Below are 110,508 nucleotides of genomic sequence, written 5' to 3' on the forward strand. Positions count from 1 at the left end.
ATTAATAAAATTGACAAAAAAAATGAAAAACTAAACCTTTCAATTTTAATTTTAAATATAAAGTCAATAAAAAAATATAAAGTCTTAGACCGCTTTAAATATAATTTTAATTTTCTTTATTGATCTGATTCTAATAGTTTTTAATGCCAAATAATTGTACTTTAAAATATAGAATAAAAAATCAAATAATAATAGTAAAAAATTATCACAAATTATGAATCTCTTGTTTTTTTTAACTCACACTGTTTAGAAAAATTAAAACAATATTTTATAGATTTTAGGGATTAAAAAATAATTTTAAATTTGAAAGACTAAAAATAAAATGTTTTAAATTTGAGAGAATAAAAATATATTTATCCTTGATTTGTTTTTGAAGATTTTAAGTATAAATATGTATAATTTTAATTAAAAAGCAACTTAAGTGGAGAAAAATAACTTGTACCAAGCATATATACATTTTTTTTTTACAGATACACATTTATTAATGATAAGGAATGTGGAATTACACAAAAGACAAAACCTACTACTAGAGTCTAGTAGTAAGAAATAAAAAAATATAGCTAGAAAACTATTTGACATGTAAATAACATTGGCCGCTGACTTTCTCAGGTCTTGTGAGCATAAAAAATGACATTGATCACTCCTATTCTGTAGTTTAAAAACAAAAGTAATCGCTGGTGAAGATTGAAGATTCTGACATTTGTCACCACCCTACACTTTAGTTCCCACCTTTTGACCGTATTTAAACCCACACGTCACCGTTTCGCTCTCACTTTCAAGTTTCAACTCCCAACCCCACACCATAAACCGTTTAAATTAACAATAATCTTAACCACCGTTTCCCCACCGCGCTTTTCATCATCGCACCGCACAAATGACGCGCCTCAGAAAACTCGGCACCGTCGCCACGGCCATTGCCACCGCGTACGGTGGCGCCCTCGTCCTGCACGAGCCTCTCGTCTCCGCCAGCGATCACGGAGGCGGTTCCCGCCTCGAGGCACTCCGGAAGAAGGTGCACGACTCCGACGCCGTCGTGCCGGCCAGGAAGGCGCAGCTTTCAGCGCTCGAGGCCGCCGGAAAGTCGAATCCGCTCGACGTTCTCGTCATCGGCGGCGGCGCCACCGGTTCCGGCGCCACACTCGACGCCGTGACTCGAGGACTCCGCGTCGGGCTCGTGGAGAGGGAGGATTTCGCCGCCGGAACTTCGTCGCGATCCACGAAGCTCCTTCATGGAGGTACATTGTTGCAAATGAATTATGATTTGTCTGTCATTGATGCTTTAATAGTGATGGATATTGTATTTTCGTTATTTTGTTTTGTTAAATGATTTCGCAATGCGCGGTGTGCAATTGCTGTTCGGAATCTAGAATCTTCTGTTAGAAGGAAGCATGGTTTTAAATTACGGTTGCAGTCGGGTTACGGTGAACCAGAAAACCTTTACATTGCAGACAATTGCTGGAAAATATGGTTGATGCGGCCACAAGGAAGAATTGTGGTCGCAGTTGCGGTTTCGTTTCGTTGTCATATTTGACATTTCAGGGATTTGCATTACTGTTGCGGCCATAGTCGCGGTTGCCATACACACCTTGACATGGCGGCGCGTGGCGGACCGTTTTTTGAAACCTTGGTTATAACTTATAAGTTTAACGTGGTTTATTTTTTGGTCTATTTTTTATTTATTATCATTTGGTTGTTTTTTTAGGTGTAATATAGATATGTGTGATTAGTGTATGCTGATGATTAATGAATTGGAAAATGAGTTTTTTTAAAAGATGATAAAACTGAACATATGCACATGGAACAGCATGAAGCTGTTTGAGCTGGGTGGTATATTCCAGATTGGACATTGGTGTCATGATTTCTAATTCAACGCTGTTGCTTTTATTATTATTATTTTTTGGCTTAAATATGTTGGAAGTATTGATAAATGATATTGTTCTAGGTCCCAAATAAATTTTCATTGTTTTGAGTTCCTAATATATTAAAACTTTTGTTTTGAATTCTTGCTATAATGACACGTCACTTGACAAACTGATCTTCCAAACATCACAAACGGTTATGATGGTACCACATCATCAAAGACTCAAAGCAAAAGTTTTAATATATCAAGGACTCAACAATGAAAAAAATTATTACAGACCCAAAAAAAAATTCGATCATTTATTAGAGACCTCAAACATATTTAATATTTAAGCCTTGTTTTTTTCTCTTATTCCTTTGCTTCGTGTAAATCATGCATGAGGATCTACCTAACAGAATAAGCTTTTAAGAAAGTTGTTATTTGTCTTCTATAATCTTTTATATGTATATAAGTGTAATTATACCCATATTGTTTGCTATTGTTATCCTTAGGCATGTTATTATTTTCTTTTGTTGTTAACACAAGTTATACTTCACTTAAAATTTGGTCGGATAAAAAGGCACATGCTATGGCTGTAACAGAAGATGCATATATTGATGTCCTTTCTTTGAAAGGAAATTTAGGTAGAACTGTGAATCTGTGATTTTGAATTAGTTTTTGCAAGTGAAAGATAACATATGAAGTGTACTCCCTAAACTAAAAAAATGAAACACACTTTGGGATTTTAAGTTACCCAGGTCAAAGGCAATTGTGGTTCCCTTTTCGTAGAGGCTTGAGAAGCATCTTTGGTTATGAGTTTTAACTTTTGACATATAAGATTTGTGAAGGCCTGTGTGCATCTTAACAATGTAGAAACTGAACTGCCAGAGTTCATTTCTCTTGGGGCAATGTTTTATTAAATTTATGCACCGTTCTATTTTATTTAGATTAACTTTCTAAACACTTGATCTAAATCTAATATGTCAGTGTGTTTGTGAACTATTAGGTGTTCGATACCTGGAGAAAGCTGTATTTAACCTTGACTATGGACAATTCAAGTTAGTGCTTCATGCCCTTGAAGAGCGGAAACAGGTTATTGAAAATGCACCACACCTATGTCATGCATTGCCATGCATGACTCCATGTTTTAGCTGGTTTGAAGTAGTGTACTACTGGATGGGCTTGAAAATGTATGATTTGGTCGCTGGAAGACAACTGTTGCACTTATCAAGATATTATTCGACAAAAGAGTCTGTTGAGCTCTTTCCCACTCTGGCAAGGGAGGTAAATGATAGAACCCTAAGGGGCACAGTTGTTTATTATGATGGGCAGATGAATGATGCACGACTTAATGTTGGATTGGCTTGTACTGCTGCTCTAGCTGGTGCAGCAGTGCTGAACCATGCAGAAGTTTTATCATTACTGAAGAATGATGATGGAAAACGGGTTATTGGTGCACGAATTCGGGACAATTTAACTGGCAAACTCTCTCTCTCTCTCTCTCTCTCTATATATATATATATATATATATATCAGAAAATTTAAGATCATATATGTGAATGTGAGTAGTTTAAGGAGACTTGGATGTTAAATGTAATATGTAATACATGTGAAACCCGAAGCATTATAATCCCTAAGTGGATTTTTAGATTAAACCACATATTCAAAGCCAGAGTGTAACCCCGCCTCCCCTTGAGGGAATGAACATGTCTGCAGCTGAAGTAGAACTATTGGTCTTAGGTAAAGTCAAATGTGAAGCTCTGCTCTACAGTTTCGCATCATGGATACTTACAAACAAATTTTTACTTAAAATTTCCTATGTTGTTATTTGTATGTTCACTTACTAAGAAATTAATCGATGTCAATTGGCAATTAATATACTATTTAATGCAAATTGCAAGATGAAGTACAATTTAATAGAAATTGAAAGACAAATGACTTGCTTCTGTGTGTGGAATGTATGGTAAAACAAATGCGTTAAAGTTTGGGGAGCATATCTTAATCTGTGAGTTTTAAGAACCAAAATTAAATATTAGTTATTTATAGCTTGATAGTTAATTACCTTTATTTGCTATTTTTCATGCTGCAGGCAAAGAGTTTGATACATATGCAAAAGTAATTGTGAATGCGGGTGGGCCATTTTGTGACTCTATAAGGAAAATGGCCAACAAAAATGCACAGGAAATGATTTCTCCCAGCAGTGGGGTGCATATTATACTCCCTGATTATTATTCTCCAGAAGGAATGGGTCTAATTGTCCCTAAAACTAAGGATGGACGTGTTGTTTTTATGCTGCCATGGCTGGGAAGAACAGTTGCTGGGACTACAGATTCTAGTACTAGCATTACTTATCTTCCAGAACCACATGAAGATGAAATACAATTTATATTGGATGCCATCTCCGATTACCTTAATGTTAAAGTATGTTATTCATGCCAATATATCTTACTACTTTTACACATTATTTTTTTCTTATATTTTCTGAAGAATTGGTGTGGACAGATCACAATGATGTGATGTTTGATTCATAAAGTTCCCACCTAGTAGGAAAAGGCTATTGTTGGTGCTATTGTGTTTTTCTTCTCTCTTATTTCTGATGTTAGATTCAGAATTAAAAGATCTCATTGATATTGCTTGTTTGGAAATATGTTGGATTGTCTTACAAAAATAAAAAACAAAGAGACTATTTCACATCATATATATTTTTTTAATTATTAAATAATTTAATTTGGTCATTGTGGGACCCCCCTCCCTCTTCTATTATCTTTAACTGGGTTTGTCCTTATAATTCTTGATTAAATGCATGCAAATTGATGCTAGTGAGTATCCACTCAATCTACATGTCTTTTCTTTTTCTTTTTCTTTGAAAATAATTAATAACTGCATTTTCCATACCACACTGTTTGCTGATGGGGAATGAATAATACGGTAGGTACGCCGTGCGGATGTTCTTTCTGCTTGGAGTGGCATTCGGCCATTAGCAGTGGACCCAACAGCCAAAAATACTGAGAGTATCTCAAGGGATCATGTTGTTTGTGAGGATTACCCTGGTTTGGTCACCATCACTGGTGGCAAGTGGACTACCTATCGAAGGTAATTATTTAATGGGCAGCTGAAGTTGCTTTGCTGAAGTTTTTTCAAATGTTGTTTCACTAACCAAGTTTATTGTTAATCCTGTCGGTAATCTAATTACTCTATCTAACGAGTAATATTCAATTATTTTCTAACTTCTAGTGTTTAAGTCATTGTTGCCTTTCTTTCTCATCAGCGTTCCAGCAACATTGGTATTATTCTGACTATAATGTGTTTTCAGCATGGCAGAAGATGCTGTTAATGCAGCTATAAAGTCTGGAAAGCTGACCCCCACCAGTAGATGTGTGACCAACAATCTCCGGCTTGTTGGTGGTGAAGGGTGGGAGCTTTCTTCTTTTACAGTTCTTGCTCAACAGTATAAGCGCATGAAAAGTACATATAGTGGTAAAGTTGTTCCCGGGGTAATGGATTCTGCTACTGCAAAGCACTTGTCTCAGGCATATGGAACATTGGCTGAGCGTGTGGCTACCATTGCTCAGGTTTGCTTGTTATATTTCTTATTGTTAGTTTTGTTGAGCAAGAAACATATACAAATGCATTTTACTGTAAAATAGAATGTGTGATTAGTAACATCTGTGATTTGGTATCATTTGAGCAACTTTTCAGTTTCTAGTACTCACATTTAAACAAGCACACTGTGCTCTGTTTTGTAATTTTCTTTCCATTTGTTTTTCATATAGTAAACCTTATGGTCCGTACAATTTATCTTGAAAATAGTATAATGGTGTTTCATTTTGGTTAAGTTTGTTATTTCAGAATTTTAAAGATGGAGCTAGATTTTGTCTGAATATGACACCATCTGTACCTATATACGAGATTATGGTCCAAAACAAAAAAAAAAAAACTCTCTTGTATGCAACTAGATTTCTTAATCATGCACCAGAGCAGACATTGGAACATGAGCATGGGGTGTTTTCTTATCTTTGTTTCTTTTTCCTTTTAGTTCTTCTGTTATTACTCAAAGTATACATTAGTGTGTGCATGTGACATTACGGTGAGACAGCCTCTCATGATCGTAATTGTGCATTTTAGTTATTGCATTCCTAACAATAAGGATCCTTTTGGTATGATGGTAATATTTCTATGTTAAGAGGCTTCATGCATGTTCTAGGAGTTCTAGTCTGCTTCAGCATTTCACATCACAACTATTAAAAATTGATTCTGTATTTTTTCTGTTTAGAATGAAAATTTGGGTAAACGACTTGCCCACGGTTACCCTTATCTGGAGGCAGAAGTGGCCTACTGTGCTCGTAATGAATATTGTGAATCTGCTATCGATTTCATTGCAAGGAGGACTCGTCTTGCTTTCCTTGAAACTAACGCAGCACGAAAGGCATTGCCTCGCGTGATTGAAATATTGGCAAATGAGCACAAGTGGGACAATCCAAAGCAGAAGGAAGAGTTGGAGAAGGCTACAGAGTTTTTGAAGACTTTTAAATCCTCCAAAAATGCTCAGTTCCACGATGGAAAACACAGTTAGCTTTGTACCTCTGCCAAAGTCTTCAATCAAATTAAGGAATCAGAGGCCATCTTTTAGTTTACCACTTTGTCAATCATCTTTGTATTTTGTTTTGTTTTTTTTTTTTGCTTTTCCCTCCTACCCCAAGTAATTATTTATTTGTTCTTTTAACTTGACGGGTTTTACAGAATAGAATTCACTTAACTGAAGCAGTTTTGCCCAACACTTCTGTCAGTTTCTAAAGTTGATGTTGAAGATACAAAAATGGAAAGCTTTATTAAAAATAAATGAAATGCATAGTTTTTATCTTTTTGATATATGTTTTCTTTTTTAATATGTTTTTCTACTTTTGTAAAATTAACATAACCGGACTTTCTATAAGGATCATGACGATATCTAGCTTTAATTTATCTTTTTTTTAATAACAAAATAATAAAAAAGACTTGATTCTCTAGACTAAAAATTAGAGAGTTAAAATTATCCGTTAAAATAGATAAAAAGTACATACAAACTAATTTTCTTTAATAAAACAAAATAGTTAATTTATTTTATTTCAATTCATTTTGTGATCAATAATTAAATGCATGATTACAAATATTTTTTGTATGACAGCAATTTTTCAAAAATTTTTGTTATCAATAATACAAAATATTTGACATACATGGACAACAATTGAGTTTTTGCTCAATTTGACTAAGTTTACACACTCAAGTTTATAAGACAAGTAGGAACATATTTAATTTATGGTCAATTTGAAATAACTTAATTAAGGACTAGATTATATTTGGATAAATTTTCTTATGAATACTTGTAAGAAAAAAAATAAAAATAAAAACTTCTTTAAAAAATTAAAATCTACTCATGTATTTTTTTTTTCTCTTTCTTTTGAAAACCAGTAGAACAAGTAAAGTAGGCACTCCACTCCTAAAATCAACTTCTTATCCTTCTTACTTCATAGCAAACAGTTTGGAACCCCCCAAAAATGGGTGCAACGACGGCCATTGCCGCACTCTCTCTTCACTGCTTCTCCAAATCCCACACACACTTTTCACCCTTTCGCACTCTCCCTCGCCTCACATGCTCCTTCTCTTCCTCCATCAAATTCAACATCTCCTTCGCTCCCCCTAAGCCCAAGCCCAAGCCCGAACCCGACGCCTCAAACGAGCCCGACGGGCCGCTCCTCATCCCGTGGATCGTCCGGGGCGAGGACGGCAACCTCAGGCTCCAATCAGAACCTCCCCCGAGCCTCCTCAATGCCATCGCCACCGCCCAAACCGGAACCAAAAAGGACAATAAGCAAACCAAAACCACCGCCGCCACCGCCACCAACACCACTAAACCTCAAAAGGCTCGCTCCACAGCGCCGCCGCAGCATTCGAAGGCGGCGCGGCGGTTCTATAACCAAAACATCAAGGAATCCTCCGCCGCGCGCCTCAGCAAGGTTCTCGCCGCCTCCGGAGGTGAGTTTGTTACGGGATTGGTTATCGCCGTTACGAGTTCGTTATTTACTGTTACGAGTTAGTTGTTTGTTGCTGTGAATGTTTTCAGTTGCGTCCAGGAGAAGCTGCGAAGAGCTTATCTTCGAAGGGAAGGTTACGGTGAATGGTACCGTGTGTAATACGCCTCAGGTTTGGTTTGTTTCCTGCACTGAATTAATTTCATTTTCTCCAATTTGAATTTCGTGGTTTTTGATTTTTTTGTATTTAATTTAATTCATTTTTGCATTTTGCAGACTAAAGTTGATCCTGCGAAGGATGTTATCTATGTGAACGGGAACAGGCTTCCGAAGAGGCAGCCTCAGAAGGTTTATCTGGCATTGAACAAACCCAAAGGGTATGTTATGTATGTTCATTGTTAAGGCCTATTTCGATAATAAGAGAAGAAAATAAGGACAAATGAATTGATATTTTCTTATAAGCTAAAATCAACTTTTGCACTTCAGTTTTTGGACAAGTTAGATGAGAGAGTTTTATACAAGTTAAGTGAATAAGTTGATTTTATCTTATGAGAGAAGCTTAATTCATTTTACCTTTTTATTTTTTTTTTCTCTTGTAAGTATTTATGAAGAAGTTTAATGTATGTCTAGGTTGCATGGGTTGAATTTCCTAGTGATGCTAATGCAATTGTGTTTCCTCAGGTATATATGTTCATCTGGGGAGAACGAGTCTAAATCTGTGATAAGTTTATTTGATGATTACTTGAACAGTTGGGTATGTGACGCTTTGAGCTTTATTGATTAATATTTGATTGATAGTAGATTTTGTTTTGTTTTGTTTTTTTTTTTTTTTATAACTTTGATCTTAAATAGTTATGTGAAGGCATTGGATAACTCTTTTTGAGACAATATATCGTTCATCTCTTTTAGGATCTATGTCTGTAGTTCCCTCTGCTTTTGCATTAAAACATTTTTTTCTTTTTTGCAGGGTAAAAAGCATCCGGGAGTACCCACACCACGGTTATTTACTGTAGGGCGCCTTGACGTTGCTACCACTGGGTTAATTATTGTGACTAATGATGGTATGTGATTTGCTGTGAAAGCAGTTTTATCTCTATTCTATTGATAAATTACGTCTTAAACATGAACAGTTTCATCTAATACTTAATGCAATGATGCTTGTTTACACTTTACAGGAGATTTTGCTCAAAAGCTTTCGCATCCTTCATCAAATTTATCAAAAGAGTGAGTCAATGAGTTTGGTTTGGGTGTGTGTTCTCAATGAAAAAACTTATGCTTTTTCTTTTGCTAAAAAAAACTTATGCTTCTCTAAAGGTTCTTGGGATGTTGTGAACACATTTTGTATGGGAAGTTTGGTTCAAGTGATTTTGATGCTGTTGTGCATTTCATAGTTTTTTACTGTTTACTTGCACTAAATGATTGAAAATGATTAGGTTCTCCCTATCCCATGGCAATCCTATCCTAATCGAACACTTTATTGTATGGTTTATGTTATATGTTTTTTTTGTGTGTTATTATTATTATTATTATTATTTCTCGGACCAAGAAAGTCTTTCATTCAAATTTCAAATAAATTCTCATTCTCTGAAACACCTCATTTGTTATATTAGATACATTGCAACAATTGATGGTTTAGTTCACAAGAGGCACTTAATAGCCATAAGCGAGGGAACTACTGTTGAGGGTGTCCTTTGTGTGCCTGATGTTGTGGAGTTACTTCCACGTCAGCCAGAGATGCAAAGAACTCGAATTCGCATTGTGGTAATTTATCTGTTTTGATCTTTTATATCAGTTACACTACTCTAATCAATACTAGTTGTAAATTTGTGCATCTGACATTATCTGATGATAACATAGTATCTCACTTAAACCACAATCTATTGGTGTGTATGGTTGATGAATAATGCAAACTATAGTGTTGTTGGCTATAGTATAGAAAAGGTATGGAAATGGAACTATTGACTGTGTTTCATATAATACTACTTTGGGTCAATTCTAGGAAAGGCACGAAACATAATTTGATTTCTCTGCACCTTCTGCCAAAGTCAAGTTGAATCTGCCTCTCACCTTTTTTTCACATGCAAAAAAATTATGCCATTGTGGTGGGAGTTCAACTCTTGGGTCAAGGAAGACAGAGTCTTGCATTGTAGGCCTGGGGACAACTTCACTCAGCACTTCTCCTTGGCTGCTTCGAGGGCTTCTAATAGAAAGTGGAAGATTTGGTGGATAACAGCAACAATATCTATTTGGAACTTTAGAAATGATATGATCTTTAAAAATCAACCGTTCGTTATCTCTAAGTTGGTGGATAATGCAATCTTTCTTACCTGGTCTTGGTTGAGGGGGTGGGAAAAGGACTTTGCTGTTCCTTTTCAGCAATGGTCCTCATCTATGTCTCTTGCCTTCACCTAGTGTGGGACGTTTGGCTGGGTTTTGTAGTTTTACTTGTTGGGGTGTTATTTTGTTGATTATGTTTTCTAGTCTCAGGAATGGCATCCTATATGTATCTTTGTAGTACCCCTGGTACTATTCATATCTAATATATAAATACTTTTGGCCGTTCAAAAAAAAAAAAAGAAGAAATTATGATCTTCTCTTGTTGTAATCTTACTCATAAGTTGAAGTGTTTCAAGTCAGGTAATACTGAATGATTTAATTTTTGCCCATTTTATAAAAACTGAGCCAAGGGAATTCTCAGATGAATGGCTTTGGGGTATTAAACATTAATTACAAATCCTGTTTTCCTTTTATGTTTCTGAGTGTTCAATCATATTTTGGAACTTGAAGACTGAACATATATTGTTGGACCTGAATGGGAATTTGTACATATCACAAGGGAGTATTGGCGTATATAATATATTTAAGCAATAATGCCAGGATATTGACATCCTCATCCTCATTATCTCAAAATGACTTCCTTTTAGTCTGTTGAATTTTCTCTATCTACTTTTTAGAACATGAGACTTCCTAGCTGACATTTGTTGCTTCTTTTAATTTGGATTCTCATAGGTTCATGAAGGTAGGAAACATGAAGTTCGTGAACTCGTCAAAAGAGCTGGACTTGAGGTTAGCTTATCATACATGTGGTCTGTTTAACTTTCCCCAGAAGGGCAAAAGTAAAACTACTAATGCTTAAATCATGAAATTTAATGAACCCAATTCCAGTTATTCTGGATCCTGCTTCTTTGCTTCAGATAGGAGTTTATTAAATTTTGGTATTATTAGGCATAACTTGTATTGATATATAGTGATGCTATTACAATTTTTCATGTGAGTATTGTCCACTGATGTACATGGGTTTTCTCATGTACATAATATATTATTGAAATGGTTATATCTTCAACATAGTATCATGCTTTCAGAGGAAGCCTATATTTCAGGTGGACTCTCATTACTAGATAGCACTTTCATGATTTGTGTTTTGATAATTTATCTCAAGTGTGAAATGAATAGGTCTCTGACCCTAACTGAATATTGTAGAAAGAGATAAGGGAAAGAGAGAGAGAGAGAGAGGCACATGAGTAAACTGTAATTAGGTACTCTACAATGTGTAGCTACCATCATATTTATAATACTAGGTTAAGCATATCCAAGCACTTGGGCCAAGCCCGTATACATACTAAAACCCTTTTATTCTAAACAGCTCTAACATAAATGACTCTAACACTCCCCCTCAAGTTGGAGCATAGATGTTAATCATGCCCAGCTTGTTACAAATAAAGTCACTACGCACCCCATTCAAAGCTTTTGTAAGCACATCTGCCAGTTGGTCGCCTGTCTTGACATAAGAGGTGGATATAAGGTTCTGTTGCACATTCTCTCGGATGAAGTGACAATCTACCTCAATATGCTTCGTTCTTTCATGATAGACTGGATTTGATGCAATATGCATGGCAGCTTCGTTGTGACACCACAATTTCATAGGATAGGTATTAGAAAATCGTATCTCCTCCAAAATTTGTCTCACCCATTTCAACTCACAAGTCGTTTGGGCCATAGTCCTATATTTCTGCCTCTGCATTGGATCTTGCCACCACATCCTGCTTCTTACTTTTCCAAGAGATCAAATTACCTCCCCAAAATAAACAGTAGCCCGTGGTAGATTTACGGTCCATAGGAGACCCAGCCCAATCCGCATCAGAGAATGCCTCCACCTGCATGTGCCCACGATCTTGATACACAATCCCTTTTCTTGGAGCTTTCTTCAACTACTTAACAATGCGGATAAGTGCTTCCCAATGAGTGTTAGACGGGAACTTCATGAATGGACTAACAACACTTGTTGGGAAGGCAATGCCCAGTTTAGTGACACAAATAATTTAGCTTCTCCACTAGTCGTCTGTAGCTCTGTGGATCAGAGAATGGAACTCCATCTGCGGTCAACTTGATCCCTGGCTCCATAGGGGTTTCACATGGTTTGGCTCCCATCAAACCTGTCTCATTCAACAAGTCCAAAACATACTTCCTTTGTGATAGGAAGATCCCCTTCTTTGAGTACATAACCTCAATACCCAAGAAGTACTTCAAGGCCCCCTAGTCTTTAGTCTAAAACTAAAATTGAAGAAAACTCTTCAAGTCGTCAATGCCTTTACTATCACTTCCTGCAAGCACAATATCATCAACATACACCACAAGTAAGATGCTGCCAAGGTTAGTATTCTTATAAAACACTGTGTGATCACTCTGACTCCGCTTCAGTCCAAATGCAAGGACCACGTCACTAATTCTCCCAAACCAAGATCTAGGTGATTGCTTCAAGCTGTATAACGACTTCCTTAAGAGGCACACCTTGCCAAACTCCCCCCTGATCAACAAACCCAGGTGCTCCATATACACCTCCTCAAAGGTGCTATGCCTTTGAGTACAAAGCAGCTGTTCATGCAGTACTCCTTTTTGCAAGAAGATGGTAGAAGGAATAGGAGGTGGCAATACTGGTGGTTGGCTATCACTTGGTCTACTTGGCAGCTTCGAAACCGAATTCTGTTCTCTGGAGCGACTTTTGATGGAAACAAATTGGTTGAAGGCGCCACTTTCTTAATGTGGACTTGGCTTCATAATTTGGAGAAGGATTTTACTATTCATTTCAATCACTGGTCCAGTAACTTCAAACATCATTTTTTGCAGTAGTAGGGGTGTTTTTTGGGATCATATCACATGTATTTTCTTCCCATATTTTGGTTCCTAATCAGACTTATGCTGCCTGATTGAGGAACCATATTTATGGTGTCTAACTCTGTATTTAGTACCTCTGGTACTTCTCTAATATATATATAGTTTTATCTTTGCTGATAAAAAAAAAAAAGTCTTCATGCAAGAAAGCATTCTTCACATCCAATTGAAACAAAGGCCAATGATGTGTAGCAACAAGAGAGATAAGACTACAAACAGAGGAAAGCTTAGCAATAGGGGAAAAAGTATCAGTATAATCAACTCCATAAGTTTGAGCATACCCCTTGGCAACGAGGCAAGCCTTTAAACGAGCCACAGACCCATTAGGATTCATCTTGACAGTATAAACCCACTTGCAACCAATAGCTTTCTTTCCTTTAGGGAGAGAAATGAAATCCCAAGTTCCATTTTTCTCAAAAGTCGTCATTTCCTCCTTCATTGCTTGTCTCCAGTCACCATGACTCAGGGCATCTGAAAGAGATTTAGGGATAGAAACAGAATCTAGGCCAACAACAAAGGACTTAGAGGTGGATGGCAAATGAGCAAAAGACATATGTGAGGAAATGGGATGTCGACACTGCATGAGCCTATGACTGCAAGTACTGCTGATTCTGCGAGGAATGAGGACACCAATTTCTATAGTGACACACTTTCCCACAAGCATAACAAGTCACCTGTCCACCACGACCTCCACCTCGACCATGGCCACGACCACCATGACCTCCTTGATTGAACTGCTAGAGCAAAGTGATCAAGGGAATCACCCTCTGGAGTGGAGTGGGAGTCCTCAAAAGAGGACTGCATAACCCAAGAGAAAACATCAGTAAGAGTATCCACCTGCTGACTAGATAATATCTGAGAGCGAACCACCTCAAACTCTGAATCAAGACTAGAAAGCTGGCTTAGAGCTATAAGTTTATTCTGTTGGGTCACCATCTCCTCTACAGATTTGCAGGCGAGGAGAGAAGTCAATTCTTTAGTGTACTTCTTGAACTCTAAGAAGTAGTCCATCAATTTCCGCTTATTCTGTTTGGGGCTGAAAATTTCCTGCAGAAGAGCATAAGTCCAATTCAATTTGTTGGATTTTGCATAGATGAATTTCAGAAAATCCCATAATGGGTAATAACAAACTGAGTTCGTCTATCAACGGAATTGACGAGCAATGCTAAGATCCGTTTGTCCTCCGTATTCCACATCGCTTCCTTCGACCCATCCGTACATGTTTCTATTAGATGATCTTCCCTACCCATCCCACCGAGACTAACTTCAACCAAATACTTCCCTTCCACATAATTCTCACCGTCCCCATCAAGTTTGATATCAGTGAGTTTGGAGGAAGTGGTAACGATATCAGTAGTAGGCCCCTTGGCACCTCTGTCGCTGTTAGACATCCTTATGCAACAACGAAACACACTCTTTGACCCAGACAACACCCCGGGTCACACCGTAACTCCTTGGAACACTCCCAAAACACCATGAACTGCCACAAAATCAACTGAGCTTTACTCACACATAAAAAATGACCTACTCTGTCCCAAAAAACGCAAGCCATCAGCTGCGAAAAACTGACGTCCAAGGTCGCACACGAAAAAGCCCATAAAAATGGAATTTTCTAATCCCCGAGTTGCACCATGTTTTGGCTACCGAAATTTTTTTCAACCTTCCAGCAGTCTTGGTCAGCCTCCGTTGTGGCTGCTGGTAAGGGTTTTTTTTTTTTTTTTTTCCGGCTGCAGACAGAGACTGCTGAAGGCAGCGCTAAACCTTACCTGGGTCTTTGATACCATCTAGAAAGAGATATGAGAGAAAGAGAGAGAGGCATATGAGTAAACTGTAAACATCTATAATACTAGGTTAAGCATCACTTGGGCCAAGCCCGTATACATATTAAAACCCTTTTATTCTAAACAGCTCTAACATGAACGACTCTAACAAATATAATACTGTCTGCATGTCTGACATTATTTCTGTTTTTGAGTAATTTCTTTATGTTAAATCCATCAGAAAAATCAGACCAGATTAAAGATTTTTGGTTCTGCTTGACATTGATTACTTTCATCCTTGTCTTTTGTGGTATCTGCTTGTGTTTATTGGTTTCAACTTATGGGAATTTTAGTTTTGGGAGTGTTTCCATGTATGATATCTATAGATAATAACAACATGCTAAGTGCTTTTATTTTTCTCCTTCAGGGAAATGACTAACTACATGCATTGGTTTCTTGTTTTTGTTTCATATTTCAGATTCATTCATTAAAGCGAGTACGCATTGGTGGGTTTAGACTTCCACCAGACCTTGGGTAATTGCCATGCATCTAATTTTCCTTAGTTCTTGAAGTAGTATTTCTTCAGATCTAGTAGTAATAGCCGTATTCAAATACAATTACTATAACATTTCAATTGAATTAGCAGGTAATTAAGTGAATTAAAACATTTTTATCTGTTGCATTTTCAGGTTAGGAAAGTATATTGAGTTAAATAAAACGAATCTCAACGCATTGGGGTGGAAGAGCTAATAAAGTTGCTTCTTAAATTACTGGAGCTAGAAACATTCCTCATTCTTATTCATATTAGAACAGCTCTGAAGCTATTTTCAAAGTGTTGTTCAGCACTTGTTTGATTTGAGCTATTGAATTCTGATACCCTGGCAGTGCACACTACTTTCCGGAGTGTTTAACGTGAAGCCAATATCATGCTCTTGCAATCAGCATATATGTATAGTCTAGAAGAACTGGGAGAAGATTTTAAACTACTGCTTAGAAGAGATATGACTTTTTCCGATGGACGTGAACCAACCCGGCGGATTGCTGGTATCTTTATTGAAATTGTTGTAAACGGTGATTACGTGCCTGTATGTAAAATGATACAAGTTTAACCTAGAGCGCCTGTTCAAATTAAGGGACTACTCGGACTCTAATTTGGAAAAAAATAATAGAAAGAATGGAGATCGAAATTTCCGGAAATATTATTTTTTAGACTAAACTCAATTTTTCAATGATTGGGCTGCATATTAATAGAAAGAGGGATTTTTTTTCTGCACCCAACATTTTTTCAATACATCATTTTTTTTTAATTTTAACATTGTTTTTATGTATAACCTATACTGTGTTGTCAATATTATATTAAAAATATTTTATGAAATAATTTAAAATAATGACTCATGTGCATAAGTCTCGAATATGTGATCTTAACATTATTAGTATAACACTCTAAATGAATTTATAAGTCAATTATGTTAAAAATAATTAATGTTGTTATATATAATATTAAAATTTTTAATATATATTTAATACACAAAAATTTACATAATAAATTTTATAATAATTAATTTTGATCTAATAATATATTTTTTTACATATATAAATTTTAAATAAAAATTATAAATTTAATAAAAATTTATATATGTAAAAAAATATATTATTACATCAAAATTAATTATGCAAATTTATGTGTATTAAATATATTTTAATGTCATATATAATGATATTAATTATTTTTAATATAACTCATCTATTAACTCTCTTGATAAGAGTGTCGTATTAATAATTAAAAGATCACAAGTTCAAGATTTATACGGATTATTAATTTTAAATTATTTTATAAAATATTTTTAATATAATATATGAAAAAATATGCTCGTGCAAGAAGAAAATCCCATAGAAAGAATGGAGATAGAAATTTCTTATTTCACTTGTTTGTTCGTACATAAAAATAAGAATTAAATAATTTTACGTAGGATCCACACTAAATTACTCTTATTTTTTTTTTATCTCGCATTATTCTTCTCTACATGAAAATAAAAATGCCTTTACACTTTTTCTATCTTTCTACTCACCCAAGTAAAACAATTTTTCTCATTTCTATTCATTCAAATAATACACATTTTCTACAATATTTCTCCCTTTATATCTTTCATTATTTCTTTTATTATTTAAAGGATAAGTTGTTTAAAATTTCATTACCCGCATTCTTAACTAGGGTGGCAACGAAGCAGAGCAGTCGCTCGGTAATTTCATTAACTGTGAAGTTTGAAGTTCATCACCTAAAATTCATCAACCTACCAAATCACCACGAAGGTAAGAAAATGCACATTTGAATTTGAGGCTTGGGGTTTTAATGATGGATCACCTATTCAATAACCACAATACAATATTAGTTGTGTTTTAATTGCTATTAATATTAGTGCAAGAAGATTCGAGTCGGATATGAAAATCAAGAGGGAATCCCTCGACAAAATTTCATTTACACTAGAATAGGCCACACAGTTGAAGAAAGTAAATATACAATAAGTTTAGCATGAAAAATATACATGTGAATTTCAGGTTGTTCTTCATATTGACTTGAATGAAATTGCTCATCACACGCAAACTCAATACCCAAAAAAAATAGAGCGAGCGAGCGACTTAACCCAAAAGGAAGGCAACGGCGGCAACGAAAATTGACATCACCATTACATTACAAACAATTGAGTGAGCAAATGGAATTGCTATCACCAAGGGCAGAATCAAAACCATCTTTTCACTGGTAGTCTACTCGGTTGTAATTTGCTGTAAGATCGGACACTGGCATCGGTTTGCTGCATCATCATTTTTTCAGAAATATGAATCAGAAATCTAATTGATGCAAGCACCCCAACAGTCCAAAAATTCTGGGAACCAAAGAGAACATTCTACACGGATAATATTTCAGATAATCTATCTTGTGCATCAGGAGGAATTTCCCTTCCAGGAACCTGAACATTAAGAAGCTTGGCATACCTGTAGAAATATTGTGTCAATATAATTCCATAAAAGGGTATTAACAACTAAAATTTGCATATACTTACTCCACAGGGGTGAACAAGTGTATATGTTCTGTAATGAAGGCAACCAAAGCCTGCAACAGGAATAGGAATACAAAGATAAGATGACACGACAAAAATTACAAACAACATGGAGGAAGCCATTAGTTGAGTTGACTTGCCTCAAATGGCATGTTCAATAGTTCATAGTAGGTGCGGACTCGATCCAATCTCTGTTGCACTGCTTCACTATTTATGGATGGAATAGCTGCCAATGCCTGTACCACCATCCAAAATTGTTATGGCTGTCAAATTTCATTATGTGCTTTTTACATTTTCCTAAGTTCTAATTCTCTCTGAAAGTACAGTTGTACATTCTTGAAAGTTATATTCAACAAGCAATATATATATATATATATCACTGAGAAACATTAATTACCTGTTCTAATGCAATAGCATTTCGACAAATTTGCTGAACACCAAAAAGATTTATGGATTTCATATCCGCCAAAGCCTAATAAGAAAATAAGAGCACTCTATCATTAGCAGTAAAAGAAAGGAAGTGATAGAAATGATTTAACTGAAAAATACAGCTCCAAACATTAAAGAAAAACTCTAAAAAAGAATCACACCTTGACAGATGCATTTGCTGCAACCCCACAAATTCCACCAAATATATAATTCCGCTTTGCATTTGAAATAAAAGGAGCCATTTCCTCATCTCTTCGTGTTATCTGGGGATTGCATTAACAAGATAAATATACAGTATGACTTGCATAAGCACATTGTAGTAGATTGTTTACTTTAGAAAATTGGGGTTGATACTAACATTTCATAGTCTTACTAAATCATATAATTTAGAATTTATGGGTTAGTAGCTTTAATAAGATGCTATTACAAGTTATTTAGTTTAACTTTAACACCTTGCGTTATAACAGTATTTTAGTCATTCCATCATTTCCTAGTCAAGGAATATGCAGTCTGGCTAGGTTGTCAAGGTTTCATTTGGTCTTGATGCATATATGCGCTAAATATTAACCATATCTTACTATCTTAAACACCTCAAACCACAATTCCTGTTCCATGGAAGGAATCAATGGATTCAGAATTTACAAACCTCAAAACTCAAATCACTGCAAGGCAAAACCTTGTGTGTATATAGCAATATACACTCCAGATCCACTACCATCTACTGACATGGCTACCACTTTCATGTTCAAATTTTAGCTCAATGAACTTGCAATAAATTTTAGGAGCTTAATTAGAAATGTACAATGCGTTACTTCTTGGTGATACAAGGTTGGCCCAGTGGTGGGGGAAGGGTGAAGGGAGAAGGAAGGGGGGGACATGTCACAGTTTTGAATCCCCCCAACTGACATTTCTAACAAAACTAACAAATTAACATTTTCCAATACAAAAAAAACACACAATGCATTACTTCTTAGCATTTAAAATATATTCTTCCAGAACCTTACCATCTTTCTTAATTCTGGATTAAGCATGGACAAAGAGTGTTTAATTGTCAACAGAATACCAATTGAGTTTCCCCATAAATCCTGACTTTGGTTAATTTTGTGCTAGTAGAAAATTTGTTAAATAAGATTTCATCAATTGTAATTATCCCTAAATTTGATCAATTTGAAAAATTCAAAGGAAGGAGTATAAAACAGGATGATCATGAAACATCCGAAGGCTGTGCAGAAACTCAGAAAATCACCTATGAGAAACCATGTCCAGTTACAACATAGTATTACTCTTGTAACTCCCAATGGTTCATTTCCATATCCATCCCAGGATACAACTAAGAACTTCATGAAGACAAAACATACAAAGATAGAAAGACACACCTGTGCAGTGAGCGAAATGATGAAGTCATCCGGCTCTTCAGCATCTTGGTCATCCAAGTATTCTGTATTTGCCATTTCCTGCTCAAATTGTGATGCTCAGTTAAGTTGGACACGTTTAATTAAAAAATTTTATACCTTCAATTCAACAACAGAGACAAATAACCTCACAAGTGAGAGACAAACCTGCATATGGAATACTGTCTCCAATTGCATCTCTATGCGTAAAACCTTAAGGCAATCAATTGCCAGTTTCCTATAATCTTGAGCAAATGAAACTAAACTCCTTGTAGGTGCACTGTCTGAATGACTGTGATGGTATTTTCCCCCAACATGATTTGATGCTCTTTGAGTTGTCTGTCCAAGCCTGCAAATTTAACAGAGAATTTAAAGTACCACAAATAATGCTCTTATATTTTGAAGAGAGGGATCTTACTTGAGCATATGATGCTCAATTTCTCTCATTTATGAAACCAGTAAAACCAACCCAACTCCATACTGCTCATTAAGGAAAGAATGGTATGTATGCTGATTACATACAAGATTTGCCTAACTCAGATCTTGCCATTATCACAACATTTTCCAATTCAAAATGCTTGACAGATGTGATTTGAGTTTGTAAGAAGTATAAGCCCACTAACAGACAAGTAGAGTTATAGAAGCAGCACAAATCAAGCCTTCACAGGCTGTGGCACTGAAAAATCCAAGAACAGGGGGAATCCACAGTAGCAGCTCAGGGGCCTAGCCCAAATGCAAGCCTAGTACTCAATCAAAGACAGCTCTCATGAACCTCGGACACTATTGAACCAAATCAAAGTAGCACACTGGCCAGAGGCTCACAGGTTGCAAAGTCACCCATAGACCCAGTTGAGTCCAAGGAAAACATTGCAACCTACGGAGCCTCTCACAAATGGATTTGCACATTAGCAAAGGAGTAAGGGTTCTTGGCTGCTTGGGGTGGGGTGTGTCCACACTTTCTTTTTTTCCCCCAACTGTAAATTGTTTGAGTATGATTTGCAATATTGCATTTGCATCATTCTACCAATCTTTGCAATCCCTCCACAATGCCATCAAAGCAAGTTTCTTGCTGGGAGTGGGATTGTTCCACCACCCAAAACCTACAGATCGTGGAACCTACAATCTGAATTGCCATACTGATAACATGGCATATATACTTGCTTTATACACAATTAAAACATTGTCTAAATTGCAAAGCATGTAGAAAACCCACCTTTCAATAGAGTCTGCAACATACTCTAATGAGTCACTAAGGGATGCCAACAGAATAAGTTTGTTGTCATCATGGATTAGGTTTTCCTGAAGCAAAAATACAACAAAGTCACCAGAGAAGCATAATAAATAGGAAGGAACCCCAAGGTGTTCAGTAAAATTCCACTAAAAAATAGGAAGAAAATTATATCAACAAGCAAGAATAGTAATTTGTTAGATTACACAGAAAACCAAACCTGCTTAATAGGACGCAAACTTAGCAGTAATTCACTAAGTTCTAATTCAGCCTCAATTGTTTCAGCATCAGATGAATTACTTTCCACATTTAACTGACCAAGCAGATTCGGTAAATATGCACTTGAGGGGTCAATCCTCATCAACTTCTCAATATCATGCCTCCCAATAAGCATATAACTCTGCTTCTCAAGAACAGCCTGCAATATAATTGACAAACATGTTAGAAGATAGCGAAGGCCACCATGCAAGAGTAAACAACTATATATAGATATGCCAATGATCAGCTTACCTAAATGCTTGAGCTTTTAAGAGCAGGTACATAAACAGTTATATATCAAATAATCTCAAGAACCAACATAAACCAAAAGCTTCTATTGGGTGCTGGCAGAGGTGTAACCAGACAATTGTTTGGGGGAAAGGATTGGGACTATAAATTTTAAGGGGGTTCTTGAGATCTCACATCAACTATAGATATGGCCAATGCAGAGCTTATAAAGATTTGGGCAATCCTCACCTTATGAGCTAGCTTTTGAGGTTAAGTTAGACTCATCCCAAATTTAGGATGGTATCAAAGCCTATCATAGATATTATATTAGGTCACCCTCCCACTTTGCCCATGCTATCTTCTTCACCTCCATACCTCCACCCCACAAGAATTGCCGCTGAATCCACACCAGTTTGTCCAGAATTTTGTTTGTAGCCCTGAAAAAGATAAGAAATATATAGGAATAGAATTTAGGACCGACTTTATGAGTGTTACCCTACCCCCAAAAGATAACAGCTTTTGCTTCCATTTTGTCAATTTTCTCTCACATTTCTTGACTATAGGATCCCATGTGTCGGACCGCCTTGGATTTGCCCCAATCGGGAGGCCCAAATATAGAAATGGTATGGCCAATACCCTGCAATGTAAGTACCTAGCAGCATCCTCCTTCCAACTTTTTGACATCCCAATTGTCCCAAAGCAACTCTTTGAGAAATTGATTCTGAGTCCTGAGGCAAGTTCGAAGCTTCTCAAGATCACCTTGATCGCTTTAACATTTTCCATGGATGCTTTCCCAAAAAAGAGTGTATCATCTGCATATTGTAGTATGCTAACCTCCACCTCTTTTCTACCCACTAGGAAGCCTAGAAACAGATTTTTCTTCAGCGCCTCTCTCATCAGTCCGTTTAGTCCTTCCGCAACAATGTTGAATAAAAGCGGAGCTAGTGGGTCCCCTTGTCTTAGGCCTCTTTGTGGGGTAAACTCGGACGAAGGGCTGTCATTGATCAATACAGAGATAGAAGCTGATTTTAGGCAGCCCTCAATCCACAATATCCATTTTTCACAGAAGCCCATCCTCCTCAGCATATATAGCAGAAAATCCCAAGAGACTGAGTCGTAAGCCTTTTCAAAATCTGCTTTAAAAATCAGACACGGCATATTTCTTGACTTTGCTTCATGGATTATTTCATTTGCAATGAGAGTGTGCCTACCAAAGGAGAAAGGTGGATTAGGGATCAGGGATCTAAGGAAGTTTAACTATGCACTCCTTGGAAAGTGGAAATGGAGTTTCTTCCATAACAAAGGTGAATTATGGGCTAGATTATTGGAATCAAAATATGGCAACTGGAGGAATTTGGAGGAAGCAACAAGGGGCAGTAGAGTATCAACATGGTGGAAGGATATAAATATTAGAGACCCCTCTGGTGCAGATGGCAACGTTTTTGATAAAGGGATAAAATGGAAAGTGGGTTGTGGAGAAAAGGCCAAATTTTTAGAGGATGGATGGAAGGATGATGGAGTACCACTTAAGGTGAAATACCCCCACACTGTTCTCTGTGTCCAAACAGCAACAACATCTCATAAAGATGATGGGCACCTTCACAGCTACAGGTTGGGAATGGGATTTTAAATGGAGAAGACAACTTTTCGATGATGAGATAGAGATGGCTGTAAAGTTCCTACAAGACTTAGAAGATATCAGCATTTACTCAGACCGAGAAGACTAGTGGATTTGGAAGGCAAATGCATCAGGTGTATATTCAGCAAGGAGCGGATACAAGATGCTTATGTCAACCCAAACTGATGAAAATCAGGATGGTGTTTTTACTGAGTTGTGAAAGGTCAAGGCCCCTAGTAAAGCTGCATTTTTCACATGGAGACTACTCAGGGATAGATTACCAACAAAAATGAACTTGCGCAGGCGAAATGTGGAAATAAATGATCCCACATGTCCTTTCTGCAAATATACAGATGAGAATGCAACACACCTATTCTTTTGTTGCAGCAAGGTAATGCCACTCTGGTGGGAATCAATATCGTGGACAAAATCCTCAAGACCACTTCCTCAGAGACAAAGATTGCATTTCCTCCAACACGTGCTTTGGAATCAAAAAGGCTATAGCTCTCAGATCTCCTTGACTTGGAGTATTTGGCAGCATCAAAATAACATTGTTTTTGAAGGGGACAACTTTAACGGTAGCAAGATACTGGACGATGCAGTTTTTCTTTGCTGGACTTGGCAAAAAAATCTGAATAAGGATTTTGACATATCATTTCAACACTGGTCCAGCAATATGAAAGAGGCATTTAGGTGATTAAGGGGGGGAACCTATATGTATGTTGGGTAATTATGGCCAAGCAAACTGCCAGAATTATGGTTTCCTAATTCCATTTAGATATTCTGTATTAGGGAACCATAGTCCTGCTATATTTGGCCCAATGTGTAATTTTATCAGTACAACTTGTACTGGCTATCATATAATACAATACTACTTTTGCTAAGTAAAAAAAAAATATTAGGTCACCCTCAACTGTCTAAAATCTACCTGGCTCTGCAGTTTTTCCAGGGCAATCTACTTGACTCTGTAGCTTTCCCAGTACAATATAAAAAATAAAATCAGTCCTAATGTCCAATCCTGGGCATGAGACCTCATGAGCTAGCTTTTGAGGTTGAGTTAGGCTCAACCCAAATTCAAGAGGTTTAAATTATATTCTAAAGAAACAAAAAGAGTTAGGGTGTTCAATGAATTTCAGAAAGTTTTGAGGGTGCTACCTTCTACCGTACAGTCCCCTCATGTAACAAATCAGTATGGCCTGTTGGTTATCCCTCATGTGACAATCACCAGACCATACTTCTGAAACTTAATCTATCTATACATATATAAAAACCATCCAGCAACTGTCACATGTCACTTCCACATGCAATTTGAGCCACTGTATTTTTTCTCTCTTCTGCCATGTGCAGAGCACGGGCATACTGCTAGTTTAACAAACAACAGGAGCAGCAAGGATCAAACTCCTCACCATTTGGTCATAGAATTGTGTTCTTAGCTTCTTTATGATGATCAGCTAGTGGTTGTTTCAAACAGTTGGCTTTGTCTGGCACCATGAGCACGTGTCATATTTCTAATAATGCTGCTGTTTATGGATGTATTCTTTGTTTTTTGTTTATATTCCTTGAGAGGATTGTATATCCATCATAGTCGGGCAGTTTCTTTTCATTCTATTAAAAGTTTTTTTATCCAAAAAAGGGAAAAATACCTCCATGTATGCAGTTCGGCATCTTTCATAAGTCCTCTCCAGAAAAGTTTGCACATACTTCACCAGATCATTAGAGAACTTGGGCATTGCTTGTGCCCAGCCAAGCACCTAGAATAAAATAGATACAAAAGTTAGGGAACACATCCATGTTCTCTAACCATCAAATGAAATGCAAAGCATCAATCAAGTATAGTCAATAAAATAATGTCCAAACACAAACTATTAGTCCAGGCATCATATCTTCCAGTGCTTAATATAGAAGAATAAAGCATCATATCTTAGTAAGATTATTATCCAAGTTAAAATTTACCTCCTTTGTTAAGTGATCTATAGCTAATAATCCTTGTAAAACAGGTCGACCCTTCTCAATTGATGAAGTGTAAGTAGTAGCAACATGTGCCCTTGGACGAAATGCAGCTGGACCTAAAAGTTTATATGCAGAGATCAAATCTTAAAACAAACTTATGATGGCACAATCTAAGGGAAAATCAGTCATCAACAATCATGCCATTTTTTAATATGAAAGAATTATGGTTAATTTTATTTTATTTTCGAATAACATCCCTGTATACCAAATAAAGTATGCTATCATATCAAATTGTGCAACTTCTTTAGCTTTTAAATTTAAGATTGAAAGTTTCTACCAGCTTCAAACAATAACATATAATGCCGTATGTGGCAGCAAGTTAAGTTCTGCAAAATGTCTATATACAAATTAGGGAGAACAATATTAAAAGACCAATCTATGCTTCATTCTATGAAGAAAAATGGGTCCTGTGAACAGTTGATTCACCACTCTATGACAAGTTTAACCATTTCTTTTTTGTGATATTTTTTACAAAATTGATCCACTATATTAATTCTCCTAACAAATTAACATGTAACAGTAAGTCTGTGCTTACAAGAACATAAATACTATGCACAACTTCAACAGTTAAAACTCTAAACACTCAGAGATGCATGCTCCATATTTTGTGTGTGTGAGAATGGAATTGCCTTAGGACAGGATAATCCAGCAGCAAGGGAACAAGTCTTAGGTAAATGATGACTAGAACTATGATAGGTACAACTTGGAATTACTTAACTTCCATCCATAGTTGAGTAATACCAACTTGTTTAAACTAGGATACAGAAACTTTCACGGAAACCAAATTTGCTTCAGACATTTTTTATTATATTTTGGGCTGGATAATATTTATCACACAAGTAATTGTCAATAAGACCTTCAATTGAGAATGACCATTTACATCAAACATTTCAGACAAAGCTAACTTCAATACTCTTTCAACACATAATTGACATACTACAACTTGGATGTTTCCAAAAAAAATAATTAAGATGCACAATAGACCAAAATAGGAGCCAAGCATAGTGCTCAAATAAGAGAAAGAATGAACAGTCAGAACAGTATAAAGACTTGCTCGATATGGCTTGCTGTACGCCTTTTCGGTAGTCTACAAACATAGTTGGTAAAAAGTGGTCCTTCACAAAGTTCTCCACAAAAGCTAGCAACCCATCATTGCTGCAATTGACAAAGTCAACACCACCACCAATTAACATTAATGAGTTAGATAGCAACAAAATTTGAGCTTGAAAAGAAATATCATTGTTGTTCAGAACCAATTAGCAAGAGATTGTACAGTAAGTCTAGACATCAAGTCTATCAATAGTCTCTATATATGGATGATATGCAGAACCAATGTAAAACATTCTCTTGTACAGTATTTATTTATTTCCTTTTATAGTCATAGTTGTTTACCCTATAAAAGTGAGAATTAGAGAATGCAATACAAAATTAATATACAGTTCTTTTCCTTTCAACTTGGTATCAAAGCCTATCCAAGATCCATTGTTGGGCCACCTGCATTTGCCACACGCTCCATACTTATAGCACTGGGCACGAAGGGTGTTGGACAACTGCCTTAGTTGCGGCTTCTTTGGGGCTGCCATAATTGCAGCCTCAAGGGTGGTGGTTTGGTCCCACATTGACTAGAGATATGGCTTAAATAGAGCTTATAAAGCTTGGGCAGTCCTCACCTCACAAGCTAGTTATGTAGGGTTGAGTAAGAATTTAAAAAATTGGACAGACTGCAAAATTTCTGAGCTCACCCGAGTTGGGAATACTTTGTTGGCAGCATTGAAGCAACTTTATCCGTGAACTGCACAAAGAACCAGGTCAACAACAAACACGACAAGGAACATGATCAAAACTTTACACAACAAGGAGTATGGCAATTCAATATGCAACACCTGAAGCACAGGTCGGTATATGGATGCTGCTAAATATATGCCCTCCTCAGGCAAAACTGCTGCAGAACCATAACCCTCTTGAAGCACATTGGGACCCTTCCTACTCCAACCTTGGCGAACAAGATCAACTCCTGAATATTAATGCAACATGCCATAAATGTTGAAATGAAAAGAAATTAGCATCTAAATAAACAAGTAAATGATAAAGAAAAACATGAGTATGTATCATGTGCAATAAATTATGGTGTTTTAGAGACAATGATTCCTCATTAGATCATAAACTGCAAGTAGAGAATAAAAATAATATCAAGAATAAAAGAAACAAGAAACTCCCATAAGTGGTTTACAAATTAAAGCTATTACAGACATGAGACATGAAACATGTACCACATCAGAAAAGCGTACCATAGAAATGGAGTATCTTCATAAACTTACAGAAAATCAATATAGAATTGTAGACACATAAATAACCAGAAGGCAAATGCTTCCTAATATTGCCTATAAAAAATTGTTCCCTAATATCAGCACTAGCTCATTTGTGTTCTATCCAAAATTGCTAACAGTCTTAAACATTAATGATGACATTTGTACAAAATTTATTCTCAGACTCAAAAGCAGACTTATCTGGATCTTTCAGAAAAAAAATTATAGAGGAAGCAAGGTGTTATCCACATCCATGAATCTAAAGTATGACTCATCTGGACTATGCAAGTATCATTCCAAAGCTCAATTATCAGAAATCTTGTGTCAATGAATCTAACTAAATCCAATCAAGGAAAGTCTTCTTTTGTAAATCCATTGGTACATCTCTAGTGTGCATAATTTATGCAAATTATGCAAGTTTCATCAAAATCATATAGCATATCTTAATAATAACTGTGGAAACCTACAGCAACATGATTCTTTCATCCATCATAATTTGAAAGTTTATTTTACTTCTTTCATAGAATTTATCATACCCTGGTTAGGAATAGATATTGAAGCATCTGTAAAGCGAAATGCAAAGGTAAGACCATCTTCAGATCCATCCCTGCAATCAATAAGAAATGTTAACCATTAAATACATCATACAAACTCAAGGTGGTGTCAGTTAGGTACAGGGAATCTTCCATTTCAACTCAAACTAAATCACTTTCCTGGAAATGAGAATCCCAAGAATAGGATTTCTGGAAAATTTTATAAAATATGTTTGGTTATTAATCAACCTTCCTAGGAATAATATGTTTATTCCCGATAAAGTTTTATTCTCATGGGAAAGTTTAGTAACTCGTCTTTGACCGTTATATTAAAAAAAAAAGATGAGGATGGAAAGTAACTCTTTTAAAGTTACTCTTGGAGTAACTTGATGCCTCCTCATTAGAGTTGCAAACCATAGGTCATTAATTAGAAGTAGAGAATACAAAAATTAGTAAACCCTATACAATGAAAAAAGGGAGGCATGGTGGAAAAGGCTCCTTCATGATGAGATCAGGGGAGGAGGGTAATGTTTGCAGCCACATCCCCACAAGCAAAGAGACTGTTTCCAGGATTTAAAACCTGTGACCTACATGTCACAAGGCTGCAAACATACCATTGCGCTAGGGCTCATCCTCTCAAATGATCCTATCCAATAGTTCAAAATAAATAACAATTTCAAAATTTGAATTGAGAAAAGACTGCTGTTAGATGTTATATTAGAGAACAATATAAATTCAATTCACTTGCCTTTTATCTTTAGAAGGGACTTTGCTCGCAAGCCTAGCTGTTTGCACAGCAGCATCAGCAGATGCTGCTTCAGGAGTGGCCCGCAGAATTTCACATATAAGTTGTTGGCATTCACTCTATAAAAACATGGGTGAAGGAATATTAGATGAAAGATTAATTAAAAAATAAACATATAATTTAGGTCCTGTCAGACTCATAAATTAGGTTCCCCTTTGCCATTAACTCAAGCAGAAACTTAACAAGTTTCTGTCACAAAAGGTGAGATGGAACATGACCACACAGGATACTAAATTATTCACGTTACAGATCATACTAGTTTCATATAAAATAACCCCCTTTGCCATTAACTGAAACAGAAACTTAATGTATTTTGATTTGGTCACAAATGATCAAACTGAACATGACAGCACAACACAATGCTACAATACCCACATGCAGCCATCAAAATGTCATGCTTTAATATTAATAAAATAGGACAAGAGGGGGTAAAAAGGAATATGTGTGTGTGTGTTACACCAAAAACCATTAGGGAGTGTAATATTTTCTAGTAGTGGCTAGACAGTTGACACTCCCCAACATGCATTTCAATCCACTTATGAATGTGTTAGATATAAATCAATTCACATTAAGCCTTTACCTAAAAACTTCAGGGCCTGTTTATTTTGAGAAAATGATTTCAATTTATTTTCTGTTTCCATTAATAATTACAAAAATGACACCTTTTTTACTCTATTTTCTATTTCAAAGATAATCGATTAGGAAATGGTGATAACAGCTATTTCAAAGATAATGGATAGGATTTTTTTTTATCAGCAAAAATATGAATATATTATATATAGTAGTAAAATCAGTACAAGTGGTACTGTTGTATTTACATCCTAGAGTCATTATGTACGGAGCTATGGTGATAACAGCATTTACTAAACAAGTATTTGAAAACAACAAGACACAAAGTGAAAACTAGGTGACATTTTCATAATTTTTAGTGAAAATAGATAGCATTTTCCCAAGCCAAATGGGCCCTAAGCTTTTTAGTTTTAACAAAGTTGGTTACTGAAGGGGTAGCAAAGTGACAGCCTCTACAAACAAAGTAGTCAACAGTGCAATCCTTGCAGCCCTTATTGGCTTATTCATCTATACAAAAGTTGGATTGAAGCACAAGGATGAGGGTAAGCCTGAGCATACCTTGTGCATTGTCCACACTTGAAGCTCAAAGGGCTCTTCATTAAGGGGGTATTTTAGAAATAAAACCATTCATCAGCTATCACTTAACAGTTAAGCTCTTTAGGAAAATTGGTCACTGACAGTGTCTTTTATTTTTCTTTTTGACAGTGTCTGATTTATTTAGCAAGTACAGAGAAAATATAAGTGTACTAAAACTTCTATTAACTATCCAATAACTGATATTTCGTATATATTGCAAACGGTTTGTATCTTAGACCAAGACACCAACCATGTCTAGCCTAACTAAATTGTTAAAGATATTTTTTTAACTTCTATCATGAAATATCTTTCGAGTGCCCTCAAATAGACTACCTGTAACACTGTCAGGGAGAAACCTATGCTGTAACCTCCGGTGACTTGAGATGCTTCAGAATCAGGGTTCCAATTTACATCTACTGGCAATGATTTTGGCGTGTTTATGTCAGCATGCTGACTTGCTTTTGCTTCCAAAAGCTCCCCAACAATGACATGATTCTCTAAAGAGTTACACAAGATGGCAAAATTACTTTTAAGAATAATGATTAACCTAGAAAGGAGAATGCATAAAATTGTTGTCTCACCAAATATTCGAACAACAGCATCCAAAATTGAATCAAGAAGCTCCTTAGCAGCAACCTGTGCTTTCCCACCAGGAGCCATAAGAGGTGATACAGGGCTCACAGCCAACAGAGTTCCAGCAATAGATATTCCATTCTTACGCTTCTGTTTTGGCAACTGATAACTTTCTAGTTGACCTTTTATGAAGTGCAGATTACCTGTTCCAGCCTGGGAATCCTGACCAATGCTAGACCTTGATGAATTCAAAAGCTCTGCATGAGCTTTAATCTTGGATGTAATTATCTCGTGAAGTGTTGGCCGCAATCTTTGGCTGGTATACAATAAAACCAGCAAAACTTATATACACCAACATAAGCAAATATGGAAAAAAAAAAGATAATAAAATAAGGTGAGACATACACAGTCCACACACATACATGAACCCAAAGACATAATAATAATAGGGAAGTAATAGCAGAAGAAGAAGAAAATTACAATTCAAATATCCTTATTCAGTTTAGCAGCATGTTATCACAACAATATTTAGATCACCAATAATTAGTCAATACAAAATCATTTCCTTGTTCAGGTTGACTCATGTTAGGAAGCATATACAGATATAATCAGAACTTCCACATTCATATCATGGCACTTAAGACTAGAGCTCCAAATGTGTCAAACAAGAGAGAATGACTATTTTTGGTATCTGAATTGAAGATTGAACAGCCAAGTAGAAGAGAGGATTGATATGATATGTCCAGTAACACACAGACATGTCAAAACCACTGTGCAATGCACTTTGAAGATGCAATGAAAAAATCTGACTATGCATGTTTTGAGTACAGTTCTTTTGCGCCAATAAGGTGATTTGCATTTTAATTTCAAGTTTGTCCCAAAACAAACCACTAGAAGTCTAGAACACACACACAGAAAGAAAAGAAACCCAAACAAGTAACAATTAGGATTGAACCAAACTTTCTTTCCATACATTTGCAGACTATTGCACAACATCTAACATGTATCTTCCTTCAGTGATAGCATTCTTAGACTAATAAACACTAGCACCAGATATCACCATTTAGGTTGAGCATAATGTAATATAGTTTTTCATAAAAAGCAAAGAATAATAACAGAATTTTAGATACACTGCTATTTAAGAGAATATAGAAGACTGACAGCTACAAAATTCACATCATTTCTTCGAATTGGGAGGGTACCAGCATCTATAAAGTATGATTTGCACGAAATAGTATGTCGTTGTTTTGGATAAAAAAAAAATGATATTATTATGATAAAAAGCTTTAAAAATGCAAATAACAATGGATTAATTGTTTTTAATAGGATAAGTGGAAAAAAATTTTGCAGAAATGGTGTTGATGATTGAACATATATAAAACATAAACTCAGATGGAGAGCAGAGATCATGCTAGCAACAGAAGTGTGCAAGTTAGTTTGAAAAGAAGCTTAACTTAAAAAAGCATTTCCAAAATCTCCAAAATTGCAATTATGAAATGCAGTTAGAAAAAATAATACAAACGCAGGGGATGTGCAAAATAATACAATATTGATGCTTATGCTAGAAACACCTGTGAATAAAATTATAATAAGAGTGTCTTTCAATAAAAATAAAATATTATGAAGATTAACAAACCATATAATAGCTCCAGCAGCTGCAACTTTGCCAAGCATGCAAAGGCACTCGACCATGGTCTGGAGATACTTCACATGAAGCGGAGCATCACTTTTTCTAATTGTTTCCTATGCACAAGAATCTCAGAACATCAGTTCAAAAGAGTAGAAGTCACCATAATTCAAGAAGCATTGTGAATTCAATATAATTAAATGGCTCATACAAGAAATTCATCAGGTGTCGAATTTGAGAGCCATGTTGGCATTTGACGAAGAGCATTGTTGGAATCCTTTGGTATATCATTACCATTGATTCTCGTTGTTGCCATATTCCCATCTAAGGTAGCTTCCTCATTCAAATCTGCCTCATCATGGCCATCAAAAGAACTGAAATACACATTTGATGGCATTGAATATATGTATACAAGTATATTCAGCAACCAGAATCGCAAAACGCACACTAACACAAACATACAAGATGGGAAAAAATTGGGAGATTATCTCTAAATTAATATTAGATGCTATATTTAATATTAGTAAAGAAGAGTCAACTCAAAGGACACATTAGGAAAACAGACAGTTACATCAACCTTGGAAAGTAGTGAGCCAGAGGAAAAAAGGTAATCACATACCAAAACACACTATCAAAGATAAAAAAAAAAGGTATGAAGCTTCAATAGGAAATCAGTAACATGATTTATGTAGTACAAAACAAGTAGAAAAATGGTAAAAATACTGATAAATTCAATTAATCAGTATTACCCTCCATCCACAGATGCTGGCCTATACGATCCATCAATCTGGAGATTATTCTGATTGTCACCTTTGAGTGATCTTGTTCTTCGAGACAGAGGTTGTGAATTATGTGCAGCAAGTGCAACAGCAGTGGTGGTTGGTATTTCGTCATCATTCTCTAACAAACTTGAGCCAGCAGCACTGCACAAATTACAGTTCAAATACATTTAACTTCTCAAAATAAATAATTCACAGAACTTAAAACTCAAGAATACATATACTTTAAACTACTCAGTCAGATTAAAAATTTGTTGAACTTATACATTCCAGGAACATTCTCGATGACTATAGGATAGTCTACTTACTCGCCCAGCTATAGTGCATTTTCTTTTTGGTTTGGTTAAGTCTGGTTATGTTAACCTTAGTCTTTCCTTAGTTAGTTTTCTGTTAGGAACTAACTCAAGGTTAGTTGACAGTTACAGTTGGGTAACTGTCTATATAAACAGCTTTGTAATCTGTTGTTAGTTGGGTTGATTTTATCAATACAATCACCTTTCCTTCTCTCTTTCTTTCTTACTTTTCTCTGATTCTATCAATGACATCCAAATGTTTCCACACAAGAACATATGCAAACAAAATGTAAGAGAAAGTAACTAAAGAGAAAATAGAGTTTCAGAGCCTGTGAGAAACAGCATGACAAAAAATATGCAGCAAATATGAGCTATAGCCTACAGCATAAAAAGCATTTCAGAAAAGTATAATCCAATATCTCACAGCATGACAATTAAGGTTAGACATCAGACGGGAAAAACAAATACCTATATTCACCCTTATTGTATAAATGGGCATGCAAATCCTCCAAAATCTTATAAAAGAGGACTCCACGTAACTTCGTTAACTCAGAACGGACATCTTGAAGCGCCCCAACCTGGGCCACACATAAAAAAAATAATTATGACATACAAAAAGCTCATGGAAATTTTCATAAAGACAACTAAATAAGTGGAAAATTTTGAAGTATGAACAATGAGAGAAAACAAAGAAAAAGTAATCAAACAACAATACTCTAGACATGAGATGTAGAATAGTGACATTCGGTGCAAGTTCAATACAAACTAAACAAATGAATTTTTTAAGCCTTCCCTTTGCCCTTTGGAAGATTCTCTGAGGATAGGCCTGAATAGAATATTTCCTTGTATAGACAGAACTAAATACTATAATTAAGAGATTAGGCCAGCGGTTTGATTTTTTATTTATTGTACGGGAATCATTAACACTTAATTTTAGGAATTAACTGTATATTCTTTAGGAATTTCCTTTACTAGACCCTTTGTATTTTAGAGTAACTGCACTTCTAATCAAACTATCAGAGAACATTCTCCAGACACCCTTCCATATGTTAGTTAGAGAAAAGGATTATTATTATCATCTTTCTAGTGCTTTGCTCACAGTCATGTTCATTTTAAGGGAATATTCATTTCAAATATGCAGAGAGCCATCACAGATTTGTTGTATACTTGTATTTTTTAAGGCCTGTTTTATTTAAGAAATTTGTTTTCATCTCCTGTTTTCACTAATCACAATAACTACAAAAAATTCCACCTTGTCTTTATCATTTCTTGTTCAAATATTTGAAAACAAGATGAGATTTTTGTAATGAACAATAAATTAAAAAAAATCTCAAACCAAATAGGCCTTAAGCCTGTCTAGCTCATTGTTTATTTTTGGCTTTAAGATAAGTACATTCCCTTTACTCTGAAGGGGGAAAAAAACTTCTTTTACGAAAACATATAAATACAAGAAACAAAAATTAGAACTATAGAAGCCCTCTAAGCAAAGCATGCTGAAAATAGGATAATGATAGTAAGTTAAAATCTTACAGTTTGGAGGCCTCGCTCAAGCATCAGTATTGATTGCACATGCAATTGAACCGCGGCATAAAATTGCTTCTCAGCAATGAGTTTCTCGATGCGAGCCGGAACCTGCATCTTAGACCTTCAGAATCAAAACCCTCTATGAAACTGATTATTTTAAACAGAGTAATTGAAAAGAAAGCATGTGTTAAATTTTTTTCAAACAAAAAACTTAGATGGAAATCTCAGTGTGCATCCAAAATGTATAAGCACATAGATAATTTGCTCTCATCAGATATTTTTCAAAAGATATTATTAGTGATCTTCAGTGCTTGAGCATTTAGGTCAAGTAGTTATTTGATACAGTATTAGAACACTGTTGGCCAAATGTCTATAGTCCTTTGTCATCATCAGTCTAACAATTAGAATTTTGATGCATAATAGTACAAAGTTTTAGTAACATAAGTTTTAGCCACTATTTTATCTCCATTCAAAGCCCAATCAATGGGCTTTCACATAAATTGTCATGTTCAAAGCAAGCAATTCATGTTCTCTGACTTAGGAAGGAACTAAGTTTTAAGGTCAAGTAGTTCTTTGACAATTGAAAATCACTGCAGATTTCAGATAAAAAAACACAGTTTATATAATTACTTATTCTTTAGCAGTTAAAGCAACATTTTATATATATACCAAAACTGCAAATGCAATTATGCAAATGCACTTATCTGTTTATTCCACACCACAAACTGCGTAAGTAGCTCAAAGCAACTCCACCTCAGGGCATATATAATCAGAGCAAGCAAGCATAAGTTTAAACCTAGGAAATGAGATTATCTTATTCACATTGACTGACCAAAAATCACACAAGTGGATCAGAAATGTCTAAAATAAAGGATGGACCTTGGCAATGTCTTCAATTTGATCCAATAAGGATATTATATGTCGCAGTGTGACTGACCGATACCATAGTTGATGCAATTGCTTATTGCGGGCACTAAGGCGCCTCTTGGCCTCTCCCAAATCTACTTTTAAGACAGATATACTTTCAGTGGATTCACTGAAGAGTTTCAAGATCTGGAGATAAACAAAATATTTATCAAACAGTAATTAATGATATGCTAGTAATTATAATTCAGCTACAGTTAAAGAAGATGAAAGGTAGAAGAAGCTGAACAAATCCCGCTATCATTGAAACTGTTTCAAGTCATCAAACAGAAAACTAAGGAACCACAAACAGTTTCAATTTGCTATTTAAATATAAAATAAAATGTCCTTCATTCTATTTACATCTAATAATTCCTTCTCAACTTTAATTTCTTAAAATACAAGAAATCCTGGTTAAGATTGTTTCTTTGTTTCTCATATTTCAACCTTGCATTCCAGATCCTATAAAAGAAAGTGTCTTAAGATTGTAATTATAGAGAGAGAGAGAAAAAAAACTAGATTAAAAGGTCATAAACAAGGCAGGAAAAAGAAAATGCAATGGTATATAATACATTTAAAAAACAACAGTAAACAAGAGCAGTGGAATTAAAAACAACAAATGCAATCCCGCAAAAGCTTGAAATGAAGCCAAGTACAAAAAATTTGCTATTACAATTAAGAAAATAATGTCATTTTCCTTGTCTTATAACCAAAAAAAATTATGAGAAAGAAAGATGCTGACAAATTTTTTTATTTTTTAAATTTTTAGCCAATGATATAAACTTGACATTTGGGGGAAAACTATCAACTGTCACTGGATACATGAATACACATACTCAAACATCCAGAATTTTCAATGGAAAATGATCACAGAAAATGAAGTTTAGAGAAACCTGGGAATAGTTTTGGATAGCTCTATTGAAGCCACTATGATAGGAATGTACTACTTCATCCACAACCTCCTCAATAATATCACTTTGCTCCTTCAAAAATTGAGCGGCAGCATCACGGTCTTTTGATGTCAAAATGTGAACAACATGAGGTAGTGAATCAAAACGAGCAGCAACCCAACTCTCATCTATTCTAGAGAGGTCTTCTCTCAAATACTGCATTCAAATGGAGCATGGAGACAGATTACCATGAATGAGCATACAGTGTATGCATGACTAAGTGCAGAAGAAATACCATAAGTCCATAACAACAAAAGCTTCAGAGCAAATAATTTAGACTTCTAATTTATAAGTTTACAGTCAAGACATCTTTAGTATGAATAACAATAAATCATTCAAAGAATGCTTAAAACACGACACACTATTAATATATGTACAGATACATTGTTAGACAATTTTAAATAGAATAATCACACATTCAAATTGTAAATTGAAGTTATTCTGATGTATCCATTATCCAGTATATATTTATGGTAAAATGCTTGATTTGTATCATTGTTTCAGACTAAAATATGTGGGCCAATACAAGTAAAACAAAAAATAAAGATAATAATTCCATAAAAAAATACTTGAAACCCACCATTGAGAATCCAGGACTGCAATGTGTTACACTGATCGAAACCCAGCATCACCCTATTCTTTTACATCATATACCAGCTATGCATGTCTCTTATAATTTGAACTTAGGACCTAACTCAACCCCACAAAAATGACTTACGACTTGTAAGGTGAGCATTGCCTAAGCTTTATAAGCCCTACTTAGGCCTTATCTCTAGTCAATGTGGGATCTCAACCTCCTAAGAGCCAACATACCGACAGCTACACACTACAACACTTAACTCAGCCTTGTCAAACCCTTTTTTCGAGACACTAGCAACCAAATCTGATAGGCTGCAATTAACGTGGGTTAGGGGTAATCGCAATTAAGGCAACTTTCCAACAATGCCCAAGGGAGTATTTGTGTGGATTGCAAATATTATCATCTTCTAAAGTATTAGAACTTCACATGTAATGAAGTACATCATAAAGAAAATGTTCTATTACAAAAGTCATAAAATGTGAAACAGCAAGAGTTGAAGGATATTATGACACCATATGATTCACAAGACTTGAAGCCAACTAGCTAAAGAAAAATAGGATGCAGGTACAACAAGCTCACTTATTAAAGGTTATCCAATCTCTCAAGAAAAAGTACATAGGTTTGAAATACCTCAGAAAGGTTGTTTGAAGCATGGAATGGGAAAAGGTTCATGGGCTTGATGGTTTTACTGCTCCATTGTTTTGGAGCTGTTTAAAGTTGGGATATTAAAAGCATTGTTGTAGTGTTTTGTCAAAAGACAGGATGAAATAGATTGGAAATACAATCTTATCATAGAAAATAAAGCAATTTTGTTCAACCTAAACAAGTGAGTTTTTCCCACACAACTATCCCGGACATCTATGAGCACCACAAAGCAGTAAGCCCAAAAGATCTTAAAATTGAATCACTTGCAGAAAATCCCTCAGCCAAGAAGGCTGCTAATCTCGTCATGAATACAAATCTCAATAGGAACAAAGTAAAGCTTACAGCTTTTTCTGAAGGCAAAGGTAACTCATCAAAAATTCCCATATTGAGTCTTCAATGTCTCCACACACCATGAAAATATAGGATTCACTTGCGCCAGCAACCCGCAACTTTAACTGCAATGATTGAATATACAAGTTAAAAAAAAACTCAAATTCTTTTGATATAAAAGTTAAGTACTATCTACTAATAAAAAAAACACAATTGCACTCAAATAATAAGAATTCTCTTGACTTTAACCGGAAATGAATAATGAAAATTCTTAAGCAAAATTACACAATATTAAAAAAACAAGAGTTCAACATGTGCGCGGTGAAACTGCGCCGAGCACACACTGAATCTCAATTTCGAGCTTATTTCTCGTTGTCCATTACTGCATCGATATTAACTGAAACACCAAAAACACGATTCAACTACTACGATCAGAAGAAGCAGATCCTGATTCCCGGTCACGCGCACACTACAGTTGAGCTCTTTAGCAATTCACTCGCACGAAACAGTCACGCGGTGCAACATCACAGAAGCATTCGAAATTCAGAGTGGAAAACTATGGGGGGAAAAAAAGCGCTGGTAACAATTCGGAATACGCATTCAGAATTGGAAGATCTCGAGAAAATTGAGCTCGAAATTGAGATTATTCAGTGTGTGCGCGGTGAATCGAACGTTTCGCGAATCCAACCTGGAGCTGGAGGTGTGGGAAGAACGAATCGAAAACGACGAATCCAAAGCGTTGAGAACGACGCACAGCATACAAGGTGGAGACAGCGCGTGAGAAACAGTCGAACAGAAACACACGCTTCACGGCTTCAGGAATGAAGGTAACATTTTCGTTTTTATATTTTTTATTACAGAAAATGTTTTTTTTTTCTTTTTGTTATTTCTTTTTTACAACATTTTTGAGTTTTTGTTATTATTTAATTTAATTATGTAAATGTGAATGAATAGAAATATTTTATTTTTAAAGAGTCTTGATTATACATAATTACATATTTAATTTTTAAATTTAACATAATTACATATTTAATTTTTAAATTTAAAATAATTTACAATTTTTAAATTATAAGCTAATTTACAAATTATTCATAAAAAAAACTAATTTATAAATTAATTTATTAAGTTATAAGTGCATACTAAAAATAATTAATAAAATAAAATGACATGACATGAAAATATATTTTAAATTTTTTATAAAATAATTTATTTAATTGACAGAAATATATTTTAGATAATTATAGTTTTACTTTTTCGTTAATTAATAAATTTTAAAGATATATGTTTATTAAAAATTAAAATAAAAATCAAATGTATTAAAGTGGTTAAAAAGAATAATGTAAAAACAGTTAAGAAAAAGGAGGATAAAAAATACGTATATTAAATTAATAAATATAAAAGGCAAGAAAATAAATTATAAATAAACTGAAATAACTTATAGCTTGTAAACTATAAATTAATAAAATGTATTTATTTATTAAATACTTTAATTTGATCAAATGAACATATAAAAATATCTGTTTGAAATGTCAAACATGTCCTAAAGGCTAAAGAAAGAAAAGAAAAAACAGCACTTTGACATTTGACATAATCAAGACTCAAGATACAATATGTATTATTTAAATGTGAATATATTTTTATTGTGTATATATTTTTATTGTGATGAATCAAATTTTAAATCAAATTTTTTGTTTTGAAGATTTAACATAATTACATATTTAATTTTTAAATTTAAAATCTTTAATTTAACTGGAATAATTTTACAAAACAATTGATCTGCACATTTAATATAATCAAGACTCAAGATACAATATGTATTATTTAAATGGATATCCTTCCCCTTGTTAATTTTCCAATCCTGTAGGCTGCATGAATGTTTTTTCAATAGAAGGTGGCTGCATGTTGAGTTTTAACTGCAGTCCATACTACAAAAGGTGTGGGAACCAGCTTGTCGGTGCTGTCGGTATATAGTATATACCAATTCAATAATATTCTTAGATACTAAAAACCTATATTTTAACAAATGACTATGTCTAGGGCGTGTCTAGAATTTTTTAGGGCTCAGAAAATTTTTATATTTGAAAATTTGTTAATTAAGAAATTTAAACATTCCATTCAATAGTAATTCATTTAATCAATATATTTGTAATATGGTTTATCTCAAGTTAACTTTTAAAAAAATATTTTTTTTTCTTTGGAGAATGAGAACAATGTAAAAAAAATTATTTTTAATATAATTCAATATTTCTAATAAAACATTAATTTATTTTGTAATACTTTTTTGATAATATTTGTTTCACGATACAATTTAAGACCACTAATATTAAATTAATGTTCACTAAAACTTTTAAGATTAATATAATATTTCTTTTAGTTTGTTCTCTTTTAAAATTCTTAACTATTATGAACTAAGAGTTTGGAGGGAGCATAAGGTAATGGACTCATTGGCCTTGCCATAGCTAGAGTTCTAGGTATGTCTCCCACAATCAATTCATGTTGGTCGTTATTTTCAACGTGTATCAAGATTTTATGCTTGGAACCATGTCCTTAACAAAATTCCTAGGGTACAGCTACTTTGATTCGAAATGAAATATATCATAACCTTTCCTTAAAAAAAAAACACATGGGTATGCTTGGTTTAGAAAGGGAAAAAAAGTAAAAAAAAAAAAAAGTGAATTGTTTTTAAATTATTTGACAGAAAAAGCAAAAACAGAAAAGAAAAGAAAGACAAGTTTAATTTTTTTTTTTCTTATTTGATTAAGTATTAAGTATAAAAAATAAGAAATCTCGTCAACCTACCAGATCCTATCTTCCTTATCGCTTTGGTTTGGTGGACATGAAAATGGAGATGCAATGTAATTTGAGGAGAAACACTGGCCACTAGAGAATGTAAGTCGTATGATCTCCTTGTCAACAGCTAAATTCCGTGTGCATATGAAGAATTAAGAAAGGCCAGTTCTCGTTGGACAACAAGAAATGGACTTAACCTTATGTAAAGTCCAAGGGTGTTACTAGGTGCATCATGCATGTAAAACGAAATTTTCAAAATACTCTTCATATGGATCATTTGATTCATATGAGTTATACAAATTACGTGATCTGTATAACACTTACGGACCACTTGATCCGTATGAGTTATACGAATTACGTGATCCGTATATAATATACATATTATATAATCCGTATGAGTTATATCAAAATTAATTGTCACAAAATTTATTATTTAAATTTACATATGCATTAAATTTAAATTAGAGATTTTACTGTTATATATAACAACATTATTTATTTTATTATATAATTGACTTATTAACTCCGTTGATTAGAGACAATTCCTATTTTATCCTTTCGTAAAACTAATACGAATTGAACAATACATAAGTCTCATACGGATCAGACAATTCATAAGTCTCGTACACATTAAATATCCATTAGAAATTTTAATGTTACATATAACGACATTAATTATTTTATAAAATAATTATTCTATTAGCTCAATTGATTAGAATTTCGTGTTAATAACGCTAAAGTCAGAATGGCTAAGAGGATTTGCTAATGTTAAAGAAATAAGAAAGGTCTTTTTTATTTGTGTTGTAGAGGATAACTTCTTGAAAGAGTAGGTTTTATGTATCGTCCTAAAATTAAAAAACATGGCTTAATTAAAGTTATACAAGTTTTATGTATCCTCCTAAAATTAAAATCATGGCTTAAGTTTTATGATAATTAAACGTAGAACAATTTAAATTCCTAAGATATCATCTTCGATTCTAGATAAGCCTTAAGCAAATTAAAAACCTGACAAAGGGGAAAAAAGACATTATCTGTTATCAAATAGACCTATACAATTATTGAAAGTGTAGAAGAGAATTTTTTACACATTAATATCTTCTTGCATTAACTCATGAAGGATCAACATTCTTTGCTTTAACATTAGCATCATTCATCTCTTCACCATTTCTAGCTTTGAGAATTTCTAGCATCATTCATTCATCTCTTGGACTAAAATCAAGAATAACACAATGAAATAGAGCACATAGAAAAATAGCACTCATACTATTAATTCCAGACAGTCCCCTCAAAGGACTAGGTCCCACCCTCCCCCCATTGTCCCTCTAAGAAAAACAATACAGGAGGATTTTATAGCACAAATAAAGCTTTCATCAAACCATCAGTTCAGTGTCGTCCAAAGAGAACTCGTTAGGCATAGCATTGGTAAGGCATCATCAAGATAAACTCACCACCACAAACAAACAAAGATACTCGGGATGATAAACTGACAAAGCTACACTCATTAATCAACCTAGCTTTTCCATAAACGTTTCAACCAAGGTTTGGCCATTGACTATTTTTGTTGTTGCAATAATCAAATCATATGCCATTCCCTCCTGCAAAGTAAACCACATCAAGAATTAGGAGATAAGAACCAAACAAGAAGATTTATTCCTAATGCCCAGTCAATTGGATAAAGCAGGATATAAGGAAGAAGAGACAATAAATTCTCCAGTGTAAAACATACATGGGGTGGTTTAACAGTGAACCAAATCAAATACCTGTATGATAAACGTATAGAAAACAAACTTATAGTCCTTTTGCATTTCACACCACCACACTATTTGAAATAAGATTTGAACAATAGTACACTTGAAAATATTTTTATACCTATTTTTTGTGTCCCTGAGGCTGAGGTTTCTGCTTTTGAAAGTAATAACATGTTAATTCTATTTTTTAAAATACTAACCTTCACATATTAATAGTCTTTCCAGTTCGTTGCTTTCTCCACAACCATATCCCTTATGAACCCTCTTCTAATTTTTTGCTTCCCTCCCAACAACAGTTTTTTCTATCCTACCCTAGATTCTTCAGGAAAGCAAATCAAATTTGATATAAGTATCTAGTCCAATTTGAGGGGTATATATAGTAAAAAAATCCGCTGTTTACTTCCAGTGAATTATCTATATAGCGATGATTCAATCACCTTCAAGCATTCTTTCCATAGAGATCCTGATATGGCCGAATGGCCCATAATGCTAAGTCTGACATGGGAGGAGTTATAGTGAGCCAGAAAAATGAAAGGTCTGCCATTTTTGGTGGCATGGACAGCAACCATCACTAAGGAATGAATTCTTCCTTTGGCCCAATGATAGAGACCAGAAAAAAGGATATAGTCTCAAGGAAGTATTTTTGAATGAGAAACAAATCTAAGTACATACCCCTCCACAAAGTGGTAATTCTCTCTGCCCAACCAAATGACCTAGACTGATTTCTTCCCCGTTAACCCCGTCCTCATGTGCACACCCCTCCTTACATACTCTTCATGTGAATTAGCTCACCCCACTACTAACAAACTACACCGGGATCCTGCCTATTCCTACTAGAATAAGCCATCCAAATGGCAGGCCTTTCATTATGCTGGCCCATTATAACTCCTCCCACATCAGACTTGGAATTATGGATCATATGAGATCCATATTTAATACTCCATCCTTTGGTTGATCTCTTCTTGAGAGCCAAAGCTTGTAACCTGAATCCAAAGACCAACTTTTTTTAGAACCATTTCGTTTCTTGCAGCCACTGCATTTGTCCTTCCTCTAGTTCTAATCATTCACCATTATATCCAATTCATTATCTCCATAGCCTTTTCAGTTAAGAACTCTGATGTTCCTAGTTCCTAGGCTGTGTTTCAGACATTTGAGACCTTTTGCTTGAGTATCGTGTATCATAGAGAGCTGTGCCAATAATTCATTAGTGAGTCTAGAAATTTTGGAAAAACAAATTTTAAGAATAATTTGATTCAAAAAAGAAATTGTGTTAGGTAAGTTATAAAATGGGAATTGATTTTGAAATCCTTTTAAGTTGTGTGTATTTAGAAATTCACTCAACTTGGTTGGATTTGATATTTCATTTTAATTGCACCAGCCACACATTTCCATAATTAAAGATTCCCCCCACCCTCCCCGGCAACTGACTCACCCACCCACCCAAAAATAAAAAACAAAATGCTGATCAACCAGGCTAGGCCACACAAATTTACTAAGCAGGGAAAACTGTTTACCTGATTATGGACCAATAACCATATTCAAAAAATTAGATTTAAATTATAGGAAAAGTGTATTGGTTAAGATAGTGTCTAGGAGACATTCAAAGGCAACAGTTATGACACACCTGAGTACATAAAAATCGAAGTGCAGAAATCTCTGCAAAGGTAACGCCCCCAACAAAGACAACAAGCACCACAGCACGCCTTCCATCAGGTACTCTGAAATATGTGAAGTGCCAGAAAAAAATGATTAAAAAATTTCTTCCTCAAAGACTCCAAATTTCAGCAAATTTTTACACACCAATGTCAAATGTAAACCATCATGTTCTAATGGCTTTCCTTTTTAAGAACTTATCACCAAAAGCTAAAAACAAATTAAAGTATTGAAATCTCCCCTGCAGTTAGCAGATTTTGCGAGGCATTAAACCACACCTTAGGGACTAACTGATATCATCCACAACCACAAGTAAAAGATTGATAAAATGTAGCATATATAGCCAAATCTGTCTGAACCTTATTAACAGCATAATTTTCAAATGTTTGTTGTTGTGATTTAGCCTTTACATGAAATGGTAAGCATTGAACTTCCTGGAATATATAACACTTTTCTGATGGTGTTTTACTAAAGATAAAGGAAAAGATGCAGAGTTTTAAAACTGGCACTGATGTAAACATACTTGGCTATGCTGGATTGAATCCCTGATAAAGTGTCAAATGATGGGCTATTTGAGAATCCACCCTGTACAAGCAATAGAGCAGGCATAATTTAAAATATAACTACTAAAAAAGGTGAATTGAATATTAGTGATGATGATGTGACTTCGATTCAAACAGTTAAAGAACTTGAAGTTGGAAACATGACATGAGAAAACATATTCAGCAAGCGTTGACAAGTACTAACCCTCTTCATTTCCAAATGAGGTCCAGGCAGTAGCTTCAAAATTTCTTCAACAGGACGCCTAAAAGATCAATGATGTTCAGTAATGTATCAGTTGGTCAACTACCAAGCTTAATTCACAACCCAAGCATAAAAATTCACTTAAGAAATCGGTGCAGTCACTGAACCAATCAATAGATATATTCAAGCAAAAGCATATGTATTGCATGCAATAATATACCAAAAGGGAAAATGTTTTGAGTTTTAAGAAACTGTCATTGGGTATATACATAGTTGTTTAATATCAAACAACCTTCAATTTTATCATATTATATGGACTGTTTAGAGGTGCTTCATTGCTAGATATGTAGGGAGATTGGCATGCCTTGCTACATGACTCATTTTTGTTTCTAGGTGTTTCTTTTGCATTTTATTGTGAAAATGTCTTATCCTCTATCTTTATACTTTCCATTGCTTTCTCAATGAAAATGCTATTTCTTAAAAAAAAAAAAAAGAAACAGTAAATGGTATAGCATCAAGTAAACATTGGAATTCATCCTCAAATGAGAGAAATGCACAGTAGTATGTGCAAACAGTGATATATCATCTTTGGAGCCTTGCCTATTAAGTTACCAAATTTAAACATAACTAATACAAAGCCCATAAAATATCCTGCTTTCCGTAGCAAGTATTGAAATGTGATTGTTGACATAATTGTACCAAAAAAAATAATGTCTTACAACAGAGTATGGTTTTTAACATTTTAAACTAGACTTTATGGTCAGCACAGACCCATTTCTAACAGAAAAGCATTTAACAAAAGCCACCTTGGATATAGAGATGCATGAGATGAAATAATTGTCACTATAAGAGATTCAGATTTACCATCCAGATCGAATGGCATGCTGGACCAGTCGAATGCTGAGTGGTGCATATCCAGAGAAGACATAAGCAATATCATTGGGGCTGTTCTAGTAGGAAACCATTAGTAAGAAGGGAAACAGAACTACAATAAGTAAATAGATGTATAACAGTTGCTTATAATTTATCAATAATGACAACTTATTTGAGAGCCATGAGATTTGCAAGAATTTCATGCATACATCTGCTTTAACCAAACACCATATACATGAAGACAAAAAAATATTTAAAAAATACAAATGCTAGACGCATCGTTAATTGCCACTGCAAAACAAATTAATTTTGAACAACACAGAAATCGTGGCTGTATACCCATAAAAAATAATTAAATAAACAAAGGAACAACAGAAGAGCTAGCATGGTTAGAAAACTGGGAAAGTTATTGCTTCAAGCCTGCAACAACAAATTAACCTTTGAAGCGATGGGCATATATTATGGATTTGGGATGCTTGGTTCCATCTTTTTTATCATTTCACAATGAAAATATGTAACCATATTTTGTTTGTCACAAACATACCCATGGCCATGTTTACATACTTACATAGAAGATCTAAATTGTGACCACAAACTTAATATAACATTTAAAAATATAACAAATGTCTAAGGATCTCATCATTTAGAAGAAATTACTTGGCCGTATCAGTGTCTTCAACCACAAGCTGTAGAGCACGTTTTATAGTAAGCCAATTGCTTTTTGACTCCTAAAAGGATCACATGCACAACAAGAGTTAATTATTAAATAACGAACACATAATCCATTTGCATTTGCAACTAAACACCTACTGCATTATACCTGCTTTTTAAAAAGTCCAGCTTTCTCTAAATTGTTTAGCATTGCTATGTGCTCAAATCCATAGCTGTGGAGTAGTTCTCTCCTATAAATTGGAAGTCACAAATATATAAGAATACACTAAGTACTCCAAAATAACATTTGCTAGTATATTGTACAAAAGGCAGAAAGGGAATAATATTTTAGGTTAGTAATTTCCAAGGATCTACAAAAGTAACAAAATGAAAAAAAGGAATAGGACAAAGTATCAATGAAGCATGAAAGCTTGCCTGAAGTAGTCAAAATGCTTCTTTGGCAACCCAGAATTAGTAATCGAAAATAGGATTAGAAGGCGTAAGACTGTTGTCAAAGGCTCCTGCTTATGGATCAGTTCTTCAATATACTCAAAGCATCTGCATATATGAATGACCTAAGCTTCATATTATAAAAACCTTAAGTTGTGTACATGCAGGCATGCAGCAATCTGTGAACCATAATGCATCAACAGCAAATCAATCGCAGACACTGACCCAACTAACTATACCATATTAATTAGTTTTGCAAATCAAATTATTCGTATTCTAAGTTCATTCCTTGTAATTTAAAATTCAACCATAAAGTATAACTATAAGCTGCTTCATTTATATCATAAGCTGTAAATTATATGAAATCAAATATTATCAACAGCAAATAAAGCTTAATTGTCTATTATAACCTAAACTATAATACAACATTATGCACATATAGCCAATTTTAAGTCTTAATTAACAAATTACTATTAACGGTTAAGAATAACATGCTTGAAGCACTACCTTGTTTATTTTTAAGTAAAACAAAGCTTGTATTGCAGTATTCCAAAGGCAATGCCCAAATCATGTCTTTGATGGTAGATTCCCAAATAGCATCTCAGTTTTTATTACATGTACAATGCCAGTCCACAAAGTTTACTAAAAACTTGGTTTTTAAGTTTTGACAGTGAAAGTTGATATTGAATGAAATTTTGGGCCTCCACACAGATACAGTGAAAGTTGATACTAAAAACTTGGCCTCAGCTGAAAATTCCACAAATTTTCATGGTGAACAAGAAAAAGGCATAAAATATATACCCCAAACAGAAACATGTAATTTTCAAGTAGAAGAAGCTATAAAGCTATAAGTTCCAAACAAAGGTACTAAAGAACTAGTTCCTAACTTGGGCAATTAAATATAAGTCAATAAAAGGTACTAGTTAAATTTTGGGGCTAGCAAGTAAAAAACAAGTAGCTCTAGCCGGAACAAGTTCACCCAGCATAAACCTTAGCATCAGCACCTCCAAAACACAGGATATCAGGACCTACTTAAGTCATATAGAGAGAGAGACATTAAATATACCATCAAGTATATAAAACTCTCTGTATGCAAAATTAACTCACATATCATAACTCTGGGCCTCTACAATTGTATGTTCCATATCAAGTTGCCCAAGAAATGAAGGCTTTGATGTGAATGTTGATAGATGCTGAGCAAGATTTATGTGCCTCTGGGGAAATAATTTAAAGCATATTATGATTTGATAGTCACTATGAGAATCATGTTAATATCTTAATGAAATATCAAAATTACAACAAAAATGTTATTACGGTCATCTCTGGCAATGAGTTCAGCTTTTTCACAAAGTCCTTCAACTCGGAAACTGTCTGCGTCTGGATGTCATGGAAAGCAATATATTAGAAAGTCTTTACAGATCCATATTGATTTTCCAAAGAGTTATAAAAGAACTTAATTAAGTGATTCTGAAAAATTTTAAGTACACAACTCATTCAAGCAGTATTTTTTTTTCAACATTGCATCCATTGAACAACAGTAAAATTACCTGTGAAGATAAAGTAAAGCAACAAAACTATTTGAAGACTTAACGCATTATATTTCCAAAGAAATAAAAGGAAACAACAGGACTTTAGTGGATTCACTGCTATTATTTTCACAAGAAAAGTTGGTTTCAAAACAGTTACTTTTTGCAAAATTGACAGTAAAATCAATGTCCAAGTATAAGACCATCTCCTTACAGTAGTTGTCATTTCTGTGTAGTCTTGCTTCATGGAAGTAGCTTTTTGGCGCAAAATCTGCAATACTGCAGACAGCAACTAAGAAAATAGAACTACAAGAGAGCCAAAGATTTTTTAACTAAATATTGCTCTCCTTGCTCCTCTCTGCATGAGTGTGCATGTGTGTGTGAGGGAGAGAGATTAAGTGATAACTATGCTGTGTGGTAAAAATGAATCAACCTGGACAACAACTTCAAAGTTGAGATCTCGTATCTCCTTAAAAAGCTTGTCACTATCAAAATGAAGTTGGAAACATGGATTAATTGATGCCAAAGAGTTCTATCAAAATGAGACTAAAAAGAGAATGCAACAAGTAATAGTAGTCTCTTTTGTTTTGCTTGAGTCAGTTTCTGAAACATATATGTTGGAAATAGGAACATTTTAGGAGATCAGAGCTTCTTTTATGTTTATTTTTCCAAGTAGCCTAAACACTTGGTATAGCTAGGTTCAACGCATCTTAGGAAGTAGTTGTAAATTGTTTTGGCATTAATAATCTTTGTAATACTCTTTAATTTAAATAAGTCCATTCTTCTGGCTGAAAAGCACATTCCAGCATTTTCAGAAAATTGTGCTTCTCATTCTTTCACAATATAAACTTATATATGATCTGCTTCAATTAATTGTGCAGAAAATCATTATGAATCAAGTCATGGATATCAGAAAATATTTAAAAGGAGATATTATGAATTATGAATATTTGACAAATCAACCTACTCATTAACTAACGGATTGGAAAAATTTCCAGCAAAAAAACAGATTGGAAAAGTAATGAATAACATGATACAAAACATTCAAGTCATAGAAAAAACAGTCTCATTATATTGCTAACAAGATAGAGTGAGCAAAAAATGTAACATACCTTGAATTAAGTGGAACTTTAGTTTTCTTCCCTTCTTGCTGAAGACCCATAATAGATGCATCAAGCTCTACAGAACCATTGTTGATGTGCAGAAACTGCAATTACACAAATTCAGCGAGCCATCGTCACTTCAAACCTATTTACTCACAGTATAACAATATTATTCTGAAGACCAATTCGTGGCACAAAAATAATCCATGAAGCTTACATAAAATCACCAAAACATGCATTAGAAAAACTTCCACATTGTAATTTGCAACATCACAAAGAAATGAGTGGAAAGAGATTAGTAAGGTGACACACAGGGATATTCTCAAAAAGAAAAGCCTGATCAAATAACAACACAACCAAATCTTTTATGCAATAAATAAATATTTCATTCATAAAAGTGTAGGCTGCTTCTGCATCAACTTGCCTCGTCAAGTAGCCCCTCATATGTTAATTGGGAACACAAAGGAGTAACCATGTCCACCTGCATTCAAAAGCATACCCAAATTCAATGACCATCATTCGTGTGGACACCACTCATATCCAAACAACTGAAATAGTAGGACCTCAAAAAGAGAAATGCAAGTTAATGTGCAAATAGAAAATTAAGCATGGATGTAGCAAGAACTAGTAATGATTTGCTTAACTTTCAATTTTTCAATCTCACTTATGGACCTTTAGTTAACAATTCTTTATGAAGTAATGAAGGATAACTGTATTGGACAGGAAATACCCTCTTTAAGCATTAGCAAACAAATGCATAAATTACACAGGACAGGGCACTGGTATAAAATCCCCGAAGACACTACAAATCATGATTAATAGAGATGAGATGAAAACAGGATGGACCTCTCTATCTAAAAGGATTACTGTATTTATCTCTGGCACAACCATCTGTACAAACAAAGAGAAGATAATCAGAGGGTTATATGGTGCATTTTAAATAAATACGATTTAATAACATAGCTTTTGTTTGTTCTTCTGCTAAGCTAATTAGCTTGAAGAGAAAAAATAGTAGAGCATGATTACATCAGATGAGTTAACTGGTTCCTCAGCTTGCATTCGGTTTAGGATGTCTGCAACACGCACAGATGCTTTTCCTTTTGCCCTCACATTTGGTATCACTCCAAAAGAAAACTACAAGATAATATCACATGAAATAATTATGAGAAAGTCCATATGCACACAGATCAGGATCATGTTAAATTTCATGTTTATTATTATGATGATGATGATATTTCATAAGGGGACAACTCTTGGATTTTCTCCCTTTTTGTTTTGATGCTAATTGTTCTAAGTCTAAAGAAAAATCAACAAGTGACAACAGTATGCATTCAAAACTACAACCTCAAGTTTGTGAATGGCTTTAGCAATGTGCCAAAGTGAGCTTGTATCACCATCAACTTGGCATTCCTACCACAAAGAGAAGACAAACAAGAATAAGTAATTAGTCAAACACAATACTAATCGTAAGAAATTCCAAATTCAATAAATTACAACCCTAAAGGAAACTCAATAAATCAATCAGCAAGAGTAGTAGTAATATGCAGCTTACTTTGTAAGAGAGATCAAGTTCAAATGATAATACATCCTCATCCATTGGTACACTATACAAGGGATATTCCCCTATTGTAACCATGTTATGTAATTTCTCTTCCTCAAGAACCTACACAAGAAAAATACTGATTTATGCTGTTGGCATAGAGATATAAAACAGAAAAACATCATGCCCAAGTCCAGAATAGATTCAATTCCAAGGAAAGCTTACTTTCTCACAAACAACAGTGCGGCGAGGGACAAAATAAACATGATATTCTCTTTGCAGTCCTTTCGATACATCATTATGAATATTAGAACATATGAATCTCATCAACTTGGGCTGAGCATGCACAATGTAAACTACTTTGCTGCAGTCAGTTTGAATTGGGTCCCCGGAAAGATGCCGCAATTCAACTCCATGCTCCTGTTTGTAATTCAGCGTGACCTCTCAATATCGCCAAAAGATTAAAACAAGCAAACAACAGTTTATTGGTAAAATAAATACGACTTTTCTTTCTTGTGCACGTGTGTAGGTACACAGAAACGTTGAATTATATTAAAATTCAATTAAACAACCAACTAGCATTGTATTAAAATGTTCGAAAAAAATAAAATTATAACAAATTGATGTTCCATTGTAAAATAAATAAACTCAGTAAATAACTAAGGGCAAGAAAAAAAATGCCTTGAGAATGGATGTCTGTATGATAAGCGAGAGAGAGTCTCCGAGCTTCGGATCAATGACTAAACACTTCTTTCCTCGAACCTACAACAACGCGTGTTGGATGAAAATCATTAACTCTAACGAACTCAGTGTTCAGTACTGCTATAGTGAAAAAGCAATAAAAATCAAAATAGTCGATGATCAAAATTTGATTTGAAATCACGTAGCGGAACAGAACTTCAATTTTCTTCGTACGAGCAACAAAAAAAAAGGAGAAATTTAGAAGCGATTATAATTACATTCTTGAGGATGTTGAGGAGCTCTTTTTGCGAATGCTCCCTGAAATAGAAAAATAAATAATAAAAATAAGCTGAAATTGAAATTATTGATGGTGAAGTTAGAAATTGAATTAGGATTTGATTTGACCTAATGGATGTGAGATTGACAGGAGCATTGTCTAGGTTGGGAATCTGAGCCATTGAGAAAGTTCAATTCATAGTTCGTTAATCCCCGATCTTCTCTTCTTCATCAAACTCTTCTCCCCCAAACACCCACGCACGCACCCAGGCGCCCTTTACTTCCTCGAACCCGCAGATCTCAGGCCCAAACTTTGGCCCGACTCATGGTGGATTTCATCCACGTTCTCAAAGGCTGTTGCTTTGTGCACCAGGCATATTTCTTGTGCGCCCAATAATATTATGATAATCCGAAAATATCCCTGTGTGCTCTTCATATTCATTTTAGCTTTTTCTTTCACGTTCTTCATTCATTCGTTGGTTTCATCACGTTTTTTCATTTTCATGAGAGAAGAGATTCATTGTGTCTGCTTTGATCGAGATGAAAGTCTTACAGAGATACATCAGCAAGTGGTCGTTGTGATGATAGTTAGTGCGGTTGTTAACAATGGAGTAAGGTGTCTTTGATAGTTTTTTTTTCTGCGTATAACACTTATGGATTAAGAATCCGTAAGTTATATAATATTTATGAATTAACAATCTGTAAGTTTTATATAACTTATGGATTGTTAATCCGTAAAATTTTATTCTTTTTAGTTTTTTTTTAAATTATTGTTTATTTTAAATGTAATTAGTATTATTATTTTAAATATTTTTAAACAAGTATAGTTTGATAACTAATTTGTAAGTATTTGTTTTTATATTGTGGAAGTGGTATTAATTGTAAAATAATTTAGACTTATAATTTATTTGAGTCGTTGTGCTTTAAAATTGGTTATTTTTAGTGTTTATAATTTGATGAATTACAATTAAGTTCAATAATATTATTTATTTTAGTATATATGATTAGGTTATCATTTTTTATGCATTGTATGGTTATGAATTTTAAGTATAAAAACTTGATGTTATTGGTTTTTTAATATATATGGTTATTAATTTTAATGTTTTATATTATTAAATGCAGTAAAAAAATGTGTGATAATATATGTATAGTGTGATTAGGAGTCGTTTGTTTGTAATTGAAATTTTTTAATGTCTTGATAAGATGGACAAAAATCAGTAAATGCATGACACTATAATGTCTAAAGAAGTTGATATAAATGAATAAAACGAAGACAAAGTTGGTGAGAAATCAAAACAGGTTGATTTATTCTGATGCCTTCAATATTTATCAAGTATTAATATGATTTTTTGTTGTTAAAGTAAGTTATTGAATGTTTCTTGAAGACTAAAGATGTCTGGATTGTATTGTAGGTGTTTGTTACCCGTGATGATATTTTAAATGGGGCTTGAGTTGTTGCTTATGAAATTGATTTTATTGTAGTCATTATGAAGTCAGACACAAACATTGGTATGAAAGGAAGGATGTTATTTATCTTAATTGATTGGGAAATGAGTGATAAGTATAAGGATAGGAAGAAAGATTTGGTAAGAACAAATACTGACAATAGAAAATGTGGGTGTCCCTTTAAGATGCATGAGAAACCAATGGTTGGAGGTCAAAGATGGATGATGAAGTTAGTGTTTGGGAGTCACAATCATGAAATGAAAAAGTCATTAGTTGGACATCCATACATTGGTCAATTGACTAAGGATGTAAAGATTATTATTGTTGATATGACAAAGTCAATGGTGAAACCAAGAAATATTCTCTTAACGTTAAAAGAGCACAATGTCAATAGTTACACAATAATCAAGCAAATATACAATGCCAAAAGTGCATGCCTTTCGTCCATAAGAGGCAGTGATACTGAAATGTAATAACTAATGAAACTTCTTGAACGGGATCAATATATTTATTGGCATAGATTAAAGGATGAAGATGTTGTATGTGATATCTTTTGGTGTCTATACAATGTCTTTAATTTGGTATTTTTGATAGATAACACCTACAAAACAAACAGGTACAGACTCCTATTACTTGACTTTGTTGGTGTCACACCAACAAAGATGACATTCTTTGTTGGTTTTGCCTATTTGGATGGAGAACATTTAAATAATGTTGTGTGGGCTCCAGAACGATTTCGAGGTCTTTTTCTCATACTTGATGCCCTCCTTAGAGTTATTGTTATCGATAGAGATCTAACATTGGTTAATGGAATAAAGATTGTATTCATTGAGTGTATCAACTTGTTGTGTGGTTTCACATTGATAAGAATGTGAAGGAAAAGTGTAAATCTCTGATTGGTCAAAAAAATGCATGAGATTATGTCATGGAAGCCTAGAGGAGTTTGGTCGATTGTCCTTCCGAGGATGAGTTTGATGAGTGCCTTAAGAAGTTTGAAATTGTTTGTTCACCATGACCAATGTTTGTTGACTATGTCAACCAAATATGGATAATTTCTCACAAAAAAAATTGTTAAAACTTGAACGAATAATGTGATGCACTTAAGAAACACAATAACAAACAGGTATGAAAATTATAATTTTTTTTTTGCTTAGGATTTTGGAAACTGTATCCTTTTTTTTGTTTTTTTGTAAAACATGTATCAGACAATAAATGTATCTTTGGTCAAAGAAAAAGTTTAAAATTTTTATAACCACAGTTCAATCCCTTTTTGTATTATTTGCTTCTATAATAATAAAAACAAAATATGAAAATAAGTACATAACTACATGATTAACAATTACATATACTATGTATAAAAATACAATAATATATAAAATTTGCTTAAAAGAATTATATATAATATATAATTATATGATTTTTCCTTTTGTGATTCCTATGAATTTATTCATAATTAATAGAGCTGTTGGAAATGTTACCTAAATGGAAGTATTGAAGCTCATGTTATGGTACTTTGCGTGAAATGATAAATTGTATGCAATATGTTGAGATTAATAGACAACTTATTTAAGCTAGATTATATTCATACCAGCAAAAATTTAATCATCAAGATTATTAGAAAATTACGGATCCATATCATCTTAATTGGTATATTACGCTATTAATTGTTGGATAACGAATTCTCTCGCACAATTAACAAAATAACAATTTGGTAGAAAAGTAAATACTTAAAAAGAAAAAGGGGATAAAAGTATTTGTTCTTCACAATCCTGGAACGGAGGACATAACTTCAATTACCTTTGAACTAGAAAAAAAAAAGTTTCAGAAATCATGAGACAAGGGTACCTAGCAGCCGCTGCTTCAACCATGCTTGTTGAATTAACTTCTCTAAAAGTAACAATCCTGCATAACCTTAAAAGGTAGCCCTGCCCATTCTATTTTGGTCTCTCTAACCAATACTATCTTTAGATAACTATTTGTGACTATTATAGTATTATCGTTCTGTAAAAAACAAAGTTCATTCAACAATTTTAGAAAATTGATAAAAGTAAACAAATAATAATACAAATAGTTAATAGATAAATGGAAAAAAATAAAAACATCATTTGGCATAATAAAAATTCAGTTATGCCAGTAAATTTTAAATCTTGAATTAAACATAAAAAATATTTTTAGAAATCAGTATTTCATTTTTTTTTTATTTTTCTTCTTACTCTTTCCATATATAGAATTTTTTCTTCAATTGGCAAATATATATGTGTCGTACATTCATTTTCTGCATTGACAGGAAAAAAAAGTAAAACATGAGGCTATCTATGGACATTCTAGTCAATTCAAAGGCTATCTATCTACGGCCAAAAGAAGGATAGCATGACACATTTTTTATCATACAAAATATTGACATACAGCCAAAATTACTTAAGAGTGTATTTGGATGAAAAAATTTAAAATTCTGAGAAATTTTAAATTTTAAGAATTTCAAATATTTCAATTGAAATTTTTTTATTTTCAAAATTTTGTGTTTAGATAAAAAAAATTAAAATTATGAAGATGAAAAAAAATGAATAAAAAAGAGAGAAGATATGGTTGGTGTGTTAGTTATACGTGTTCCTCTATGCTCACATTCGATATCTTAAGAGCTCGAACGGTGTTTCTTGAAGAAGAATGTAAGAAGAGAATTTCAATTTCTCACTTTTTAGAAGGAAATTGAAATTCTAGTTTTTAGTTGTTTAAAATTTTGTTTTAAAATTCCAAAATTTTAAATTCTTCATAAAAAGTATCCAAACAATGAATTCTAAATTACAGAAATTCAAATTATCTGATAAATTACTTTCCTCATCTAAAATCCTCTATTCAAACGCACTCTAAAATCATTCGTACTGAAACAAAATCAAAATCAAAATCAGCAACAATAGAGTAAACAAACACGAGAGATCACAAGAGTAAGTGTAGTAGTTTGGCTTGCACAAAAGCTATTAGTAACATTTAACAAGACTACAAGAGGCAGCACGATGAATTTACATATCATATATTCCTCGGAAAATGACTCTACATTTCAACTCATAAAACCTTAAACTTCAGAAATAAGAATTTCCTGAAGGATGAAATTTGAAAAATGACCAGGTCATTAAGCAGGACACTCCACTATCCTAAATAAAAGAAACTTGCTCAAACAGTTAAAGTCCAATTCTTGCAGTAGCTAGGCTGTTAGATGCTCATCTAAGAGTCCCAACTCTGCATAATCTATCTAGTTTGAGTTTTAGCATTCATATATTCTTGAACATCTGCAAAGACACACAGACTAGACAAGTAGACAACATAAATTTCTGAAAAAAAATATTCACCATTTAGTTTTTAATCACCGGCCACCACAAATATTAGATGTAAACTAGTCATAAAAGGTTAACATCAGTTTACAAGAGATGATGGCTTGTAATTCTCATGTCCCCAAATATCAATACAGCAAGCAGGACAATCTGATTTAGCTCAATTATTATAATTTTGAAAGCTTGAAGGCTAATTATCACATCACATCACATTCTTTGTTACTTAATTAGCAACTAACTAACCTTTGTCATTGATATCAATGGGAAGGGCAACCTTTACTGGAAAGTGGAAACTTGAGGCAATCTAGGTTGTGTTGTGGTGGAGTGCTAGTACTGCTACGGCTTGAATTCCCATTTGAGGCATGCATGGACCTTCACTGGAAGGTTCAAATACATCTCCAAGTTAGTCAATTTATTTATTGTCTTTCCCGAACATGAAAGGCAGATTATATAAGAGAATAACTCAGCTGGCTATCACTAGCTAAAACTACACACTTGTAACACAAGGGCAGGAATTGATATCTATAGACAAGGACATCAACAGGAACAAGGACATCCTTATCCATCGGTAAGTGACAAGCTAGGAGAAGTCCAAACAGCTGCATTTTCATTTAAAGGATCATCCTTAGTAAACTTGGATACTCCGCCAGACAAACCTTGTTGTTAAAGAAATGGTGAAGAGAGTAAAGATGGCTATGTTCCTGCATCCAGAGAAATGGTGAAGAGATGAATGATGATAATGTTAAAGAAAATTATGTTGACCCTTCATGAGTTAATGCAAGGAGATATTTATGTGTGAGAAATTCTCTTCTACACTTTCAATAATTGTATAGGTGATAACAGATCATGTCTTTTGTCCCTTCTTAATAGGTTGTCAGGTTTTTAATTTGCTTAAGGCTTCTCTAGAATCTAAGATGCTCTTGACCAGTGTTTTTCTCAAGAACAATGATATCTTAGGAATTTAAATTGTTCTACGTTTATTGATCATAAGAAAATAGTCTTTAAATTGTTCTACTTAAACGTTGGCTTTTACCACAACAGAAAGTTCCAAGAATTACAAACTTTGCGGTGACAGACAATGGCAGAAACTTATTCCATTTATAATCCTAGCATAACATCTTCAATAGACAATTCACAGAATTTCCTATACAGACAAATGACAGCCAAACATAATGCAAAGTTCCTGCACAGGATTTAAAACAAAAAAGATGAATACACTATTATGATGTGGCAATAATGGCATGGTTTATAACACATAATTTTCAGACCATCTATGAGCTATATAACGAAGCAACACTGAGACTATGAACTCTGCAGATTATCAACCCCTTCCATTCGCTGCAAGAGTTCCAATATGCTTCCAGCTTTTCTCTTAGCTCTATCAGTTCCATTTTCTGACAACTCCTGCAGTGCTGCTTCTGCACCATGTTCTTTCGCTAGTTTTAATTGCAGTGGATCTCCGGTGCATAGTGACCACAAGACAGCAGCAGCATTCTCTCGATTGCGTGGAGAGCCGGTTCGTATAACCTCAACAAGAATATGAATTGGCTCGGCCTGACCGATCGCTACCCTGCCTTCATGGTGGCTTGCAAGGATTGCCATAATAGCTAGTGCTTCATCTACCATTCCACCCCCAGCATCCGTCAGAAATTGTATCAGTGGGGCTACTATACCAGCTTTTACAGCTCTTGCTTTATTTCCCTGATAAATAGATAGGTTGAAGATAGCAGTAGCAGCATCCTTCTTACCTCTAGGAGTACCTTCACAAAGTAACTTTATTAGAGCAGGGATAGCTCCAGCTGCACCTATTTGCACCTTGTTCTCGTCTAGAACCGATAAACTAAAGAGAGTTGCAGCTGCATTTTCTCTAGCCTCCATGCTGCCATTTTTCAGTACATCTACAATATCCGGTATGGCTCCAGCATTTACTATAGTTCCTTTGTTACTCTCGTTGATGGAAAGATTGAGAAGCGCTGTAACAGCATGCTCCTGAGTTCGAGGGTCTGAAGAAGACAACAGATCTACAAGAGGTGGTATTGCTCCTGCCTCAGCAATGCATACTCGGTTGTCTGCATTCCTTTTAGCCAGCAACCGGAGCTCACCAGCAGCTGCCCTTTGCTGTTCTATATCGTTACTCGTTAGTTTATCCAATAAAGCACTAATAGCAGTTCGATCACAATCTGAAAGACTGCTGCCACCACATTTCTTTGTTCTACAGTTCCCTTGTTTCTTTGGTAGCTCAATACCGTTGCTTTCACACCACAAAGCAATCAAACTCTTCAAAACATAGTTAGGGGTAAGGGCTGTATGCACAAGTGTCTGCTGTGTCTTGGGGCAGGTTTTGTGACCAGCATCAAGCCATTTTTGAATGCAAGATCTTTCATATGTCTGCAAAAGAAGGCAAAAAGTTTATGAATAATCATAACATATACGTTAGAACAGTCCCACGTACAAAGATAATCTCGGATTATACCTGACCAGTGGAGACAATTACAGGATCTTTCATTAGTTCAAGAGATATAGGACATCGAAAATCATCTGGGATCATGGGAGACCTGTGCTTAACTGACAATTTTTCACATTCACTGGAATCAACTTCAGGATTTTCTGTGAGCACACATTCCCTCAGTTTGCTGAGAAGGGATGTGATCATTTCAAAAGAATCGCCGAGTTCTCCACCACTTGTGATGAACAATTCATGCAATTCACTAGACTCTTTCCTTAGGTCATTTATTGTCCTTAGATGCAACTTTTCAGAAAGTCTCTTCAGTACAGCAGGACCAGGGTCCTTTTCTTTTTGTGCCACTGCCATATCCAGGTCTAGTTGTATATCAGCAAATTCTGTTTGAGCTTTGGCTCTTTTGAATTGAGCATGCACCAGTTCAATCTGAAGGATTAAAATAGTTGTGAAAAATAATGTACATAAGATGCCACCCATTCTCTTTGCCAAAAACATCAAGAAGTTTAAAAGCACAAAAATCAAATATGACTAGAAGAAATAATAGGGAAAAGGTAAAAGTTTGAGTCATCATGGAATTGTATATAGTATAGCTGGTCTCCTTCCAATATAGTATGATAAAGGTTTACCTGTTCTCGAACTTCATCCGATATGTCAAGTTTATTGTAAGGAATTTCACTGAGCACAGCTTCAATTTTTTCAGTTACTTTTTGGAACTTATCTGCTGTATCATTCCTCCGCAAAGCCTGAGACATGTAATTAATTTGATAAAAATTAACAGTCAGTATCAACTAACATGTTGGGTAACAAAACTGAACCAGAAAGCATAGAGCATCTGCATTATCCACAATGAAATATGATATGGTCAGCTAATGCACTGTACACATGGAGGAAGAAACTTGCACAGCTAAGGCCTTGTTTCAAGAATACAGAATATTTTAGAATTTAAATTTTAAGCATCTGTTGTGTGTGTGTGTGTGTTAAGAAAGTCCCACCAAAAAGAAAAAGGGTAACATGAAGTTTTGGTGATTGGCAGTTTGGCAATGTTAGGATACAGGCAAACTACAAAGCAGAATTGTATTCTTCATAATCTTCTCAGAAAGAAATCACCCTAAAATCAAATCATTGGGATCTCATATTGGAAAATATACAGCTTTTCATCAACTTTCTTAAGAGATTGATTTAGATTTTGTGTATATAAATAATTGTACAAACTGTGCAATGATACACAAGAGAAATCATTCCTTCCATCTCAATATGGTATTAGAGCATTGACATCTACCATAAAAAGAGGTTTTTCCCTCTGCTGCACAGGGCTCTCAAAGCTTGTCTTTTTCTTTTCCTTTCTCAGTTTTCTGCTCTCTTCTCTCCAACAAATCAAGATCTCACTCTTGTCTACCGTTCCAAAGTGTAACCATCTTGTTTATACTGCCTATAAGGTCTCTTTCATACATTTCATCAAGGCTCAAGGTTATCAAGATCTTAAATGTTTGCTTCAGCTCAATATTTCTCCTACCGTTGCGTATAATGACAAGTCTTGAAAATTTGGTAATGTGTATTTGGACATTATTTGCTTTTGCCCTTGATGGTTAAGCGTTGATGATGTGAGCAGCTTCTGCTTTGGGTGGTTAAGCATTGATATTAATTTGTTTTGTTTCTACCTCACATGGTGGTTAAACCTCTCTTTATCAACTGATGAAATTGACGGCTTCAGCAATTATTATGGCTAAGCCTTGTTTGATTTACTTTTATTAAATGGTTAAGGATTGAGTGTATCTTCTAGCTAGTGGTTAAGTTTCTCGTTCTTTATTTTCTTCCTAAGTTGAGTCATTTTATCATAGAAAATATTCTCTCCGCATCATCAACACCTCATCTGTTTGTTCCAAGGATAATCTTGACAACATCTTTACTAAGTCTTTACAAGGGCCCAATATAGCATATATATATGTAACGAGCTAGATACATATACATATTCTCCATTGAGAGGAAGTGTTAAGATATGTTGCGATACTATCCTGATTCTATTTCCCTGTTTTCTTGTTCTTCTATTTTATTTTAATTTTCTTAGAAAGAAAGCTTGAGCATATTATTTAGTTTCCTTGGATAGCTTTTTTTGGGTCACCATGACATTGGTGTGGAGTATCCACCAGCTTTATTGATGAGTATTCTTTCCCAAGAAATTTGACTGACCACCTTTAGTGGGATCTCCCCTTTATCCACATGAGTTGAACCCGAGACCACTCAATCAACCACTTGTTGGTAGTTTCCTTAGATAGCTTGATGCTACCTGAGTTAATTTTGGATTATAATCAAGCTATCTAAAAAAACTACACAAAACTCATTGGTTGAGGACAAAATTGAGTTTAATTCCCAAAATTCATTCCCTTAGGCAAAACACCAAAACTACACAAAATTCATTCAACCCTTGGGGAGCTTCACAAAAACCAAAAAGGCCATACCTGATAAAGCTTACTCCCTTGGTTCACATCCTTTAAAAGGGTCTTAGCTGAACCCAAAGCAACAAAGAGAGAGTCAAAGCTTTGAAGTTGTTCATCGCTGAGGGACTCATCACTATTATCCTTCAATTCCTCAAAGAGAGGACTCAAAAGCTTCACCCTGCGAACCAAATTCCCATACACCTTCTTGCACAAGTTCTGACTCTCTGGCAACCCAGAAATCTCCTTGATGCACTCAACCAAACGACTCATAACCACACCCTTCGAGCTCTCGCTCCCACCCATCTTGAGAAAAAAAGTCAAAGATGCAAACTTTGACCACAGGATCGAAGATGCCTCAAATTTGGAAGGTACCCAGATGAGGGATCACAATGGAGAATTGAAACCCACCATGAGCTGAAAGAGAGAGAAGCTTTGTGTTTATTGATGTTACTTGTTAAGGGAGAACTTGGGAAAGAGAAATGGAATTGGAAAATTGTGGAGGACGAAATCAAAGTATAAGAAAGAAAGTAATTGAAATGGGAGAGAAAGAATTGAAGAAAGAGTGTTTATTTATTTAAGATTAAGAAGACATTGAGAGGTTTTGCGTTTGACCTTTTGAAAAGGTCTTTGCCTCGTTCGTAGGTAAGAGGTAAGACAGACACTATGAAAGAACCAACAGTGTTGTTCTCTTTCTCTCCTTTGACCAAATTGTGGTCTTGCAAAATGTTTTTTTTTTTTTTACCTCCTAAAATTTAGTTTAAGTGGGAAAAGATATTTTTTAATGATCAAATTTCGAGCGATAAAACCGACTAAGTTGGACAAAGACAAAATTGTCGCCTAACTCCGATTATTCGGCTTCAACTTGTAGTTGTGTGTATTAAAAAACAGAAATCGAACAGATGGAGTTTACCCTGATAATTTTTACTTCTTGAAATAGATTGGTTTTTAAGGTAGATTATATAATTACTTAATGCGATGGTTATAAGTGTTTATAAAATTAATACAAAATAAAGTTATGATCCATAAAATTAGCTGAAAAGTTAATTAGTAAATAAAAGTTGAATTAGCTTATTACATTATAAGTATTGGGTAAAATTTGTTGTTGAACTAATTAAAAAGTGTAAGATAACAAAAAAAATTAATAAAATGATTATTTATTTAAAAAATGTAACAAGAAAAATGAATGAATATATTATGAATAAAAATGAAAGAAAATATAAAAAATTATAAGTTAAAAGCCAATGTTTTTAGAAATATTATTTAAAATAATGTTTCACACAATATTAAAAATTATTAAAAAAAATAATTTATCAAACCATCAAACACATTTTTTGGCTAGTAAAAAATAATTAAAAACTAGATTAATGTCTTATCAAACATATAAGTTATATTCAATTTTAATAATTTACAACTAAACTTGATCACTTTAAAACTTCACCTATACTTTATATACATGTTATTATTTTAAAAATCTCTATCATTATCAATATTTTTTTATCCGTTAAAATTAAACAGACTGTTAAAAAATTTATAACACTTACAGATTATATTCAATTATGGACTCCATTGATATCATTATGGACATGTTCTTCAATTTATAACCCTGAACAAATTTTTCTACTGTTGTTTTTATTTTATTTTTCCAACTTTTTTTACACATTATTTTTCCAACCTAAACTTTTAAATCTTATCAAGTTAATATATAATTTAATGTGTCTTGCTAGTGTCCATAGAATTTTTTTATTGAAAATCATGTTATGACAACTATAATGAGATACATTAATAATATTTTGGTTAAAAAATAATATTTTCCCTTCTATTTTTTAAATATGTAATTTTAGACTTCTTATTTTGTAATTGAGACATTTTGTTTTTTACTTTTTAAAAAAATCACAATTTAAGTTCCCTATTTTTAATTGAGACATTTCGCTTTCACTTTTTAAAAAATATGCAATTTTAGTTTCACCTTTTCAATTTTCAAACTTGACTATGTACATTTTTAATTGTTTTTTTAATAAATTAAGTTTGTTAACTATTAAATAATTTTGTTAAAAAATACTTATTATGTAGATGATAAATAGACATGTGTCAATCAAAATTTACTAAATACATAAATCAATTTTTAAAATTTGGTTACAAGGACTAAAATTGTGAATTTTTTTTAAAGTGAAAGATAAAATATCTCAATTAAAAAATATAGGACTAAAATCACAGTCTTTTTAAAAATGGAAGATGAAATGTCTTAATTAAAAAATAAGAAAACTAAAATCACATTTAAAAAAATAAGAGGATAAAAATTACATGTTAACCCAATATTTTAAAATTTTCCATTTTTTATTCTTTAAACATTATCTTTAAAATACCGTTCAACATTTGTCTAGTTTAATTACTAAAAGTATCAAGTTATATTTATTTCTGAAAGTGTAGATTTCTACAGGTTAATTATCATATATATTCTACCAAGTTGTAAAGTCATAAACTATTTCTTCTTCAAAAGAGCAATTTATATAAGTAAAAATGATTAAGCATCAAAACAAGTTTTGACTTTGAAAACTGAGTCAATTCAAATTCTACCATTAACCTTCATTCATCTTTTGACAATTGAAGGCTTTAAGGTGATTTGTCAATTCCATAACACAGATTATAATTGCATTAAGTTGTAAATATTTTGATGAACATTAACTCAATCATGATTTTTGAAAATTCTTATCAAACGGCAGAAGCATTTTGAAATTTCTAATAAACTTTGCCGACACGATGCTGTAAACCGCCTATTATATCAAGACGCGTGCGTGGCCAGCCACTAAGACAAACCAGAATTTTGCAACATAAACGAGAAATTTGAAACCTACAAAAGTGAATTAAAAAATTGAAATAGCCTTGGCTTTTATTTTATTTTATTAAAACAAAAGTCAAATAAAAAATGAAATAGCAACGGCCTATTGTATACGTCATTTTCCATTTGACTTTTGGCATGCCTTTACTCATTAGTCGTTAATCAGTCACCCTTGCCTAGCCCAAGTTGGTTGCGTAAAGGAAATGCAATTCACACTTTACTAAATAATATTTTTTTTAAATAATTATTTGGTTATATAATAAATAATCTTATAAATACAAACATAATTGTCTTGGTAGCATAGCTTAAGTTAACCCAATATTTCAATTAAGTCCGCCGACCGTGGATCAAGCTTAATGTTTTGCATTAGGTACTGTAAGGAGTTTAATCAGATAAATTGTGCCAACAATTTTTTTTTTTCTGCAAATGATCATAAATTATATTGTAGTTTTATTCATAGCCTCTACATTACAAGCTTTAACTCATATAAGGATATAAGGACATGTTTTAATCAAGTACTTATTCAATAAACCCCTATCAAATGTGAACTTGTTTATAAGCTTAAGCAGTTAAACCTTAAGAAAACCTAAGAGAAACTTATAAAAAGTTACAAATTGCTTTCATAAATGATAAATCTAAACAAATCGATTCCATATGCCTCCCAAGTCTAAAATTATAATCTAAAGTAGTGGTATTAAAAAGATTATGCACCAAGATCAGTCCACGTAAGACGCAATGTAAATTTATAAAACCACCAACATCCAAATATGTTCAATTTAGCATTGATTAGTGGTTCTCACAAAGCATGGTCTGTAACAACCAAATCCAAATGCATGGGCGTCTCACTTGGCATCATTGATATTATAGCCTTAATTAGGCATACCAATCAATAAGAGACAAGTCAAGGGATATGAAATCATAACAGACATGACTCGTATTTGTGGGTCTCACAAAGCATAGCCTAATACGTATCATCTATCTGACATGACCTCCAGGATATTATTATTACAGGTTGATAAAAAGACCATAGAAATTATCTAATCACAATATACATAAACACAATCCATACATTATATAGTTTTGAAGGATCCAAAGCTAATGCAGATCCCTTCCCTTACTGAACTGCTATCTGGCTACATCAACTAACTGATGGGCGAGGCAGTCTTTTGGCAATTTCCTGTGAAAAGCAACATTTCAATGCTTAAGGGTGTATGAAATTCATAATGATATATCAAAAAATGAGGATGTAGAGAATACATGAACTACTCATAAGCTTAAAGGCAATTCACAACAATAAGAATGATATGCACAGTGATGATATCTATTGCAAATCTGAGACAGTAAGCATCCAAGTCTTGAGGATGAGGAAGAGAGGTTGTTTATACAAATATGCAATCATGATCTTGGAAACCACAATTTAATTATTATAGGTCAGAAACAGAAAGTACTTCAGAATAACATATCAACAATATTTTTTTATTAATTAAGTGTTGTTATTTTCATACCAAAAAAACATGCTTGGTTGCAAACAACACTTTTTTTTATCTTTATTTATTATCCTCAGTGTATAATCAGCAGGCATCCAATGGTTGTGATTCTTGAGAGGCTCGGTCCTTTGCATATGTAGGAGAGTACCTAGCAGCTGGTGCTTTCCAGCATGCTTGTTGAACTTCTCTAGAAGTAGCAATCCCGCATAACCTTAAAATGTAGCCCTGGCCATTTCGGTTTCTCTAACCTAATTTTTTTTTGTCAGTTAACTCCCTTGTGTATTCCAAGACCAGGATTATTACCTTTGTTACAAAAGATGCAATCTTGGATTTTTGTGGGACAGGATTCCTATTCCAAGATCATCTTTAGCCCCTCCAATAGGTCTATATGAGTTTGCTACAACTATCTTCAAGCAGCAAGAACATCATTGGGAAGCTTGCTAGTAGCATAGTCAACAATGTCCTAAGAGACCAAAGATCAGAGTTAAAACCAAAATTTACTACTAGCATAGCCTCTGGAAAATCCTAAAGATCTACGAGTCAATATCAAACAGTATTTCATCAGTTCCTAACACTTGAGCATGCTTTTGACTTAAGCTTCTTGCAGCCTGAGTGTAACTTAAGTTAAAACTGACTAGACTTCGGACCATATGACCAGTATCAAAACAGGAACATATCATTTTGGAACCATACATTCAATCAGAAGAGACATTGATTCCCAAATCATTTTATGATGTTTCTTTTTACGTACAGAAGATAAAACTGTGATCATGGTATTTAATAGGTCAAAACAACTGTAGAATTACCCAATGTATGACGTAACCATCTCCAACCTTATTTGCCATAACAATCACAACAGCTAACTATTTTCCATTGTTCGTACATTCTCATTCTTGCCAAATACAAAATGTCATGATTAATTTTATAATCTAATAACTGTAAGGAAGAAAACATCAAACATACCTCAAACAGTTCATTTATATTATCTGCTGTCTTTGCAGATGTCTCTATGAAAAACATACCATTCTTCTCTGCATAGTCAGTGCCATCCTTCATGGAAACAGTAAAGCATACTATATGAGAAAAAAATGATTATTTTGTTTATATGACAACTATATTACATAGTGTTGCACTACCTGGACAGCAACTTCCCGCTTCTCAAGAAGATCAGCTTTATTACCGACCAGTGCCATCACTATATCAGGGCTTCCATGTTTTTGTAGCTCCTAAAAAATTAGTAATATTTAAGTTGCTAAAACAAAATAGACAGAAAATGTAAATCCTAATAAAATAGATCCTATGCTATAAAAAAAAGCTCCTATCTAATAATGATTTTTATAACATGTCACACACACACAACAGCACAATGGCTGTACATCAAAGAGATGCCAATTATGGGTATGTCAAAGAGAACTATGTGCTATGATTTTCTACTCCTTTAAATTTTCAAGTGATTTGTCTGTCAAGGGTCAATAAGCCTCCGAAAGAGCAAAAAGCATGCCACCACTGTTTAAAGGAATGTATTCTATACATCATTGCACAGTTCCAGACTATATGATAGGGGAATTGTTTGTTATTCATATCATTCAAAATTTCAAATAACTAACAAAACAAGAAATGACAATATAGAACCATACAATAACTGCAAATCTACCTTAACCCAGTACTGTGCTTTGCTGAAAGATTCTGGGCTTGTTATATCATAAACAATAACTGCAACTGCTGCACCACGGTAATATAGCGGTGCTAACGCAGCATACCTGAAACAGATAATTAGCAAACAAATTTCATTTCAAAAAACATTTGTTGTTGAAATAAGAATGGTTTGTACAATAGGTTATGCATAATCTGGAAAGATAAATGACAGTCACCTCTCTTGACCAGCAGTATCCCATATTTCAAACTTGACTGTTGTAGAGTCTTGCAGAGCTATTGTTTGCGACAAAAAAGAAGCTCCAACAGTTACCTTACATTACAAAGTCTAAAACATATAAGAACAATTCCATGGAATAATTAACATATCAAGACGACAATATTTTTTTGTCATAAACTATATTAAAAAAAATTACATTAAAAAATAAAAATAAAAGTACTAAATAACATATATTTACCTTAGATGTTGGATCAAACTGACCACGAACAAATCGTAGAACAATACAGCTTTTACCAACACCAGAATCACCTAAGAGAACAAGCTGTTTCCAGTGACATTCAAAGTTTAGTTATGGTTTCCTTTAAAGGCTAAACAAGAAAATAATGGCAGTATAACAGATAAACAGAAACTGTTGTGATTAATTTCAACTAAATCCCTTCATCCTTCAACTAGTTTGTAAGAATACCCAAACATTTTTACATTTAAATTTTAATACTATAAAAACTTCGTACCCCAATGCCCAGAGGCTCTTCGCTATGCGAAGGTATGGGGGAGGGATATTGTACGCAGCCTTACCCTTGCATATGCAAAGAGGCTGTTTCCGGATTCGAACCCATGACCAACAAGTCACCAAGGCACAACTTTACCGCTGCACCAGGGCTCGCCCACAACTATATATTAAAATAAAAGACAGAACGTGAATGATAAAAAATTGTGATTTTAGGTAGACAACAAAATTATTAATAACCAAGGGAGTCTAGCTCAGTTGATTGGGCAGTGTGTGTGAGTTTGTTATAAACCCTTAAGTACCGGAGTTTGACTCCACCCTTTTGAACAAAAAAATATATTAATAAATGGCAGAATGCAAACTGTGAAGCACAACATGACAAATAGAGGCAGAACAAGAATTATTAAAATTAAAAAGTGACTTAAATATGTTTTTGGTTCCTGATATATACCCATTTTTTTACATCTGATCCCTAATAAATTTTTCCTTCGAATTAGGTCCCTAATATTTTAAAAGTTTTGTCCAAGGTCTCTACCGTTAGTTGGAATCTGTTATCTGCTTACGTGACCGTTAACCGAACATGTAGGCATGCGACTTGTGGTGTCACGTGTAATCTTTGTCAGAATGAGATTACACATAGGAATTTTTTTTTTGAAAAAAGTAAAAACAACGTCATTCTTCTCCTTCTTCTCCACAGTAGTAACAACCACCTTCTTCTAAACCAAGCACCTAACTTTCTGCCACCACCAGACCCAAACGACAAAAGGGTGCTTGCATTCGCATTAAGTGATCTCAATGATGAAGTGTCCACTGCCACCATCAGCGAGTGGCAGTGATGTCGAGGACAAGAAGATGAAGAAGGCGAAGGCAGTGGAAAATGACGACAACGTGGAACGCATGGAGGGGCTGGTGCATTTCGATGACAACCTTCTGTTTGAGGTGTTGAATCACGTGGACGGACGGACATTGGCGATGTCGGGCTGCAGGTAGCAACAACTATGATTCATGGTCCTTGCGCTCGGTGGCTTCCATCGCCTCTACATGCTTTATCTCTCCCTTTCTCCAAGCCTCAACAAACATCATCTTCTTCCTCGACCTCGCCCTCGCTCTCTTGCTCCTCGGCCAAGGGCCCCACCATACCGCAGGTGATTCGATCGAAGCCACTATGATCGGAGAAAGATGAGGTTCACCTCTCTCGCTCCTCTCCATTCACTACTATGAGAAGATGAATTTCAATAACAGAACCACCAGATGATTGATAGTTCTGCTCATTCTTCCATAACCCATCCACCATCCACGAAGTAGAGCGGGCTCTCGTGGCCCACATAGTCCCGTAGAGTCTCTGCGAGCTCGTTCTGCAAAAGACAGAAACTTTATTGGATTTTGGAGATACCCTTTTGCGAGAATCGAAGTGCGGTTTGGATTTTGGGATGAGAAATAACTTGGAAGTGTTCATCGGAGGCGAGGGAGTGGAATGCGGATTCGAGTTTGGTGAAGGCATGGATTAGGGTTTTTGGGACATACTTGCCGTTGAACCGCTTGGAGGAGTCAAGACGCTGAGAGTGGACGGAACTGGTGGTGCAGTCTTCCATTGGAAGAAAAAAAAAATTCTCACAGGTAGTCCCGCTTAGGCAACGAGTGCACGTGGCACTACACGTCGCATGCCTTTTGAACAAGTGACCTCAATAACTTAAGAAGGGGGGTGAATTAAGTCTTAAAATTTTTTCGACTAACAAGTTTTAATCTCCTTTTAAATGATATGTGATAGATTTAGAATGTAAAAGAAGAAGCAGCAATCAATTTAACAATGTTCTTTAAATGTGCAAGACAAAGTAAATTGCAATAAAATAAACAAGATAAAGGAAAAGAGAATTGCAAACTCGATTTATACTGGTTCGGCCACTTCCCGTGCCTACGTCCATTTCTCAAGTAACCCACTTGAGATTTTCCACTATCCTTGTAAATCCTTTACAATCTTTGAACACACCTTGGGATCCCTCACCCTTGTGTTCGAGTTTCTCACACGCCAAGAGACAAACAATCTCTTGATTACAACTGAGTTTTATAAGATGAACAAAATGATTTCTCTCTTTTAGAGCAGATGATACAACTTGAAGTTCCTAAAATAATTTGCAAGAGTTTGGCCAAAGATGTTTAGAGAGGTTTTGAAAGTTAAGTTCTCTGAGAATTCTCTTATTTTCAAAGTAAGGACACATATATATATAGGCCCATTGTGCTTGTTCAACACAGTCATATCTTTGAAGGGCTGTAACTTTTCAATAGTTTTTCAGAAATCTCTTCGCTAGTAATTGGTTACATGACTCTTGTAATCGATTACACAAATCAAAATTCAAATAATTTTGAGCCGTTGGTTCATTAGTTCAAAATTTTCAATATGCTATTTTCATAAACTCTCTGGTAATCGATTACACGAACCTGGTAATCGATTACCAGTTAAAAAGAGATTTTTGAACTGATTTAACTTTAATAAAAGAATTTTGACAGTAAAGATTTTGAGGCCAAATTATAGCAATCAAATTGAGATTCTTTTAACAAATTTACTAAGTCATTATCTTAGATTTTCTTGATCTTGTTCTTTGACTTGATTCAATTTGTGCTCATCAAGTAAACTTTTGGTATCATCAAAACTGGCATGATATACATTCACAATGCCAACGTGTCTGATTAACTGTCATGTAAGCAGTTAATGGATCCTAATTAACGGCAGGGACCCTAGGCAAAACTTAATATTAGGATCCGATTTGAAGAAAAATTTTATCAAGAACCAAATGCAAAAGTCAAGTATATATCAGGGACCAAAAATATATTTAAGCCTTAAAAAGTGGGGAACAAAAACAAAATAAAGGAAAAGGGCAAGAGAAGAACAAAATGCAAGAATAGTGGAGCGAAAAACAAAAAATGGGTGAGATGGAGAACCAGGCAAAGTCAAGCCAAAAAGAATGAAAAATGTAACTGGAGATGAAGAATAGGACACTTGATGTTTGTTTCAAACGAAGAAAAGGGGAAGAATAGTAGGGAAGGCAAACCCTAGAGATGAAGCAGAGCTGCGCAAGAATGACCGAAATCAGAAGTGCACATTTTTCTCAATTTTGAGAGCTGGGTTGGGTCAAGAAATATGGGTTTTGAACTGAAACCCAATCCAAAAGTTTGAACTCGAAACCCACCCCTAAAGATCAACATGAATTGGAATGCACATCTTTCACGTAGAAGATCGCGATTTGGTGCGATCTTGAACGAGTTCTGATATCTTCCTTGAGATTCAGCATGGGATTCAACTAAAAAAATTGCAAGATTGTGCAATTATACGAGCTTTCTTGCAATTTTAACCACCCTGTACACATAGTTGTGGGTGTACTCCTTCTGTGAGTAGCTGCAGGTTTTATAAAGAATGTATGGTGGCTGATTTCTATCGCACGCGAGATGATTCTTTTTAATACTCTCGGGCAAATAGCAGATCATACAACAAAGTTTATTGAAACTAAAGTAAATGTACTAAATGATCCATTTTATTCCAGCATACCAAAACTGAACAGAATTAGACACTGTATTGAACTTGGTGTTTATTTTAATAAACATTGTCCTTTTTTGAAAGAAAAAAAAAATCAATCCAAACAAATACAAAAGCTAGACTAATTATTCAACAAATACAAGCTTGCTCAACAAAGAGTCCAATGTCTCAAAATTATGTAAAAACAATGTTAAACAAAATCCAGGAAACTAATCATTTGCAACAACAAAAAAACAGAAATCTCCCCAGCTTCCCTATGGATATCCACTTCGTCACTCAACAACAAATCCAAAAGTTTACAAAAAAAAAAAAACATGTAAATGTATTACACCCTATAGGAAAAAAGCTATTTTTTCCTTCTTAATTCTCATAAAAAAATCAAAGAATTTAGCAAAATATGAGCAATCCAAGAACTCAGCACACAAATACCTTGACCCTCAGATTCTTGGCGTCCTGCCCTCCACCATTCTCTGAATTGGGTCGACCCAACTGCCTTGAGCCCCTATCTGCAAACAAAGAAACAATTTCCCCCCAAAACCCCATCAGAGCCAAAAACTCAATGATTGCTTCTAACAACCGAACCCCATTAAACCACAGCCCCAAAATCACAAATCAAAACAATGATCAGCCAAAAAATACAAGTTTTTTCAACCCCTTTTGACCTCCAGAGCTAAATCAACAACATAACACAAGAGTTTAAAAAAAAAAAGGCTAAAACTTTAGCCATAAATAAATAAAGAACAAAACCCGAGATGGGTACAATATGATTACCTGGAAGGGAGGAGCCGCAACCCATAGCGAGAGGAGAAGATTTGGAAGTGGGCACAGAAGAGGGGTCGTTGATGAATATGAATGATGGTAATAATTTTCAAAAAATTGGACCCTTTTTTTGTTTTGTTGGTTCCCACGAAAATTGGTGGTGTTCCAATTTAAGCCGAATCGGGAGTTAATGGAAATAATGAAATTCTGGCGTGGTTTGCACTTAGCACAAAAAATGTTGGCTCCTATATCATGCTTTCCGTGAGGACGAGGATCTCCACTTCGTAGGTTTAAAGGCTAAAATGAAAATGAAAATTCTTTATATAATTTTTTTTTATGAAAACAAATTTAAGTGGCATTTTAAATGCTAGTAGTTTTTTTATGAAGTAATTTTTTAAAAATAGTTTTTAAGAAATTTATTTGGATTTATGAAATAAATAGTTTGTGCTATGTTTTATAAGCTTTTTCGAAAAAAATATTTCAACAATTTAAAAGAAATGACTACAGATTTGAGCTTATTTATTAAACTTTTTAAACAAAGTTTATGAAAAAAATTTTAATGATACGATTTATTTGTCTAAACACTTGAAGAAAAAGGACCAAAAATAGAGAAGTTTAAGAGATAAAAGATTCACCTGTTTTAAAGTAAAGAAAATTATGTCATACTAAGAAAAGAAAATCAGCACCCATCTTTTTTATTTTAAAACCAATTTATCTATTCTCACAATAAATTCAGTGGGATATAAATACCTGTTTAGTGATGAAAGTTGAAAGTTCACAGTACCTTCCACAAGTGATGTAGTTGCACCACCGCATCCTACATTGGATTGGATTAGGTGACAAAATACTGGGCCAAGGCCCAACCCAATTTATTTCAAGTTGGCAGGCCGAATTGATACACGTGTCTTGCTGTGTTGCAGGGGGTATGCTTGAGCTTTTCTGTCTCCTAACCTCACCTGTAATGTGGATGTGAAGTTGTTAATCAACAAAGAGATTTTGTGTTTTAATATTAGTTATCTCTTTTATTCATTATTATTACAAAATTTCAGCATTCAGTTGTTAAGCTAATAACCTTTGCCAAAATGGACAACATTTGAGTGGTATACTTATATCTCCAAGTGATTATTGGGCCTCTTCTCGGCCCAAAATAACCTTTTAGTTCTTACATTTAAGGCTTCGAAAGACATGGCTGGTTTCCATCATCATGGTCTTTGAACGGTAGGTTTTAGAGATGGATTTTGGTGCATATTTTGTTTTGTTCTTCGAGAATATTGACTGTATCATGAGTCAAGAAGTTTCCTTTTAGATCATCTAGCGTCGTGACAATGAGATCTTTGGGTAGCCAGCTCAAGACTTTAATTTCTCACAAGCCAATAATTTATGCTTTCCTAAGATATTTGAATCCCAAAAGACAATATCGAATTTAGTAAGAAATTATCCCCATGCTTCTTCACAATTTATTTAAGAGACATTTTCATACCCGTTGGTGGTGTACTTGAGTGAGATATATTGCCATTGCAAATGGCCATATATATTACAACTTGAGTAATTTCTATTAGTTTAATAAATAACTTTTGTTGAGTAATTATACTATTTTTTTGTTTATTTCACTGTCTTGCATGATTAGATCTTCTCGGGTGATCTCAAGTGTGTATTCTTTTACTTTTTTTTTTGGCACAGCTGCACAAATAGAGAGAACCAAATTTTATTTATTTTTAAATGTTGGATGTTTTTCCTTTGGTACTTTTCTGCATTGTAAGCTTATATTGATTTATATTCATCAGCCTAAAAAAATCTCAGTTTTAAGACAGAATACACGCAACGCCAATTAAATTATATTAGCTAGTACGCCAGATATTGCCTTCCGAGAAAAGTATGCAATGGTTAAATATTATCTTCAATTTGAGAATTAGAATTAAGAGAAACTATTGCATAAACTTAAGGGGAATGTATTAGATCAGTCACATCCTTAAATTAATGCATATTATCACAATAAATTAACTTTAACTATCATAGGTAATTATGTGGTGATCTTAGTTTTAATGGTTACTTGACATGACTGTGTGACATGAAATGTATATTTTATAATCTTCATCTTTGAAAACTAAGCCTAGCTGGGAAGGTGGAAAAAATTGTGATAAAACCAAAACAAGAAATTTTTATCAGGGAACCATGCGTATAAGATGTGTATAAAAGTGGTGGCCCCATTAATCTCTAGAAGCACAAATCAAAGAAGTGAGGCATCATGCAAAACATTTTTGGGCAAAACCTAAAAGGGATGATTAGACCAACCAACCTCTTGGGAGACAATCCCACCTGCAGTTGAGATAGAGAAGTATGGTTTAATGGGTTATAATGCGTTTTTAAGCAATTAAGCAAATGGTGCTAGACATATGGTAGGCAAAGAATTGACTCACACCTCGTGTGCATCTTAGTCTTTGCCAAAGTTTGATACGTCTCTATCTTGTCAACTCCATGGTCAAACTGTAGTAATTTGAACGAATGTGATGAGTTAAAATTGGAATTAGATGATATAATAATAGAGATTTAGAAGCACAAATGAACAATATAATGTTAATTCTGAACTATTTAAGTTCGAGTACGTCATTATATATGCTGGCTAAAATTCATTTGTTTCATGTATACCAAAAATAAAATCATTTGTTTAGTTAAATAACTTCAAATTTATAATTAAACGACTTAAATTCAAACTTTAATTTGCATATTAATAACTTAAGAATGTTTTATATATACACCCATCACTTAAATAGTTGTAATTTATTTATCATATTATTTAAAGGTGTAACTTTTGTTTATCATCATTATACACCCACATGCACACACAATTATATATATGATAGTATCAATTTTTAAGAGTGCATGGTATCTCAAATTGATGATTATAATTTTTTCCAAAGAAATATACTATTTGAATTAATTATCAAATATTTTAAGTCTAATATATTATTAAGAAATGTTGGTAAATATAAAGTTATAGTTTATTACAATTTTAAATTAATCTGTAGCATGAAGAAAATTGTTAAATATACTAAATTAATAAAATAATATTTAAGGAGAAATTCAATAAAAACAAATTAATCAAGTCATAAATAAGCTAATGATTCAAGTCCCAGCTTCAAAAATTTTATCTGAGTCAAATTTAAACTTTAAACTTATTTTATTCAAGTTTATTTTTTTATTAAGAAAAATATGAACTTTTAAGTGCTTGACTTGACTTATTTACGCTCTTAAATATATTGCTTTAATTTTCACTTTAAATTCACTATGTCTTGACAATAGGAGTTTTTTTTTTTCCAGACGAGTTAATAAATTATATATATTATTAATAATACATTGTTCAAGGAAAAGGGCACTTTAGTTGCAGAATCACATATTTTTTCTGTCTAGATTTTAAGATAGTTATTAGTTTAATACTTGTGCAACATTTCCTTTATTTCAAATTATATATATTTTAAAGGGATTTTAGTAGAGAGATTCTTTTAAGTTTTTTAAAAATGTTACATTGGAAATGTTGTTAAATTTCTAGGTTGAGAATGAATATTTTAAAAATTATTTCCAGAAATCTAACATTTATAGATATTTCTCATTCAATCAGAATTATTTTAATTTATGATTTAGAAAAAATAATAAATTAAAACAGTCAAAATTATATATAATATGATATGAATTGAAGAGCATACTAGACTTCATTTAACATCTATCATTAATCATTTTCTTTCATTACTATGTTATTAATACAAAATATTTATTAATTTTGTTTATGCTTTCATTGAGCCACTTAGCTGCATGACTCATTTTTAATGAAATATTTCTTGTCTATCACAATTTCTCTATTTATAAGATTTAAAGTTGAGTTCTTATTTAAATAATCTAAGTTTAATTCTACCTAGACTATAATAACGTAACGGTTAATTATTAGCTCACACTCAATTACTTTTTTCATTATTTTTTATCCGTCTTTTATTGTATTTACATAGAAATTAAAAAAATTAAAAAAATGATTCTAACAAATTATTAGACTATATGTATACTGTTCATATTTATTGTAATAATTAGCTTGATATTGTCCATAATTAGCGAGATCTATGCTCACACTTGAGGAAACCGTCGCAATAAGAACACCGATGCCAAGTCTGTCCTCCTCCACACATAATCCGATGTTTCTTCTGTCGCTCCAAATCAGTCTCCTGATGCTGCACCTTCTCGCTCCAACAATCACAACACCGGAGGTCGTGGAAAACAATATCGTGACAAGGGCAATAATAATAAGAAAGATAACTCTTACAAAAATTCCTCTAACAATAATAAAAACAACTCTGACACAAATAACAGACAAGGAAATCAGTCTACTTCTTGGACATGAATTCCTTTTACGCCTCCCTCTTGGTCACAATAGCCATCTTGGAACCCACCACCATGTCCATACCCTAATAATTGTGGGATTATTTATTTTATTCATTTTCATTTCTACTAGCCAATAAATATATAATTAATAGATTAAGTGGAAAATAAAAAGGTGTACTTAATGTGAACTTAAACTTTATACTACTAAAAATACATAGAAACAATTTTTTTCATAAATTGACAATTAAAAAATAACGAAAGAAGCAGTACAGTACGTAATTAAATCTGGATTGAATGATTCTCCAAAATTTAAAGGTTCGTTTATTCTTTTTTTCATCATATTAATGCTAAAGTATATTGACCTCTATACCTAGCTGCGCATGACAAAAAAACAAGAACATACAGTAAATAGTAGTACTGCGAGCAAGCTGTTTGGCATAATTGTTTTGGATGCTGTTTTTGTATAGGCTGTCTTTGATTCTTTTTTAATTGCTACTCCCACTTTGCTGGAAATACATGCACGTTAATGGTTCAATGAACCAACGTGTGATTAATCAATATTCAGAGACCTTAGCTTTCCTTTTTTTTTTTTCTTTTCGTGAATTACTCATTTTACCTAACTCTTGGATGTTTTATTCGGACAAGCATTTTCACTAACTTTATGGAATGTTGATCAAAATTCCAATAATTAAAAATCGAAAAATTCATGCTTAAAAGAAATTATTTTGATGCAAATCATGCAAGAGAACATTTTTTTTCTTAAGGATAATCGTGTCAGTTTTTGACCTGGGATTTTTTTTTCATCACTACTAAAAAATTGCTATTATCTAATGGACTGAATCTATGGGTAACAGAATTACGGAATTACCAATATATTATGTGCTGATAAAAATCTGTACGTAATTAATTTGTAGGAAATCTTGTGATGGATTTTGAATCTTTTAAAATATGATGATGTTTATATGAGTTGTTTAGCTTTAAATAATACTATTTAACTTTTTTTGGTTGAAGCATATGTTTAACAAATTTATATCATAAACAACATATTTTTTAAATATTATAGGATCCGTCAAATTAAATTAAGAATTTATTTTAACAACTATAACATTGAATTAAATTTTTATATAAAATACTTAAATTTATGTAAAATTATAAAGCCCACAAAATTAAGATTGGAAAATATTATTTCGTTCGAAAAGATTTTTTCGTTAAATACGCACGAATCTTGATTTTCATTACATTCTACTTTGCATTTTTATTAAATTTTTTATTATATTTATTTTAAAAAATGATGGTGAGCCACATATATAATTTGTGTTTCGTACTGAATAACAACGTTCATTAAGATAAAAACTTATCTAATTAATTATTTATGCATTGTAGATGTTTCTAGCAATTGAGATTATGATAAAAATATGCAATGAATCTTGAAATTATATATACAACAAGATTTAAAATTATCTGATGAAATTCCTGCAATGATTTAAATAGATTCATGAGGTCTTATCTTCTTAAGTCCGGATTTAACAAGCGCTTATTTACTTCACCTATTTTTCTTGTTGACCACAAGGTTTCACATGATTGCCACATGTGTCGTGGGACCATTCTAAATTATTTGGAGTGAAACGTTGGCATTTAATTAACATCTAAATTTATTTCAATTAATGACAAAAGAGATAAGGTAATGAAAGCGAAACTCTTGTCGTTTGAGATGAATGAATGACGGAAAGTGAAAAAAGAAAACTGTATAATCAGCTTTTTTCTCCCGTATTATTTTTGGACGAAAAGAATTTCAAGAAAATATTAAGACGAAGATTAGATTCAATTTATTTGGGTGTACTATGCAAAAAAATTATGCCATTTTTTTTACTGCTATTTGTTTTCATGCAGTTACTAATATAGTTAATTTTATTAATAAAATATCAAAATCAAATAAATAATAACTTAACATTTTTAAACTATATATATATATTTAATTTAAATTAAAATACTTTTAAAAATTATTAAAAAACTACAGATATCATTTAGTATTCATTCTGGAAAAAAATCAGAAAATGTTTTTACTGAAAATAAAAAATAACTTGCACTTGTTTTCTTCAAACCTTTCTTCATTTACGCTGGTCCTAGATAAATATTGAACATGTGCATATGATTTTTCTAGTTGAAAAATGATTACGTTTTATATATTTCAATATGATGCACGTACCCTTAAGTTTATTTTTTTAAATGGTACAAATTTCATAAAATCAATATATATATATATATATATATATAATTTAATAACATTTTTCCAAAATTTCTAAGATAAGATTACAACTTCTATTATGAGTTATAAATCGGCATACTTTAAATTAAGCCATTGATCAAACATGTAAATTTGTCATATATAATAAACTGACTCTAAAAAATTATATATATGTTCCAAAAATTCACCAAAATAAAAAAATTATATAAAATGTTGATACATTGTATTATTAGTATATATTTATAATGTTTATATTCAAAATATTTTTTGTTAAATAAAAATATATAAACAAATTAAAGGGAATTGGCTAACAGTTATTTTTTGTTTATTTAAAAAATATGTTTTTATAATATTATATTTCAATGTCAAAAAATTACTTTGAACTTCCATAAATTTACTAAACTATTTTTTTCTTTAATTTGGTTCACCAAACAAATAAAAAACCAGTTTATGAAAATATTCAAGAATATAATTTTTAATATCTTTCTTATATAAATTAGAATAGTTATCTTGAACAAGACCATAAATTTTAATTCTATAATTAAAAATAAACATTTATTTTGCAAAAAAATATCCACATTGATCATGACATGGTTTGGAGTTAATTTTGTGATTCATAGCTCGCCACGAATTTCTCAAGGTTACCGGAAATCGGGACACAGCTTCTGATCGAGTTCTGAACTGTTTTATTTTTTTTTCATAGGAGTATATATTTTTGCTCTTTCTTCTTCAACTTCAAGATTAGAGTATTTATTTGTCACTTCTTAGGTGATGCATGGCCCATGGGATTCTGTGTCTGTTGTTGGCAATAGTAAAATGCAACTCGTTGCATTTGCATGGGCCACAACTTTACTTTCATACGTAGCTTTTGTTCAGAAATTAACAAACTAATTCTGCACCTCGTATTGACCAAAAAAGTAAAGAAGAATATTTTTCATTTGAAAAAATAAAATTATAGATTAATAAAATACTAATATTGAACAAAATTTAAAATTAATTAATGCTCATATAGCTATTTTAAAAAATATTTCTTTTGCTGATTAAAAAAATGTTGTATATTCAATATTAATTTAAACAAGATTTATAATTTGTATTTGCTATTTTATTTTTTTGCAATAATTAAATATTCTCATTTGAACAACTTTCTGTATTTATCTATCTATCTACTGTGTTCTTAAAATATCAATTGAGTTATTGTGTTGAAAAAATATATTTTTTTGGTATGTGTTGAAAAATGTTAAAAAAAGCTTTTACCAAGTTGTGGAGTGAAACTCACAATTTCCTTAAACTTGCATTAATTAAAAATAAATTTTCTGTACCTATATATATATATATATATAGTATGTGAAATATTACTGCTCCATATATACAAATTAAGAAAAGCCCTATACATATGTATTTTCGTTTTGGGGTGCATTGAACAGATTTCTATCACAAAGTCCTGTGATTTGAATATGAAAATTGATAAATCAATGAATGATTTAACTAATGGTTTCCAGAACCACTGACTGATATGATATTCAATGTGAGTGTGTCAACAAGTATAGCAATATGATTAATCAATCAAACTTTAAGTTCTGTGGCTAATGCATTTTGCCTGTGCAAAATTCAAGAGAAATTGTTGTCTATAAAATTATGTTTGACCAATCCCAAAAACTTGTAGAAACACAAAAAAAGTCTTAGTAACGTGTCTGAATGTTTTTCATTAATGAAAATATGAACAAGAATAAACACACATACACACACTAGTTCATGCATTTATGCCTCACACATATTGATATAATTTTAATTATACATTGAGTGTCCATGATTTATCTTTAAAAAATTCATCATTTTTAACGTCAAATACTTCATCTTTTCATAAGTGAATTTTTTAAGGAACATAAGTCATTTTTATAAATATAAAGTTATATTTTATAATTATTTTGATTCACTTTTTTAACATGAAAGCATATGTTAAAAACTAAATAAATAAATAAATACTCAAACAAATTTTACAAAGTAAAAAAATCAAATAATAAATTAATTAAATATGTCAGATATTATTTTTATTATTTAAATCAAGCAAAAGTCAAACTTTAAATTTGATTTTTAAAATAAATAAATAAAAACTACACAACGTTTTTTTTTTATAAGCAAAACTTAAAATTTAAACACGGGACTCTAATTTTTTTTTTCTAAATCATATTATATCTTCTATGAAAGACAATCATGTTTAACAACTACAAGAAAAAATGTTATATTATCAACGCAAAATAATTCATCAGAAATATCAAAATTATCGACAAAATTTACTAAAGAATTATATTTTGTTGGAAAATTTTGAAATACCGACAAAATTTATTGACGGATAATTTTTCTGGCAAAAATCATAATTTTCTGATGGATTTAATTCTGTTGGAAATTTTAATAATATCGATGAAAGATCTATTTGTCGGAAATTGAAATTTTCCCCAAACAAAAATGACCCAACCCTAAGCCCTCCTTAGTTACCTAGTGTCGTTGCCATTGATCCCTCAGTCACCTTGCATTGTGCTTTCGCATTACTATTGAGCTTTTACACTATCATTGTCATTGACCCCAACCCACGTCGTTGAGCACACCGCCATCCTCACTTTGGTCGTTCAACCTGTTGTCATTGTTGGCTTCACCTTGATCCAATCGTTGTTCATCTCCACTCTTTTCATCTTTCAACCTGTGTGAAATTTTTCTTTGCTTTCAAATCGTAAGATAATCGCTGCCTACACTCCCCATTCACCTTTGTCCTATCGTTTTGTGTTTGGTGATGAATAATCTGAATATTGGGATGAATAATCTAAATTTTTGTGTTTGGTGATGAATAATTTGAATCATCCTTTTATTTGTTATTTTTGTTTTGTTTAATTTCATCTTCGTTCAATTTTCCACTCCTTTTATGAATAATCTGATATCTTCATGCATGTTATTTCTTTGAAATAATCTGCATTGAAGGAGGGAGACAAACTTACAATGCTTCTTTGTGGATATAAACTCTTGCTTTTGCGCTTAACAATCTTATAATGACTTTCACCGTCATACCAACAATCATTTTCAGGTGAATATCAACCTAACTAGCTCTCTTCGTTCAATCCTGGAAATTAAGTGCCAAAATATATATCTTGCTAGAACACAAATTTTACAAGTCAATTTGTGAATTTGTTGTGATTTTGAACATTATTACATGCACTCATTTGGTTAGGGATTAACCAAGATTAATATATTTTAAGGATATTAATATTAAGGAGTTAAAGTTTTGTGCTTTTATTGGATGACAATGAATCAGATAAATAAATACAAATTATGTCCTTTTGTTGTCTACCTGCTGGTAGATTTGTTGATTTCATTGTTCAATGTAAATCTAATGTTAGAATACTCAACATGGACAATGATTACTAATAATATGAATACCCAACATGCACAATGATTACTAATAATATGAATACTGGATCAAAGAAGAAATTGTGTTTTTATATATTAAAAAAATAAAATAATATAATAGTTTAAGGTTTAGGCTATGCATGTTCTATCAAATGATTCAATGACAAGAATTTATGTCTGGTAAAATTATTTCAGCAATTAATTAAAGACGAATCAAAATAGGAAAGATGTAATTGAAGTAGAATGCTTGGGAAGTGAGTTTTTGGACTTGTAGTGATTCACTTGTTCTTGAGTATAAACATTTTATTATATAAATAAAATAAAGCAGTTTTTTCACATTTTTCTGCTCTTTCTATTCTCTTTTTATTCATCTTTCAATTTTATTTTTGTTAACGGATTAAACCATAGTAAACTTGAATTGTGTGTCGCTAACACAAGCAAACATTGATTTTACCATATTATTTCTATAATCTATATTCTTGTAATCATTTTTTTCCTAAATGAAGCATATGAAATATATATATATATATATATATATATATATATATATATATATATATATATGTGTGTGTGTGTGTATGTGTGTGTGTGAGAGAGATTACGACCAATCACCCCCTAATGTCTGAATATTAATAATATGAATAATATATAATTATTACGTGGACCACCGTAAGCATAATAACTATCAAAAGAAGAACAAAAGGAGAAAAAGTAAAAAGCCCAAAAGCAAAAGGCAAAGCTTGCGTTTTGCACATAAACCACGGACAAAAAGAATATTAATCTTCCAATTATCATCAGCACAATCGTTAATAAAAAATGAAAAACATATGAAATAAACAATTCTTTATAAAAAACTATTTCTGACAGATTTTTTAACTAATATTTTCGTCAAAAAATTTCCAACAAACAACAAAAATCTGTCGTTTAAAATTTTTAATGATAATTTTTTTATTGATTTTGATCCCTTGAAAATCCCTTAAAAATTCTGAATTACTGATGGATTTTGACCGTTGAAAATACGTTTTTTTAGTGAACCCTTGCTTAGGATTTATGTGTGTGTGAGAAAATAAAATAAAATAAAAATATACTAATAAAAGATGTATAAGAAAATAAGTTTTTATTTGATATTTCCTTGTTTCTCTTAATAGTACATCATATATATATATATAGTTTAAAAAAAACTAAAAATAAATATTTTATTAAACTTATTATTTATTAACTAATTATCAATTAATTAAAATTTAAATATTAATAATTGTGAAAAAAAATAATCTTTGATATATTCCTAAATCCATTCCTGCACAGGACTCGATCAAAATCAAGACCCGTGAAACCTGTTACACTCAACTCTAATCTATGCATCCTATTTATATGGAGTTAATTATTTAATTGAGCCTTTGTTTTTTCTTTGGGATCTTTTTTTGATGCTGAGGTTTTCTTTGGGATCTAGATCATGCATGTCACCGACACATAACCTAACTTCATAACCATTTTTAGTAATATAGGAATACTAAAGCCACGAGTTTGATTTGTGTGGCAATAAATAACGCCACGGGATATTTTAATACGGAATGACCCAGTTCTCAAATTTTTTTGGAGGCTACTTAATTGGAGATGAACGTAACTTTTTTTTTTTTTTAGAAATAAGGTATTCCATAGCCAAAAATTATGATAATAATCTTTGAAGTATAAAGACGAGAGAAGTGAATTTTGGTCTCCTAATAAAGTATTTAACGTAACTCTTACTATATTTAATAATGTTAACTTATTTCATTTACACATTTTTTAATTTTTATACTAAGTAAAAGCGAAAAACATATATTCACCTCGTACATGATTGATGATCAACCTTTCTCTTTCTGTTTAAACAACTTGACCATCTTTTTGAATGATTAAAGGTATATATGAATGCATTGCATGAGTGGGTGGTGAATGGTGCATGATCATGCATTTGGTAGCTGTAACACGGTTACTACATTACAACTGTAACTTAACTGGAATTTCAAGGTCAGATTACGCCCTGAAACATCTAAAAGCCAAAGTGATGATCTCTTTTGATTCATGCACGTCGGAACTTCCCTCAAAATTTCATCTATAGTCACTTTATCTGTTTGCTTTTATATAAGTCTAATTTGTAATATTTTTCCTTCCCTTTCTTATTATATTTAATTGTTGACTTTAAAAAATAGTACACATATTAAACAAATGCAACTAATCTATTTTTATGAAAATCATTTTTAATTTCTTAATATTATTTCTAATATTTTTTCTTATCTTGTTTATAATAAGTATGTAAAATATTTAATAATTAGATTGATTTTCATAGCTGGTACATTATTTAAGAAAATTTGTTTAAAGTTTAAAATGAACAAATAAATAAAAACAGTTTAATATAGTATGAGTTTAGAGGGAGTATAATATAACGGTGGATGAAAGAATCCACTTCAAAATTTTCTTTGAAAAAATTTGTTTCGATTAACATGAAAATTAGTACGAGGATACTTTTAAAAGAAAAAAATTATATAGTATGATAAATTTTTTAATTTTTAAAATAATTATTTTAAATAATTTAAATCGTGATTTATGATTAAATGAGTGTAAAATTGAACGCATATGTATTAAATTCTATTTTTAATGTTAAAAATTTGAAGAGAAGATACCAGAAATTGTTTTTGTTGGAAGGTAATGCCGTTATAAAAAAAGGGAAAAACGACATTAAAGCAATCCAAAATTCCGAACTTACAATACCAGATGCCTCGAAATGCTTGCCACTTTAATTAGTGTAGAGAGTGTGATTTGTTGATGGTTCAATTTTGGTGGGGTCAAAACATAATTCATTGATTAAAATGAGACAATCCAACTTCACTCACCTATGAGGTTTTGAGTTTCAAAGAAAATAGAAAAACTTCAAATCTTGTCATAGCTTGTCAAACAAGGATGGGACATACACCAGCCCGATTCTTTAGAATCCACCATCCTAGAGTCCAAATATATTTTAAATCATGAATACTTTTTCTCGTAGTAATAATTTTAGGTTAAAACATATTTTTACTTCTTATAAATATTAAAATATTTAAAATTTTATAAATATCAAAATATTTAAAATTTATTTTTAAAATTTTTATACAAATGTATAATATTTTATTTCGGAATTAAATTTAAAAAATTCAATCTTTTGTGTTAATATCATGTTCTTATTAATTAAATTTTGACGTGTTAATCCATTGACATTGATCCATAGGATAGGATGGATCTTACAAATTTAATTTTAAATTAAAATATCACATATTTATATTTTATGAGAATGAAAAATATATTCAAAAATTTTGCAATACTAAATTTTAAATATTTCAATATTTACATGAAAAAAAACATATTATAGCCTTTTATGTATTTATTAGTTGGAGAAGTTTTGTTGATATTGATGGATATAACATTGAAAACCATCTTTAAATACAATGGGTATGCATTATCCACTCATATTCGAACAAGTCCCATGGATCCCACACAACCTTGCTTTGCATTTTGTGGGGGTCATTCTTTCTGGCTATTTTGGTATCACACGTCATGCTAGAGATTTTGTTTTGTAATGGGGGGCCATGTTTCTCTACTTCTCCTTCAGAAGCTGGCCAAATTTACCAGACACTATGATTAAGCTCACAGATTAGGCATTTTTAGGCATATATATGCTTCTGGATTCTAGTTACATTTTTTCATAGGAAAACTAAAATGGGTTTTGTTTCCAAAAGTTAATCTAATAATTTTTTTTTTGGGTTGAGGATGGTCTCTTGACTTGCCTTGATGCAAGTATTTTTTTGCACATACCAAACCTGCAAAACCTTAAAACGCTATATGAGAATTGGAATTCATTCTCTTTTTTTCATAAACAGAGGTGGAGAAAAGAAACATAAAATAAAGTACCGTACAGAACCAAAATTGCCACATGACAAAAGAGGTCAGAATTCCAGTTGGTAGGTTGAAGAGAAGTGAAGAATCATTGGCATATCATTGAAATATACTAAATTACTAATGTTAAGAATTGTCAGAAAATAGTGAGTTTCTGCAAAACCAGTTGAATGAATTTTATAGGAAACTATCATTATCAAAAGCCATTTTCTATACATGGCATTAAACCGATCAAAATCTGTCAAGGTAGGGGTTTAACAACAGTCGTACACTCATCAGTGAAAACCCATTTGTTGAAAGCACGAAAACTTCAAATCCCCTTCACATTCTAATTTTAATACTACATCAAAAGGAAGAACTAGAAACAAGGACGACTATATAGACATGTACAATTGAAGAAGAACAGAAACTCTGATTACTAATTACTTACTATAAAAGTATAACAACGATTTAATTTGATTACAATTGAGTTACTATTTCATTCCCTTCAAAATATTCTCTCACCAGAACTATATACTGTACAACACAATGACAAAGCATGGAAGAAATCAACATGAACTAATAGTTCTTTGTAGGTTTCATTCTCTCCAGCAGACAAGCATTGTGATGCACCTCCAGAAGATATAGAACCTTGCCCTTTGCTCCTTACCAAGCCTAGTGCATCTCCTTCCAAAGGATTTGAAGGGTTCACAGACATGTCTAGTGCAGGAGCTGATGTCTTCTTGCATCATATCTCTCTCAATGAATAAATATTTCTTGTGATGATTGGTTTTGTTCTTTCTGAAGTTGATGATATGTAGCTACAAATTAAATGCTTTGTGTTACTTTGGAGAAAGAGAGAATAAGAAAAAAAAGGGAGAGGCAACTTGATAGTAAGGTGTGGTGTGGAGAGGTGAAGTTTCCAATTGTATGGTTTGGTGGTGTGATTGTGAGGGAAGTTTATGCTTTATAGGTGTGGTACACGAAGGAACGTACAATGATTTGAGCTTTGTCAAAGTTTGTGCAAAGTTTCACGATGATATTTATCCCCCTATGAGACTTCTTTATTACATAGCATGCCATAGACTATGTGGATTAATAAACCAATCACATTGCATGTTCGGATGAATTGATGTTATACATGGATTCATTCCAACCCCATCTTATCTTCATGGAGAATTATTGATAGCACATATTATTTAATTTTGCTTCCAATTATTTGTAGGATTATAAACATTGGACTATCTCCAGCTCCCCCTGTGGATTAACAAATCAACTGCATTTGGGCCTGAGACAACATTAAATGGCCATGATTGGGTCAACCAAAATGCTAGGCCCATAAATACACGATTAAAGGTTTCAGAGAACCAATAGCACACGACCATAGCTATTTGTCCTAGCAAATGCAGCATACTTGCATATTACAATTGGAGCCAATCGATAAATCACTGATTCTCAAATTAGTATGTGGAAACATCCTGAGAGGGGCCTAGTCAAGGCAAATTTTGATGCAGCAAAAAAAGGAAATGGTATTGGGGTGATTTTCAGAGATTGCAAAGGGGATCCCCATGTAGCTGAAGCTTTAGCCTTCCAATTCTCCACCAAAATTGCCTCACAATTATCTATTACAGTTGCAAGCTATGAAACAGATTGTCAATTCTTGCACAAACTTGAAAAAAAAAAGGATACACAAAGCCATTCATACTTTGTGGAAGTATTGCTCAATGGAGATATCAATCCTCGGATATATTATAAGGTTGGTTTGATGGTTGTGAAATGAAATTAAGGGTGAAGGGAGAAGGAGAGAGAAGTCGTGGATTCAAATTCTCCTATTGACATTTTTAACAAAACATAAACTAACATTTGCCTTGTTAAAAAAATCAATTCAGCCCTCCACAATAAATATATTGGCAGACACATTAGCAAACTTAGCTTTTAATTTCAATGAAAATTGTTGGGTTAGTGATGTGCCCAATCGGATATTAGCTCTAGTTCACAATGATGCTCTAGCATCTTTGCCTCCTGTTTAGTTTTCAACAAAACATCATTTTCAGAAAAAAGAAAGAAAAAAGAAAACCAATAGGACAGGAAAGAATGAATAATGGTGAAGAGATTCAATTATCTACTGAATTGATCATTGCTAACAGTAATACACGTGGAGGGTTATTTATATACAGCAAGATTTATATGATATAAATCTCTTGATGACAAAGAAAAAATTTTAGTATATGTTTTTTAAACATACACTAATACACATGGAGATTTATACGTTTTCTTTTCTTTGCCATAAGATATATGTATACCTTTGGGTCAAAGATATAAATTTGATGCCAAAAAAACAAATAGTATATGCTTTTTATGCATCCATCATGTTAATATTTCTTTTATCAGTGGAAAATAATCCATCATTAATACAAGTCTTCATCTCTATGATAAGCTAGCCCACAGTTCCATACTCGAATATAATTGTTTTTCGTATAGAAAATATATAGTTATAAATTGTATCTAACTAACAGACTTTGTAAGAGAATATAACTACTCCTAACAGCTAACTAACTTAATAACTTAAACCCTTTATAATGATGATATTTTTTCTCCTCTGTTTCAATCATTCTCGTACCGCTTGAAGCTTAATTGCGTACTCCTAAGCTATAATATTCATGGATTGTTACCTCTATTTTTATTTTGTATTTAAGTGTGTAACTGTATTATTTCAGAGACAGAAACCTTAGATCTACTCTTTTTTTTTTTAAGGAATTCCAACTAGATTAATTGACACTCCATCCCTTGAGATCAAATCCAGCGCACCAAGAAATATATTAGACCAAAGAGGATGAACAAATATTTGGAGACCAAACCAAAATCTATGGAACCAAAACTATTTAAACATGTAAGAAGGGAGTCCTTATCTGTACTTAAGGACTAAGGTGCTTGTTTGAGATAGAAGACTGTAGAGAATTCCACCAAGTATGATTCCTGGAGATACCTCAAATCTACTTGTTTATATGATTCATGGAAAGAAATTGGTCTTTTCAATTGACCAGGATCAAGCGTCAAAACTTTATTTCATTAACCGATTCATAATTTACATTTTGATTCTTCCTTAGATTTCTGAGATATGTTGATTTGTCTACTGTTTCTTTTTGTTTAAAGTTATATTTGTCTCTTAAAAAATATTTAAAATACAAATAATTTTTTCTGATGCTAAAAATTACACCTTCTCTTTTTTTGAGAGATTTAACATATTATATATATATATATATATATATATATATATATATATATATATATATATATATATATAATCCATTTTAATGTAAAAATACCTCAGTAGTGGTAAACAATGTGAGCGACCGTCTTAGGATGTTAATTGTCAACACTATTATTTATTTAAAGACTTTAGAAAATTACATGATGTTTTAAACACCTTAACTGACCGTGAAAACTTCACCCAAAATAATTATTTCATTTGCCAAAGTTTCATATTTGATAATTGGAGTTAAAACCATCAACAAATGATGCTAAAAATTAAAAAAAAAACAATATTCTTAGGAAATTTGTTTATATTATTATAAACTATAAATCATATTCATTTCCTAAAAGAGATGTGTCTATAAGTTTTAATACTAAAGACGAAAACTGTTATTTAAAAATATCTTAAATTAAACGAGTATATGAATTCCTTCCTTTTCACGAGATCGGTCCACTATTGGGAAAGAAGAAAGAAGTCAATTGGCAGTAGAGGTCACAAACTCAAAATAGCCCCATTAAAAATATAATTTTGGTCCTTGTATAATTTTTAATTTGTGATTTTGGTTATTTTATTTTTATTTTTATAATTTTAGTTCTTTTATTTTAATTTTTTTTAATTTTGATTCAATCTTTAATTATATATATAATTTTATTTTGATTTAATTGAACTCTAGACCTAATACATTCAATTAAAATATTATAAAAAAATAATTTAATAAATTAAAATATAAAAAAGGAATAAATGTATGAAAAATTAAAGATTGAATTAAAATTGTGAATTTTTTAACACAAGACAAAAATCACAAAAATAAAAGCAAGAGGATTAAAATTGCATAAATAAAAACAGGAAGGAGACAAAAAAGCATTCCAGTCTACTATATTCATCGATCTGTTGTGTCTACTGCCCATGAAAGTTTTAAGATATCACTCAGTGTAAGGCTTTTTTGACTATGGCTTTTTCTTGGCCCAGGTTTCCTGGCATGGATTGTGAAAAATATGTTAAACTTTAATTCCTACACCATTTAATTTTCTTTTACACCTAATATATTTTAAAAAAATTTAACTATCCTTTTTTTACTTCTTTTTTGTTCCTTTTTTTCATATAGCCTATACGAAATGAGAATCTGTATGGGTCATATGGATTTTTCCATATGGATTGAAAATGCAGGTCTTGAACATGTGATTTTCACGTTATTGATACGACGCTCTAATCAACTGAATTAATAAGTTAATTATGTTAAAAAATAATTAATGTCATTATATATAACACTAAATTTTTTAATGTATATTTAATACGCATATAATTTTACATAATAAATTTTATAATAATTAATTTTGATCTAATAATATAAAAAATTTAATAATAATTTTGATCTAATAATATTTTTTTACATATATAAATTTTAAATAAAAATCATAGGTTTAATAAAAATGTATATATGTAAAAACAATACATTATTAGATCAAAATTAATTATTATAAAATTTATTATGTAAACTTATATGTGTATTAAATATACATTAGAAATTTTAATATTATATATAACGACGTTAATTATTTTTTAATATAATTATCCTATTAACTCATTTGGTTAGAGCATTTGCAAGTCTCATACGGATTTGATAATTCATACGTCGATTGTCAATCTATATGTGGTTATATATAAGGATATTTTTGGTTTTTATCTCACTACTGGATGTATTGGAAAAATTTTGGGTGCAGGAAGAAAATCCTTTTACTTTATGTATGACCCTTGTTTTTCAAAGCATTAGCTTAAATTTGTAGACCAGTGAAAGCCTAGTTTAAGGTTTATTTAAATGGTTACATCCATAAAAACATGAAAATATATACTTTTAAGTATGCTAATAAACTTTTGCTTCGACTTTCTTAGTTTTAATTAGAACCTAAGAATTTAACACAAAAATGTATTACTGTATATATATAAAATTATAACCTAAAGTGTATTTTTGGTATTTATACATAATATTTATTTTTAATTCAACTCTTATACAAAATCATTTTTAATTGTGCTCTAAGCGAATAATTAAAGGCCTGGTACTCTCAACTGTGCCTTAAGCGATAAGGCAATTGCAAGATGTATGAGTGACTCACCATGTATAGTGTTCCAATTAATGTGCATCCAATCTTTAATTGACAAACAGTATAATCACAAGAGAACTTGAAATTGAAGAAGAACACTGCACTATGAATTCAACATCTGGTAATTTGCTACGTAAACCTCTAGCAAATATGTTCTAGAATCTAATTTAAGAGACCAAAAGAAGCTATAGATTTTCACACAAAAGAAAACACAAAAGAATATGAAGAATTAGCATGATATAAAAATGACATAACTTATGAAAGAAGAAAGTGATTTAACAAAAATGTGAATCTGCGTTACTTGAAATGAGAAAATTAAAAGTGAATACAAACGAAAATTAAAATATACTATAGAAACTGACTAATATATAAATAGTTAACTAACAACTACTCTTGATATTTCTAACAAGGCTGTCAAGTCTAAGAATTAACGCTATAAAAAAGTATTTTCCATTAATTCTTAGAATTTAAATTAAAGACCTAACTTAACCATATAAAATCTATTTACAAGGCAGAGGTTATCTCTCACTTTCATAGTACTTTCTCTTATTCTTTATATAATAAAAAATAAATAACTAATTCATTAACCTAAATAAAAATAAGTAAGTTAGTTAATTTAATTAATAATATCATAAATTTAAGTTTTATTTAAAAAATATTTATAGAAAATAATAGTAATATTTATTATTTAATGACATTACACATAATTCAAGGGATCAGATTACATTTTTTTCAAAAAACCGTACTTGCATGAAGAATGATAAAATATCTTTCACAAAAAGGTGAAGATATAAAAAAAATTAATAAGTAATTAATACATCTTAAAATAAATTGATATTTCTTATAATTGTGACCAAAATAATAGACTCTTTTGTTTCTTATAAAAATAATCAATAAAAAAAATCAAAAAATTATATCTTAACAATATTTAATAAATGTGAGACTTCTTTTTTTAATATTAACTTAAAAAAGCGTTAATCATTAATATTCTTCTCTCTCACGCGCACTCGCAAGCACTCTGCGTCCTGCTAAAAGTGTCTTAAAGAAATTTTTTATTTTAAATATGTCAATCTTTTTTAGATGTAACATTTTCATCAATATATGAGATATTTTTTATTTTATGAATACTAATAATAATTTTTTTTTATTACTGGACTTAAAACATAAGTTTTAGTTGGTTTATCCTATTGACCCTGAATAAATATCAATTCTTTATATCAATAAATGTGTTTTTAATACACTGGCAAATCAAATGTGACTCTATCTTATTGAATAGTTTAAAAGCAAGTTAGATATTTGATGAAAATCAAGTTGAATCACTACTGTAACATTTCATTTCATGCTATTCAGAACTTTTCAAACAAATAATGATATAAAATAATAAAGGAAAAGAGAAAAATGAAAGAATGAATACCTTGAGATGTCATTCAATAAAAAGAATTAATATGTTCATTCATTTATTTAATATGGGTTTCATGAAAAAAACATATAAATAAATATCATATTACATTATAATTTATTTCTGGTAATTATGTATATAAAGGATTATTGAAAAATCATACTCATTCTAATGATCTCTCCTTAACAGCAAAAATATATATTAAAAAAAGCTTGTAAAATAAAAAAAATACACAAAAACATATTTGATTCTCCGTCAATCATCCTCAAAAGAAAAAGGAGGAGAAAAACACAAGAATGCGCAAATTTCATTCCACCCCTTCTTCTTATTATCATGATTACTAATATTATTATTTTCAACTCCTCCCAAAATTTGAGTAACCTTATCCATCGGAGAGTTACATTTGCCTTCTTTCTTAACACATTTATTTTCCTGATTGTACTGATGACAACACTCTCGAGGGACAGTCCGCCAGAAGTTCGGATCTAGCAATTGTTGCATAGCTAATCATCTTATGAATAAAACTAAATAAAGATGAATGTTGCACTGGTGCACGTGTTTTGTCATGTTAAAGTATTCATCATTATCTTCTTATCAGATATTTTTGGTTCATAGTGATTTATGACGTGAGTGCAACGTAGGTACTACACATTTTTCTTTTATTTTTATTACTAAATAGTCATTGATTTAAACGATATAGAATTTTCTTAGATCTTAAATAAAGTGTTTAATTCAAATTTTATGAAGGAAAAAATACTATTAGCAGAGTCCCCCCTAAATATAGATCGCCTGAGTTGATCTAATTAGTTATAATACAATGTCTGGATACCAAGATTTTAGATAATAATAATAATAATAATAATAATAATAAAAGTTACATAAACAAGTTACTGTACTTTAAAAGTTTTTTTAATCGACAGAGTCGTCTTTAAAAAAAAAATCAAGTCTCAACATATTAACTTTTACAAAAATGTAATGGAGAGTGTGGTTGGTTCCCGTGAAAGATCCTATTAATCAAGGAAGATTTTTAGTTTTAACTTTATAAATAAAAAAAATATGATTAAGGAAAAGATTTATTAAAGATGAGTAATTAGATCTTTTTGTAAAGGTTAACCATCAACAAAGTTGATGAATATTCTACATGGTAACATATTTTTTTTTACAGAATTATAACCTATTTAATCCTAAATCAATTGACATGCGATTATTTTAATTTATTTATTTTGTGATCTTAAGTTTAAATATTGGATATGCAAATACATTTTATACTTGAAGGGAGGATTACTGTTCATATAATAATCTTATCCAACCCATAATTATCTTTTGGTAAAAGATATTTGTGATCTATAAAAATATTAATAATAAGAATTTATTAAAGAAAAATAGTGTAACATTATATTGGATCAATCACGTTATCTCTTAAATAGATTTATTATCATTTTCTTTTGTTTTTAAAATAAGGTTATAATTTTAAATAATTAATAGAATATTAACGACAATTAGAAAATAAAGACTTTTTTTTAAAAAAAATATCGGAACCTCTTAACAATGTATAAACTAAATATCCAAATCCAATTATATGCATAAAATTAGGTTTAAATATATTTTAAATTTTTTTTATTTAACATTTTTTATTTTTCATCCATACAAATCATTTTTTATTTTTAGTTATTATAAATTATGTTTATTTTATTTTTTGTCCTAATAATACATTAAATAATATTTTTTTAACCGTTCAAAACATTACCTAAAATGTCTTAATGAAATTATAAATAAAACAAATATAATTTATAAGAACTAAAAAAATTAGAAGAAAAATAAAAAAAAAACAACACTGAATTGGAAGGACTAAAATTATATTTATTAACTCCTAAAATTCATTATCATAATCTGCCAGAAGAAAGGATACTCTAAAAAAAGATTGTTTGATTTTCTTCGCATGTTGAACCTAAATTATACTCCATGCAGAAACTATTTAGATCAATGAGTAGTTAATGCAGGTACATAGTACGTACATGTTTAATTTGATCTCCTTAAACAAAATAGTGCGAATTTAAGTCTTATTTTAAAATTTAAGAAAATAGAAAAACTGTTCGGAGAGTATAAGCCCTAAAAAATGCCATGTTCTCTCCTGTTGATCCTGAATTAATATCAACCTCAATAGATGAAGCAATAGCAAGCTGTTTATTAGCAATGTTTTTCTTTCTTCGTTAATTTTTTCTACTAGCTGTCTTTGATTGGCAATGTTCTGGATTTGTATGTTTTCCACTTTTCCTTCATTCTTCTTTCTTGTTGCCACTTTTTGTTTGGTATGCTTGTACATCATCTATAATAATATTTAATTGTTCAACGTCAATCAATTTTGACTAAGTTTCCTTTTCGGCAAACTTTCATTCCACGTAACTACTAGAAAAATAGATTTAATATTGCTAGGTTAATATCAATTTTCGACAAAACCTGTTAACATAAATACTGTGACATAATTGTAAATAACGTGTATTTATTCACATTGATTTTCTTAAAAATCAATGTCAATGAAGTGAAGTTAACATTGATTTTTAGAAAACTAATGTTAATGTTAGCTAGTTAACATAAGTTTTTCAAAAATCGATGTTAACTAACTAACGTTAAGATCGATTTTTTAAAAATCGATATTAACATCAGTTCATTAACATTGGTTTTTCAAAAAATCTATGTTAATGTATGATAAGTTAACATTAGTTTCTTTCAAAAAAATCGATGTTAACGTTAACATCACTTGGTTAACATCGATTTTCAATATAAAAAAATCCGATGTTAAACTTAAATTTAAAAATATCAGAACACGAACTTTATTTTCATTACGCTCTCTTCTTCTTTGACTCAGCTCCGTCTTCGCGGTTTTGCCTCTTCTCCATCTTAGCTCCGTCTTCGTGGCTCTGTCTCTCTCTACAACCTTATCGCCATTGTGCCCTCGCCACCGTGCCCTTGCCACTATGATAGGTATTTTTCTACTTATTTTTTGCGATTGTGTCTCTCTCTGCATCTTTTTGTGTTGAATACCATGGTTGAGTTTTTGCCAAGTGCCATGGCAGAGTGGCATGGCATTGCCTCAACTATGGTGGCCACAACGTTCTTGGTTAGACCTCACATGGCCGAGTTTTGATAATTACATTTAGCAGGTTGTTGTAGTAGCAATGTTTGTGCAACGACATGCTTATGCTTTTTCTATTTAGGGTTCTTTTACTCGGACTTTATCAGAGTTTAAATCAGCACTTTAGTTATGCGTGTGTATGTTTCTCTTCTCTCTATTTGCATAACATTAGCAACCCCTCACTCACTTTTTTTTATTTCTCAAGTTATTCCTTGCACCATTTACATGACACCAAAGTTGATCCAAGGCTTCAATCTATCAAAAATGTTGTTTGTATCCATCTTTATACAATTATGGATTTTGTAACTCACTTTACATTATTGTTTGTTACCTAACTTATTGTTTTAAATTCATATATAATTTATTTTATTTTAACAACAATAGGCATATGACTGAGACAAACATGCGAACGGGGAATGCTGATGTGTATGGATTCCTCGAGCCATAGTCCATACAGAGATCTGAACAATTGCAATTTGAATCAGAAAATTATATTAAGAACTAAATGCAAAATTGAAAGAGAAATGTGTACCTAGGAACCTATTTGAATGGGTAAGTTAAACTGAACAAATGAATTTAAATAATGTGTAGTAGTATAATAACTTATATTGTTCTCCAGCACAGTGCATATTGACAAATTGTCGTCATTTTGTCTAAGAAAAATATTGTCATCTGATTTTGTTCGTTGCATAATAGGTCAGACAACTACCTGAAAGGAATTATTAACATGTTAATTATATTTTTCAATACATTTACACTTGCATTAGTCAGAAACATCAATATTTTAATTATACAATACACATCCATGTTTGTATTGAACAATACTTTGAAATGATTTGGCGATACTCCACAAAGTAAATTCAAGGTTGCTGCTAGGTGGATTGTTGTTAAAGTAAGTCATTTAAACAATGTTTCTAAGTATATTTTATTACTGTGTAGAGTAATTTGTACTTAACATTCAATATCTAAATTTTATAATGTATTTAGTGTAATAGACAAAAAGGAAGCAATGAGTGCGGATATTACGTCATGCACTGGATATCAACTATAATCTTAGGAAGTTTTAAGAATAATTAGAAAATGGTAATTGTTTAATTCAAACGTATTTCATTTTGTTATAATTGATATTATATACTATTAACTTATGTTTTATTATATAATGTAGCATTTCAATGATGCTAGACCATTGGAACTAGAGATATTTAAGGCGATTCACATCCAGTGGGTAAACTACTATTTGAAAGTTAAAAATGAAACAATTAATGTTTAAGTAATTTTGAAATTGTAGTTTAGTTCATTTACATTTTTTACAATTCATGTAATGTATGCACATTAAATATTCTTTTAATTCATAGTAAATAATCAATTTTTATGAAATTTCTGCTAAAAACTGTCTGAAAATAGACTGAAAATTATCTATTGTGATTCTACTTTTAAATTTAAAGGTTAATTTAGAACAATTAAAAAAACATACAACATATTAAAAAAATCCAAAAAACAACATCAATTTTTAGTAAAAATCGATGTTGATGTTTTCAAACAACTAAAAACCGATGCTGATGATGTTGGTTGTTAGTCAACAAGATCGGTGTTTAGTAAAAATCGATATTGTTGTCTAACAACCAATATCGGTTTTTACAAAAAAAATCGATGTTGGGGAGTACAAATCAACATTGCTCTATTCTAAAAATTAATGTTGTATGTATATATTAACATTGACTTTTGTAAAAATCGATGTTGTATGTATAAGTTAACATCGATCTGGATAAAAATTGATATTGATTTATAGATATTTGACTTTTTTTTATAATTTTTACTATATAACATCGATTTTTAAAAAAATTGATGTTATCATTTTTATGTTAACATCAATTTTGAAAAACTAATGTTAACGATATTACTTCCAACGTAAATACTTTCAACATTAGTTATTAATCGATGTTGAAAGTCTTTAATAACCGATATTAAAACTCTATTTTCTAAGAGTGAGTTGGGCACTTCCTTGGAGAAACAAACATAATTTTCATTTGCTTTATAGCATGTTATTGACCGATAGAAATAATCATTTCATTTGCTATAACTAATAGCTATTTCTGAAGTGTATGCATGATAAGATTTTATGCTTTACAAACCACTCTTCATATCAAAATCATGTAAACCATTTTCTCTGTTTTTTATAATCTAATAATGATACGATTTGCATTCTTACCTTTTTTTAACTTCTTATTGATTTATTTCATTTTTTAGATTTAAAATACTGTTTAAATGTGATTTATTTTAAAAAATGATATTACACAGGAAAAAAACACTACAAGGGAAGATTTATCCGAATCTTAACGAAGACAAGGTTGGATTTGAAAGAAGTCTCTTTGCACGATAATCATACATTTGATTTGGTAAAGCCGTCTAAAGCCATCATAAAAGCCTTAGAAAACAAGTGGATTTATAGAGTGGAGCAAGAAAGAAATTTTGTGTCTTTGATATATGAAGTTAGATTGGTCATGCATGAAATGAAAAAATTATTAAGTAATTCAGCAACATCATATCATTTATAGTTCTGATTAATCATAGTGTGAATATGAATAATGAATAATTATATATATATATATATATATATATATTAAATTAAAGATATATTCAATAATCACCTAACAATAACTGTGTTATTCATTAATTTAAGAGATCTTAGTTAATTTAAAATATTAAATTATTTATGCATCAGATTATATATGATTGGTCAAGATCATTGATGATATGGTGATCTTGAATCACTTAATAATTTTTCCATAAAAGACTTAAGTTAAAGATGAGATGTTGATTTTAATGAGATTTTCTCACATATAATGAATATATTATCCCCTAGAATCGTGTTGATATAACTTTTAATTTAAAGGTAGAGAAAATAAATATTTAAAAATAACTTTCCATATTTAAAGGAAGAGATTTACATTAAATAAGCTAATAAGTTTTAGGATAAAAGCAAGAAAAACTATATAAAGGCTAAAATAAGCTAATAACTTTTAGGATAAAAGCAAGAAAACTATTTGAAGGCTATACATCTTGAAGGAGGCTTCGGGATGAACAAAAAAGACTAGAAGAAGAATATTTCTAATCATTGTGTCTTTGTTGAAAAATTTGTTTTATAATGACTTTATTATTCTATTACTATATGTTGATGACAAGGATCGTAAAAGAATTATAATTATCTTTTTGATATATTTATGTGCAATATAATAATTTAAATACTTAGAGTGTCATATATAAAGAATAAAATAAAAAAAGAGAAATAATAAGGAGAAATAAAAAAAATAATATAAAAATATTGTAAATTATTGTATAAAATATAATTTAAATAAAAAATAAATAATATTTGGCCTAAACCATATTTGAAGCTTTTAAAATCAAATACACCCCTCAAATATAGTAGCAATACATTTCACCTAAATTTTAGACATTGACTAAACTTATGTCTGACACACGTGCAAAAGCATTTTCCAGAAGTTGCCCCGATAGGATAGAATCTAAGCTTTTGCCTGAATCTCCATCTTTTGATGTTATGCACCATTAAATGTTTATTATTTTCGGTTATAATTTTTTCCCGGTACAAACCAAATACATGCTATCAAACGTTATTTCAGGATTTTGTTCCATTCCCGTGTCTTCATATATTCTATTTGATTTATTTCTTAAGTTAGAAATTATATTTGTATAATTTCTTGGTATACAGATCCGAGATTCAATTCCCTTGAAGAGTGCCGTAAAATATATTGAACCGAAAGTGTATAATCATTCGTCTTTCAACACAGTCGTCAAGTACTTGCATACATTTAGCGAATAACTGGTTCTCTATGTTCATCACATTTAATTTTTACTCTCGTATATATGAAAAAAAAATTGTTAGGAGAGATGAAATTTATTTAAGTTAAATTTGTATATTTTGAAAGAAATTAATCTTAGACGGTAAGTTAAAGAAAATTTTAAATTACATTAAAAAACTCATTGGTCTTAAAGTTAGCAGTAGTGAGAAAATTGTGAGTTTATGCAGAACCATGGTAGAAATCAGCACCCACAGATATCCATTAATTATTTGGCAATAAAAAAATAAAAAACATTTGTTAAAATATATATTACAATTACGTAAAGTTCTATATGATAATGGTGCAAATCAGATTTGACGAATTTTATACGAATTACGTTGACGTACGTACATAGTAGCTATAGTACTACCACAGATCATACAACAAGCCAGTTTTAATAACACATATTATACATGCACATTCCATCATATATGTACGTACATATATATCTCATATACCTTAGTTAACCAACTGGCAAGAGCTATCATACCCTCGCGATATTACACATTTACATTGCTCTCAGCCTCAATATTAGCAAGGGAGTACTGCAGGTTAATGTATAAATAATGCATGGGTAGAAAGATGTATATATATATATATATATATATATGTATGTATATATGTTTTATATTAAACCAAGTATATATAGTTAATTAAAAAACTTTCTGGGCTAAATATAGATAACTTAAACTAAAAATTAATAGTCGGAATTAATATTCAAGCTAAGGGTCATCACAATGATCTTGCCAGCAAATAAGCATTGTGACACAGCGTCGAAGGATATAGAACCTGGCCCTATGCTCCTTCGCCAGCCTGGTGCATCTTCTTCTGAAGGATTTGAAGGGTCCACAAATTTGCTTGTTGTTGCTGAAGCTATTGTTGTTGTCTTCTTGCTTCATATCACTCCAGCTAGTATGCTGCTTGTGATTGATTTTTCTTGCTGCTAGCTGCTTCTCAATTGTTGATATAGTTGTTGCTGCTACGTGAAAGAGTGATGGTAGTTACGGTTGAAGGAGCAGGGAGTAAAAGAATGATAATGGACTTCCACAAGGGGAACAACAAGATGGTGAAGAGAGGTTGAGTTTCCAACTTGTTAATTTTGGTGATGAATATGAAGTTTATAGGTATATATATGTGTATATATCTACCAATATATATGCGGATTTAGAAGTGTACGTGTGGTTTTTTGGTACTGAAAGTTTTAGGGAAAATAAATGCTATATAGTATATACTTCACTCTAAGCATATGACACATAAGTGATAGCAATTAAGCATTTATATATAGTAGTACTTAATGTCTTACATAAAGGAAATGATAGCGGGAAACCTACTTACACTTTTGTAGATTTTTGTGAAATATCTTGCACAATTATCTGTATCTTTTCCCTGTTTGCTTGAATTGACATACGATATTATTTCAGCAGCTATCATGTAAATCACTTTCGTTATAGATCTTTAGCTTGAATTACTCCACATGCAGGTTAAACTTTATTAATTTCTTTACTTCCCTATTAATTTTAATTGTATTTTAAATATGTTTTTGTAAAAAATTAACAGTATGTTTGCATTGTTTTTGGCAATATAATCAGTTGAAGGAATCAATTAATAGTCGAATATATAGTTAACGGATTATAAACAGAATGATTCTTGTTGATCCGGTAATTTTACTAATTAAGGAAGATATTCTCTATTCTACAAACTGTAAGTTTAATTTCCAAACTATTCTAAAATGTAAAAATTGAATGTCTAGAAAAGTTTGGAAAGAATGGTATATGAAATATAAACACAAGCATGAAAAGTTAAATGAAAGCCTGTAAATAAAACGATATAAATCAAAGGCTATTGGAAAGTAAATTACTAAAAGTATAAGATTAATGTAAATCTTTATGTTTAATTAATGTTTTATTTGGAGGTTTTTGCAATTGTTTGTACACTATTTGTAAGTCTAAAATACTATTGACCTCACATAGCCTGTCTACCATGTTCTCAATTATATAATTATTGACAACTAAAACTAGAATATTGTAAATAATTACATAACTAAGTTTTGTGCAAAAAATACATATAGTTTAAAAATACCCCCAAACCTGCAAGGTTTTTATTAACAAGATCTTTTGTGGACTAGTGGAGTCCGTTTTGAGAAAAAAAAAGGTAAACTAATTTAATTTAATATACTTTTTACAATTAACTAATATCATAAGTTTATAGTTTAAAATATAACTTTAATTTAATCTAATTCAATTCAGTTACCTTTTATTTGTGTTTATTATAAATTAAAGAATCGAATCAATTAAGAAATGTGTTTAACAACTTTATAATAATTAGACAATCTTAAAAAACAAAGACCTCAAAAAATTTTTTGGTACTTAAAAATAAAACTAAAAATATATAGGTTTGAAAAATTAGAATAGATCTATAAGGTAATAGTTTTTTTTTTTTTTTTAAGTTGAAGCATGCATGCAACACGCACCTTGACTCAGTTTGTGTTGAATCTGTTTTCAATTTTTTCTTAGAACTTTTATTATACAAAATCACTAAAATGTAGAAATATGTTTTTATAGAAATAGATCAAACAAAAGTACAACTTAAGTTACAAAATTAGACTAATATAAATTGAAAAAAAAAATTAATCACTTCAAAATGCTAATATAAATCTAAATATAATTTTAAAGTAATTATCTCCATAATTAGGTAAAATAATAGCTAGTGTTTTAGCTGTGAGTGTACATGATAAATATATATTTTATATAATTAAAAAGTATGATAAATAAATACTTAAAATATACACGTATATTATAATTAAATTTTATAATAAAAAAATATTTTTAAACATATAAATTAAATTAAAATTTTATAGTAAACAATATATATGTATATATATATATATATATATATATATATATATATATATATATATATATATATTGTATACAAGATTATTTTTAACTAATGATGTTTTCTTTAAAAAAAATTAATTTAAGTATAAAATTGAAAAGGATAGATTAAAAGATATAAAATATTATTATTTTTTCTTTCTAAAAACACTTTTATTGAAGAATAGTTATTACACACATCCTCATTCAAAATAACTATTTTACATAGAGAGAGGATTGTTTTATATATATATATATATATATATATTTGAAAAAAATATTTTTATCATAGTCGCAAGAAATTTTTATGAGATTGAAAGAAATAAATCTAGCTAGTTTGTATAGTCATACAAAAATAATTAAAGTTAAAGTTATAAACTTATGTGTTTAAATCTTAATAATTTTTTCATAAGAATTAATAATGGTTAATATTTATTTTTCTCACTCTCATTTAAAAATAACTCTAACTTCATGAATTATAAATAATAAGTCCTCTTTTTATCTCCCTTTCAAAAAAAAGTCTCCTATTTATTCATGACTTTCATAAAAAATTTAAAAGGATTTTACGAATTTACAAGATTTTAAAACATCGGATAAATCAATTAGTTGTGTCTTTAGATTCAATCGCATGCTGAATGCTGTAGGTTTTTCTAAAATTCAACACAAATCAATAACCCGAGATGAGTTACGGGTTTTGCCGGTGGAGTTATTTTTTGGAAGCTAAAAGGCTCACATGACCCATATGCTTTGTTAATGCTTAATTTGTTATAGGAAACTATAAATAACATTTGAGTTTAATTGAAATATATGTAAATGATTTTATTCCATCTTTTGTGGTTGATTTTTATAATAATGATTTCCTTAAAAAAAAAGTAAAATCTTTTATATTAGTAGTATATCATTAGATATCTCACAACATATAATTTTTTTTTCTTGTCTAGTTTTTTTTTACTGAATTTCTTGTCCAGTTCTTTTACTTTTTAAAAAAAAAAAATATTATTGATCAATGTTATTAGTTTTGTTAAAATATTAATAAAAGAATTCAAACTCACAACTTTATTTCCTTCTTTCTTCAATTCTAATTAAACTTTATTTTTAACTACCGTGTCAATTTTATAATTTTTATCTAACTAATTCCTTTATTGAATCTTAGTTAGATTTAGATATAATATACTTTTTCAGTTAGTTACTCAGAGAGAATCTGAGCACTCTCTTTTTTTCTTTTTGATAGATACCAAGAGACTAATCAACTTATTCATATCGAAAGACTCGTACAGATTCAAAATATATATATATATATATATATATATATATATATATATATATATATATATATATATATATATATATATATATATATATATATATATAATCTTTGGATGTTTGAGGATTAGACATAGAACATGACATGACGGTGTGCCCATGCAAAGAAAGAACAAAGAGCATGAGATAGAGAAGGAGTTGGGCAAAGAATTAAGAAAGTGTTCATAACACATATTTCTTGATTTTCTTGTAGGCAGGTTACATTATACATATTTCACTCTCTTGAAATATATATCCTTAATTTGCATGTATATCTTATATAAGTATGCTTGACAATTTCACCAAGAGGCTTCATTCACTTGATCAATGACATTTTCAGTACGTACTGCTGATCATGCTCGAGGACCATTATTATTCACTACCTTGCTTGATGAACATGTCGATCCAAGAGGCTGATAATTAATATATCTGCTTGGAGCAGAAGATCGTCGAAACCCTTTTGGCAAACAAGCTTCCACGCCCCCTCCTTGGACGAAACCTTTCTTTATTCCATTGCCTTTCTCATCATGAGGCTTCAAGTTAATGTATTTTGGAACATTATATTCCAATAAGGGTCTTGCACCAGCCACACAAACGAATGTAGAACACCCTCTTGTGTTGTTGGCATCATGATCAGGGTTCAAAAGAAGGATAAGAAGGAGCAGAAACTTGGAGAGAAAAATAATATTGGTAGACATATTTTGGGAGGGCTTGAACTTAGAATTTGTAGGTTTTTGAGTGTGTAAATAAATATATGCTTGGATGAAGGTTAAAGGTGAAGGAGGGAGGGTCTTAAATAGGCTCATGAGGATTAGAAGTAGATGTAGATATGACCAACTCATTGCTAGCGAGGCATTCTTGCTGGCCATAGTACTTGTTGAGCACAAAACTGTGACTTTGCTTACTTTTTCAAGATTGCTCTCGTGCCTTTCATAAATATCTTCTTTAATTACCTTTGATGATCTTAAATATTCTTCTTGTTACATTTTTTTTATTTCCTAGTAATTTTATTCGTGATTTACGGTATTACGTATACAGACAAGTAATTATCTTTACTTTTTTTTTTTTTATTTTCTAATGAAAACGAAGCTTACTCAATATTATTCAATCCATATGCATGAAAAAATAAACGAAATTACTAATGAATCAATGTATACTTCATGAGAAGTAGCATTTTGCTTAATTTATGTAGAAATCATCCGGCTAATTTTTTTTCTTGATAATTTCTTATAAAAAAGCATCAGGAATATTCATCAGATAATTCTGCTAGCTTTACATAGATAATTTACTAGTACTTATAATTGTGAAAGTAGTTGAAGCTGTCAAGTGTCATGAATGCTTTTTGACAGAATTTTCATTTACATCCAGTTAAATGTGTGAAGCATATACCAGAGAGAGATTTATACCGTCAACAATAGACACAAAATTGAATTCCAATTAAAGTTCTGCACATATATACTTTGGTTTAGAATTAACTTTTAAACCATAATTTGGATAAAAGTTACAGGAGACTCAGACTATAGTTATTAAAGAGCTTTTCCAACTACAACCAAAACACACATGTTGTAAAGCATAAACGTAGGAAAGGAAAGAAAGATGGAGGAAATTAATTACTAAGTAGGAAAACTAAAGTGAAGGAAATCTTAGACATGTTGACTTTCAACAACCTGATCTTGGCACATGGAACCATCTTATTGGGCCAGGTGTTGTTGTGTAGTAGCTTACCTGTGCTAAATTATTAGTTATGGCCGGTCCCTTATCTATATTATACTGTACTGCCTTACATCTTTTATTATTTGTTTGCCACGTATTCTCTATCATATTGCATGCATTCTACGTCGGATCTTAGAACTCACCAACCAGTATACATTTTCAATTCGTCATTCAAATTTTATTTTGGGTATAAACTTTTGTTTATTGAAGTTTTTTTTCCTCACACTAATCTCACTCTCGTGATTTATAATTATCATTGGTTCGTCAAAATTTTACATGTAATAAGAATTGAATATATTTTTTTTATTAAATAAATTATTTTACTCATGTGATCACAGTAAAGACGGTACATCTTTACACCAATTTTTAGTATAACTATTTTTATATATTAGTACATCTGTTTTTTTATATATAAAAAGTAAATGATACTGTATTTTATTTTATAATTTATTTTTTATAAAAAGGAACAAAGATATATAGTATTTATTATTTATTATATGAAATTAAGTATGAAACCTTCCGATTCTCCTGGTGAAACCTTTACAAAGGCACTTAGTTTAGATCCACTGTGGTAAGACCCAAATGTGAGCATGTTTCTTGCTTGAACTTCTTGGACTTGGTAACTAATTAAGCCCTAGAGTATATTAACCCCAGCCCTTTTTAAAACATGTATAAACTCGATGGAAAAACTAATAAGTTCAGTAATGGGTTAGGCAACTTGATTTCAAATTTCTAACGACTTTTTTTAAAGGAAATTTCTAACGACATATTTTTTTTTTGAAGAATCTAACGACTTGAAATAGTGGATTCAGTACCATTTCCAGTTTTTATTTTGACAAAAAAAGACCCTTTGAAAATCAATTTTGTTTTTGGGTCGGACTTTCTGCCTACAAATTAAGAAAATGGCTGTTATTTACACTTTTTTTCCTCTCTTCACACCCCTAAGATTTTTTCTATATTCCTAAACTACCCTTATGTTCACACACCCTTTCCCTCACTTTTAAAAAACTTCCTTCTTTCCTCACACCCTCTACTCTCTCTCCCAATCTTCCTTGAAATTTGGGCATTGAAGAGGTCTCATACACCTCTTTAGACCTTGTTGGTGCTTAGATGCACTATGAGGTCTTTATTATTTGATCTGAAGCTTAAAATATGTTTTTAAAAGCAAAATTTTACTTAAAGGTAAGTACAAAGTGTACTTTAACTCATTACATCAATCTTATAATGCCAAATCAAATGGATAAATAAAGATAAGCTACATGTTCAATACACTAATAATGAAAAAAAAAAGCATTGAATACTACTAACTTTACTTTAAACCATGTCCATGATTTGACTTTTGTCAAGTTCAAAATACCATTAAAGTCAAAGGGAACACCGTGAAATGCAATATGATTATGCACAATCCAAATACACCAAATCATATGGAAAAAAAATGAACATGGCGCAATTTTTTCCTTATAAAGAAAGAGCTAAACTGTATATTGTGAGCATAAATATTATTATGCAGAACCCTAAAATATCCTAAATTTGCATAAACTTGTGAATCAGATCCAAATTATCTCTGGGTAAAATAAAAATAAATGATAATTTAAAAAATTACACTCAGGCTTTTCATACATTAAATAGCATGTCTAAATTATTTCTCGTATTAATTAATAGTGTAAAATTAGTAATGTTTATTAGATCGTTAAAAATATATATTTTATAATTGTTAAAAAAAATTAAGTTTTTAGTGACGTGTGACAATGATTGAAAGGTACATGCTAAGTATGAAAATTTTCATATTATTAATATCGACAGAGAAATAGAGCATCTTTCAATTATTATTATATGAATGTATTGTGTGTGTGAATACATTAACAAGTTTTTTTTATAAAAAAAAAGAAGCACAATTTTTAATGTCTGAAACCGCCCACTGTTTCAAAGCCTAAAGCCCAAAACCACGGAAAAAGCATTATGTCATCCTAAAGTGTTGGATTAATTATCCTCAAGCATTTGATCAAAATAAGGTTGAAGCATGTTCAAATATGTATTGTTTGTATTTTCTTAAATACTTAATTAGTTTGAGATCATAACTTAGGATTCGCTCATTAATCAATGCTTCCTGATTAAAGTTGAATAAAGATCCATAACATGATTTCATAATAGAGAATAAAATAAATCACGCATAATACAATATCAGCTTAATTAATTATTCTATTCATCGTTATGCATGCCATGTGAAGTTGAAGATTGAACCTAATCTACTTTGGATTTACCTGTTGCTTTTGTTTCAACATAAATATAAAAGTAGATCATCTTGTCAACCTTTTCCGATTTGTTATTACATATCTATGCTTTCAAATCATAATGAGATATGAAACCCATCGTCAATCTATTAGGAATAGAAGAAGTACGTTTCCCACAATTTTTTTTTTGTACTTTCCCACAAATATATTATAATAGTTTTGTCTGCTGTTGCATGAAAATATATTATGTCAAACTAAAACATTGTTCTTTAAAAATAATAATAATTATTTTTGTTTATGAAAGTGTGTGGCGTTGAAAATCCATCCATGTAAGATAAGAAAATAAAATTTAATTTATAAAAATGTAAAAACTGAGACAAATTTAACTCACAGTTAACTTGCTAAGTGGCATGCATGAACAAAAATATCACGAAATTAATACTCACGTGGACATAGTAACTAAATTATTAAAAAATAGGTCTTAGTTTAACAATTTATTGACATTTTTGTCATTCAATTATACAACTTACTAACAAATACATTCACATAATATGTAAACCTAATTAGTTGATATTAGTAACAAAATACATGCACTAATAACACATTAGACTTAGAAGTTTTTGATTTTGTTATTGCAAATATTTGTTATAATGTATTATAATTATATTTATAATGTCAATTTATCACAAAAGAATCAAGACTCAAGAGGAGACAAGGCATAGGTAAGTTCTAAAAAAAATCACTTTGTCAAATCTTAAATGGATCATTCACAAGTAGAAGAAAACAAACATAAGGGATCCAGCAACTAGAACTATGATGCTTTATAATGTTTCTACTTAGTTAGTGACCACGCCAAAAAAAAAAGTGACAAATCATTCTTTTGGGTCATGCAATAACAAAATCAAAAACTTTTAAGTCTAATGTGTTGTTGGTGCATGTATCTTATTACTAATGTTAGCTAATTAGGTTTATATATTTCATGGATATATAAGTCATATAATTAAAGGATAAAAATATCAATAAATTGTTAAATTTAAGGATATATTTATCAATAATTTTAGCTCATATGTTCACATGAACATTTATTCTGTGATATTTTTCGTTCTTACTGTCATGTAGGTGAGTTCCTTAACGTTAACGGACGAAAATTAACGATGAAACATATTTGTCTTATTTTTTGTACTTTCAAAGACTAAATTTTTTTTTATCTTTCAAGAACGAAAATAATTATTTTAAAAAAATATATACACATACATAAGAGAAGATTTTGTTTATTTTAGAAGTAAGTTTTAAAATTATAATTTAACGATTACTTTTGTAAAAAAGAAATCATTTTAAATATTTAAATTGATATTATCCTTTTTTAGAAGATAAATGCTAGCACATACAGTTTTTTAAACACGACCTCTATTGTTAACTAAAACTTATGAGAAATCATATAATTTTGTTATACTTAATGAATTTCACTCATTATTTTATATATATTTTTTTAATAAATTTTAAATAAGAATGAACAATATATATTAAAAAGTGCTTTACTAATACTTTTGAAAAAAAATAACAAAGGAATATATATATATATATATATATATATATATATATATATATATATATATATATATATATATATATATATATATATATATATATATATATATAAAAGGAGTGATAAAATTGAATATGATTTTTATTAATTTGATCATTGAATTATATCTATTTATTATTAAGATTGTTTGGGTCATTTTTTTCAAAAAATGAATAATAACAAGAAAGTAATCAAATGATTCATATTTTAATATATTTTGAAATATTTATATTATATTAAATTTTAATTTATATGAAAAAAATAATAAATAAGTTAGGATTAATATGAAAATTTACATATATACTTTATATGAAATAAATTTTTAATCTAACAAGAAGTTTTAAAAAAATATTATCTATTTGAAAGTTATAAAATCCGTAATAACTAATTACACTCGTGTAATTTAATTTCTCTTTTTAAAAATAAAACTCTCTCGTAATATTAACTATAAGAGCAGATCACAACATTAGCTAAGGTTTGAAAACATA

General features: G+C 31.7%; 6 protein-coding genes and 1 pseudogene across 10 annotated transcripts; 3 read left to right on the plus strand and 4 right to left on the minus strand.

Annotated features, from left to right (window-relative positions):
• Positions 1-874: 874 nt before the first annotated feature.
• LOC114370568 (glycerol-3-phosphate dehydrogenase SDP6, mitochondrial-like) lies at positions 875-6,711 on the plus strand. Its single transcript, XM_028327955.1, has 6 exons — positions 875-1,235; positions 2,847-3,320; positions 3,930-4,261; positions 4,773-4,933; positions 5,154-5,412; positions 6,114-6,711. Exons 1-6 carry the CDS (start codon positions 875-877, stop codon positions 6,411-6,413), a joined length of 1,887 nt encoding a protein of 628 aa, XP_028183756.1. The 3' UTR covers positions 6,414-6,711.
• Positions 6,712-7,301: 590 nt separating this feature from the next.
• Positions 7,302-15,998, plus strand: LOC114372046 (putative ribosomal large subunit pseudouridine synthase SVR1, chloroplastic). Of its 2 annotated transcripts, XM_028329431.1 has the most exons (10): positions 7,302-7,852; positions 7,941-8,020; positions 8,125-8,225; positions 8,530-8,602; positions 8,816-8,909; positions 9,024-9,072; positions 9,459-9,609; positions 10,858-10,914; positions 15,256-15,311; positions 15,663-15,998. In XM_028329431.1, exons 1-10 carry the CDS (start codon positions 7,375-7,377, stop codon positions 15,691-15,693), a joined length of 1,170 nt encoding a protein of 389 aa, XP_028185232.1. In that variant the 5' UTR covers positions 7,302-7,374; the 3' UTR covers positions 15,694-15,998. The 2 variants fall into 2 exon arrangements, with proteins under 2 accessions (XP_028185232.1, XP_028185233.1); XM_028329432.1 differs by lacking the exon at positions 15,663-15,998 and having other exon boundaries at positions 7,303-7,852; positions 15,256-15,315.
• Positions 15,999-17,217: 1,219 nt separating this feature from the next.
• On the minus strand, positions 17,218-38,800 carry LOC114372578 (exocyst complex component SEC8-like). 3 transcript variants are annotated; one of them, XM_028330218.1, is made up of 27 exons: positions 38,678-38,800; positions 38,002-38,114; positions 36,378-36,590; positions 35,461-35,634; positions 34,588-34,689; positions 33,526-33,635; positions 32,735-32,908; positions 32,197-32,359; positions 31,995-32,101; positions 30,367-30,674; positions 30,119-30,282; positions 28,583-28,698; positions 27,838-27,908; positions 26,879-27,009; positions 26,738-26,787; positions 26,050-26,150; positions 24,939-25,051; positions 24,629-24,736; positions 21,102-21,299; positions 20,867-20,952; positions 19,822-20,002; positions 19,639-19,716; positions 18,424-18,525; positions 18,231-18,305; positions 17,974-18,069; positions 17,837-17,886; positions 17,218-17,768 (listed from the first exon to the last, which is right to left on the minus strand). In XM_028330218.1, exons 2-27 carry the CDS (start codon positions 38,041-38,043, stop codon positions 17,681-17,683), a joined length of 3,201 nt encoding a protein of 1,066 aa, XP_028186019.1. In that variant the 5' UTR covers positions 38,044-38,114; positions 38,678-38,800; the 3' UTR covers positions 17,218-17,680. The 3 variants fall into 3 exon arrangements, with proteins under 3 accessions (XP_028186019.1, XP_028186020.1, XP_028186021.1); XM_028330219.1 differs by lacking the exon at positions 38,678-38,800 and adding an exon at positions 38,275-38,293; XM_028330220.1 differs by lacking the exons at positions 36,378-36,590; positions 38,002-38,114; positions 38,678-38,800 and having other exon boundaries at positions 34,588-35,377; positions 35,461-35,596.
• A 3,011-nt stretch (positions 38,801-41,811) lies between these two features.
• LOC114371897 (vacuolar protein-sorting-associated protein 33 homolog) lies at positions 41,812-52,304 on the minus strand. The gene is made up of 22 exons (XM_028329210.1): positions 52,154-52,304; positions 52,027-52,066; positions 51,749-51,829; positions 51,293-51,487; positions 51,080-51,190; positions 50,872-50,937; positions 50,554-50,661; positions 50,374-50,418; positions 49,952-50,008; positions 49,537-49,631; positions 48,858-48,909; positions 48,639-48,695; positions 48,213-48,275; positions 48,006-48,112; positions 46,884-47,006; positions 46,618-46,699; positions 46,455-46,525; positions 45,789-45,869; positions 44,928-44,985; positions 44,704-44,765; positions 44,152-44,245; positions 41,812-42,374 (listed from the first exon to the last, which is right to left on the minus strand). The coding sequence occupies exons 1-22, from the start codon at positions 52,204-52,206 to the stop codon at positions 42,285-42,287; spliced, it is 1,791 nt and encodes a 596-aa protein (XP_028185011.1). The 5' UTR covers positions 52,207-52,304; the 3' UTR covers positions 41,812-42,284.
• A 5,498-nt stretch (positions 52,305-57,802) lies between these two features.
• Positions 57,803-62,335, minus strand: LOC114371096 (U-box domain-containing protein 14-like). The gene is made up of 4 exons (XM_028328508.1): positions 61,714-62,335; positions 59,884-60,000; positions 59,270-59,683; positions 57,803-59,184 (listed from the first exon to the last, which is right to left on the minus strand). Exons 1-4 carry the CDS (start codon positions 61,993-61,995, stop codon positions 58,099-58,101), a joined length of 1,899 nt encoding a protein of 632 aa, XP_028184309.1. The 5' UTR covers positions 61,996-62,335; the 3' UTR covers positions 57,803-58,098.
• Positions 62,336-65,246: 2,911 nt separating this feature from the next.
• Positions 65,247-72,979, minus strand: LOC114372238 (ras-related protein RABF1). Of its 2 annotated transcripts, XM_028329713.1 has the most exons (9): positions 72,697-72,979; positions 72,355-72,431; positions 68,127-68,210; positions 67,887-67,981; positions 67,670-67,775; positions 67,152-67,241; positions 66,979-67,065; positions 66,319-66,478; positions 65,247-65,705 (listed from the first exon to the last, which is right to left on the minus strand). In XM_028329713.1, the coding sequence occupies exons 1-8, from the start codon at positions 72,719-72,721 to the stop codon at positions 66,425-66,427; spliced, it is 618 nt and encodes a 205-aa protein (XP_028185514.1). In that variant the 5' UTR covers positions 72,722-72,979; the 3' UTR covers positions 65,247-65,705; positions 66,319-66,424. The 2 variants fall into 2 exon arrangements, with proteins under 2 accessions (XP_028185514.1, XP_028185515.1); XM_028329714.1 differs by lacking the exon at positions 66,319-66,478 and having other exon boundaries at positions 72,697-72,977.
• LOC114372239 lies at positions 69,195-69,684 on the plus strand (annotated as a pseudogene).
• Positions 72,980-110,508: the final 37,529 nt, after the last annotated feature.

This window comes from Glycine soja, chromosome 10, assembly GCF_004193775.1.
Source record: "Glycine soja cultivar W05 chromosome 10, ASM419377v2, whole genome shotgun sequence".
Taxonomy (NCBI): Eukaryota; Viridiplantae; Streptophyta; class Magnoliopsida; order Fabales; family Fabaceae; genus Glycine; species Glycine soja.

What these genes read in the sequence shown, in the direction of transcription:
- LOC114371897 (XM_028329210.1), bottom strand. Translation starts at nt 52,206, where the DNA reads ATGGCTCAGATTCCCAACCTAGACAATGCTCCTGTCAATCTCACATCC. An exon ending in GTCAATCTCACATCCATTAG is followed by an intron (nt 52,067 to 52,153) that starts GTCAAATCAAAT and finishes TTTCTATTTCAG; the next exon opens with GGAGCATTCGCAAAAAGAGC. An exon ending in AAAGTTCCACTTAATTCAAG is followed by an intron (nt 48,910 to 49,536) that starts GTATGTTACATT and finishes TCATTTTGATAG; the next exon opens with TGACAAGCTTTTTAAGGAGA.
- LOC114371096 (XM_028328508.1), bottom strand. Translation starts at nt 61,995, where the DNA reads ATGGGTGGGAGCGAGAGCTCGAAGGGTGTGGTTATGAGTCGTTTGGTT. An exon ending in AAGGGAGTAAGCTTTATCAG is followed by an intron (nt 60,001 to 61,713) that starts GTATGGCCTTTT and finishes TACATGTCTCAG; the next exon opens with GCTTTGCGGAGGAATGATAC. An exon ending in TAATTGTCTCCACTGGTCAG is followed by an intron (nt 59,185 to 59,269) that starts GTATAATCCGAG and finishes CTTCTTTTGCAG; the next exon opens with ACATATGAAAGATCTTGCAT.
- LOC114372578 (XM_028330218.1), bottom strand. Translation starts at nt 38,043, where the DNA reads ATGGGAATTTTTGATGAGTTACCTTTGCCTTCAGAAAAAGCT. An exon ending in TCTCCCTGACAGTGTTACAG is followed by an intron (nt 28,699 to 30,118) that starts GTAGTCTATTTG and finishes ATGTTTTTATAG; the next exon opens with AGTGAATGCCAACAACTTAT. An exon ending in AGACAGTATTCCATATGCAG is followed by an intron (nt 19,717 to 19,821) that starts GTTTGTCTCTCA and finishes CAATTTGAGCAG; the next exon opens with GAAATGGCAAATACAGAATA.
- LOC114370568 (XM_028327955.1), top strand. Translation starts at nt 875, where the DNA reads ATGACGCGCCTCAGAAAACTCGGCACCGTCGCCACGGCCATTGCCACC. An exon ending in CACGAAGCTCCTTCATGGAG is followed by an intron (nt 1,236 to 2,846) that starts GTACATTGTTGC and finishes GTGAACTATTAG; the next exon opens with GTGTTCGATACCTGGAGAAA. An exon ending in GTGTGGCTACCATTGCTCAG is followed by an intron (nt 5,413 to 6,113) that starts GTTTGCTTGTTA and finishes TTTTCTGTTTAG; the next exon opens with AATGAAAATTTGGGTAAACG.
- LOC114372238 (XM_028329713.1), bottom strand. Translation starts at nt 72,721, where the DNA reads ATGGGTTGCGGCTCCTCCCTTCCAG. An exon ending in TTGCGGCTCCTCCCTTCCAG is followed by an intron (nt 72,432 to 72,696) that starts GTAATCATATTG and finishes CTTTGTTTGCAG; the next exon opens with ATAGGGGCTCAAGGCAGTTG. An exon ending in AAGCACAGTACTGGGTTAAG is followed by an intron (nt 67,242 to 67,669) that starts GTAGATTTGCAG and finishes CTAATTTTTTAG; the next exon opens with GAGCTACAAAAACATGGAAG.
- LOC114372046 (XM_028329431.1), top strand. Translation starts at nt 7,375, where the DNA reads ATGGGTGCAACGACGGCCATTGCCGCACTCTCTCTTCACTGCTTCTCC. An exon ending in AATTATTGTGACTAATGATG is followed by an intron (nt 8,910 to 9,023) that starts GTATGTGATTTG and finishes TACACTTTACAG; the next exon opens with GAGATTTTGCTCAAAAGCTT. An exon ending in TCAAAAGAGCTGGACTTGAG is followed by an intron (nt 10,915 to 15,255) that starts GTTAGCTTATCA and finishes TTCATATTTCAG; the next exon opens with ATTCATTCATTAAAGCGAGT.